We start from the raw sequence: 116,967 nt of genomic DNA, 5'->3' as shown, positions 1-116,967 counted from the left end.
AGTTAATGACCTTAATGCTCCTAAACTAATCGGGAGCATCAAAAACGTGCCTGTGGATCCCTTGATTTTCCCAATTCCAGACCTCTCTGCATGGGAGCACTCACTAACGTGTATTTCCCATTAAAAGAGAATCACGAAACTTTCCTCAAGTCTCATTTTTAAAACAAAACCGGGCTCATTCTTGCCTTCTTATACTTTAAAGGGGTTACTTAGCGCCTCGTGAAACGGGGCTCAGGGAAGAGGCACCTCCAGCCGCTGGCAGCAAGGATTAACACTCGGATCCACGCTGGGATCCGACCATGGGGATTCTCCTTTCCTTCAGCCGCGAGCAGGAGGCTGAAGACCGCAGCACTGCACTGATCTCCGTCTAGTAACGGTCCCCCCCCCCCCCCCAAAAAAAAAAAAAGCGACCTTAGGCGGAAGATCTTTATTTATCTACGAGGCGCTGCAAAACGCCTCGCAAAGCCCCGGCGACGCCATCTTAGAACTGCCCCCCGCCCCGCCCTCGGAGCCATCTAGGGGCCACCGAGACGGAGCCTCCCGGCGGATAGAAAGGCACAAGCACTTCCGGGATAGCCCGGGCCGCTCTGCGCAGGCGGGAGGGCAGAGGAGCGCGCCACGTGACTCGAGGCCCTCCTCCCCATTGGTCGGGGGCGGTGGCGGCTCCTGCGGGCGCGGGGCGCCTGAGGCGGCGGCGGGAGGCCCCGGCCCCGGTGTCGCGGTCCCGGTCCCGGCGGCCATGGCGTCGCTGCTGCGGCCGCGGCTGCAGGTGTCGCGGCTCTTCCAGCCGCTGGCCTGGGCGGAGGGCGGCGAGGCGGCCGCGGCGGGTGGCGAGACGCCGTGCAGGAGCCACCGGCTCATGGTGCAGGGCGGCCTCATCAGCCCCGCCGCGCCGGGCTGCTACCACTACCTGCCCGCGGCCGTGCGCGCCCTCGAGAAGCTCGTGGCGCTCGTGGACGGCGCCATGCGCGCGGTGGGCGGGCAGAAGCTGAGCATGCCCTGCCTGAGCGCCGCCGAGGCGTGGAAGGCCAGCGGGCGCTGGGAGCGCATGGGCGCCGAGCTCTTCCGTCTGGCCGACCGGCACGGCAAGGGCTACTGCCTGGCGCCCACGCACGAGGAGGCCGTCACCGAGCTGCTGGCCGCCCAGAGCAACCTCTCCTACCGGCAGCTGCCGCTCCGCCTCTACCAGGTCACCAGGAAGTTCCGGGACGAGCCCAAGCCGCGCCTGGGCCTGCTGCGCGGGCGCGAGTTCCACATGAAGGACATGTACACGTTCGACGTGTCCGCGGAGGCCGCGCGCCGCTCCTACGAGCTCGTGCGCGACGCCTACGGGCGCCTCTTCCAGGCCCTGGGCCTCCGCGTCGTGCAGGTGCAGGCGGACACGGGCAGCATCGGCGGCACCGTCTCGCACGAGTTCCAGCTGCCGGCCGAGATCGGCGAGGACAGGCTGGCCCTGTGCCCCGCTGGGCACTTTGCGGCCAACGTGGAAACGATAAATGCGGAGCAAGCGGCTTGTCCCACGTGCGGGGAGCCGCTCACCCGCACACGAGGCATCGAAGTGGGGCACACGTTCTACCTGGGCACCAAGTACTCCTCGGTGTTCAACGCTACCTTCCTCACCCCCGAGAACAAGCTGCAGCTGGCAGAGATGGGCTGCTACGGCCTGGGGGTCACTCGCATCCTGGCGGCCGCCGTGGAGGTGCTTTCCACGGAGGACAGCATCCGCTGGCCCAGCCTCATTGCCCCCTACCAGGTGTGCTTCATTCCCCCCAAGAAGGGCAGCAGGGAGGAGGAGGGAGCCGCGCTCCTGGAGCGCCTCTACGACGACGTGGCTGAAGCTGCGCCGCAGCTCGCCGACGACCTGGTGCTGGATGACCGGACTCAGCTGACCATTGGCAAAAGACTAAAAGACGCCAACAGGCTGGGCTACCCGTACGTGGTAGTAGCCGGGAAGAAGGCTTGTGACAATCCTGCTGTGTTTGAGGTTTGGAGTCAAAACGCTGGCGAGGTCACGTTCCTCACCAGGGAGGGTGTCATTGACTTGCTGAGTAAAGTGCGGGTTTCTTAAAGTCCGAATCTGTGGTGCTCTGCGCTGCTCTGCATGTACCTAAATAGCCCCAGGTCTCCTCGGGGACTCACAGGAGCTGTGTGTGCCCTCCAGGCACTTGCGCCCTTGGCTACCACCGCACAGGGTGGGTAGCTGGCGCCTCCCCCACCGAATGCACCGCGCAGCAGAGGCAGCTGCAGCGGAGACGGGAGGGTTTTCCTGCAGGCCGAATGCTGGATTTTAAGAGGGAGGGAAAATGAGCTCTTTTCTGGTGATTGTGAGCGCTGTTTTCACTGTGACGATGCCTTGGCAGATGAATCTGCAGGAAATAAAATGAGGTGTTGGGCACCTCCAGCGCAGTCTGCAGCTGGGGAGACGACAGTAGCTGCTGGGGATGGGTTGATGCTGTGAGGGTGGCAGCTGGAAAGCAGGGGGGTCTCCTTGGGGCTCCCCTGGAGCGGGCAGCTCCCAGCAGCTCCCTGTGCTCCGGGCAGGCTCCAGGGTAACAGAGCGCTTAGCAGGGCTCCCAGGCGTATGGCGGAGTGTGGAGCTGCAGCATGTGGGATATGAGGGTCGGGGTGCGGAGGAGCGATGCATGGGCAGCGGGCTGGCTGTGGCGGGGAGCTGCGGCACACAGCCTCCACAGCGGAACGGCGGCCTTCCAGCAAATAGCTGTGACGTGTGTGATGTCACGCTTGTGCCCAGGGCATGGAACAGGCTCCAGCGGAGCGCGGCGCCCAGCTGGGTGTGCTGCGAGGCCGGGACATGGAGGGGCAGCACCAGCGAGCCCAGCACGTGCAGCTTGGCATGCCCGAGCCACAGCCAGGGCAGAGGAGCGGCCGCTGAGCACCCAGGCGGGCAGATGGAGCCGCAGTGCCCTCCCAGCTGGGGAGCCCCTTCAGCGAGGCACAGCCGGCAGCCGCCCTTCGGATCCCCTTCGGACACCACAGCAGGAGCGCAGGCAGCGGAGCAGGCAGGATCTAGGGAGTGGACGGACGCTAGTGGGGAAGGGGGGGTCCCTTTAACGCCTTGCTCAGGTGGTGCCTGTGGCTCTGCACGGTGTCACAAGGGAAGCTGGGCTCTAGTGGGAGCTATTTCCCCCCTGCATAAGGTGGCTCCGTGGCTGGGGAAGGAAATGGACAGCAGAGCTGGCAGTGCAGCCCAGGACGCTGCCTATCACTGCAGCCAGAAGCTCACGCAGATCCGCCAGGTCCTGGTAAGCTCTGGGGGGGATTCCTTCAGGGGGATGGGGTTTCAAGGACGGACAGAGGGTCACGGAGAGAGCTCGGACACATCTCCAGCTATTGCAAAGCAATTGCTGCTGCTTGCAAGCAGAGGTGGTCACCAAATATTTGGAGGCACTGGGCCTGTGTCAGTGCTCTGAGGAACACAGTTTCATGCCTCACACTGGACACTGAAGGAGAGGGAGCTCCAGTGAGTGTCCGAGTGAGGAGGTGCCATCTCCAATGCCGGTCTGGTCTCTCACGGGCTTGCAGGAGCACCTGAACAGCCTGCCCCCGGGCTCGTGGGATGTCTCCACAAACAGGGCGCGCTGCCGAGGACTCCTGCTCATCGCCAGTCTCAGGTACCCAACGCGCCTGGCAGTGATGCTGTGGCTGTCAGGCCTTTCTCAAAGCGTGGAGGGGGACCCAGCCACGCCACGTGGAAAGGACTGCACACATGGCTGCTTGGGCATGATGGCTCCAGGCCTGCGGCCAAGCTCGTGGTGTTCTGCATGGATCTGATCCTTCCTCATTGCGATGCATCCGAGGGCTCTGCTCTGGGTTTGGCCACTGCGCCATGCAGGACACCATGGGCACCACCGTGACTTGGGCTTGTCCTGAGCCCCTCGGGCATGGGGCTGAGCCCTGTCTGTGTCCCCCGCAAGGCCAAGCACCTTCCACACCTCTTCATCCGAAGGCTGTCCGACGGAGCTCCCTTCCCTCGCAGCCAAACGCAGCCGCTCTTGGAGACGAAGGAGAAGGCGGCAGTGGTCACCACCTGCCTGGCCAGCACCCTCGCCCTCCCCTCAGCCGAGACCCTGGTGGAGGCCGACGTGACTGGTGCCCAGGTGACTGCCTGCCCACATGTGGAGGTCTGGCCCTTCTTCCCCAGCGCAGGAGCAGGGATTTGAGTTAAAGCCCTCCGGAGACCTTCCTCCATCCCGCCTGTGCAGCGAGTGCAGGAGCGCGGCGCTGCGCTGTGTCCGAGCACGCTGCCATCATGGTTGTCAGACACCCCATACCTGCAGCAAACGTACTGGGGAAGCGTCTGGCTGCAGGTGGTCCTTAGGGTCCCCTTCAGCCTTGCTCTGACCTTGCAGAAGTGGTTGCTGGGCCAAGGAGAAACACTCCATGCCCAGCATTGCAGCCCCTTTCTCCCAGGCTTGAGATGAGAACTTCTGCATCTCGTCATCCATGGGAGTAGCGCTGGCTGTGCTCTCCCAAGCCTTCCTTGGCTCTGGAAAACGCCGTTTTCCCTCCTCAGCGTGCACAGACCGAGCTGATGGAGGCGCTGGGGCGGCTGCTGAGCGGCCTGCTGCTGGAGAAGGCCAACCCCGCCGAGCTGCAGGGCCTCCTGGACGTAAGCAGCGCCCACGCGGGGCCTCGCGAGCGGCACGCGAAGGCGTGCGAGGACCTGGGAGGGCTCTGCACCCATAACTGCACTGTGGAGCTTGTGCCCTATTGCCCCTGCTGTAGGTGTGAGTCACGGGCGTTTGCCCCAGCCCTGGAAGGCCTGAGCGCAAGCAGGAAGATGGGCACCTTTCCCAGCGGGGTGGTGGGACCCGGCGCGCAAGGTGTTGCTGGTTGTGTCAGGGCGCTAGCACAGCCTGCCCTGCTCCCCTGGCAGCACGTAGACCCATGGATGGCATCGGAGAAGGTCCACGAGCGCGCAAGAGCCGTGAGCACCACGCTCGGCTTGCTGAAATCCGCAGCCAGCTCCCCCCGGTTCCACGTGAGCGATCCTCGGTGGCGGGAAGGCTCCTCGTGGCTCTGTTAGGAGAGCACTGTCCCCACTGCCGCCCTGCTCTTGGTTTCGCCAGACACGGCCCGAGTTTCCGCGGCCGGGGCTCCTGGTGGGGCGGCTGCTCGCGTGCGTGGGGGCGCCCGGCGCGGCCGTCAGCAGGGAGGCTCTGCAGGGCCTGCAGGTCCTGCGCTGGCTCGTGCAGCGGCAGGCAGGTACGCGGGGCCGCGGGCAGGGTGTGCGCGCGGCCGCCAGCCGCAGCAGAGCGGCAAGCGGAGGCTTCCTCCCCAAAGGAGGAAACATTCGCACTTGTTTTAAGCTTCTGTAAATGGGTTACGGCATTTGAAAGTTCTCTTGGGGAGCTCGTGCAGTTTGCTGTGAGGATGCACTAAGCAAGGCCGGCTGGGGAAGGATGCAGGGATGCTCCCTGTGTTTGCCATGGAAGTGGTGCTACCCACCCGCCATGGCTGTGGGCAAGTGGATCACGAAGCACAGAGTGACTCATCTTTGCTTCCTAGTGCCTGGCACCAAGATTCTCTGGGGAAAAGCAGAGCAAGAGCAGGAGGAGAACCTGGATTTACTGGAGTCCCCTGAGACACACACCAAATTCCTGGAAATAATCAAGGTAAATCCTGCCTCGTGGCTGGGAGGAAGCGGCTTCCTGCAGCCTCACCTGGACCACATCTCCCCTCGGGCACTGCTGCAGATGTGGAGACTTGGCCAAAGCCAGGTGCCCGGGGCACTGTGAGGGAGCAGCACTTTGAGTGCTCCCCCAGCTCCCAGGCACCTGTGGCTCAGGGACTCCCTCAGGTGGCCTGGGTTGCTTTCATCTTTCCCCTTAAACTCTTCCTTGAAGACATCTGTGATCCTACCTGGATCCATGTGAGCTGTGAGCTTCTGCAGCATCCCACAGCAAGGAGATACTTTGAGCATGGCCCAACTGGGGGATGTTCCACAGTTCCTATGCTGGAAACAGAAGCCTGGTAGCTGCCCAGTCGCGCTGTTACAGCTCAGCTGCCTTGGGCTCGGCCAACTGCTTGTTTTGTTTCTTCTCCCGTCAGGACCTGGGGCAGCTTCTCACCCCCAATCAGTTGACAGATCTTATACTGACGGTTACGGGGAGCCTGAAGGAAGCCAGTGAGAGCAGCATTGAGGCATCAAAAGCTGCCCTGACTTTAATCCTGAACAAGTATAAACACGGGCTGCAAGCAAAGGTAACTAATGGATGTGAGGGAAGGTTTAGAAGTACCAGAATTGGGATGCTTTCATTGCATGTTGTGTTGATATTGCCTGCAATGCAGACTGTAAGAAAATGGGTAGGAAGTCTGGAGATAACTGCAGAGCCTCCACAGCGCACAGAGGACGTCACCTCCGTGGTTCCCTCCTAGGTGCCCACGCTTGTGTTTGGTTTCTACCAGCACCTCGGGAGCCTCCAGCGCTCCCGAGCTCGGCACGCTGTCCTGACCTGGCTGTTCCTGCTGGCTCACGCTTTCATGGAGGAGGCCACCACAGCCCTCCTGAGCTTCCAGCTGCCCCTGGACAAGTACGGGGGTCTCTGCTCTTGTGCACCTTGCTGCTTCTGCCCTCTCAGTAGTCTCCTAGCACGGCCATGTAGCAAATGCTTCCCTTACCACAGCGGTTTGCAGGCTCATGGCTAGTCCTTCATGCTCCTTTTCAGCACCTTCTCCACTGCCTTCCCAATATCAAGGATTTCAAGTTTTTGCCAACACCCTGTAGGGCCAGACTGGACTGACCTGTGTGTCTACACCACTTCAGGGGGGTGGCTGGAGCATTTGTCCCCCCACCTCTCCAAGCCCAGATGAGCCAAGGGAGACTATCTACAGATGGAACAGGGTCTGGTGGCACAGGACCCCTATCGTGTGTGTGGGCACCAAGTTTGCTCTAGCCTGGTGCCCGAGCTGGTGTCAGGATCTGCTGTATGGATAGAGCACTCTCCAGTGGTGGTTGTGGGGCTGTTGCAGGGGCACTGTGAGTGCCCGTTTGTGGTGACCTTCCCGATGCTGCAGGGATGCTGCCGCGATGTGGAGGGCTCTCATCAAGGCCAGGGTGGTCCCTGACACCCAGCGCCTCATGAACATCCTGCTGCGGAGGCTGCGGGAGCGGCCCGGCACCGACGGGGAGAAAGCGTCCACAGCGCCCATTGCCGTAAGGAGCCTTCGGAGCTTCCCGCTCCCAGGAGCAGAGCGGGAGGCCTGAGAGCGGAGAATCTGGCCCAGTGATTCCTGCAGGAGGGAGGCAGGACAGCGCTCCTCTGGAACCGCTGCCCCTTTCCATCTGTGCGCCCTGTTCCCATGGAATGCTGTGCCCCACCTGGTGCCTTTTGCTCCCCACGGCTCTACCCACCAGCCAGTCCTTTCCCATCCTTGGAGACCATGCCCTGAGTGTCCAGCCTTCCCTTTTCCACGCGAGGGCTGACGGTGAAGGGATTTCAGGATTGCACACGTGTGCTTCCCCCCCGCAGGCAGCCAGCGCCGTGTGCGAGGTGCTCTCCGTGCACAAGGGCCCGAGCGCCGTCACCGCCCGCCTCTTCCCGCGCCTGCTCGTGGCGCTGCTGGTGCAGGCGCGCTACGGCGCGGGGCTCGCCGTGCCGCGGAGCCGCGCGGGGCTGCCGGCCGCGGGGTGAGCACGGCCCCACGTGAGCTCTGCCCCGCGGGCCCCTCCGCTGGCTTCACACTCTGGGCCCTCTCCTGTCTGTCCTCGGCCAGAGTGACTTTATTGTGACAACCCCAGGAGTTCGTGCTGGCAGCCCCTTGTCACAGCCCCCCTCCCTATGCCCTGCACCCCTACTGCCACCCTGTGTGGGCACAGTGGGTCCCCATCACCTCCAGCAAGCCAAGGCCAAGGTAGAAATCCCAAGGGGCAGACAGAGCGGTTCTCCTCGCCTCGGGATGTGCTAACATCCCTCCCAGCAGCACTGAGAGGTGCCATCTCTGTGAGCCCCGCTCTGATTTTGCCATCCTGCTGTGGGCAGTGAACTCTTTGGGAGAGAGCTGTCCAACCCCCCGGGGACCAGCCCCATCTAGAGGTCACAAGGCACAACTGTGCCACTGTCGCTGAGGGCTTTGTGGCAGACCCGTGTCCCCCCAGAATTTAAGAGGCCACCTAGTCCCTCTGCCCACAGCAGGAGCACCCCGCCGGAGCCGCCCTCCTGCAGGCTCCAAAGCCAGGCACTGCGTGCGCTGAGATGCCCCGTGGCTCTGCCCCATCTGTGTGCTCAACGCTCTCGAGCCCTGCCACACAGTGCGGTGATGCGGAGCCCGAGGAGAGCGGGGCTGGCGCGATCCCTCCCTGATGGTGCTGCTCTCACTCCACAGCTGTGCGGTGGAGGCCGTCAAGACCCTTCTCCTGAAGATGGGCTGCCACCATGAGCTCGCCTTGGTGGAGAGGGAGGGCGGCTGGGACATGCTCATCACTCCCCAAAATCACCACCGAGGGGTGAGCTTGCTTGCAAGGTAAGTTGCTGCTTGCAGCTGTGCTCATTCCCTCCCTCACATGAAAGACTCCAGTGACTTTTCCCTGGAATAAACATATTTTTTATCTGCTGTCTCAGAGCCATGGTCCGCTACAATTTCCGCGAGCTTTGCAGGATCTTGTATCATCTGGTGCCATTCCTTGAGCAAGGGGACAAGCAGCTCAAAATCACAGCGATGGCCTTTTTTGTTGAGGTGAGGTTCATTAGCTCAACATGAGCCGTGGTGGTTCAGAAAGGCACTGGCTTTGGGGCTTCTTTCCTGGCAAATCCCCTGGCATTGAACTCAGCATCTGCTTTCCTGGATGAAATGAGCCGAGGGGAAGCTGGGGAGCGCTCTGTGAAATTGGAGAAATTCCAGGAGACGATGAGTGCAGAGGAAACAGCAGACATGCCTTGCCTTGCTGCAACATTCCAGGGGTCTTGTGCTCTCTGGGACAAGAAACAGGATTGCCAGAGATGAGCACATTGCCCATGTGGACCCTGAGCTCCTCTCTCTTCCCGGGACAGTTTGCAGCCCAGACCGGGATTTGGGAGCTCTTTGCCCGGTTAGTCCTGTTAGTCTCCATGTGCACAGCGGGCGTGCATGGGGAAGCAGATCCGTGCCTGGCCATGTAGGACATGGAACTGGTTGTTATCGCGTGTGTCGGAGCGTTGGCAGCAATTGTTCAGAGCAGTCTGGCGGCACTTTCCCAAGGAATCAAGGCGGACAAGGAATTCGCTGTTTTCCGACTGGGTATCCATGTGCTCATTGGGCTGCATGTGTTTTGTTTTGCTTTTCCCTAAGCTCCTCCACCTGCCCGAGGCGAAGCGGCTCCCGCAGAAGTACTCGGTCACTCGCCTCGCCGAGGGGCTTGCGGACTGCGACCCGGTGATGCGGGTGCTCTGTGTCAGAGGCCTGATAACCATGGAAAAGTGGCGCAGAAAGGTGGGCTCGTGCTCGTTCGGCTACCCGGGAAAGCCGGTGTGTTGCACTAGAGAGCTCAGTAACACTCTGGATTTGTCCGGGCCCATTTCATAGCCCTGCAGCTGCTGATGGTGTTTGTTTCCCCATCCCAGTCCTCCCTGTCGTGCACACGCTTTTGTTTCTACATCTCTTCCTCAGCTGCTTTTGGCTACCTTATTTTCCTGGGAAGAGCGAGGCTGTGTTTCTTTCAGCTGTTGACTTCCACATTTGAGAGGTGTCGCTCCTTGCTGCGGCACGGAAATGAGCACAAGGGAAGCGTTTCCCCAGGCCTGACTGCCCTTCCCTTGCGACATTCCCGCGTGCCTCCTCTCTGTCCCGGGAGCAGCGCACTCCAGGAGGAGACAGGATGGAAAGCCGGTGCTAGGGTTTCCTTCAAATACCTCCTTTAAAGGAAATTGCTATTTTCCTAGGGGATTTTTCAGGGTTTGGAAGTGTTGCTTCCAAAGCTGCCTGGTTTTTGCTGTATTTGGTCCTACAGCCTGCATAGAGGGTGCATCAGGGAGTGTGTGACCTTCCTCCTGCTCAGGACGTCCATGGCCTGGTGCCAGCCATGATGAGCAGCCTTCAGGGACTGGACGGGAAGCTGGTGGTGGAAGCGCTTGCCAATGTCGGGAATATCCTGCGTGGCCTGGACACAGCGGGTTGCGCCAGCTGCATCACCAGGCCCCTCAGGCTCCTCTTCGACGATGTAAGGAAATCGTGTGGTGCTGGGGACAGGGCAATGGGAGCTGCTCCAAAACTGCAGGTGGCCCCAACTGCTCCTTTGAAAGAGCTTGTTTGGGCTGCACCTACGGGATGTTGTGGCTGTAGGCAAAAAGATGACCACTAACCTCGTTGGGGCCACCTGCAGCAGAAAGAGTGGAGATTGAGCATCCTGTGCTGGTGCCTCCAACACAGCGATGCACCAGCTAGGAGCAGCTCACTGTGCAGCTTCTCCTTATCCAAAAGCGAGTAGAAGAGTCTCCAAGGAATAAGGTCTTGTTGCACTCGTATCACTTTTGTACCCACTTTAAAAAATCTGCTTTCCATCCGTGCTGTGACGGAGCTGTTGGGTGGGTTACGGCTTCTCCCAATTTCCCGCACAAAGCAGAGCCGTCTCCCTGAGAGCCCCTGCTCTGGGCTCGTGTCCCTCGCAGGAGAGGCCGAGCGTGCGCCTGGCTGCCGTGTCCCTCTTCGGAGCAACGCTCCGGAGGGTGAAGAGGAGGCAGCAGCTCGTAGAGAGCGAGGAGCTCCTGGACAGCTTCCTGCCGCTGCTGCTGCGCTCGCAGGAGGGCAATCCCGACATTGCCAAGGCAAGTGCCAGCGCTGCCCGCAGCCTCGCGAGCCGGGACCTTGGCACGGGCCTCCCCGCAGGGCGGAGGCCGGAGCCGGGTTTTCCCGGGAGGGCTTGCCGGGATCCGCTGCTCCGCAGCCCCGGCAGCGCTGCCTGTCCCGCAGAAATGCACGAGGGCCGTGCAGGAGTGTGCCCGGCTCCTGCGCTGGAGGCTGCCCAAGGAGGTTGGCTGCGAGCAGGCCTGGCACAGCCACCCGGAGAACGCGAGGAAAATCTGCAAGGATCTGGTGAGCGACACCTGGGCTGAGCCACGTGTGGGGACAACGCACGGTACGGCGCTCGCTGGTGCTCTGGGTGTAGGATTTGGGCACAGGGTCACCAGGGTTTGGCTCGTGCCTGTGGCTTCCCTCTCCTGTGGTTCTTTCCATCTAGATGACGAAACACGGAGAAAACGCACAGAGGTTCTTGTCCCAGAGCCAGCGCTACCTGCAGAGCCCTCAGCCATCTCTGCAGAGGGCTGCAGCCCTGTTCGCAGGTAAATGTGGGAAACCCGGTGTTCCCCAGCCCCACAGAAGCTGCAGCCTTGTGAGGGAAATCCCCAATTTAGCAGTGGGTGCTTAATTCATCATCCCCATGCTCCGGGCTCCTCTCAGGACCCTGCTAGCTGCGTCCCCCCGACTAGTAACGCAGGTCTCCTCCATAGCAGCGCGTCATCCTCTAGGAAGGTGCCGCGTTTGGCTCCGAGCTTCAGTCCAAAGGTCCTGGGAAACCTTCTGAGGTCTTTAGGGGCAGCACCGGGATTTTGAGCCTTTGGGAAAACTAGCGTTTGAGCGTGAGTGTTCCCCGCTCCATAACGGCCCTGTGCCCGGGCTGGTGCAGGGTTCCTGGTCGCGCACATGGACGCTGGCAGCGCCACCGAGCCCCCCGCCCTGGTGAAGCCGTCCGGCCGCAGCGGGCGCGCGGCGCCGTTCGGACGTGTCCGCGGCCGCCCGCCCCCCGCAGGCCCCGCGGCGGCCGCGTGACGCCCGCGCCCCGCGTGACGCTGCGCCCCGGACCGCGCCGGGCCCCGGCTGCGGAACGGGCCCAATAAAGAGACCGGCTGCTGCACCGGCATGGCCGCCTTGGGGGCGGGGCCTCGAGGGGGGCGGGGCCTCGAGGGGGCGGGGCCTCGAGGGGGCGGGGCCTCGAGGGGGCGGGGCCTCGAGGGGGGCGGGGCGGAATCTACAGCAGAAATGAGGCGTGGTCGGATGGAGGGCGGGGTCTAAAGGCGGCGAGGGGCGTGGCCCGGCTGGAGGGGCGGGGTTTATAGGCGGTGCGGAGGGCGATCGGGTTGGAGGGGTGGGGTCTAAAGCCGAAAGGGGGCGTGGTTGGATGGAGGGGCGGGGTCTACAGGCGGCGGGGGCGGTGCCGGAAGCCGCGGCGGCGGCAGCAGCAGCATGGCGGAGGCCGGGGCGGGCGGCGCGGCGCCGCGCTACCCGGGCGGCCTCAACGAGAGCAGCTGGGAGCAGGTGAGGGGGGTCGGGTCGGGTCGGATCGGATCGGATCGGATCGGATCGGGCCGGCCGATCGGTTTCGGGGCGGCCGTTCCGTGACGCGCCATGTGGCGGCGGCAGGAGCTGGAGACCATCCCGATGTTCATGACGCGGTGCCCGGCGGAGGTGGACGCGGCCCGGCAGCCCGAGCTCGCCTGCCTCCAGTCGCTGCTCTTCGACGAGGAGCGCAGCCCCGGAGGTGCCGCCTCGCGGGCCGGGCCGGGCTGGGGGGCTCGGGGGGTGCCCGGGGCTGCTGCGGGGCCCCGGGGTCGGTTCAACGCGGCTGTGGGGCCGGGGCTTGGGGGGCGCTTCAGGGACTGGCGGGGGGTGATACAGGGGTGCCCAGGGTCTCTGGGGCTGGAGGGGCAATTCGGGGGGTGCCCGGAGTCTCTGAGGGCTTTTGGGGGCAGTTGGGGGGTTTCCAGAGCTGCTCAGTCCTGGGGGGTGGCTCCATGTGGGGCTGTGGGGGACGTTTCGGGGGTTGCTGGTGCTGGGGGTACCCCACGATCCCGAGCCCCCCGCTCAGTGCCGCACTCCCCACAGAGCTCGCCAGGCTGTACAAGAACGAGGGCAACGAGTACTTCAGGGAGAAGGACTACGGCAAGGCCGTGCTCTCCTACACGGAAGGGCTGAAGAAGCCGTGCGAGGAGCCCGAGCTGGAGGCTGTGCTGCGCACGAACCGCGCGGCCGCCCATGCCCACCTCGGTAGCCTCTCTGCCTCTTTTCCAGCACTCCGAGAGGAATACCCTGCTCGGGAATGCCCTGCTCACCCCCAAAAGGCACCCTTGGCCCTCCAGGCCTGGTACCACCCGTGGCTACGATGCGGAGCCGGTTTCGGGGAGGCGGCACCTCGGGCGGGCTCTGTGGGGCTCCAGCGTGTGCTGGGGTGAAACACTTTGTCCCTCGCCCCTGCCCCATGGCCTTCAAGTCACTGCTGCTCCTACGAGCCGCATCAACGCAGCGAGGACCCTTCCCCTTGCCGTTGGTGCTGGTCTGCCCACTGCCACGTTATTTCTCTCTCCCCTGTCTCATTGACTCCTATCCTTTATGTTTTTTTGCTGTTAAGGTGTTCCCTCCTCCTTCGCTTGCCTCACAGTGCTTGTAGAAGCGGTGAAGTCCGGCGCCTCTGCGTGCGGTTTTTGCCAAAGCCTGCTTAAGGTTTGAGGCACAAGTGAGTTTTGTGAAACACGAGCAGTTTTGCCTTGCTTGTAGGTAACTACCGTTCTGCTCTCAACGACGCAATCCAAGCAAGAAAGCTGAAGCCCACCCACCTCAAAGCGATCGTGAGAGGTGAGAGTTAAAGCCCGTGTTACTGCATGGAGTGGAAGGCATGTCCTTTCAGAACACCCTTGAATATGTTGTTTTAACTTGTCACCGTTACTACTGCCAGCCCTGGAATAGCCTGTTAGGTCTCGCTTTCTTTCACTGCGTGTTTCTGTGTTTGTAAACCCTGAATTGTTAGGAGCAGGTAACATTGTTTCAAACTGTATTTGTTTCAAAAATGTCAAGCACTAGCTGTAGGTGGTATCTGCTTGTGTTCTTTTTTGTTATTTTGTCAAAAAAATTTAGTAGTTTTCTCAGCCTAATACTGTTACATCCAATCTAAATCTGCCTTCCAAAGCAATAGGATCTGCTGCTGCATTTGCCATTTGAGGCAGTAGGCCTAACGCTGCCTTTATAACTCCTGCTTTGCACAAAGTGCTACACGGATTCTGCTGCAGAAACCTCCCACCTTCATCCTTTCAGGAGCTCTCTGTCACTTGGAGCTAAAGAATTTCTCTGAAGCAATAGCGTGGTGTGAGGAGGGCTTGCAGATAGACCCAAAGGAGAAAAAGCTCCTGGAAGTGAGAGCTAAAGCAGACAAGCTGAAGGTAAATGTTCTGGCACCCTCGAGAGGCTGTTGTGCTGATCTGGATTGCTCTGTTCTGCCCAGTTTGTATCAGGAAGTGCTGCAGGCTCCTTTGGTGGACGCTGCTCCCTTTAAGTTCCTGGGTAGTGTAACTTTCCCGGTGGTAAATGGGGGTTCTGCCTAGAGTGTGTTGTCTAGATGTGTAGTGGAAAGAGCCGAGATCCTCCCGGGGATCTGAAGTGACTTCTCATCTGCAGGCTAGAGCAGTGCTGAGTGTTTACTTGCTGTGTGTAACCATGGTGCAACCTTCTCTTACGTGCAGCGAGTCGAGGAGCGGGATGCAAGGAAGGCAAAGGTGATGGAGAGGAAAGAACAGTGTCGAAAGGAAAGTTTGCTGGCAGCAATAAAGGTGGGCCAATGAGCTTTACCCCCGCTCCCCACAGCAGTGGTTTTCCTGCTTGTTTTGGGTTGTTTTCACGTGCAACCATGATCCTCCCTATCTGCATGGCTTTGCTCCTAGCATTCTGGTGCATCCTTTTCCCTTCCATTCTCTTGGGCTTTTCTCTTAGCATGCTGGTCCTCTGGATTTCCAGCTCTCCTCGTCCATCGTACAAGGAGTCTGGGAATCTGGCTGAGGTTCTGGATTTTACTGGGAGGACCAGTTAGCTACCCCAAACTGCAGGAAGGCTTTCAGTAGGCATGTTTAAGAGCAGGCTCTGCAAGAGTGATGTGATTTGTCCTTCAATTGACTGCTAGTTTCCTTATCATATTCCCTGCCACCACTAAGCCCTCCCTGTTTTTTTTTTTTTCCTTCCCTTGTAGGAAAGAAATATCAAGGTGGTTCTTGAGCCTTCAAACGAGGAAGAGGAGATGTCAGACGGTCTGGCTGAGATGTCCTTGGATGGATTCCACTCTGGCAATGCCATGGATGCCAAGGTGCACTTAGATGCTGACGGCAGCCTCAACTGGCCTGTCCTCTTCCTGTACCCAGAGCACGAGCAAACGGACTTCGTTGCGGCTTTTCATGAGAACACAAGGTGAACGCACTGAAAGTTATGGTGCAAACAGGTTAATAAAGCTGTAGTTCTCTTGAATTAAGTACATATTTTCATGGCTAAAGAAAATAGAAGTGGGTCTTGGAACAGTGTGTGCACTGGCAGTCCTGAAGTAGCAGAGGAATACTGCTCCTGGCAGACAGGCTTGTTCTGGACTCGGATCCAGTGAAACGTGGTGCTGGTAGGACCATGTGGAAAGGAGGGCAGTTTTAGACACAATACACAGTGTTTGACATCCTTTTCAGCGTGAAAGTAAGAAGTTAAACATAACACACTGTTGCATTGCTCAAGTTTGTAACCAATGGCATGAGTTAAAGTGTGGCCTTGGTCTCTTTAGGGAAGCAATGAGTTTGAAGGAAAGCCACTATGACCCCTTATTGATTTAAATTTACTTCTGAGTCTGTTTTCTAATTTGCTAATGTATTTTTTGTCATCATTAAAATGCAACTGTGTAGATTCCTGAAGCTGAATTGCTCACATGCAGCTGAATGGATTCTTGTTTTTCATGATGATTCAGAATACTTAGTCTAAGTTAACATATGTATTTTATATTTTAGATTTATTGATCATTTAATGGTGATGTTTGCTGAGTTACCACCTTGGGATGTAGAAAGGAAGTATCTTCCCGGCAATCTCGAGGTGAGCAGTTTGACTTTCTACTTCAGTTGTGATTTCTGGAGTAAGATTAAGCAGCTGTGGGTATGTGAAAGCAACACCATCATTACCTGTTTATCATAAATGGATGTGAAATAAATTTTTGAAGAGCTGTATTCAGTTATAAACTTGAATGTTTTCCAGATGCACTGACACTTAGACAGAATTCATTGAGAATAATAAGATTTTTTTTTTATTTTCCACTTATGTTTTATTTGTTTTAAGGTATTTAAACATATATTCTAGATGCCCATTTTCATAAAAATAATTAAGATTTAGACAATCTAGAAAGTAAAGGACCCGATGTTTAACTAAACTGTTGTGAAGTTGTTCGATGTAAATGAGAAAATAATTTATTTTTGGAACTAAATACTGTTGTTTAAACACACAATCCTATTAAGCCAGTATGTTTAGTAAGAGTTTAAAAAATGCAGGTTGTGAATTGTTTGTGGCTACAGCAGGTGTGGAGAAGTTTTCAGGAATTGCATGTGGAAGGATTTAATGGTTGCTTCCCATTTTCCACTTCATTGTCATGTGTGTGAGCCCTTAGCACAGTGAGCAGGCAGCTCCAAGGGACAGTGACTGCAGTTTACCAAATCAAAAGCTTTGATTCCAGCTGTGGGTCTGCACATGCACAGTCTAAGGCAGAGCTGTTGGATCTGAGTCTGTGAAAAGTGCTGCATTTTGTTCCAATATATTTAAGCCTAGCCAGTTTAGCTTATACTGTTGCAGCATTTTACCAGGTAAAAAGCAGCGTTTAGATACAGGTTGCTTCTCTGATAAGGTCAGAAATGATATATTTTGCATTCCTGCTGCTGCTGTTGTAAGAAGCTGAGCAGTTACTGATTTTTGCAAGGAGGACTTGGAATTTACACAAAGTTTCTGTATTGCAGAAGTTGCAACTGATACAGACAGTCACTGCGTGATACCAACGTTTGATAAGCACCTGGTGGATATGTGGTGTGCTGTGACTGGGCTCTCTGCAGCTTAGGCATTTGTCTTCATGTATCTGAAGTATTTAATAACTCTCCCATTTTTTTCTTCAGCTCTATTTTGAAGATGAAGAAAGAGCAGAAATGTATGAGGTGAACCCAGAACACACATTGCTGCAAGTGTTGCAGCACCAGAGGTGAGGCTGCTCTGGGCCACTGCTTCCCCAGTGTGATTCCAGTGAGCACAAAGGCTCAGTGAATCAGCTCTGGGCTCTAAGTGCAATTTGTCTCTGCCTTTCCAGGCTTAGCTCTTGGCATCTCTTAGTTGGGAAGGTATAAGGTGGTGGGACCAAGTGCCTGGTTCTCAGCCTTGGGGAGGTCGGTCTTTATTGAAGTGGGGCGAAGTTGCTCACTTTACATGACACTTGGTCAGATACAGGGAAGCCAAATGACTCCTTTCAATCTCTGCAGGTATTTTGTAAAGGCTGGGACTCCAACAGTTTTGGCATTTGTAAAGCGTTCTCCTTTCTCCAAGAAGTATTTCTCCAGCAAGAAGGTGCATCGGCTGTAACGAGCAAGAAGGAAACGAGGAATTGTGTGGCAGAGACTGCTGTTCATGCCCCGCTTGGACTGTGACCTTCCGCTTGTGCGAGAACACCCGGCATGTGTTGGGGAGAGAGCAGGGAGTGCGCAGGGAACTGCCAGCCGAGCGGGATGGCAAGGGGAGTCACAAAATGGGATTATTCACTTAAAAGCAACCCAGTGGCTTACAGAAGAGCATCTCTTGGAGCTGGGAATGTATTTATCAGTGAAAAATCCCCAATTCCCTTGCATGCAAGGTGCGGGTGCAGCAAGCGGGACGTAAGAGCAGTCTGCTCCAAGTGTTACCCAGCACGGCTGCAGCCCCATCCCTGCACGCGCCGGCCTCTGAGGGCTGAGGAGCAGCTCTCTGTTCTGCAGTCACCCCTGCTGTCACCAGAGCGATGCAGGGCGCTCTGCTTAGGGCAGTGTGTTTTACTGACCCTCTGGCTAACTTACTGATTGTCCTGCGTAATTTGGAAATAAGCATGTCTGTTTTAAGTGGGCTGATTTCTGCCTAATGGATGAGGCAATCATTTTTCTCACTGAGTGGAATAGTGTATGGTAGTCAGGAGAATGACATAGACTTACTTGAAACCCAGGCATAAGAGCCTTATCCATCACACTAAATGGTAAAGCCAGCATACAGGGCTCTCTATGCTTCTGTGGTGGCTTTCAGCTTTTAATTAGAAGTAACTCTAAATCACTCATTTCTCTCTCCCTGAGCTGCCCTGATAAAGTAGCTGCAGAAATATGCTGCAGTTTTAGGTGCATCAAGTACTCAAGACATTAAAAAGCTACTTAAACCCTCTTGCTAAGATCACAGAGGCTGCATTCAAACAGCTCTAAGGAAAACAAAAACTTGAAGTTCTGTTTTAGCTATTGCTAAACTACTTCAGTGTGCACGAAAGACTTTTAGAAACTGCAACATGCAGCATGAGCTGCAGCAGCTGCGTGCGATACAGTGTGTGGTGGGGGATGCGTGGCTGGGACACCCTTCTCGAGGCAGGGTCCATCAGGGGCAGTTGAGGAAGGCCTAAGTGGAGCCCATGGGGGTAGTAGAAGAGGATCGCAACAGAGGAGGGAGAGCCACAACTGAATCTATCAGCCATACAGGGGACCCAGCTGCGCATCCCTCGGGCAGGCAGGGGGAAGGGGAGGTGGAGCAGCTTTGCAGGGTGGGCTCCTGTGCTCCCCTGCACCTCCTGAGCCCTAGGGACGCTTAGAAGAAACACAGACACAGGGAACATACATATATATGGATTTTTTTTTTCTTTTAATATACTTTTATTGTCACTCCTGCCTGCTGCCCTAGGCAGCAGCTGGAGTGTGAGATGGAGACTTCAGTCATCCCCTCCCCTGCCCCACAGCTCCATTGACTCCTGATTTGCTGAGAAATGAGGGGGGGGAAAAAAAAAGAACTCAAAGCACCTCTGCAGCAGGAGCCTTAAACAGGAGAAATCCATTTTGCACAGGGCCAGCTTAACCTCACTCTTTGTCATCCTCATCCAGACAAGCCAGTGCTGGTGCTCAGCACGACCAGGGCAAGGGCAGAGAGCAGGTCTCTGCTCCCAAATCACAGCCCTTTTCTCCCTTCACATTAATGAAATAGCATGAAATTGTTTTTTTTTTTAAAAATCTGTTAGAGTTTGATTGTACAAAGATTCAAGTAGCATTAACTAAGCTAGACAACATATTTTACTCGTGTGCCCTTTGGCCACTAACGAGCTGCTAAAGGCAACCACTTATTCCTCCCACTGTGCCAGGGACCGCTAGAGATCCTGGAGCCGCAGGATGAGGTTGTCCTCGTCCTTGTTCTTCAGCAGGAACTTCTCGCAGGCCATGAAGGTGGCGTAGAAGTTGGAGGAGAGGCCCACGATGTTGGTGGTCACATACTTAAGGTAGGCTGGCGTGGCCTGGTTGTAGTAGGCCACCTGCAACCCCGTGGGTACATGCGTTAAGGACGTGTGTGGAGGCTAAAACTCTTCTGCCGAGTGTGGGCATTGGGCTTGGCCTCTTCCTGCTGCCTCCGCTGGGGTGCAGAGGGGCAGCCAGGTGAGGAGAAAGGCCCTGTGCTTAGGGGCCATGAGCTCCTCCATAGCTGGGACCTGCTGAGCTCAGCTCTCACTGTGGTCACTGCTTGGCACCAGAGCTGTGTACCAGCCCAGGAGGACACCTTGGACACAGGGGCCATACCCGTGGCAGGAGAACAGTCTGCCCCACACTCAGCCCCACACACGATCTCACCTTGCTCATCTCCTCCGTCTCCGGCCAAACGCAGAAGCCCGAGCACAGCGTCTCGCTGCGTGTGAAGGCAGGGCTGGGAGGGTGCGTGGGCAGCGTCACTGAGCGGAAGGCCACCACGTAGGGGTCCCTGGAGGCAGCGGGGAGCCCAGTGAGCGGGGCCGAGGGGGGCCCCACGGGGACGCCCCGCGCCCTGGCTTACCCCTTGTCACAGGGCTTGCGCCGGGATGCCAGGATGACCAAGTCTTGCGGCTTGTTCTCCAGGTTGGGCGTGCGGCTCACCACGTGGTAGATGGCATCGTCCTCGTCCACCTGCTGCACCAGCTCGGCGCTCCTGGGGGCGGAGGCGGCGGTGAGGCGAGGCAGAGCGACCCTGACGCGAGCGCAGGACGCCGCTCCTCCGGGCTTGCTCTGCTTGCGGGTTTCGGTGCTTTGCGATCCCTCCTCCCCAAAGGGAGCAGGTTCGGCAGCCCCACAGGTGGCTCAGGAGCAGTTTTCCTCAGAGGAGGCGGCTAATCTTATTTACGGCTTCACTTTGGGCTCATTCTGGGGCAGGAGTTAGCTCCAAGGTGAGCAGGCTCATCCCCCAAAAGGGACAGGCTCCGCTGCAGTGCAGCTGCCCTGGGAGAAGGTGTCTCTCCCTGCGCGGGGTCTTTGGGGGCAATAAGCACCAAGGGCACCAAGTGTGGCAGCACGGCCTGAGGTGTTCCTGGCTGGAAGGTCATGGGCAGAGGGAGCACGGGGGTTCTCAGCGCAATGGGAGGCCCGCGCCACGCGCCATCACTCACACATAGTGGCTGTCCCACTCGTGCCGCCGCCGCAGGTCGGACAGCAGGGAGAAGGCCTGCGCCGCCGAGATGTGGGCCGTGATCTCCATGCGGAAGGAGAGGAACTGGTCCTCCTCCAGCGTGTACATCCTCACCTGCGGAGCGGCGCGGTGAGCGGCGCGGCGGGGGAGCGCCCACGCAGCCCCAGCACCACCAGTACCTTCTCCTTTTCTCTGGCAAGGACCCAGTTTGATTTCGCCACCAGAGTCTTCAGTGCAGAGACGTTGTTGTAGCTCAGATAAACCTGCAGCGGGGGCATGAGGAGCCATCAGCGGCGCAGGCGACCCCTCCATGGGGACCTCCAGTGCCGGACGGGCACCCAGGCAGCCAAAACATCTGCTGTGGGGCCATACCTTGTTGCTTTGGTCCCAGGGCACGGAGAGCGGCACCTCGGACTGCCTGCAGGACACGATGTATTTCCTACAGAAAGGGAACAGCTGTCCATACAGCAGGCACAGATGGAACCTATGGGCCCCCAGCACCACACGGCTCCCGGAGGCACCAGCCTCTGTCCCTGCTGCTCCCTTCACCTGTCCAGCCGAATCTTCTGCCTGGCGCTGGCTTCTCTGTACCTCCTCTCTCCATCCTGGCCAAGGGGAAAAGCACTTTAGGTTAATGGGAAACAAGCAAAGAAGAAAAATCCCATGTTGGTTTTTGGCATGTTTTTGTCCTCGCACTGTGATGGGCTCCGAAACATCAGTCACATCCTCCAGCCCATCCACAACTCCTCTCACGGGGGGAAAATGAAAAATTTCCCCTGAATTAGAGGAAAAGCGAGCTGCAACTTGCAAGCAACGTGCGGCTGAGCCTCGCATGCCTACTTCCCAACGTGGGCAAGTGGTTTACTTTATTAGTAGTCACCCAGAGCACTCAATGCAGTTCTCTCGCTATGGAGTGAGCTGGTCACCATCATAACATCATGGTGTTTGTTTTGCAGCACGTCAAAGAAGATGATAAAATTTGGGCCTTTTGGGGCAAACAAGAACAAGCTGCGCTGGTCATGGGATCCCACAGCGCCGCGACAAGGAAGGGTTCAGCCCTGCGGGCCCAGGGCGGCTCGCGAGCGCCCGCCGCGCTCACCTCGGGCTCGGGCGCGAGCAGCGGCAGCGCGCGGGGCCGGCCCTCGTCATCCAGCACCACGAAGGTCATGAAGGCGCTGTTGATGTGGCGCCGGCTCGTGGCCATCTCCTGCCCGTACGCCTCAGCGCAGACGCCCACCTCCATGCTGGGGGGACACAAGCGGGAGAGGCGGGCACCGCGCTTCCAGCTACCCAGCCACAAAGCTTCCCCAACATCTGTCTTTCCCCGCCACGCGCGCACCTGTTTTTGAAGGCATTGTTGACGATGGCCTTGAGCAGGATGCGGTCGCCGACCTGGGAGGGCCCGCGGAAGTGGAACATCTCGATGGCGCTCAGCGTGGGGTGCGCGTGGCACAGGCGGCTGCCGGGCAGGCGGTGCGTCAGCCGGGGCCGAGCGCCGCGCGGCCGCCCCAGCAGCACCCCGTGGTGCGGAGAAGGGGCCCCGAGGGGCTACCTGGCAGCGATGGTGGCCACGTTCTCCATCCAGGCCATGATCTGCCCCCCGAAGGTGTTGCCCTGGTGGTTGGCGTGCGGCGGCAGCACCAGCTCCACGCTCTCCACGCGCGTCTTGGCCGCTGGCACCACCACGCTGCCGTCCCGCGTCTCCAGCTCTGCAGCGGGAGAAGACCCGTGCTCAGCCCCGCACCGGCCTCTCCCGGAGCCATCCCAGCAAGGAGGCCGCCACGGGACCTGGTGCCCGCGCCGCGGTACCGGTGTCGCGGGGGCAGCGGCTGAGCAGGTCCTTGAGGGTGTCCTTGTGGGCCAGGCGCAGGCGGCGGCGCTCGGCGGCTACGCTGTGCTCGATCTGCTCCTCCTCCGTCTGCGGGATCAGCGGCTTCAGCTTCACCTGAAGGCAGACGGCAGATGGCAAAGCGGGTCCGACGGGCCTCCGGGACCCCGTCACCCCTCTCTTGCTCCTGCTCCTCCACAACCCTTTGGAGCTCTCGTTTTTGGGGTGATTTGGGGGCGCGGGCCGAGCTGCGTCGCCGCCGCGCTCACCTTGCCGCTGGCCGAGCCCTGCGCCACGAAGGTGGCGTACGCCTTGCACATGCTCCACTGCCGCCCGCTGCAGAGGTCCTCGTGGCTCACCTGGATGCCCACCTGGCCGGGGAGACAGCGCTGCAGAGCCGCCAGGAAGAGCGTCCTGCACCGCGGGCCCCTCTGCCACCCCAGGAGCGCCCTGCGCGCCACCCCGGTGCCTTCCCGTGCCAAATACGTGACCGCAGCAAGTTGCGTGTCCCAGGTCAGGGCAAACAGGAGGAGGCCTGGGAGCAATTCAGCTCTACATGGCCGCGGGGAGCAGCAGGGAGCCTAGCTGGGTGCAGAGCTGCAGCGACGCAAACGCAGGGCGGGAAGTGGGGAAGGGGGGACGGGTTGTGGCGTACAAACCTCCATGCTGGAGTTAAAGGCTCGGTTCACCTTGGCTTCGATGTTGACCACTTGCCCAACACTGCAAAAAGCAACAGGAAGGAAGCGTTAGGGGGATCAGTGGGACCGGCCCCTGTTTATAAAGCAGTTCAGCCAGGGAGCATCTTCCTCAGGTTCCTCCTCCAGCCTTGGGCCTGAGCCCACAGGGCGGCAGCACCAGGCAGGGGCCAGAACAGGTTTCCCCGAGGCCGGAGCTGCAGCCCATTCCCTTTGCTGGCGAGAGATACCAGGCACAAACGGCCCAATTGCGGGTAGTAGCACGAGGAGCCTCCTTGGAGCCTCATGCAGCAGCACTGCTCAAGCTGCTCCTCCTCCAAGGCCACGCTTACCCCCCTTCTCACCTTCAGTAGGCTTCAGAGTGAACACACAAGCAACGTTAGCTCTGCGGCCGTTTCTACTCTAATTGACACTGATTAAATGAACAGATGCAACTCATTATTAAGTGAAGGACGCCCCTCATCCTGTAAAGGAGATCCATGCTATGGCATTAAGCAGCAGAGCTAGGCTGGCAGGAGACATTAGCGGGGCTGTGCAGCAGCCCGAGCCCGCGGGGTTAGCGCTGCCCGCGCCGGGTTAGCAGCTCTGCAGCCACACGGGGTCACACGTCCGTACCCGACGCTGCTCGTCCCCTGCGGCCGCCCAGGAGCGCGTTTATACCTAGGGCTGGTGCGGAGAGAAAAGCGAGAGACCGGCAGAGCCGTCAGCAAGGGGCGAGAGGGTCCCCGCGGGGCCGCCGCTGCAGCAGGAGCTGAAACCGGGCAGGAGAGCAGCAGGATTTATCCCCGGGGGTGTAGAGGAAGGTGGGATCCCGGCGCAGCAGCGGCAGCGGCTCCGTCTCGGGGAGGAGCAGGGGCGAGTGTGGAGCGGGTCGGGCTCTGTGGCGTGGGGGCTGCCAGGCACTGCCCGTGTTGGCACCCCAGGGCCAAACCTGGCGGGTTTCACCCCAGAAATCTGCAGGCCTCAGCTGGCATCCTGCCTCCCTCCAAAGCACAAGCCATGCAGGGCAGGAGCGTGGAAAATGAGCCGGCAGCCTCCTCCTGTGCTGCTGAGCCCTCCGGCAAGGATGGGGTCGGGCACTTCCTTAGGGAAATGGGGACACTCTGTCCAAAGGGGGAGCCAGCTGATTCCTGCGCGCAGAGGCCGTGGTAGAGACGGCACCGCGGTCACTGCGCGTCCCTTGGCGTCCCTGTCGGTGCTGCTGTGCCAGGGCTGTCCGCTCTCGCCAGCGCCATGGCTCAAACTGCGCTGACCTGCCTGAGCGGCGCCTCCTCCGGGCGGGCCAAGAAGGCCGGGCCTTCGCCCCGGGGCCGGGTGCATTGCACCAAGCCGGGCACCGGGAGGCCCCATGATCCCCCCGGAGCCCCAGCGAGCTCCCGGAGAGACCAGCAGGAGGGTGCCCATATTCCAGGGAACCCCGAACCCTCGGCAAGAGCCGCTCACCGCCCCACGCGGGCGCCCCTACCTGATGGTGTGCTCGAAGTAGATGTCGTCCATGGAGGCGGTGACGCAGGGGCAGCCCGCGTGCCGCTCGGCTGCAAGGGGAGGGCAGCGGGCAGCGCTGCAGCCGCGGCTGCGCCCCACGCGGCGCCCCGCGCGGCGCCCCGCGCTTACCCGAGAGGCAGGCGGCCGTGTCCATCCACTTGAGCAGCTGGCCGGCGCTGAGCTCGCCGCGGTGGTTCGTGTGGCAGGGCAGCACCAGCTGGCTCATCCGCACCTCGGTGGCGGCGCGGCCCGGCGCCTGGCTCGCCATGATGCCGCCCGCGCGCTCCTCCTGCGGCGCCGAGCTGGAGCCCTGCGGGACACCGCGGGACACCATGGGACACTATGGGACGTGATGGGGCACCATTGGACGTGATGGGACGCCATCGGACATGATGAAACATCATGGGACACAGTGAGACACCATGGGACACGACTGGACACCACTGGACATGATGAGACACCATGGGACATGATGGGACACCATCGGACATGATGAAACATCATGGGACATAGTGGGACACAATGGGACACGATTGGACACTACTGGACATGATGAGACACCATGGGGCAGCAGTGGTGGCGCCAAGCCAGCCCATGGGAACCAGCACCCACTCCTCATTGCCACAGCAGTGCCCTCTCCAGGCCTTTCCCAAGCCTGCAGCATTCCAGGCAGCAGGAGGAGAGCCAGGGTGCCGCTTCCCTCCCCAGGAAGGGCAGGCAGAGGCTCCACGGGCTTTGCGGGCAGCCTAGCCCAGCCTGGGCACTGCGGGAGAACGGAGAACCCCTGCCCACACGATTGCCATCTGCAAGGCGTGGAACCGGGGGGAAGGTGGGAGACTCCCGCCGGGAAGTGTTTTCCTTCTGACTAAACTCCGCGCAGGGAGAAAGCCGAGGAACCTCTCTCGTTTCTAAGCTGTTTGCAGTCGTGCGCGCCCCGCTGTGAGTGCAGCCTCCGGTGCCAAGCGCGGGTTTTATGGGAACCGTGACCCAGGGCCAGGAAAGGCCGCTCGGCCGGTGAACGGGCCCCGCTGCACGAGGGGCGGACGCGGGAGCGGCGCAGGGGACGCGCAGTTGGCGCTGCCACCGGCTTCCTGCCCTGGTGTCACCCCACGATCCTGGGAGACCCCAACGGCGGCAGCGCCTTTTCCCTTCGCTTCGCTCAGCCACTGTTTAGCAGGATTTATCCTCAAAATTAACCCTCCACCAGCACTGGAGCCTCCCACACTGTGTTTCCCAAGCAGAACCACCAGGAACCGTCCTGTTCCACTGCTCCAGCTCGGAGATGTCACCAGAACGGTGCAAACACCAGGTCAGAGGCACCTGCGACGAGCCCGAGGCCCAAAACTCTGCATTTGCCACCCACAAACTCTCCGGAGCAAGCCAAGGAGGCCGAGCGCATGCCAAGCCTCAGCGGAGATAAAATTACCCAGCAATTGTGGCCAGAGTGGCACGTTAGTAGCTGTGGGAGCCGCTGGAGACTAGGGGTTACTCGCGCGGCACGGCGGGTACCTGGAGGCCATTGCACCCGGAGAGCTCCTCAGGGACTGCAACATCCCCCTGGACCATTTCTAGGAGCCACCTAGGAATGAGAAGAGGCGCCGGGATTAAAACGGGAATAGCGGATGCAGAGGGAGGCCGGTCCCTCTCTGCAGCCACCTCTCTGAGAGCAGAAGTGCCGGGAATTTCCCCCCAGCCAAGTCACAAGCTTTTCCAGAGCCACGGGCTTTTCCCCATGGAGAAACAAAGCCCGGACACGGGTGCCAAGCCAGGGTGTCCTTGGAAAGGGATAAAATCAGGAGCGGTGCATGGAGCGTGGCGAGGACAAAGGGCTGCCAGGAGCCAGCCCGGACCCCGCCGGGTTCATCCCGACACGGAGCGTTTTCCGATGGTGCCTCGGGATGCGGCGCACGGACGCGGAGCGCGGGCCTCTCCGCGCTGCCCGGCATGACTCACGTCTTCCGGCACGCCGAGCAGCGCGGCTGCTCTCTGCTCCCGCCCCGCAGGGCGCTGCGGCTCCGCAAAGGCCCTTCCCGGAAAAAAAAAAATGGAAAGAGCTGCTAAAGCTGGGGGGAAAAGGCTGCTAAAAATGTATAAAAGGCCCAGTTAAAATCTGCATTATTAGATGCACTTCTGGGTTCGGGCCCCCTAGGTAGCAGCGCCAGAGGTTGGGGCTATGTAGCTGACACCGGAGCTGCTCGGTGCCGGGAAAACCCACCAGGAAGTGGGAAGGAAGGAGCCCGGCGCCCGAGCCGACCCCGGCGCTGAAGTGTCCCCGGAGCAGCGGCTCCCTTGAGCACGGGGCGGAGGTGGAGCTGAGGCACTGGGGACAGGCGCCGGGCGCGCGGCCGGCATTCCCGGCGGGACACGTCCTCCGCCACGACGGAAAGACTCCCAGCTATGCAGGGAGCTATCCCAGCTCTGGCAAGGCCGGAGCAAACTCCGTTCCTGCTCGGCCCTCGACACCAGGGTGAAGCTTTTCCTGACGGCAGTCATGGGATTCGGGAGCGCGGCCCTGGCTGTGAATGGGAAGCTCCTGTTCCCGAAATTCTTTCCCCTTCATCCCCACACCATGCGCAAGCTGGGACAGTGGCCAGGGCACCACATGCTCCTGCTGTCACCTTGTCCTGGGCACTCTTTTTCCTTGCAAAGAAGGACTGAAATAGCAGCCCGAGGCCCTCGAGAAGGACGAGCACCGCGGGCCGGCCGGAGAAGCGTCTCCGGAGAGCCGGAATGGACGTGGGATTCCGCTATGGAGAACACAACGCGGCCATGCCCCATGGGGGGGTATTTTTAGGCCGTCGGGCTCTGGGAGCGGAGCGGGTGCCCGTCCTCATTAAAACCTTCGGCCGCGCTCGGCTGTCAGATTTTTAAAGCCGGGAACGCTGCCGGCGCGGGTCGCCATGGCGACGGGATGCGTCGCCAAGGTGACGCCACTCTCGCTCCAGCACCCGCCAGTGACCCAGTTCCACCAAAAAACTGAAGTTTGCAGGAGGGAAAATAGAAACCCTGCTCAGGGGACCGAATTCCCGGCCGGCCGCCCCGCGCGCGGCCCACGGCGCAGCGAGACCCAGCGCGGCGCCGCGGCCGTCCCCGCCGCCAGCGCCCGCCGTGGCGGCGGCGACGCTCCCACGGGGATCCACGGGGCCTCCGTGAGCAATATCCATGGAAACGAGTGATTCTGACCTACTTTGGGAGACGCCGCCGGCTTCGCAGGCCCGGCACGGGCTCCGGCAGCGACGCTCGCCGAGCTCAGCGCTGCTGCCCACGGGGTGCAAAGTCCCCGCGGGGCGGCCCCGGGAGCGAAGGTCCTGGCACGGAGGCGGATAGTCCACGCGTTTCCCCCTGGGAGGCCCCAGAGCTCTCCGTTGGGAATTGTGGGATGGGCCGAGCCGCCCATGCCGGGCGAAAAGACACGCGGCTTTGCAGGAAAAGGACGTGCAAGGGGGTTCCTGGCGCCCGTCCCCCCATCCCCGCTCACCTCGGTGCCCTGGCACCTGCGCCCGCCGCGCATCCGCGTCCAGGCCCGGCTCCGGCCTGCGTCCCGGGACGGCCGCCAGCGCACACCCCCTACTTCCTTAAATACAGTCATCCCCAGCCGCTCTTAAGGTAGCCCTCTGCAAACGGTCCGAGCCGGAGAGCAGGGGAAAAAATGCGAGAAAAGTCTCAAGAGATTAAGGAAGAAAGAGCAGATTTTCCCCACGTCACCGCGTTAACTCTGCAGCCTGCTATTTGGGGGAGACGGCGCTGTATTTGGATGTTATTCGCAGGCTTTTCCAAGCGCATCCCGGTTATCAAAGTGAAACACTCGTGATCAAAGCGCTTTGCCCGGAGACGTGGCGCAAGCGGGAAGCCAGCGGCCACCTAACTCAGCGCTCCGGAGGAAATAGGGCCGTGCTTGGGCTATTGCACCAGCTTCCCTGGGGATGGTCCCGAGCACAGGCATCCCATACCCAGCACGATGCAGGAGAGGAGGAGCGAGCACTGGGGCCGTATGATTTATTGGAGCACCGCACGAGCGATTCCCTCCGGAAGAACATCCCTGTCCTGCTTTAATGGAAGGTTTTAGCCTCTCTGAGCATCGGCGCATGGGAGTTTCCTATAAAACTTGCATTTTTTCACCACCTTCCTGAGAGTGCGTTTGGAGGGAGAGTCATTTTTCCTGCTCTCCTCACACAACCCCTTTAACGCATTGCGGTCAGTTTTTCACACCAAGATGTGGCTAAATCATTCTGGTTATTTCCAAGAAGAAAATCCCCGGTGCGAGGGGCTCCGCGCTGTAATTACGGCTCGTGGCCAAGTATTCCCGCGGCTGCGGCGCCAGGGAAGCCCCGTCCCGTGCGTGTCCCCAGTCCCGGGCGGCTCCCCGCTTCCCATCCCGCGCCATATGCCCACCTCCGACGGCTCTTCCGTGCGTGATGCTCATGGAGTGGGTAATTAGCTAAATGAATTAATTGACATTCATACTTGTAATTAGCCAACGGTTACAAGCAGCTATTCTCCTTGGGACAGCTAAAATTTCTCAGGGACTCGTGTTAAAATACTGTGAAATCGTTAGGAGTAAATAAGGCGGGCAGCGCGTCAACGTGCGGCCGCGGCGCTTCCCTCGGTCGTAAACAGGCCGGAATCGCAGATTATCCGGTGCTCTGGAAACGGCAGCGTGGGATGCGGGATGCATCCCGGCCGTGGCGTCCAGCCTCGCACTCCCCGTTTCCTTCCTGGCACCCGGCTCGCTGCTCCGGAGCGCAGGGCGACTAAGGTCGTCCGAGATGCAGGCAGAGGGGAAAGAAATCCATTAGGCGCTAACCTATTTTTCACCACATCCATTGGCATTTGCTTAATTTACTAAATGCGGCTCTTCCGTCCCCCGCGATGGAGGGGAGGAGGGAAGGGGCCAGCTGCGAGGGGGATGTTTGATGGGATGTTTGATGGGATGTTTGATGGGATGGGATGGGATGGGGTGGGATGGGGTGGGATGGGGTGGGATGGGATACAGGGCGCTGTCCCGGGGGGTCCACGCGCGGCCCCGCTCCGCTCCCGCGCGGGCTGCGCCGCCGCGCGCCGCCAGGGGGCGCCCGTGCTCCGAGCGGCCCCGCGCTCCCCCCCCCCGCCCCGCGCCGCCCCCTCCCCGCGCGCGCGGCCCCGGGCGGGGGGCGCGGCCTTCCGGCTCCCCCGCCGCGCCGGGAGGGGGGGGGGGAGAGGGAGAGCGAGACGCGGGCGCCCATTGGCCCGCGCGGCCCGGCCCGGCCCGCCCCGCGCGGCGCTCCGCCAATCAGCGCGCGGCAGGCAGCGGTTTCAAGGGGCCCCTGCCCCGCCCCCCACCGCTGAGGGACGGCGCGGTCCCCCGGCCCCCCCCTCTTTGAGCACCGCTGTATTTAAAAATAAATACCAATAAATACCAATAAATACCGTTTTCTCTTTCTTTTTTCATTTTTTTTCTTTTTTTTCTTTCAGCGGAGGTTTCCCGGCTTGGGGCCTAGGCCCTGGTGTGGTGCGAGGCGAGAGCTGCCAAAATCCCGCGGGGAAATGGCGAGGCGCCGGCCGCCCCGTCGGGCTGCGCCTCGCTCGGCGGAAAGCCCCGTTTCCCCCCCGTTTTTGCTAACGTCAGCGAGCAGCCGCTGTAGTGTAACGCTGTGTTTGCAGCGGGAAGCCCCCCATCCCCTGATAAACAACACAGTTTTATTAATTACGTGATTTAATTAGCACGGGCCGCTCCCCAAAAAGCCTGCAAATGCCTCAGAAAAAGCTCGATGTTTTTCCAGATGGGATGAATGGGCAGTGAGGGGAGCGCGCCGAGGCCGGCCTGGGCATGACCATTCCCATGGCAGGTGCCCCTTTCCCAGCCTGCGGAGCCGCCCGGCTCGGGCTCTCCGGAGGGAGGTATTCCTGGAGCTGGAAAGTGTTCCCGGTTCCGGAGAGTGGGTTTGGGCCCGGAGTCTGGCCGGGATCATTGACGTGCAGCCCATGCGGGGCTGCCACGGAGGGGTGGCAACGGTGCAGGGCGTGCGGCGGCCCTTGCTTCCTGGCGGCTCGTCTTGGGGAAGGAGGAAAGGGAAATAATAGCAATAATAAAAACTCCCGATTAGTTGCTTGATTCCTCCTGCTTGCTCTCCCCACAAAGGGAGAAGCCGGCGGTGAAGCGGGATGGGGCGCCGGAGGGAGCCGTCGGCGTGGAGCGATGCGGGGACGCGGCGGAGCCGAGCTGCCCGTTGGAGAAGCTGCAAAGTGTTGGTGGAAACGGGAAAAGCATGGGGAAAAAGAAGAGGTTTCAGCCAGCCGGGACGCTGTGGGGCTTGGCGAGGTGGTGCAGGAAGGGGATAAGGAGTCGTGAGGATGTAGGGCAGGAATTAAAAAAGATAAGTGTAGCGTGGTCAAAATTAACTAGAACTTGCAGCAAAGCGAGGCCCTCATGTGGGGAAGTTGTAGGTGCTGGGCAGGAGGCAGATCCCGGCAGAGGCGAGGGATCCAGCACGGAATGGCGGCTGCAGCGCCGGCTGCCCATGCCGCCTGGCCGTGCCGCTGAGCAGATAAATAGCCCCAAACGCACCCGGGAAGGCCCCGTGACGCAGGGACCGGCTCCCCGTGGTGCAGGGACCGTCTCCCTGTGGCGCAGGGACCGGCTCCCCATGGCGCAGGGACCGGCTCCCCATGGCACAGGGACCGGCTCCCCGTGGCGCAGGGACCGTCTCCCCGTGGCGCGGGGCCAGCAGGGGTTTACCAGCCCGGGGACACCCCCGGGTGTCACCGCACCTGGGATCCCAAAGGCGCTTCCCGGCGCGCGCTCCAGGCTCGCTGGGGCTGCAGACTCCCACGGGGATGGCAGTTCCTGCTCACAGCCAAACAGGGCAGCCGGGCTCGGGGGTCCGGCCTCGCCAGCGGACACCACTACTCCGAGCTCCGGCAATAAAACGCCGTGAATGATGCAGCAAAAGCGGCTGGAATCGCCCGTCGCAGTAAATCACGCATGGAAGCGGCGCGCGGAGGAGGAGGTTCCCCGCTATCCCTCCTGCCTTGCCGATAAACCCTCGTCCTCCTCGGGCCTCCCTGCAGACCCTCCGACGTCTCGGACGGAGCGGGAGATGGGAGCAGGATGCGGCCTCTCCTGTGGCGCCGGTGCCTCCGAGGACGCCGCGGTGCCGCTGCTCTCCCGGGAGCTCCTTTCCCCGTCTCCTCCCATCTCCCTTGGCTTCACCTTGCAGCGTTTAACGCACAGACCTGCCAGGAGTGATAAAATGGCCTTCCCCCCAAATTTATGGAGTTTATCTGTGAATAACTGCTGGAGGTGAAGTGGCCGTTGAGCCGGGGAGGAGGAGCTGCCTGCTTGGACACAGGCTCTGCGGCGCGGGCGGCTCTGGCGTGGGCATCCTGGCGGGAGCACCGTGTCCACAGGGACTTTATTATCTCCTTTCCCCCAAAAGAGAGTTTTTATTGATTGCCCATCCAGGTGAGTTGGGGATTAAGCGGAGCTCTCCATAAGCCTCCCCCATCCCTCCTTCCACACCCTGCTGCAGGAACATCCGTCAGAAGTTTCTGAGGCTCTTCTAAATTTGGGGGCCTTCGGCAAAGAGCCGGTTTCCCTCGGCAGGGCTCTTCTCCGTGGCTGGTTTTAACAGCAGGTTTAAGGGTGCTCCCCGGAGCTGTTGCCCGGGAGAGCCCTTGTGCCTGCAGGGATTGCGCGGTGCACGGAGGGCGGTGAAGCAGGCGGCTCCGGGTGCAAATCCCGCGGGGAAAGCGGCGGCCCCGCCATCTGCCGCGGCTCCAGCCAGCCCCGGGTCACGCTGCGAGGGGCTGCGACTGGGACGCACACGGGCATGGCACAATTTCCGAGCACCCGCGCGCAGCCGGGCGGCGAATGTGGGACACGGGGCTCTGCTCCGGGGCGGGCGGCGCTGGGGACCGGCCCTGGAAGCAGCCACCGCCGCGGCTCCCCGCGCCCTCCCTTCCCTCTTCCGCAGGCTCCCGGCTATTTCATCTCCATAAATCACGCGCGCCCCGGGGCAGGGCCTGCCTGCAGCGCGGCCCCAGCAGCAGCCGGCACGAGGGGCCCTCGTTGCGGCGGTGCGGAGCCGGCGCCCACACGGGCTGCTTTCACAGCGGCGCAAGGGGGGAAAACGCAGGCAAGTTAATTCGGAAGAGGCTCTCGGCCAGAACAAGGCACAGGGCCGGGTGTTCTAGTGTCTCGCGCAACGCCGGGCGTTTAGCGCCTCGCTGGAGGGCTGCGCTCCCGGCAGCAGAGCGGGACAGGGGCCCAGGCCAAGAGCCCCCTCGCGCAGAGCCTGTCCCTGCACGAGCTCCTCCTGCCCCACATTGTCCCCGTATCCCCCATCCGGGCACCCTGGCCACCCGTGCGTGGGGCCGCCGGGTGGCCGGACAGCGCAGCAGTGCCCTCCGAGGCTGCCGCGCTGGGGGCATCACGCCCCAAGGGCCGGTGATTCCTCCGAGCCCTCCACCGGCTCGACCCCGGCTCCGGGAGGCCCCACATGAGCCCTTGGTGAGACATCCAAGCCTCTTCTCCCAGGCTCTGCTGGCAAGTCCGCACGGCGACCACGACACGTGAGTCAACCCGTTGTCCTTGACGCACAACTCAACGCGTTGCCCTTGGTGCGCAAGTCAACCTGTTGTCCCTAATCCAGGCCAGAAAGGCCCTGTCCGAGGACTAATCTCTGCTTCAGCCCAACACGATTCCCCCTGCTCCCAGCTGAGGCCAGAAGGGCCCTGCAGAGGCAAAGGCAGAGGGGCTCCCACGGCCTCCTCGTTGCACAAGGCTTGGGAGACGCTGCTTGGAGGACACCTTGTCGTAGGAAACGGCGCTGGGACGAGGCCGCAGGGATGCTCAGTGTGACGATAGCACCAGCGCATTCGCCCTGCGTCCCCCATCCGGGCACCAAGGCCGTGCTCGGGGATGGCGCGTGAGCCTGTTCGCTCGGGCATCGCCGCATCCGTCTTTCCCTCCCTTCCCACACCAGCCTCTCCCTTTCTGTTGTCAGGGAATCTTTAATGCAGCAGATCCGGCTGGATTTAGCCTGTAATTGTTATAATAGCTCTTCGGAGAAGAAAAGGACAGACGAGTCTGTGGAAAAACCAGAGCCGCCGAGGTCAGGGTGCTGGTAGGTGTTAGCGCTTTGAAAAAAACCAATTGCTTCTTCATTTAACCAGATTCAGGAAAATGAAGCTGAAGTGTGAAAAATGAAAGTGAAAAGATAGGAACCACCCACGGCTATTTATTCTAAAAATACTGACCTAAATACTTAAGCGCATATATAAAAGTAGTTGTCTTTTCTTATTTCCTTTATGAAAAATCTCTTGTTTTGGCTATTATGTTGCTCAGAAAGCCGAGGACGGGAGCTCCCAAAGCCACCAGGAGCGTCTCCTAGCGTGGCCCCGGTGAGGAGTTCTAAGCCGTCCTTGTGGCCGCCCGCGGACGGCGCGGCGGTCGCGCGGCTTTGCCGGTGCCGCGGCCGCACGGGGCGAGCGCTGCCGCCGTCGCGCCCGGGGCGCAGCCGCTCCACCAGGGATGGTGCCGGGGAGGTCTCGGAGCGGCACAGAGCCCCGAGCCGCCCCGTCCGCCCGCCTCCGGGGTCGGCTCCGCATGCGCGTGCCGGGAGCAGCCGCGCGGGCGTCCGCGGAGGCGCGTCCGTGCCGGGATGCGCGCGGGCCTCGGGCGCAGAGCTGTTGTTCACACCTGGCTGTTGTTTGGGAAGGCGCCAGCCGCGGCGTCGGCCGCGTGCGGGCCGGGATGGGGCAAAGCGGCCGCTGCCGCAGGACGCACCGGCCCCCGGCCTGGGGCCCCCTTTAGCCTCGCTTTGCCCTGGATTTTCCACTTTCTTGGCTGCGAATTTCCCGGCTCGGTTTCCGCCTCAAGGTGACTTCTCTGTCTGCTCTGCCTTCCCCTGCAGCGGGCTGGGGTGGACTGGGTGGCCGAGCCCCGAGCAGGGGAGAGCCGGGCACGGCAGTGCAAACAGCCGGGAGGAAAAAGCAAAGCAAGGGGAGGTGAGAAAGGAACACCCAAACGGAGCTGCCGTCCCGCTTCCCTTTCTCCAGCGGGGGTGACGATGCCGCTGCCCTGCACCGGGAACATCAACGGGCTGCAAGGAGCACGAGCGCCCCGGGGCTGTCCCCGCGTCACTCGTGGGGACGGGGATGCAGCACGCGGGCGGCGCCGGCGCCGCTCTCTCCCGGGCCGTCCTTGCCGCGGGCGCTCCCGGCAGCGCGGAGGGCCGGAGCGCGGCACTGCTGGCTCAGCAGCTCGCGGCGGACCCCGGCGCCGCGGCGCGCACGGCTCCGCTGGGAGCTGCCGCCGTGGGAGCGCGCGGGGAGGAACGCGCGCCCCGCTCTGAAGGTCAGCGGAGGAGTCGCCACGGCCTCCTACGGCGAAGCCGGGCGCTGCACCAAAAAACAGGCGTTTCAGCGGCTCCGAGCGCTTGAGCTTCAGCCCGGGGGTCTTTGGTCCCTACTGGAGCCTCCCCAGGGTGGCCTCGGCACTGGGGACCGTCTGCAGTCACCACTTTGGCCAAGGAAGGGGCCGCTCCTCGCTTAACGCCATCGAAAGCGCCACGGCGCTTTCGATGGCGTTAAGCGAGGAGCGGCCCCTTCCTTGGCCGAAGCAGCTGGGTCGCAGCGGCCCCGCAATGTCCCTCAGCCGGGACCGTCCCCCTCCATCCCGGGAAGTGGTGGTCGCGGCGCTCCCTCGGAGAAGCCCTTCAGGAGCCCCGGGATGGTTTATCAGGCGGCGACACATGGCAGCACCCGGAGATAAGCGGCTGGGCCGCGGCGGCCGGCAGCGATAGGGCCCCGGGGCTCTCCCCAGCGCCCTGTGCACGGCAGCCGGCGCTCGGGGATCAAAGGAGTTTTGGGTTTTTTTCTTTTTTTTTTTTTTTTTCCCCACACACACGCAGGCAGATGGGGCTTTTCCAGCAGGACCTTTCGGGAGGGCAGAGCCCGGCCCGCGTTCTTCCACCCTGATCCCGTGGACACAGCTCTGGACCTCCCCAGCTCCCGCCGCCCGTTTTGGGCTTCCTGCGGGGCGCTCGGCCGCGGCGCGCGGCAGGACGAGGGCCGTGACGGGTGAAGCCAGGACTAAAGCAAACACACCGCTCAAACACTGATTCCTGCCGCTTTTATTCACTGAAGCCCCACGGGAGGGGGGCTCAGCCCGGCAGGCTCCGCCGCGCCGCGCGCCCCCGCGCCTCGCCTCAGCGCCCGGCGCGCGCCCGGCGCCCCCGCGCGCTCCCGCGCCGCACGCAGCCGCCCGGGCGGTTTCAAGGCTCCCCGCTCCCCCCCTCCCTCCCCGCGGGCTGCGCGCGCGGCGGCGGCCAATGGGCGCGCGCCGCCGCGCTCGGCGCCCTTAAAGGGGCCGCGGCGCTGCGCGCGGAGCCCCCCGCTGCCGGCGGCGGCAGCGCCCCCTTAAGGGTGGGCGTGTCGCGGCCGGGCGCCGCCCCCGCGCGGCGGCGGTTGGCCGGGGCGCGCGCCCGTCGCCGCCCGCCGCGCTCGCTGCCCAGCGCAGCCACGTTCGGGTGAGCGCGGAGCGGCGGCGGGAGCCGGAGCGGAGCCGGAGCCGGGGCGGGCGGCAGCAGCGACAGCGGCGGCCATGGGGGCGCGGCGGGCGCCGTCGCTCTGACAGCCCCAGCGCAGCGGGACGCGGCACCGGCGGCGCAGCCTCCTCCTCCTGCGAGCGGCGGCCCCTCGGCGCGGACCATGTTCGCCAAAGGCAAAGGCTCGGCCGTGCCCTCGGACGGGCAGGCGCGCGAGAAGTAAGCGCGGGCGGGCGCGGGGGCGCGGGGACGCGGGGGCGGCGGCGGCGGCGCGGCCCCGCGCGGGGCTCGGGCCGGCCGTGCCCGCGGCGCGGCCCCCACGGCGCCGCTCGCTCTTGCAGGCTGGCGCTCTACGTCTACGAGTACCTGCTGCACGTCGGCGCGCAGAAGTCGGCGCAGACCTTCCTGTCAGAGGTGAGCGCGGCCCCGCGCCCTTTGTGCGCCCGCCCGCGCCCCCCCGCGGCCTCCATCTTGTGCCGTGGCGAGGGGGGGCACGCGTGGGGTCGTCCCCCCCTTCCTCACCCACGCGTGTCTCCCGCAGATCCGGTGGGAGAAGAACATCACGCTGGGCGAGCCCCCCGGCTTCCTGCACTCCTGGTGGTGGTAAGTGCGCCCGGGGGGGTCCCCGCGCCGTCCCCTTGCGCGGGCTCGAGCCCCGCCGCTGAAGTCGGGGTGGGCAGCGCGGGACGCGGGCGCTTGCGGTGGCAGAGCGGCTCCCTGTGCAAAGAGGGGAATAACGGTGGGGAACGGGGGCTCGGAGCGCAGGGAGCGGCGGCAGGCGGCGGGGAGACGGAGCGGAGCGCGGGGCTCCTCGCGGGGAGTTTCCGGGGAGAGGGAAGCGGCGCCGGTGCCCGGGGCTGAGGCGCCCGCCCGGCTGTGCCGGCCGTAGCCGTGTCCGCGCCGCGGGGGCACCGCTGGCCTCGCTCGCGGCACCGCCGCGGGCTGCTGCCGCCGGCGCCTCCGTGCAACTGGTGCCTGTGGAAAAGGAGGAATCCACACAGAAAGGGCAGTGAGTCAGCGCCCGCGGGCGAGGGGTGGGTGCCCCGTGCCGCGGAGCAGCGCGGGCCCCAGGCGAGTGGCCCCGCGGAGCAGCGCGGGCCCCGGGCGAGCGGCCCCGTACGGCTGCTCGCTGCTGGGCTCTGCTGCTCCTGAGGAGCCTCCGGGGGAAACTTCCCCCATGGAGATGCCCCATGGGAATGCTTCAGGAGCGGCAGGGAATCGGCTCTGTGCTGAGAGTCTGAGCCTGCTGCTTTAAGTTCGCAGCGCGATTGGCCTTGCAAGAGGCTTCCAAAACTTAAAGCCTTCAGGGGGGAGTTGGGCTCAGGTCTAGCCCGGCCTTTGCCGGGAAGCTGGAGTAGGGGGCTGAAGAAACCCCCTTTGGGTTGGCTCTTCTGCATGCCCGGGACCCTCAGGGGAAGGCGGCTGGAGATGCCAGCGCTGCCAGTGTTTGCAGTAAGGTTTTAGAAGTTGCTGAATTACTGCTCTCGGGTTCATGTCGCCAGCTCGCTGCAATTGTTACCCGCGTGTTAAATGCTGGATTTAGCTCTTAAAATGCTCGACATCACCTGTCTTCAAATGTCTTTATTGGCGCTGCCGCCAGAAGGTCTGAATGGAAACGAAATTGGACGCACAGTCCTGACAGACTTTTAGATTTCCTCCACAACCACAGGCCAAATGAGGTGGAAAGTTGCTCACCTTTAATGAACCGGTAGCATGGCTTGAACTCGGCTATTGTATGTTGTGCTGTTAAGTATGCAAGTAATAATTAGTAACTGGATCCTGTTTTGCTTTTTCTGCCATGCAGCGTATTTTGGGACCTTTACTGTGCAGCTCCTGAAAGGCGAGATACTTGTGAACATTCAAGTGAAGCAAAAGCCTTTCATGACTATGTGAGTAACAAGTTTTCAATCCTTACGGTAATTACAGAGCTGGGTGGCTCAGACTTCCTCAGTGCACCAAGAGCAAATGTAACCAACTGGCAAAAGCATGTTTCTTTTCTTGCTTTTTGTTTTTAACCAACAATGTTCTGGTTTGGCTGAATGCAATTTCATAATGTTGCAATTATGTAAATTATTTCAGATACTTATCTTAAGTACTTAAAGGCATTCAGACTACTGGTAGAATTGGGCAGTTTTGCATAGCAATGGACAGCAAAGCGTTGGCTATGGCTGCTGTAGAGGATCAATGCTGATATATTTCATGCTGGGGACATCTCGCTGACAAATGCTGTTGTTGTGTGAGCAGGTATGGGATGGCATTGGGAGAGGGGGGAGTTCCCCAAAATGTAATTTCTTTACCCTCTGGAAACCTTGCTGTTCTAAGCGAGGCTTGGGGCTGCTTTGGTTGAATCTTCTCTTAAAAACCCTCCGGGAAGGTGTTAATTAAACAAAGATGGTGGGAGCAGGGGAGCTCTGCGACCCCTCGGTTGATGGCGTGTGTCTTGTCTGTCGGTGTCGCCGGCTTTTCGTCCATGCGCAGAGCGGGGCAAAATGCTTTGAGCCCCCGTGTGATGAGGAGCCCCAGGGATGTCGCCTGTCCTGGGTGTCCGTGGGGACCCTGCCCTCGCATGCGGCCGCTCGCGGGCTACGAGCGGGGGCAAACGTGGGGGTGCTGCAGCCGGGGTGTTTGCTCAGAGCAGGCTGTGGATGTGTTGGGTAGCCCCAAAGATGCTCCCTTGTGGGCAGCACAGTTGAGCCTGCGGGGCCGTGGTGCTCTGGGCTTTCTAGAAGGAGCCTTCTCCAGCGAGTGCTGCTTTTCCTGGTGGGTACCAGGCTTGTTGGTGCCGGAGCCCGTGGGAGAAGGGGTGGCTGCCCGCTCCTGTCCTGCTGAAGTCAGATCTGCAGCGTCGATCTGCATCGAGAGGAATTTGAATCAAAGGATTAGTCACCTGGCTGTGGGCTTGGACTGTAGTCAAGTAAGTTAAACTGTGTAGCAGGAGCTGTTTTTGTCTGTTCCTGGGAGCCTGTGGTGTGGAAACCATTTTTCCTCTCTTCCCAAGTTGCTCGTTGCCTCAACATGCCTGCGTTTAGCTGCTCGGAAGATGTGTGAGGGCTGGTGGGAAAGCAGCGCTGCGTGAGTGTCTCGGAGCCCTCCGAGGTGCTCGAGCTCGCTGCCGGGAGAGCCCAGGGCAGCGTGCCTGGCATGTGGGCAGCACAGAGCTCTGCCAGGCCGCGCTGGGCGCACAAACACGCGCGTCCCCGAGCCACGCTGTGCTTTCTGCGTGCGCGCAAAAGCGGCCTCCGTTTCATAAGGGTGTTTGGGACATCGGGGTGCAACTACCTCGTATCAAGATGCTGCAGTAGAAACTGCCTGGTTGTCCCTGTGACCCCCTGCGGAAGCAGTTTGTTCTGGTTTGTTGGGTCTGCTCCTCTCCCGGTTGGATGTCCCTTCCTCGTGGCTCTGCGTCGTTCGGTTCCCATCCCTGCTCTACATCTTTGCGTAGCGTTTTGGAATATCTCAAGTTAAAATTTTGAACGTCTGAGCTGAGGGTTAGATCCAAATGCGTCGACACCAAGAGGCTGTTTCAGACTGCTGCTCTGTCCTGGTCGCTGCTTGTGCTTTATTGGAGCAACCCTGGCCTTACTGGAGGCTGCTCGGGACAGAAGGTGCAGCAGGAGCAGGGGGAAAGGTAGATCCCGGGGCAGCAAAGCCACAGGTAAAGCTGACATTAGCAACCAAGGCGTAGTGACATGCCACGTTCACAGCAGCCTTCTAATCATGTCTGAGGATTTAGTGTATTTAGAGAAATTAATCTTTTTTAGCTTGGTAATAATTCTAACAATAGGCATGAGTGCATTAGATGATTCACGTAAACTTCTTTAATACACGTTGCTTTAAGCTTACAGTAAATAGACACAATCCTGATTGTTTTTAATTCTCGGTGTAATACAGTTTTGTAACAGCCCTAAGTGCTTTACCTTTTCAGTTTTATTATGCAGACTTGTAAGGAGATTTTCATTCCTCCCCTGCCTCCTCCCTCTGCTTCATTACACTGGTTTTATTTCTATAGTCCTGTTGTTGGCCTTAAAATGGTCGGTTATGCCGCTTCTCCGTGGCGAGGCCCGGCGCGGACGCTTACGGCTCCGTTCCCCTTTGTGGATGAGTGTTTTCCCAGCAAGGCACATGCCGTGTACTTTACAGGGCGAGGGAGCTGCTCGTATAAAACTTAAATATTGACCAAGGACAGGAACCAAATGATAAACTTTTTTGTGTGTGAATGGCGCGTTGTTCCTCGCGCAGGTACGCGGCTCGCGGCGGCCGCGTGCAGAGCGCTCGGCCCCGGGGCCCTCGGGCGCTTCCCGGCTCGCGTGTCTCCGCGCGTGCTCTCCGTTGGCGTCGCGCTCCGGCACGATGGAAGCTCCAGGCTCCGCGGCGGGGAGCGGAGCTGGGAGCTGCTCCGGGCGCACGCAGGGGCGAGCGCGGAGCTCGGCTCCCGGCGTTACCGAAGTCTAAATGCAGTTTTCTTTTTTTTTATCGCTTTTCTCATCTCTTGAATAACGATTCCAAGGCAGAGCGTCTGGCCCCGAAGTGGGAGAGGGAGGTGGAAGTGCAGAGGAGCATCCATAAATCTTGCTGCTCGGTGGCCCGAGGCGGGAGCGCTGTTCTTTGTCTCTGGGGTGGGAAGGGGCCGGGAGGTACCCGCCTGGCACTGCCGGCAGAGCAGCCCTCTTCGGACCTCGAGCGCGCCGTGGGGATTCACTGGAGCGCAGGTTTTCCCAGCGGGAAAGAGGCTCCTTGGGTTACAGTTGGGAATTGCACAGGGTGGGGCTTAAAAGGGGATTTGGGGAAGAATGCACCAGATGGGGGTGGGGGAAGCATATTAACAACTGCTGTTCCTGCGCGGCACAAGCCAAACCCCAAAACACAGCAACACAAACGTGCAACAGCTCAAACTCATGTGAGGCCTCCTGCAAGCCCCGAGCTGGGTGGACCAGTGAGTAATTTCACATGTTGGTTGTGGTTAAAAATATCCCCATATAAGCCTTGCCCCAGATTGCAGAGCATCATATTTAAACTTCAGCAATTACAGAAGAGGCTGCACAGAGGTTGCCCGTGTTTGCCTAAAATACGGTGTTTATTTACCATTAGGCTCCGTATTTACCGTGCCCCTCTGAGCACAAAATAGTGGCGTGCAGCACCGCTCTTAACTGTGTATGAGAGCCCTGCGAAACGGGCAGCACCGGGAGGGCCTGGGCGCTGCCGAGCGCCGCGCCGCGATGATCCGGCGCCGGGTGCGCGCGGTGGGCGCTCCTTGGAGCCGGAGCAGCGCGCTTCATTAGCGGAGTGCTAACTGTGGGGTTTGCATGCTGTGTAATTTCCATTTCATTTCCCAGTATAACTATATGAAAACTATTAGGAGCAGCAGGACAAATTACCAATTTCCCCCTCCAGTTTTTAATTTTTAATTCCGCCAAAAAAAATCGCACTTTTTTTTTGCGTTGGGAGAGGAGAGACTTCCTGAACTGACACAGACCCTTGTTGTGGTGCAGGACCAGAGCTTTTTCGTCTTCCCCTGAGGTTTTTCTCTGGAAGCTGCTGGGATTTTGCACTTCTTGAGGAAAGTCGTAGAGAAAACAGGGACTTTCTTTTGTACAGACTGGAGAAATACTCCACTTGTTTCTGTTCTGTCAGTGCGTGTACAAATCTGGCCCTTGTTGCAGCTTAACAAATCGTGTGTAGTTTCATTCGTCAGCCTTTTCCACCACCTGTACGAGGAGAGTTTATTCAGTAGTTAAAAGCACTATTATATGCATTTAAAGACACACATATTGATCTCCAGCTGCCTTCTCAAACTTGACCCACCTGACAAACTTTGTGCTTGAGCCATAGCAATCGATTGGGATTTTCCTTTCTCTGTTTGGAATCTCATCCAGTCGGACGGGCTTCTGGTTTTGTTCTCCAGCCATTTGAGATGGCGAAAATACCCGGGCTCTTGGGGAGAGGAGAGAGGGAATCCCCCGGGTCTGCCTCTCTGCAGTCGCCCCGCGGTTCCCATTGGAAAACGCTGCCCCTCGGGAGAGCGCCGGCGTTGGCGCGGCGGGCGGAGGCGCGCGGCGAGCGCGCTCCGGTTACGGTGCCGAGCGCCGCCAGACGCTCTCGTCGCGGGTTTCATCATGTCTCCGCTGAGCCCGGTAAGCTACAAAGGGGTTGTACGGCATGACAGGGAATTTCAACCAGCGCGTTATCTCGGAATTGGCCGATTGATGGTTGCAGTTCAGCGTTTCAACATTGTGAAAGCCAATACAATTTGAGTTAGCAGTGATGACTGCCAGTTTAAATACCGCAGTGAATTTCTGTCAAATAGCTAATACACAGAAAGGGGAATTGCAGAAAACTTGATCACTAGAACCACTTCAGTCGATTTTGGCCTCGAGCTACAGAAAATGAACTTAAATCTAGTTGACTCTTGCTACATACTTTTTGTGGTATTATTCTGCCTGCATGGCCAACTTGGAGCATAACTTCAAGGAGAGAAAAATCCGAATAGTGTTTGGCTGCCTGAGACTTGTACTTCCTCCTTTCCCTCTTCTGCTCCACCCAACCCCCAAAGAAAAACCCAGGCTTCTGGGCACTGGAATTGGTGTTTTCCTTGCAGTGGAAGATTTGCAGAGTAGCAGCTTAACTCACTGCTAAGCGTACTACGTGCTTGTTAGTGATGCATTGATCTTCGTTCCAACTGCAGAAAAGTGATCTAGTTCAGCCTAGTCCACCTGGAAGGATGCTCAGCTGAAACGGGGGGATTGATCCTAGGAAGACTGTGATTAGTCACAGGAAAGGTGATGCTGTGGCTGTTTGTGCCTCTTACCTGTGCCTGGTTGGAGGAGAACCAGGGTTCCTTCTTTTTCCACCAACACCTAAAACTTTTTCTTGGATTCAGCTCCGAACAAGTGGATTTCTGAAGTCGCTGAAGCTAGATGAAAATAGCAGCTGTGGTCTGGTTTCTCTGAAACACTGGGTTTGCTGGCATTAATGCTCATGACTTTGCTCCGTGGGGAACGAGGTGTAAGCCACAGTGGGAAGACGACCAGCAGAGCTGGAAGGATTTTGCATTGTTGGTTGTGTAGACTGGAGATACCATCCAGACTGCATTATGAACCCTAAAGCCCGCCGTTTCCTTAGTTGTACGCACTCTGCTGTGTCAGATCTTGCTTTTCAAGGCAGACAGGGGAGGCAGTAGGTAGGAAACAGTCTTTTTCTCACAAGAAAGCAGTTGCTGACAATCCTGCCTCTATTCCTTTGGCACCCTTGGGTCCTCGGCTTGCACCAAGGCGCAGAGCGCAGCCAGCCGAGGAACAGGCGCGTGTCACTGCCGTGCCTGTGCGTTGGCATCCCTCGTCTATAGGAAAAACCTCTGGCTGTTGGGAAAGGCTCTTGTGTTTCACGTGCTGGTCGATTTGATTACCATAGCTGTGAGCTCGTGGTGGTGAACAGCGCTGCTGAGATCCGTGCAGCTCCGGTGCGACGTGGCACAGCTTTGGGGGTGACACAGCCCCGTGTGGGTCTGCGCAGGGCTCCTCATGGTGTGATACAGGGTTTTATTATAAATGGGACGATGCTTCCCCCGTGTCCTTGTGGCCTGGCTGATGCTCCTGTGCCTGCTGTTTGCTGCTTGCAGATTCGGGTCTTGTCTGGGCCGTGTCCAGATCCAGTCTGTGGGGAAGGAGTTCCCCCATAGGTACCCAGAGAGAGGAACTGCCTTCAGCAGTGGCAGACAGCCAGGAAAAAACTCCAAATTATTTTAAAAGGGAAAAATAATTAAAAAAAATAAAGGCAAAATGAAACACTCCCACTGAAAGGCCATCGCCTGGCTGCACGCCGGCTTCAGCCTTCCCTCCTTGCTTAGGGTCATTACGCAGCGGATGAAAGAAGGGGGTCTCCTCGCCCGGGGTGGCTCCGTGTGCCACTGAGGTCACCAGTGTCCCCTGCCCTTCATAGACCTCCTTGGCTTTCCTGCCAACCCCGAGGTCCATGTCCTTTTAGTAAGCTCAAATTGGTAAGTGACCAATGTCAGGGCTGGTTTGCCCACGATGAGGAAAAAAACCCCAAAACATCCCTTTAAAACACTTTTTTAACTCCATCTCTGTGCCCTGTTGGCTTTTTTAGTAGTGGCTGCTGTTGCAAAGAAACCTGCACTTGTGCAGTTTCACCGAGCGCTAATGTGCTCAGATGGAGGGCGGCGAAGGAGCCGCAGGAGCCCGCGGATTTGGAGCGCTACCTTTCCGGAGTTGATATTGATGGAAAAGCCAACTGCGCTAAACCTGAGGTCAGAGCACGGAGCTTATGTCTTAGTCTTTGACTGGGGAGCCTAAATATTTATCCTGTTCTGTCCCTAATGAAAACAAATTGTCAACAGTTGTTCAGTAACTGACTAAATTAAAATCTGTAATTAGTCAATTAGATTAAAGAGTTGGCACAACCTGATTGTATCATGCTGGTTAGGTTATTAAGAGAAAGGGTGTGATTTTTAATTACTGAATGCTAATTTTGACAGTTTCAAATGGAAACAGACGTTTCCCCCCCTCTATTCTGAGTGCCTCTGTAAAAAGTAAGGCACTGGAATGTATTTTATGTCAACAAATGGTGTGAAGATGCAAAGTTTCTCTGGTTTAAATCCACAAGGGATTCCTACTGAAAAGTGGGGGTGGAATGGGAGGAGAGGAAGTTGCCTTGAACAGCGTATTTTTTTTTAATTCTGCCTGACAATGGGAGGATAAATGGATTTTGTGCTGCAACTGGCAGACGAGGGAGGCCCTGGAAGCGGCCCTTGCGAGCGAGCAGGGGATCCTGCCGCGCTCGGGAGCCAGCAGCTCCGCGGCAGGGCCTCGCAGCGAGCGCGTTCCCGGCGGAGCGGGACGGACCCATCCCGGCGGGATGCTCCAGAGGGGCAGAAAGCGGCAGGGCTCGTTGTGCCGGAGGGGGTGCTTCGGAGGTGCCGGTCTGGCAGCGGTGCTCAGCCGGCTCCGGCTCTCCCGTGCTGCTGCTTGCCAAGATCGCGGATAATCCGTGTGGGCTTCGCGCGGGGGGGGCGGTTGCGCCGCTCTTTATCTCCGTCTCTGCTTAGCGGCCGCCGGAGCTGGCTCCGGAACGGCGACGCCGGAGAGCTGAGCTGCTTCCCGCCGTGCCGTAGAGGGGCCGGCTCGCGGCTGGAGGGCTTCGCCTCGGGGAGGAGGAGGAGGAGGCAGGCCCGAGCGCTCGCTCCATTGTTTGCCCCCGAGACGCGCGGCCACGTGCGGCCGCAGGGGAGGCCGGCGCGGGGAGCCTCCTCTCGCCGCCTGCCCCCGGCGTCGTGGAGCCCTCCCCGCCAGAGGGGGCGAGGAGAAGCCGGGCACCCTGACAGATTTGTAGCCCTGGGTAAACACAAAGCTTGTAAACCTTCATTCATTTCCTTTCTGGGGTCCTTTCAGAGGAACAAAGAAAACGCGGGCGAGGGTGCGTGTGCGATTCATACACGAAGCCAAGGGATCTCGCCGGTGCCGAGGCGCTTGGACGGCCCTTCAAAGCGCGCCGGGGGCCAGCGGGCACGGGGAGGGGGCCCTGGTGTCCCGGGGCCGGGCTGGGAGCAGCCTCTCCATCCCCGTGCCGCTTGGCAATTGGAAGATTTGTTAGGTCAGTACAACATGTATTGGGTATGAGTGAGGCTTTCCTGTTCTCCTGATCATTTCCTTCCTTACCTTGGAAACTTGGATTTTCTCCTACCTTTTGTTCCATATTTTCTCTTTTAAAACAGTCTCTGCATCTATTGAAAACAGCTGCACAAGCCAATCCTCGGAAGCTAAAGGAATACACTGTTTTTTCTTTCTTTCTTTTTAATACTGCACACGCATGTGTTCACTGACTCTAGAAATGGCCCGTAAGGCAGAATCAAAAGTAACCTTGCAAAAGAGGCTGAATTAAATGGCAACTGACTGCATGAAATTCTTGCTCGTGGCGGGGGATGGTTTGGAAGGGAACTGGCAGAGTTTCTGTAGCTGGGTCTTGTAATTTTTATTATCGTTACTTTTAAGACCATTATAAATAGAGGAGATGGGAGAAGAGGAATGTCCAAACTAGCTCCCCTCACCCAGCTTTTTGGGGACATTCAGACTTTGTGTGTGTCTTGTCCAAGTGGCCATGGCTGCCGGAGTGCTGGGTGATAAATGGGGACGGTCACACCGTGCCCTGTCCACCCCGCTGGGGCTGCGTCTCTGGAGAGCGTCCCGGCGCTCGTTCCACTCTAGCGTTTCCCGCTGCTTGTGGGAATGTTGTTGGAGCAGCTCATGGGGTTTTCGCTGTTCCCCCCACTTCGAGCATCAGCTTCGGGCACCTCTACCCCCACGCGCGTTATTTTACTGCCCAGTTACGGCAGGGCCGAGGGTGACTCAGAAGCGGAGCGGAGGGAGGGTAGTCAGTTTGTTAGCGGTTTGTCAGGAAAGCGCGTTGCCGCCTCTCTTCCTCTTCGGCGCTCCCAACTGCCGCTGTGAGAGCGCAGGAAGGCGAACGCCGCCCCGGCCGCCCGCGCTCCCCGCGGCGCCCACGCTCTCGCTATGAGTGTCTGAAACTCCGGCTGGAGGCCGAGCCCCGCTCGCGCCCCTGACCTTGAGCAAGGCCTTCTCCTCCCCAGCCCCTTCGGCTGCCGCCGCCTCCTCGCGTGTTCCCGTGCCCGGGCTGCAAACCTTTAGCTGGAGCTGCCTGTCCAGCTGGAGGGCCACCGGGTGCCACCAGCACAATAAATAAGGGAGAGACCCGTCGCTAACAAAGGAGGGAGGGAGGGAAGGGGTTGTCTGGGCGCTCACGTCTGCGCCATCCACATGGCGCGCGGTCTCCTCGGAACAAAACCGCGCGGCGGGGAGAAGAGGCCGCGCCGGCGGTGGGAGACGCGGGGCCCTCGGAGAGTCTGGCTGCTAAAAAAAGCCCAATCTGCAGCCCCTGAAGAGACGGAGCTAATTGGATTTCGTGTTTCCAGGACAGGCTGGAGGCAGCGTCTGCTCCAGCGCCCGAGCCGGGCCACGTGCCCCAGCGCCCAGCTTGTCCCCAGCCGGGCTGCTGCCATCCTGCGCGCGCCCACGGCGCCGCCTTCACCTCAGCACTGCCGCCCTCGCCTCAGCGCTGCTGCCCTCGGCAGAGCCGGCGCGGAAACCTGCTAGCCGGGCTCTGCACCGACAGGCACGGCCCGGCCCAGCGCGGGGCGGCCGCCTTGCCCGCAGCAGGAGCAGCCCCCGTCCCGGAGCGCTGTGCCCGAGGCGGCGAGCAGGCGCTCGTCTGAGTCTCTCTTGAAACCGCCTCAGCTGGCGGCGGTGGGGGAAGGGAGCCGCGCGCCCGCCCTGGCGGCTCCATGCGAGCGAGGTTAGCGGCGGTGCCGCCGCGAGCCCCGGCGCGGCGGCAGGGGAGGAGCGAGGAGTCGCCGCGGATCCGGCGCGCTCGGCGCGGCGCTTCCTGCGCTTTGTTACGCGCCTGCCCGCGGCTCGCCCCCCGCTCCTGGCGCAGCCGTGGGGAGGAGGCCAGGGCTGGGGCTCCCGGGAGCTGGAAGCGGCTCTTTGCTCTTGCTCCCCTCTGTAGAGAGCGGCCTCTTCTCTCCCTGCCTGGCTCGGAGAGAAAATGCTGCTTCTGCCAGTAAACAAATGCCCTGTGTGTGCTGGGGGGGCTCTTTCCTTCTTTTTTCCCCCTCTTTAAACACCTGCTGGTAGCCAAGCGTGTTGGTAATGGGTCTGTCTGCTGAAAAAACAGTGCCAGGAGCTGGGTTTGCGGTGTGGGGTCCAAAGCACAAAGTGAGTTTGAAGCCGATGCCCTGTTGCAGGGATTCTTGGAGGCATCCAGCAGCGGGACCCGGGCTGAGCGGGATACGCAGCCGTATGCACTGGCCTTGGGAACCAAGGATGCGCCTGTTTCTGCCACCCCATTGCCGGGACAGGTTGTGGGGCAGCCCGCTTTGGGGCACAGTGGTGACTAGGGCAGTACCAACTAGAGCAGCTCCTGCCCTCCTCAGCCTGCGGCAGCGAGCAGGGGCACGTGCAGGGTGTTTATGCCATGATTTGGGCATAAACATGCCTGACTCCCTCATGGAAAGGCCAGGCTTTCTCCAGGTCTCTTTTGTCTCTTGGTCCGTGCCACAACGAAGGCTTTTCAGAGCTGAGGATACCTACACGGTGTGCACGGAGGCTGCCGGCGCCGAGCAGCGTTCCCCATTCCGTGGGCTCCCTGCGTGGGGGCGGCGGGCACGGAGCGAGGTGGGCGGCGTGACGGAGCAGCGCGTCGCACCAAGACATCAAACGCTCTCCCGACCCGCAGCACTGCCTGCCTGCGCTCCTCTTCCTAATTCATGGAAATTGCCATGAAAAGACAGATGGTTTTTAAAAGTTGATTTCTGTCTCCACTTTTATCTGCCTGGGATTCGTTTCTCTTTCCAGAGCGGAGACTGCCTTGGCTGGGAGAGGCAGGGCTGGGAGCTGTAGTACAAATTGAGGTTATTGACACTATAAGTCTTTGGTTTTTATATCTGTAGATTTCTCTTTGGCATATTGATGATTCGGGCTGCACACGGGTTAAGGCATCTCCATCTGTATACTGTTTGCTTAAGGAGAAATACTCAGGCGAGCGATGGTCTGTCATGGGCTCCTCGGCTCTCGCCTGGTGGGTCTGAGCCTTTGTATTTGCATGTCAGTTTGTGAGCAGGACTCTGTGGTTTTAAAAGCACATCTCCTCTCCTGGGAGGATGAATCTTAAGTGGCCAACATAGGGTTTTTCTCCACCACCCCCCTTCCCCATACGTTTCTGTGTGTTAAATTTCTGACAAGCTCCATCACAACAGCAATCTGGATGTTTTGACTTAATTTTTTGAAATCGGAACACTAAAAATGACAACACTCCGTACACCCTGGGAAAATGCAAAAGTTGGGAGGTGAGCGGCTGGGTTTCAACCATGTTTATTTAAAGATCCCTTTGCCCAGGATCCTCAATTGTCCCAGCCTCCTCTGAGCCTGAAGGCTACAATTAAAAAGAGCTGGTTTAGCAACCTTTTTACAACTGCTGTCCTCCCGCGTGCCAAGCGCCGTAAACAAGGGGCTGCAGTGGCTAGTGCTGCTCATCCCTGGGAGTCGCTTGGCCCCAGGCTGTAGCCCAGCCGCTCTGGCTTTGGAAAGCAGATGAGTTTATAAAAGTGGGAGTGTTTTTCCTGCAATCTTACTCGCCATCTGCAAATTTCCTTGTAGGCAATCTACAGTGCTGGGTGCTCTACTCAAGCCAAGGATCCCGTCTTCCTTAGGCTTCCCTCTTGGCTTCCTCGCCCGTGTGCTTTATGGTTGCATTTGCATCCACATTCACCACCTCTGTTTTGTCAGAACCCTCCCTTCAGTTATTTCATGCTTTTTTATTATTTTTAACGTATTCCTTTATTTCTCTTCGTTGCAAATCGCATCCCGATAGGTCTGCTCAGGTGGTGCTCCTGCTGGAAGGCTCCGGCAGGAGCGCGCGGAGCCTGTGGGCAGGAGTGCATGGAGTCGAGAGCAGGAGAGCGCGGAGCCTGTGGGCAGGAGCACATGGAGCCAGGAGCAGGAGCACACGGAGCCCGTGGACAGGAGCTGGCGCCGGGCACGGGAGCCAGGCACAGGAGCGCGGGCCGAACAATGGGCAGGCTGCGGCGCGGGGCTCCGCGCGGCCCCGGACCCCGGCAGATGCGGAGCAGCCAGCCGCCGCCGTGGGGGAGGGCTGCGGATTTGCATAACTGATTGTTGCCCTAGGGATTAAGGGGGAGGAAGGGAAGGGAGGCCTTGGGAGTACAAAGGCGACCACAGAAGATGCACATTTGTCCAGCTCTGCCCTCGTCCCTGCTGGCCCTGGCGGGCCGGCCAGCCCGTCCTGCGGGCACGTGTCGTGCCCGGTGCCGCTGCCGTGGCTGGGTTGGTGTCATGGAGCGGGCCGGAGAGGGCTGCCAGCGGCCCCCCTGGCTGCCAGGGCACTGGGGGTTTAGCAGCCCTGATGTCTCATGCAGAAGGCAGTGACTCTGCAGCCTGTAGTGTCAAGATAAAGTCCAAAGGAAGACCTCTGGCTGTGTCTTAAGCTAACGTTTAAATTTTTTTTTTTAATGTTTCTGTGTAAACCCTTAAATATTTGATCTTGATGTCTCTCCTCCCAGGGTGCAGCAGCTTTCTGTAGTGAAAATGAGCTTTTGCTGCCCATCCTGGCTGCCTGTAACAGGTTCTGGGTTTTTTTTTCCTACCTTTTTCCCCGAGTCAGAGTTGACTTCATACAACTTCACAGGGCTGAGCTCGCACCCCTGCTTATTATTTTTTTTTTTTAAGATACAAACAAGTTTTCAAAGCAGAGGATGTATTGCAGCCCCAGCTCTGTCTCACTGGAGAGCTCGTAAGTGAAATGTGCCTCGTGGGCACGCAGCACCATCCTGCCCCTGTGCAGAGCCGCGCGGAGGCAACGTCCTGCCCGTGCATCGTGGGCTGCCGGCCAAATGTGGCCCCTACGGACGTGCCCGCGCGTGCCCTGCAGCCGCCGAGCCCCTCTCCTGCCCCGGAGCAAGGGCCATCCCTCGTCCCCGGCACCGGCCTCGGCGCAGCTGCTCCGCGCCCTTGGGACACCGCGGCCGGCAGTGACAGCCCGTTGCCAAGCGAGGTGGCCATTTGGCCACGCGGATGCCTTTCTCTCCAAGCTGCTCGCTCTGAGGGCGTCTGGAGAGCTTAGCTTTATTTATTTATTCTTTTCCATGAAGCGGAAGGTGAAAGAGCCTCTGCGAGCTGAGCGTGGGGAGGGACGGTCATGAGAGACGGAGCGGCCGCGGCGTCGCGGGCTGGTGCTGCTTGGCTGGGCTGTGGCCACACTGGGTTTTGCAAAGCCAAACCAAAGACCCTTTGGCTTTAGCAGGCAGAGGAGTTGGCCAGGAACGCAGAGGCAGTTGGTTATCGCAGCCCAGCGTGCAAGAAATGACCAAGAAATGATGGAGTTGTCTGTGTCGCCTCTACAGTCGGCTCTTGGGTAGCAAAGCTCTGGGCTCCCTAGCCCTACAGGAGAGTTGCTGTTTAGTTCCTACCATTAGCTTTACTTTGCGCTTGCTTCCTGGGCAGTCCCTCAGCCTGAAGAGGAGTTGGGAGGGCGTTTTGGTGACAAAAACAAGTCAGCGTGCGCAGGGGAAGGGGGGAGGGCGCTTCCTTGCCGAGGCTCCGCAGCCCGGCGCGGCGGCGGCGGAGCAGATAAGCCTGCGGCTTTGTGCCTCCGCTCCCTGGTGAGACAGGGCGCATCGCGCGCGTGGGCGGCTGCAGAGCCTCCCTCCATGCCGAGGCAAAGCCGCCGGCGCTCCCGGAGGCCGGGAGGGCCTGGTTATCAGCGTTTGTCACCGATGGGAGCCGTCGGGGCCGCGCCACGAGTCTCGCTGGCCCGCGAGGAGCGTCGCGCGGATGGCGCCCGCAGCAGCCGACGGCTGCTGCGGGCGCCATCCGCGCGACGCTCCTCGCGGGCCGGCGCCGTCACCGGTGCGAGTGATTCATGCGTTCCCGGTGCCGTCTCCATGCCTGAAAGTAAAACTCGTCACCGTGGCTCCTCGCTCCCTCCCCCAGGCTCCTTTCTCTGGAGCGGCCGCGCAGCTGCTCCCCGGGTGTAAATCACGCCCTGCCTCCCTCTCCTGGAATTGCTGCCCATCTGGCTGCGGGATCAGGAGGTGAGGCCGGGTTTTTATTTTTTTCTCTTTCGCCCGGTGATGTTCTGGGGTGTTTCAGGGTGGCCGGAGTTTTGCCAGCTCTGCCTGGGCCGCAGCTGCACCCCTCTGGCACCAGCAGGCCTTCCTGTACCGACTCGTGGCATCTGCCATCCCCTCCGCTCCCACCTGCCCGGGGGGAGCTCGCCAATGTCCAGGGGTCTCTCTGTCAGGTGCAGGACCCATGTCCCTCCCATCCACGTGGGCATCTTCACCCGGATTCAAGGGCAGATTTCCATGAAGAAACAAGTGCTCTTCTGGTCTATCCCAGACATTACCTTCCTGATAACATCCAGGTGCTTCAAGCCATCTCTGGTCTTTGAGAGGAGATTCAGGCTGGAGCTTCCAGGGCTCTTTTCATTATTAGGAACGTGCTTGGTTGTCTGGAAGCCCTTCTGGGTGTCATGGCATGTCCTGACAACTTGTCTGTCCTTACCTGCAGTCATCAAGGAGTTTTCAACATGACTTATATAAAGCCTTTGTACTTGGATTGCTCCACCGTGCTGCACAATGGATTCTTTGTCATCATGCCAGCTAATTAATTTTAACTTTCACTGTTGCTTCAGTTTGGTGCACTGTCCGCCTGGTCCATCCGAAGCTTTTCCCTGCTCCTTGAGTGTTTTCTAGCTCTCGTAGCGGTTTGACTTGTTGCTGAAGATGAACCAAACGAGCTGGGACCACTCTTGCTCGTCTCCTGGAGAAGGAGTTTCCTTTGCCTGCTGCTGTTGTCGAGTTACAAATGCACTGATTGGAGGTCGGAGGGCTGGGGGGCGAGGAGGGTGCTTAGGAGGCTGTGCTGGAAGTAACGCTTCTCCAGGGGCTGATTTCTCCTGGCTGGCAGCTGAAGGTCCCCGTGCATAACATCCACTGATGAAAATCATAGGCTTCGGTAGCTTGGCCAGTGATTGGCATTGTGTGCGTCTTGCAGCAATGGCCTGGAGAGGTGAAAATGTTGGTTGGATCTTGAGGACGAAAGCCCTTGTTCATCGCTCCCTCAAGGATCTGAACTCCTGCTTGGGAATGTAAATGCAATTGTATTTAACATCGATTATTTCTTGAGGGCTGGGATCTGTTTGTTTGCACTCCGAAAAACAGGTGTTTTCCTTTGCCTCTTGCATCCTGCGAGCAAACATCTGCTCCCCCTTCGCCGACACGGAGCAGGCGCTGGGAAGGCTCCATGTGCACCGGTGGGGAGGCTTCTTCCTCCCATGGCCCTTGTCCATGGCACTCTGGCAGGCCCCGGGGCACCTCCCGAGTCACAGGCAGCAGGGCCAGTCAAACCAGTGCCTGGTGCCAGTTTGGCCGTGAGCGGGACGGGTCTCTCGGGGAGGAAGCCCATGGGCTCTGGCAGTGGATCCGGCGGGATCGCCTCTTGCTGCAGCTGCGAGCGCAGTGTGCCAAGAGCAGCCCCGGGAGGATGAGGGTGCTCTTGCGTCTGGGTGCATGGAGCAACCTGAGAGGGGCGAGGGGCACAGAGAGGCTCGTGAGGAGGTGGTAACACAGGGAGGAGGAAGGCGCGATGGCTGCAGTGATCCGAGCGGTGCACTGGTGGCACTGGCACCACGGGCTGCCAGGCTCGTGGGACCTCTAGAAAGAGGCGAGCAGGCAACCGGCCTGCTTGTCGTGCAGGAATCACTGCAGCCTCGGGTCCCCGTGCTGAGCTTTGCCTCGCTACCACGCGAGGTTGGCAGGCCGGGCTCACAGGGGGGCTCACAGGGCCGGGTAGCACAGCCTTGCAGGACAGTGTCCGTAGCCGCGGACGCGCCGGGGGCACCCGCACCCTCACACACTCTCCGGGGTGCAGAGGACCGAAGCACCGGCGGCTGCCTGATCCGTAAGTGCTGCTCCTCCCCTCCCTTTGCACCTGGTGTCTTTCCCGTGCATGAAGGAGGATCAGGAGTGAGGAGCCGCGGTCCCTGGCCTCATCCAGCCACACGAGGAGAGGTGGGTGCGGAGCCGGCGCGGGCCCCTCGGGAGCTCCACCGCTCCGAGTGGCCCCGGCCAGAGCCGGGTATTGTCTTGGCTCCTGTGCGGCCTGGGAGGGGAGGAGGGGTCTGAGTCTCCGCATGCATAAACATGAACTTAATTTGAACTGATGGGTTTTGTGCAAGTGTCGCCCGGCTTGCCGGGAGGAAAGGCTGTGACAGAAGGGAGCTCCCCACCAGTTCAGGAGGGAAATGGTAGCAGGTCAAGGAATATGAAATTGATGCCTTTGTGTTTAATCTGGTTATAAGGACAGCTATTAGAGATAATGAATTTTGCCTGTCCCCATCGTTGTAATACAAGAACCTAAATGTCTTTCAACATAGAGAAGGTCACTCCTCTTTATTTCTGGTTGTAAATTTTGCTGGTTACAGATGTTTAGTGTTGATATACATAGCTAATTAAGTTCTTCCTTAAGCCAGTTGGCAAGGTGCAGGGGTGCTATGGGCAAGGGGGAAGTTGGAAGGAAGGACACAAAACTAACCCTGGCAGCACACGGCCTCGCGGGCTGGCAGCAAGGAGACCTTTGCAAGCGTTGCGGGGCCATCAAGCCCTCTCGGCACAGCACCAAACTGCTCTGTTCTCACCTGGGTCCTTGCAGCTCTTCCTTCTGTTGAGCAGGTTGGTAGGAGGAAGGTGGCTTTGGAAGCAAGTTCTCGTCGTGTTGTCGCAGCGTCGAGATCACGGGGGCTGCTGTGAGCGAAGCAGGTGCCTCCAGGCGGGAGCTGGAGGAGGGTGCGCGGGAGCCGGCGTGTGAGGGAGGAGGCGCCGGCTCGGGGCGTAAAGCGCCGAACCGGCTGCTCTTCCAGTGATCCCATGTGGAAGAAGCGACTTGGCAGCTGCTGCCAAGGTCCCCGCGCTTCGGATTTGCGAGTTAAGCTGTGCCACAAAAACTTCCTTTGCTACCGGGCGGTTGCAAAACTCCCTCCCGCCCGCTCCCGGGGGGCTCCCGGCTGGAGAGAGCAGCCCCTGCAGCAGCAGCAGGACGTGGCTCCGCACGGTCACGCTCCCAAACCTCCCCGTGCTCCTTGGCTTCCATCCGACTGGGGACAGTGGGAGTGCAGCCAGCTTCGTGCTGGTGTTTGGCCGTCTGCTTCTTGCCCCGAAACCAGGGCTTCCTCTCCCAGCTAAACCGCCAGGGAGGTTTATCCAGAAGCTTGGCGGGTGGTTTTCCGACGTACTCGTGTGCTCCGAGCCCGGGCAGCCCTGCTCCTTCAAGCTGTAATTTGAAGGGAATTTAGCAGGAATTGTAGCATTCGATTTGTCCCTGTGTTGACCTGAGGGCGGTGAAGGGTGATGAAGAAGGGAGGCTGCTGTAATGCTATACGGCCTTGCTGCTCTGGTCAGTGTAAAGAGTTAGTTACCGGCTCATGTTCCTTCTTTATGCCGGGCACCCTCCGGAGAGCCAGGAAAACGCGCGGCCTCGGCCGCGACGCAGCCCTCCCATTGCCCGCTGCGGGGGCTGGCTCCGCGGCTCGGCAATTACACGGTTAATCCTCCCGTTGACCATCTTTCTGTACCGCTGCCAGTTGAGGCTTTTTCCTTTCTAAAGAGATTTTGACTCTGGGAATGACAGAGTATTAAATTGCTTTGACTGCAGACCAAATAGCCCACAACACCAGCGTCGAGTTAGCGCCCGGAGCCGGTGGGGAGCTGCCTTGCAGCCGGGGCGTCACGTGAAGCTCTTGTGTTTCATTCGTGCGCGCCCGCAGCCCTTCGACGCGTGCGGAGCCCAGCGCCGCGGCTGCGCCGGGATGAGGCCGGGCTGTCACCGGAGCCGCCGTGCCGGGAGCCGGTCCCTTTTAGAGTCCGTTGGGCACCGTCTCAAGCGCTCCGTATCTGTATCCCTTACATAATACGCGCTGGCAGATGCCCAGATTCAGGTTAAGTGTGCAGCCTGGCGATAAACTCTCCACACAGTGGCTGCAATGGCGAGCCCGAGCCCTCCTGCCATTATATCTTTATCCCAACATCTCCCGCCACCCCACACGGACTGCGCTTCTGTTTCGCTCCGTACAAACACCCAACAATGTCGCTCTCCCTTGGCAATGCTTAAACGCTGGTAATTGCTGACCAAAGGCAATCCCTGACATTTCCCTCAGACATTTTGTTCCAGCCGGCTCCAAGGGACTGAGCCGGGAGGTGTGGAGCAGGGAGGGCTCCATCCTCGGGCCCGGCAAGGCAGGGACACAGAGCAGGGAGGGACAGGGAGAGGGAGCCGAGCTGTGTTCAACTGCCCTTGTCTTATATTTAAAAATCGGCACGTGCTTTTTCTTTTTTTTTGCTTTCTGTCTGGCCCTGCTTTCTTCCCTCTCTGGATTCCAGGCACTTCTCTCCCCCCTTCCCTCCTGATTTACGCCACTCTACATTTTTTCCTCGTTTCCATGCATTTTTCTCCCCTCCCTTCTTTTTTTTTTTCTTCTTCTTCTTTTTTTTTTTTTTTTGTGCTGCTCGTGCATCGCCTTGCTCCTTTTTTGTTTACCGGCTTCCCTGCTTTCCCAGCAAGGTGCAAATGCTTCCTGTTTTTGTGCGGTTTCAACGGGTTTTTATTGCTCCCCTTCTCTTCCGCTCCTCCCCGCAGAGCAGAGCAGAGATCGTCACCCCTTGCTCAGACCCAAGTGGCCGTCACCCATCGCGTTGACGGCTCGGGGTGCTCTCCCCCACCTCCCTGCTTGTTTGGTGGCTCCCGAGGGCTCCCTGGAGGCTGAGGGGGCCCCTTGGGGACGCTTGGCTGGCTCCTTGCTGGGTGAGCGCGTCCTGCTGCCATCGCGGGACACGGGCAGCGCCTTCCCGCACAGCTCTCGATGTCGTGCATGTTGTTGTGTCCTGCAGCGCTTTCCCCTGGGCTCTTGTCCCGCTTCTCTCCCTGGTCACATTCCCTGGGGACAGTGGCTGCTCCTCATCCGCAGAGATGGGACACGGAGCCGTGTGGATGAGGCGGCAGTGCCATCACCCTGTTGGGGTGGATGAGGGGGCCACGCGGAGGCCGCTTGAGCCCGAGGCATCCACGTCGGTTACTCATTCCTGCTGCTCCCTCGGAAATGCGAAATATGCCGGGACGTCTGCGCTTGGTCCCTCCCGTACAGCAAGGAAATGCCTTGAGACCCCCCTCCCCGGCCCGCCGCGGCTCTCGGTGCCACCGCAGAGCCCCCGCGAGCGCGTGGCCGCCCGGCCCTCGCGCTGGCGCCTCACGAGCGGCAGGGCCGGCGCTCGGCCCGCGCGGGGCCCTTGTTGTTTGGCAGCACGAGCGCGCGGCGCCGGCCATCTGTCCCCGCTCGCGCGGCGCCCGCCACCGTCTGCTTGCGGCAGAAGGACTCGCCCGCGTCCCGCCGCACGAGCCCGCCGCGTCCCACCACGAGGGGTAGTAAAAGTTCCGTCTCGTCTTTGTCTGCTCCCGCTTTGTGCGCGCGGCCTGGCTTTTTTTTCCCCTGGCCTCACCAGGCGCGTGGAAAGTTTGCTGTTTTTTTCCGCGCGCGCACGCGTGCGTGTGTGCATATACTGAATAATTTTATTAGCTGCCAGGAGGAGGAGAAAAATGAACAAAATAAAAAAGCCAAAGCAACGGGCATCGGGTGGGGAGGATTCTTGGGTGCGTTTCATTATTTTTTGTCCAAGTGACCCCCCCACGCCGTCCCCATCGAGCCTCGTGCGGCTTATGCAGCCGGCATTACCCTCCCGCGCTGCTTTAAAGGGTTAAAAATTATGGGGAAGTTCAGCTAGCACTTGCAAGATATGGTTGCCTTAGCAACAGGCCTTCTAATCTGGTAGGTGACCTGAGAGACTGTGGAAGATGCAGGGCTCGGTTTGGCATTTCATTATTTCATGAGGCTGCGGCTCTCTCCAGCTGGTTCGCCTCTGCGCGCCGAGCCGCCGCGGCCGCCGGCATTCCCAAACAAAGCCCCGCCGGGAAGGCCGGGCGCCGCGCCGGGGGCCACGGGAGGCACGACCCCAGCGCCCGGCCTCGCCGCGGAGCGGGATGCGCTTCCCTCGGCACCGTAACGGTGCGGGAAGCCGCTGGGTGAGCCCTGCCGCCCTAATATGGTTTCCAGGCTTCCTCCCTTCCTCCTGCCGAAGGATTCACCTTAGCTTAGCAAAATCGGGACCCTTCCCCCCGGCCTCATGGAGCTAAACGGGTTTCCGGAGTGCTTTGGAAACTACGGAAAACCAAAGTCCTTTTTTTAATGGGATGGTCTATAAGGGCGCCATATCCCAGAAAGAGAGCTTCTCTGTAAGAGCCTGGGGCTTGAGCCAAAGAAAAACCCCAACCCGGGAGGATACCGAGAGGTTAATGCAAGTGCGCGGCGGGTGAGGACATGCAGAGGAAAGACGATATAAAAGGTTATGGAGATAAGATGTACCAGTCCAGCGATGACTTGCAAATGTTTTTGTGAAGAACGTGGGTTTTGGAGGAGACAAGCGGGGCAGCCCTATTGCAGCTGCTTTTGGCAACCTGCAGCAAGGCGGTTGTTGTCGTCATCCCGCTCGAGGCCATTGCAGGAGGCTTGAGGCCTGTGCAGGGCTTTGGGGTGGCTGCTTGGGTGTAAGAAGCCGAGGGAAGCTGGGCTTCCCACGCTGGTGTTGGTGCGTGTTGGCAGGAGATACAGCCGCTTGGGAGCGTGCTGGAAGCCGGCTTTGCTCAGCGCCCTCCGCTTCCCAATTTTTCTTGCCAAATATATGACCTCACCAAGTGTTTGGGGTTGGGAAGTGGTGGAGTGGGACGTGCAGTCCAACTTTCCCACACGTGCAGTAGTCAATGTTTCAAGGGGATTGCATGGGCCTCTCTATGACACCTGCAGCGCCCTGGCAAAACTTCTCGCCCATTTGCTAGAGCTTAGTCAAAACCAGCTCCTACTCTTCACTTGCTCTTTTCTGGGCTGGCCACGGAGCTCGCTGGGTCTGAATCTCACAGACCTGGAGGATGATTGATGTTGGAAAGGACCTCTAGAGATCATCTAGTCCAACCCCCTGCTCCAGCAGGGACACCCAGGGCACAGGGCGGCATCCAGGCGCGTTCCGAAGATCTCCAGAGAAGGAGACTCCACAGCCTCTCTGGGCAGCCTGTGCCAGGGCTGTGTCACCCTCACAGGAAAGAAGTTCTTCCCCGCGTGGAGGTGGAACTGCCTGGGTTGCAATGTGTGCCCATTACCCCTTGTTCTGTCTGATGTGTTTGCATGCTGGCCGAGCAGTGCAGGGTGGGCACCTCATCAGCTGATGCCACGAGGGCCTCCTTGCGTGCCACAAAAGCCAGCGGTGGGTACGCTGGGCGCCCCCGAGGGTGGCCACAGAAAGTACTGGGAGAAGGAGCCCTCGCCAGCTTTCTGTACGGCTCTGGGGGAGAGTGGCGGGGAAGTGTGAAAGGAAACGGCCTTCTAACAGGGCAGATTTTGCTCCCTCTGTCCCGCATGCACGTGTCACACACTTGTATACCCATGCACACACACAACCTTCAGGCGTGCATTAAAGTGCTCCTGTCCCCGGCTCTTGGTCTTGACAGAACATGGCTTTGGGCTTTCTTACTGTTCAGTACAGGCGATTTCGCTGCCTATCCCGCTGGTTTCTCTGGCCTCTGAGGCATCACTTGCCGAAGCTTTCGGTCTGAACAGCATTAACTGATGTTTGAGCTTTCTCAAGGGCTCAGGAGCCAATGCTGCTTCTGCAGTAGGGCTCTTCTCATCGATGCCCATGGATACCTTGGGCAGGAGCTTGGCGCGGGGAGCTTCTGATTCCTGTGGATGCTGATGACTGAGGCAGTGCAGATCGCTCTTGTTTTTCATGTCCCACTATTGCACAGTTGCTCTGGCAGCTGCTTGCGGACACCGGCAGAGAGCTGCCTGCTTATCCATGTCTTGAGCGCGGAGAGTACGGGCCTGGTCTTAGATCGTGGTGTTGATCTGTCATCTTGCAGGCTTTATTCGTCCCCAGACAAGAAGCCAGCAGCACAAAGCACATACTTCTGTTACTTAAAACTGAGCCCTGTGCAGAATGCAACTGCTGAAAGCAATCTGCTGTCTGAGATGCCCAGATTTATGGTTCCCGAGCGCAACTCTAGGTGTTGGCTTCCACCGGAAAGTAAAAGCCCGGGCTGAGCGACGCTCGCAGGGAGCCGGCGCTGCGCGAGCAGGCGCTGTGCTCGGAAGGGCCGTGCTGCGAGCAGCGGGCTCGGGGCCCTCCGCGGTGAAACCTGCCTCCCGCTCCTGCCGTTCCTGTTTCCTGGAGCCTGCACTTGGTGGTGTGGGAGTGCCCTGCTTCGGGCTCCGCTGCGTGCGCGCGGGCGGCGTGGGGAGGGAGGCAGCAGGGGCTGAGGGGATTCTGGCATCGCCGAGACGGTCGGGGTGGTGTTACTGATGGTTTACTAGCAAGGGATGCGGGTGATAGCAGTGTTAATGTGCTGTTTTCTGGAGGCAGAGACAGTTAGCTCACCTGGATACATAAACACAGGATTTAGAGGACAGGTGTAGAAGGGGCTGGGCTTCTCCTTGTTCCTTGGATGCCACCTTTTCTGGAGGTGCCAGGAAGTGGATGAGCTGTGAATTTGCTCGTAAGGGAGGGCAGTTGGGGACAAAAACTGGAGATGAGACTCCTTTGCTGCAGAGCTGCGGAGACCTCCAGCAACCGGGATCCTGGATGAGCCCCATGTCCTCTGGAAGGCTTCCAGTTTCCATGAGGGCTACCTGGAGAGCAGCAAGACTGCGGGACCGTGCCCTGTTACAGAGAGGTGCCCTGGTGGGTTGGGGCTGGTCGTTGTTACGCAGCCACGTCAGTACCTGAGGTGCCGGAGGACGCTCCGTCTGCAGCGGGGTGGCTCTATCCTGCTGGGGGAGAGGGCAGGACGTCGTCCTTGAGACCGCATGTCATGGGGAATTGCCACCTCCAGGGCTTCGCCGGCAAGCGGAGCTGGGCAGCCGGCGATCCGCGTGAAGAGCTCCCGTAGTTCCACCCCGAGATAAGAACGCGAATCGTTGAGCAGCGACCCCAGAGCGAGCGCTGCCCGTGAGCCTCACCGCCCGCGTCCACGGAGGCCCACGGCTGCCGCGGCGCCGGCTCCGGGCGCACCGCGCGCTGCCCGCCCGCGCGGGCTCGGCCACGGGCAGGGCTTGTCCCCTGCCGTCCCCCTGGGTGCTGGCTGACTCCAGCGCTGATGAATCAATTAGAAAAATGACTCGCGTCGGGGACCCCTCGCCAGAATGCTGGGAAAAGTCTCCCTGGAGAACGCGCGGGAGCCTGTGTGCTCCATAAATCTCCCGCGCCTTGGCTCTCCCTCTCCTGTAAATCTTGCTGCTGGATGGAGATCTCGTTACATTCGTGCTAGGAGGGGTGGGGAGGAGAAAAGCCACCCTGTCTCCAGGCAAAGCGCTGCCCATGGGACAGGGAAAGAGTGGGTTTCTGCAGGGGACAGAGGCCGTGGTGTGTGGGGACTGCACCGAGCTCCTGGCATGCAGCCGCTCACGGAGCTGCCCCTCTGAAGGACCCCAGGGCTTGAGGGGCTGGAGGTGCCGCGCGCTGGCGCTCTGCTCCATCCCACATTAAAATGCAGCGAGCGAAACCTCGGTGTGACAAGGCTGCCCGCAAGGCCCGTCCTCCCCAGCACCGGCCTCGGGACAGGTCCCCGCATCTGCTGCCCAGGCCACCCCCTCGTCCCCGCTCCCGGGGCTTTGTTTCCTCGCCGCCTTGTACGCGCCGGATTCCTTCTGCGCGTAAGAAATTGCTCTAACATGTTGGAGGCCGAACTCGCAACACCCCTCACATCTGCCAGCCACCTGAGCGGCCTCGTGGCCGGGTTTGCCACTTAAGGTAGCCTCGAGTGGATTAACTCTCGCTGGTTAAGACAACATCTGACTTGGTGCTTTTATCTTTCCTGGCAAGGATGTCCTGGCCCGTTGCAGAAAGGAGGGCTCGTGGCGCTGGCAGGAGCGAGGCGGCCGCGCAGCTCCCAACGGGAATGCCGCTGCTCTGGCACGGAAAGCGGCCGTCGGCATCCCGTGCTAGGCACTGAGCGCCCCGAGGGCTGCCGGGCTCCAGCTCAGCAGGTCCATGTGGAGCTCGGGAAGGGGATACCCCAGGGACGAGGGCAGGGCTTGCTGGACCAGCAGGCCCCCTTTTCCTCCCCACTTTTGGGGGTTTGTCCCTCCTGATGGGGACTGTGCGGAGGTCACTGGGTTCTCTGGGCACTTGCTTCATTGCAGGCCCTGAGTGTGAAGGAACAGACCGTGGATCTGTTGGCAAAACACGCTTTGTTTGCAGAGCAGTTGCGTTCTTCCTCCTAGGGACTCTCAAGTTTTAAAAACAGAATAATATGTTTTTTAAATTAAAATTAAAATTCTCAGGGAAAAAAAAAATGTTGGTTCCCCTTTTCAGAAATTGCTCTGTGATGGCAGCTGGAAAGTGATATTATAAGTGTTGTGCATGCCATCTGCTTTGCTTGGATCTAGGAAATGGCTGGAGTCTGTACAGCCTCGCAAGTGTTTTCAGCAGTTGCTGGGGTAAAAATTATGCCCTTTTCTTGCCTTCCCCCGTAAGACCCGCAGAGGCCTGGCTGAAGTGAGGCCAGGACGCTGGTACGGTGATCGCAGCCTCGTGCTGTGGGAGGGGACACACAGGCTTTAGATGCTCCAAAGCTGTTTCCTTTAAGTGTTTCCAGCTTCACTGACCACCTAGCTGGGAGCCGCGAGGAAGCGCCGGGGCAGCCCTGCGGTGCGGGGAGCTCCGCGCAGGCAGCCCCGTCCTGCCGCTCTGCAGCGAAAGCAGCAACAGCTGAGCGTGACGTCCCTGGCCTTCCCAAGGTAAATAAGGAAGGAAAACTTCAGGCTGTCTCTAAAACAAACAAACACATCTCTCTGTGCGTTTGCTAGGGGGTTGTCTCTCAGGTCTTTACTAGCTGAGCTCCTGGTGGCTCTTTGGTTAGGCTTCACTTTGGTTTGCCCAATTTTTACAAAACTGTGCAAAGACTTGATGCCTTGGAGAGCTCGGGAGAGCTCGGAGAGGGTTTCGGTGACTTCCCTGGGGAGGCTGTATGTGGTGGAACATGATCTGCTGACAGGGTTGTCACGAGGGGAGCATCCAAGATGTGTTTGGGGATGGGGAGGGAGACTCCAAAACAGGAGGGCAGTTCTGACACTAAATGTGATCATTTCATAGCGTGCAGCCCTACACAGGCGCTTGGCTGGGCTCCATGGAGAAGGGCATATATGTGGATGTAATCTGTTTTTCTAAGTTGTGAAGGATGTTCAAAGTTAGGGGATTCAGAATGTGTCCTTGGAGTGTTTTCTCTCCTCTTCAGCTTGTACTTGCTGCCCATTTTAGAAACTCCCAGCTTTTGGGAGCTGTGTCTTTACTCAGGATGTGCTTAACTTTTAAATTGGTTACTTGAGATTCCTAATGCAAAACAGAGTTACCTTTCTTTGCTTGGCATCATTAGTGATATAAAAGGCAGCAGAGATGTAGCTGGATTGTGCAGAGGGAAAAGGAAGCAATTTCCAAACAAATCCAGGGGGCTCTTAAGGAGAAATGGAAAGCTGAAGGATGACTTAATCCACTCAAGAACCTTTGCCAGCCAAAGACCAACTTTCTCATGTTCTCCTTCAAAATATCTGTTTCTACATTGGGCTGAAGAAGGCTGTTTATATGGCTTGCCCTGCTTCAGGACTGGACTGAAGGAACCCAAGTCAGCATTTCCTCCTATATTCCAGCCTGAAAGATGTTTTATATTTTGAAGAAGTGCGTAATATGAAGTTTCTGAAATTTCTGGGGTGCTTCGCAAGCTCCAGCAAAACCTGGTTGACCAAGTATTTTATTTGGAAATAAGTTTGTGGGAACCTCTTCAAAGTACCAGCTTAACCCCACGGATCCGTCTTAAGGTTCGCTTTGTAAGACCAGTCCACTGCATTTAAAGGCTTGGCAGCCTTCCCTGCGCGGAGCCGGCTCTCCGGCGATGCCATCCCCAAGGACAACCCACCACCCGCAGACATCCAGAGTCCCGTGGTGGGGTCGTCCTGCCGCAGGGTGCCGACCGGGTGCAGCTTGAGGTGCAGAGCTCTGCTGGGTGCTCCTGAGCAGAGAGTCCAGAAATTCAGTAATTGGGCTGGAACAATTATTTTTGGCTTTTGCTGAGGGAAACGCTATAAATACCAGCCTGCAAGCTTGTGCAGTGACTTTGCAGTGTGCGTCGGGTTTTTTTGCTCTTGTCCAGCTTGCTTTTTATTGGCAACTCCGAGGGTGACACTTATCTCCAGAAAACGCAATTTGAATTGATTAAAGAAGCTCTTGCCATTGGCCAGGGTAAGCAAAGCCAAACTTTCTGCAGAACTGATTACGTTTTCTCAGAAACTGCCAGGACAGGGAGGATCTGCGGCGCTGGAGTCGGTGTCTGGGGGAGGTGAGGAGCAGGAGGCTCCAAACGCTGCTTGTCCCTTGCAGCACTGGTTTCTTGCAAGATACTTGGGTGCTCCAAGAAGCCAGGGTAGAACCTGGAGGTCCCTAGGGGAGCTGCCCCTACCAGATACTTTGATTTTGACCTGCCAGACTGTCTTGGCACCCTCGGGGCACCTCCAACTGGTGCTGTTGTGGGTGGGCTCCATAGCCCCAGTGCAGGTTTCCTGTGGGGACGTTTGGGCACAGGCTTTGCTGTTGCAGATACCTGACCCGTGACACTTTGGGCTGTCCCACAAGTGCCTGTGTCTCGCACAGGCTGTGCCTGAAGGCGAGCAGAAATTGCAAGTGCCGGGAGTGTTTTGGTGAGATTAATAAGATCTAAATAAAACTCTTGTCAGGCAATTTCTGCGATATACTTCATACCTCCTTGTAATCAAAGCCATTGCAAATGAAAGGTTTTATGCTCATTACCAGCACCACTTGTTTGTGAAATACTTGCAAGTGTGGAGGGTTTTCAGCTGAGTCCTGTAGTAAAACGTGGCTCCTCTTTAAGTAGCACCTTTCGCTGAGAGCGATTTCGGGGCACTTCGCCTCGCAGGAAGCCCACCCCAGGCTGGAAGGGGAGGTGATCTGAGGGATCCGGGAGAAGGGCTAAGATTTGCAAAGCCCAATGAAGGCAACTGAGGGAAAACAGAGCAGAATGACGAAGGATGCTGATCTAAGCAGCGCTGAGGAGGACTTCCCGTGCCAGAGAAGTGCCAGCGCATGAAAAGTGCTGCTCTAGCCGTGTGCTTTTAGGTTTTACTCATCTGATGATCCCCTTCCTCCGATAGACGCTGGTGCTTCCTTGGACAAGGAAGGCAGCTATAAATAACCTTGGTGCAGCAGCACCAGGAAAGCAGGGATTTTTTGATTACCCTTGGAACTGTGGAATCACCGTTTCCTGCCGTGTCTTGTTCTGAGCCTCACCAGCAGCAGAGCGAGGAGCTCCCTTCCAGGGCATGAGGTGGGCACAGCCGGGCGCACGCAGCGGGAGGTCACAGTGGGGAGGTGGAGCGCACAGAGCGGGGCTTCGAGCAAGAAAAGCAGTGGGTTTTGTTGTTTTCCATGCAAACCTCAATGAAGGAGGAACCTGTTACACCGGGGAAGGATGCAAATGCTGCAGAACTAGATGAGACTCGTCCGTCTGTCCTCTGCAGCCTCAGTTACGTGGCATGTGTTTCCGTAAATAAGCTGCCCCTCTGTCTCTGCATTTGGTAAACACTGCAGTTTAAATTCCCAGCTCTGGAGAAAGTCTGTGGATGACGTTTTAAGTGTCTCTTACAAAACAGTGTCTCTGCAAGCCTCGCTGGCGGTTCTCCAGGTGCTCAGTAGGTGCAGGGTTCGGCAAAGCAGGATCAGCCCTTCGCCTTCCCGCAACCCGGAGCCTGGGGAACTGTTTCCCCATGGCCATCCGGGTGACATGGAGGTGGCCGTCCCCACGTGCTCCCCGTGAAGGCCGGGCACAGAGCGAGGCGAGGGCCGGTGCCGCGGCGGGCACCGTCCGGATGCCCTTTGGTGCTCGCCCTCCCGCGAGACGCCTGACAACTTGAACAGCCTTCAGCCTGTAAAGACTTTCAGTCATTATTGAGCCGGGCTGGATTTCCACCAGCGGCTGACCCAGAGGTGAAAGTCTCTGTATCCCATTACCAATCCCATGAGCTACCCAGTCACCCATCCTAATACGGTCTAATACACTTGGGAGCCAAATCACAATAGTGTTAGCAGGAAAAAAACAGCATATAGTGCACCTTCTTTTGTAAGCCCTCTGTCGCATCTAAAATAAATTTGCATCTAAATTGACAGGCTGTTTTTAATGTCTTCTGGCTATATAATGCTTAAAGGCCCAGGCCGCCTTTGTAGGTGTGCGTGGAGCGTAATCCCTGTTTATATGAAGGGAGTGAAAGTTGCCCGGCGCTCCATTGTAACCTGCTGTTTTCAGATCATGGCTTCGTGCAAGGTGAGGATGAGAGAGGGAGGTGAAACAGCATAGTCCAACTACTGAGGCCATATTAAAACTTACTTTTCCATCGTTTTTAAAAAGTACACATTTTCTAAACTGATTGGCGCTTCCTGACGTGAATTGCCCTGCTCCAGGGCTGCGGTGTTCGTCCCACTGCGGCTGTACTGCGGAGCTGCTCTCCTTGCCACGTGTTGGGATTGCTCCATCCAGGGTCACCCCAGCACCCTTGCAGCGCTCTGCTTTTGTTTTGACCTGTCTCAGATCTCTCTCCTCACCCACTAGCAATGAGAACAAGCTCCCACCATACATAAGTGATGCTAAAGACAGCAAAACACACTGGGCGAGCCGGCTCCAGATATGGAGGCAGTATTTAAGGTGAGCTTCGTTTCCTTCAGTACCTTCTCCTGGAAAACCGTTTCTAGATGCTTTCCAGAGATCTAATCAAACCCGGAGATCTTTAATTGACCAGTGGTTTATCTGCTGGTGCCCAAATGCTTTTGGCCAGAGCCTTGCTCCATGAGCGAGCTCGCGATTCCGTGTTGGCTTTGTTTTAAAGGCGTCTCGAGTCGTGGGAGCCGGGTGTGAACGCGTGTCTGCAGCGTTGTCTCCGCGGTGGCGGTCTGCTTGTCTGCCTTAATCTCGCACTTGAAAAATGCTTCACCAGAAAAAACTTCCCTTTAAATTGAATTAATCCTTCAAGTGCTCTAGGATATTCAACATCGCTCCTGTTAAAAGGCACTTGCGCAGCCCTCAGGACACTCTGTATTTTCCCTCTTTCCAGCTGAAGAAGTAGGAATTAAGACGTCTTTAAGAGGTGTGGCGCGCAGGCTTCGCCCGAGGTTGCAGGGAGCAACATGGGAGGAGCGCGGAGCTGGGCCTGTCAGAGCAATTACCCTGTGCGAGTAACGGGGACGCTGCGGGGAAGATGCTGCTGGATGCGGTGGAGATGGGAAATCTCGTGCTGCAAAGACGCTGCTTTGCGTGGTCCTGCCTGCAAAGGAGACTGCTGGGGAGGAACGCCACAGGAGGGATAGGAAACACTGCTGTGTGTACCTAGTCATCCAAGTTGAATATTAGCAAACTTCCCCTGCCTAATGAAGGGAATTTAATTTTTGCTGCCCTTTAATAAATGCTGGTTATGAACTTAGGGCAGCGCTGAAGCTCCTGCAGGTTCCCACTTCCTGAAGTCCTAATCATGGCAGCCCACCCCTCTCCCAAGCCCTCAATATCCAACCTTCCCGTTTACACTGAACCATATAGGTAAGCACAGAGAGGGTGGGCTGGGAGAGGTGCTGATGCCACCAAAGTGTGCGGGGGAGCTGTGTACTTGCGTCCCTAAGCAGACCCCGTTCTGCAATGCTTGTAGGCTGTCAGCACCAAAAAGCAGTACAGGCCAGAGCTGGGGAAGAAGGGCAATGGGTTGAAAAATATTTCCATGGGATTTATTGAGGTCAGCAGGTTCTGCACGGATTGCTCCAGCGGCCGCTGCCGCCAGCCCAAGCGATCTCCGAGCCATTAGAGAGCCTCTTTAAGACCCTTTGGAGAACAGGGAATGTCCCAGGGGACCAGGCACAGGCAGCAGGCTATATTTAAAAAGGGAGGATCCGGGGAGCTGTAGAGCTGCCAGCTTCCTTCGGATACCAGTAAAGAAGAAATCTGCAGTCATTTTGTTCCCATCAGTTTGTGAGCACCTCCAGGAGAACAGAAAATAAGAATAAATGATAGCCAGGAAATGCAGATTTGCCAGGAAACCGTCGGCTGGAATGAGTCTGTCTGCCCGGGGACAGGGGGAGCCCTGGGTGGGGGAGATCTCAGCATGATTCCGGGCTCAGTGGCATTTCTCCCAATTGCTCGGGCGCTGGGAGCGCGCGCTCGTGAGGCGGGCGACGCCGGGCGCGGGAGGCGACCCTCGCCGCTGCGGCCTGCTCGCCGGGCAGCGCGCACCGAGCTCCCCGGGGAGGCAGAAACCGGGTGCGCGAACCAAAAACAAGGTTCGGGCCGGCTGCCAGCGCCGGGTTACTACAGGCTCGCTGGGTTAGAGCAGGCCACGAAACGAGTGAGTCAGCAGCGCGTCGGCGGCGGGAGCGAGCGTCAACCCGTGATGTATTAACGGGGGCGCTGGCTGCGGCGTGTGGGAGGCAGGGCTATTTTTGCTGGAGCTGGGTGAGGCCGTGGCTGGAATATCGTGTCCAACGCGCAGAGCTGAGCTGCCCGGGCGCTGCGGCGAGTCCTGCAGCGGGTTTCCTCATGGCTTCCCTGGGTGTTTGGAACAGGGGCACCTGGAGGAGGGCAGGGAGGTGTCCCGGGGCCGGTGCCGTGTCCCAGCCCGGGGCCTGGCTGCCGTGTGGGAGCGAGGGGCTCTCGCAGGAGGGAGGGAGCGCCACAGCTTGGCCCCGATCTCTCCGAGGCGACAGGGAGAGGCAGGGTTGGCCAGAAGACAGTGGTTTTCTTTGGATAGAGATTTGAGAGTTCAGGCAGCTGATCTCTCTCCAGCTACTGCCTCATTTCTCCTTCTCCAAAGTCAGAACGAGCTCAAGGCGTCCAGAGATGGAGCATGAACCAAGGAGAGTAAAGGGAACGCGAGGACAAAGTCCGGAGGAAAACTCCCGCGGGGCCAGGAGTGAAAAGAGGACAGGGAGCCGGCGGCGTGCCGGTGCCTGCGGCAGGAGGGAGCCGGTGCCATGGGCACAGTGCAGCTTGGGAGCTGCCCAGATGAACGGGATGTGTGGCCAGGGAGAGCTTGCCGAGATCTTCCTCATGCGGCCAAAGTCAAACAAGAGATACCACAAATAGGGGCGCTGGTCCTGAGTTGAGTGTCTGGTCTGCTAGATGGGCTCAAGGACTTGAGGGAATTAGGGTGAGGGAGAGGAAAACACGCAAGTAAGACATCATGAGGAGGAGGGACGCTGGAGCGAGTTGAATACGGAGGTATGAAGAAGTCATTAGTGGGTGGGGTGTGAGAATGGCAGAGATAGCGAGGAGGCGTTCAGGAAGAAGGGCGACGTGGGGAGCAGCAAGCAGGCCCAGGAGGAGCCTGGAGAGCCGCTCGCTGTCTCCCTCTGGGAGCACGGGAGAAGGCCGCGCCTGGCGGAGCGAAGGGGCCGCGCGCTCCACCAGACGCTGCGCAGACGCGAGCAGCGAGGCGCCCGCCGCGCCAGCCCGCCGCGACGCGTCGGACGGGGCCCGCCACGCACTCTGCCTGGAACGAGTGGGCGGGGGAGCTCGCTAAGACTTCCCTGATAGACACTTCACGTCTTATTTTCTTGGCAGCCAGAGTGTGGCAGAGCTTGCTGAGCAGATAGGGCTATCTCTGATCCCCGATGATGGAGCCCTTTGTATGTGTTGGAGGGTTGCGAGGCTTGCAAAAGAGCCGGTGTTTGCTCCCATCTCAAACGCGCTACGATTTAAAAGAGGTGCTACTGGAGGTTCTGCCTCGAGCTGCCGGGCAGCCGGTGGGAATCCCTCGGGCACGTTGGGTCCCTGCCTCCTGGTTGGCAGGAGTAGTTACTGCCTGTGGGATGCGCTGCTGAGGGCAGGCAGTACCTTACCTTGCCATGCAGTTAACACGTCGTGGTCAGGTGAAGTGCTGGGGACAGTGACATGCAGGGCTGCAGACCAGTAAGTCACTTTCCAGATGTCCTCAAATGTGTCATTTTGGCTGATGCACTTCTTGAAGTGTAGGGAATGTCTTTAGGACTGGAGTCGGGCCCCTTTGGACCATAAAAATGAACATATTGGGAAAGGCTGCACAGAGCAGAGCATCTCCTGAGGACCGAGTAGTCTCACCGTGGCAGCTTCCTTCATCATCCATTATTTATTTGTTTCTCTACAAACCAAATTCATTCGTGTGCGATAATTCTAGTGGCGACGCTCATTTTACCAAAGAGGTAAAACAAACTGTATTTGTTCCTGATCTAAGATACTTTAAAGAAAAGGAGCGTTTCTCATGTTCCTCTTTTGCAACCTGTTTCCGTGTCAGTGAGATAAGTCTGCAGGTTGTTAAGGTGCCTGACTGAGTATTTTTAAACAGCTTCAGCTCCTATAAAATGTTGAACACTGCTCTTCCCTAGATTTTGATGCCATGGATGCCAGTCTTCCTGGAAGTACATGAGAACTGTTGCTGTGTAATACAATATATTCCACAGTATATTATATAATTATATAATATTTATAATATATAATTATATATATATAGTAAGAGTGACCAAAATGTTTGACTTGACTCATAATTCAGACCTGAGCTTTTTCAAGGGAGTAGTTGCATGCATTAGTGCAAATAAAAAGTCTTGCGTCTAATGCATTTTTCTCCTAGTGGCTGTGGTTGATTTGGGAAGGCAACTCCACTTTACAGGTATACAAATAAGTGCATATTTTGGCTTTGAGTTCACGTGGGTGGACAGCTCTGCTTTCGCTGGGTTACCAGAGCTCTGCTCATTGCAGTGAGTGGTCGTGGCCTGTTCAACTTCATTCCAAAGGTGTTTGTGTGCCTTAAAACTTCTCATCTGCCAGACCAGGGGGAGAAGAGGACAGTCCAAAAGCTTGGTTTTGGTGACAGAAACGCTAGAACCAGATGGCCAGAGCACCAGGTCCGCAGTGGTGGAATGGACCTGGATGTAGGGTTGGATCATGCTCCCAGCACCGCACAGGGAACTGAGGACACCCGCGATCACTGACCCGGAGAGCCAGCGGCGCCGAGGCCGGGCCTGGATGGGCACGAAGACCGAAGCGTAGGGAACGCTGGATTCGCCAAGGCGGCTGCTCCGTGGAGAGCCGTGTGCTCGATGCACGCTGCGTTTTGTTAGCACCAGTGAATGAAGAGCGAGGAAGCTGCAAGGGGCTGCCCGGGGCTGCCTTCCCACAACACAGCGGTGCCGCAGAGGGGCTCTTCTTTTGCCCACACACTTGGGGTTTGGCGTCTTGCTTTTCTGCAGAGGATTTCGGCAGACGACAGCAAGCACTCACTGGGAGCAAACTTACGCAGGCCCTTACCCCGTGTGTTTAAAAATAAAGAGGAGCCGGAGCGGTGCGAGGCGCGCTCACCTTGGCACGCGGCACGGTGTCGCGCCAGCAAGTTGGGAAGCCGAGGCGCGTGCCGGGAGCGGGGTGGGCGAGGAAGGAGACGGGCGAGTCGGAGCTGCGTTTCTCAGAATGGAAATAACTGTCAATCCCATTCAATCTGTCGCCTTGTTCCCGGGGGACAATTGCAAAACAGGCTTACTGGTACTTAAAAATTCATAGAAAACGTTTCTTATCACAACGTCATAATTGTTATGACTCAGAAGAGTAGAATTGCCATTTTCCTGTGCCTTTTTTCCCCCTCACTTTTGTTGCGTACAGAGTCCCTAGCTGCAGCTGCAGAATCATAAAAACAGGGCAATGCTTTATTTTATGCTAACTGCTGCATTTGACTTGAAAATTATGTCCCAGTGGGTCTTGTGGTCAGCATATTATTGCTTGATTGATGGCTGTCAGAATGGCAGTCTCTGGCAGATTGCGATGGGTGGAGGAGAACAGATGCCCGTTGACTTTAGGGGCTTAGCAGAGCCCAGGATTGAAGAACACATTTGAAAACAAAAGCAGATGGGAGGGCTCTGGTTAAGCTAACTATTCTTCTCTGACCGGGTGTCACAGAGGAAGGCTCGTGAGGTGGCCGTGTCGCTTCTGTGCCCTCCTTGCACAGTGAACTGCCCTGCCTGAAGGAAAAAAAGGGTGAGCCGTGCTTGTGCGTCGGAGTGCTCAGCCATCCAGAAGGCAGGCAGTTCATGAAAACCATTAATGCAGAGGGCTAAAGACAACCTTTTTCCCTGCCTCCCCAAAAGAACAGCTTGCCTTGACTGAGTTCACGCTCCATTCCATGATTCCCGTTAACCCTTAGCCCTAGTGATGCACCCAAGATGAGATCTCAGCAGGCTCCTGTGGTCAGCTCCTTGGTGGGCAGCCTCTGTGTTTCACAGCAAACACCACGCGGCTGCTGCAAGGACGAGAGGGCTGCAGGCCAGGGGACGCTCCACATCTGAAGGCAACTTGGTCCCATTGGTCATGGTTTTCTTCTTGTCCCTGTCTCCAGGGCTTGGACTGCAGGTGGAGGGACCCGGTTGCATTGCTGAGCCGCTGTGGAGCGGCGCAGGGAGGGAGGCAGGAGCAGGGCAGGGTGCACATGGGCGGAATTCACAAAAAATATTTGTGAATATTTTGCTCTCACAATATCGTATTTTATTTCGAGTTGTGCAGGGTCAGAGTCTGAGCTGTGTCAGTGCAAAGGAGGCAGAACGAGGAGTCTGGGTTCAGGCTGCTCCACAAAAGTGTTCTGAGTAATTGTAGGTACTGCTCTGTGATGCCTAGTCTGATGTCTATCATATCTTTCCCTCTGACCTTCCTACACTTTCCTACACCGGCAAAGGGTTAGAAAAGACCTGTTCTGTGTTTCCCTTTCTTCCCTGTCTTTCCATCCTTTGCTGTTTCTTCTTCCCATCCTTCAAGTCCATCCAAACTTCTGCAGGTTACTGCTGCCTCCCCAGCTCCTCGTTGTTGTTGGGGATTGCAGGGTTAATGAAGAAATTAAATTTCACTGCTGTTTTTAAATTAATTGAATCATCAGCGTGGGTAACGGGAAACAGTGGTATCATAATGTATTTGATATGGGTCTTTAAGTCAGCATTTGCTACAAAATCTAGAGTGCTAGATCTTGGTGTAAGTGATCGCTAACTGATATATTGCAGTTATGTCCACAATACAAAGGCTTCTGCTGCGTCTTAAAATGATCAGGTCATAAGGTTGAGCTGTTTTATGGTACGGTCATTTTCCATGTGTACTTCCCACCGTGCTCCTAGATCATACGCTGAAAAACAGCGCAGAGGGAGCTGGCAGGAGCCCACGAGCCTCCCAGCCCACGTCTCTGAAGCCGTGCACGGCACGTGGAGAGGGGCTGCTGGAGGGGAACGCTCTTTCTGGGAGCAGCACTGAAGGTTTCACACTCACAAGCTCCAGAGCTTTTCCTTAAATGCTGCTTTAATCACTGCGGCTCCGATAATGCAAAGTTGTCTTTCTTTTTTCCATCTTTTTTTAAACTACTTTCCCAAGACTGTTGGGCTGCTGAGGGGCTTATCCCTTGGTTTCTTTAAGCAGCCCCTGGTTTGGTGTCCCGAGCTGCGCTGTGGACATGAGCATTCCCTGCTCTTGCTCTGGCCTTGCTGGAGCAGAGCGCTTTGCCGGGCAGCTCCTCGGGACATCCCTGCGCTCCTGCCCGCGCATCCTTGTCCTCCCTGTGCTTGCAGAGTGGCGTTTGGGACCTCTCTTTCTGCTTGTTGCAGATGGCCAAAGCCAGCGAGCTGCTCTGCTGGGGAGGTCCTGGTGGTGCCTGAGCACCAGGGCGCTTGCTGATCAGCCTGAGCATCGGCAAACTTTCCCCGTGCCAGGCTCTTCTGCATTGGACTAAACTGGTGATAAAATTTGGCATGGTTTCAGACAATCCATCTTAAAAATAGCCCTCAAGAAACCGCCTTGTTTAGCAGATTTACTGACATATTGAAGACATTAGTTCTGAGGTGCTGAAGGTGCTAAATCACTGCAAATCCACTGGACTTCATCCGCTCTGCGCAGAACTTTTCAAACTATGAAGCAGGATATATGGCTACTATGTTAATTTCTTATCATTAATCTGTCCCTAAAACTGGAGTTTTCCCAAAGGAGTGGAGACAACTAGAGCCATCTCAGTGCATAAATCCTGCGTGACCAACAGCTGTGGTCTCCGCCTGTCCTCCTTACTGCATGTGTGTTGTGAAACACGGAGTTTGCCATCGGATCCCCGTGCGCCGATGGTACAGTTCGTCTGAGCATGATGGATGATTGGGTTTGAAGCTGCTGCTACTGTTCCTGGCGAGTTCTTAGACCAAGTGCTGCTGGGTTTTGATCTGAAGAGTTAGCGGGCAAAATTTTCCCTTCCCTCAAAAGGAAAATTGCAGCAAGACTTTTATTGATTTGTAGCAACATCTGGGCTTTTCATACTTGGTAGCTCTGAAATGGCTTCGGGATCTGCCTTAGAGAGAACAAACTATTCAAAATGAGCCTGAACATCTTTGCACAATGTTCCAGCCGTATGGGAGAACAGAGCTGCCTTGTCGGAGCTCGGCGGCGCTGCGGACGCGGGAAGGGGCTCTCCTCGGAGGACAGGCTGGGCTGCGATGCTCTGTGCGCCGCGTTCTTGCAGACAGCTGCTTCTCCTGTGCTTTAGAAATGCCTTTAACTGGTTCCCTGCTGCAGGACTGGTCCTTGCTGTATTCCCATTCGATTTGCAGGCGATTCTTGTCCCCCCTTTTCTGTGTAGCTTCATGGGCAAATGCTGTTCCCCGGTGCTGGGTGCTTCATGGGATTAGTTCAGTGCTTGCGGAGTGGCCTCCGTGGCCAAAGAGGCTGGGCAATCTGATTTGTACAATCTGGTAAAATTAAGGCACATCTTTTTGCATCCAGGGCGCATCAGAGCTGTAGGTTTCTTAGGATACAAGATAGGTATTGGAATTGCCTCGTTTTTGCTGAGAAGCAGCAAAACAAGTTTTGCACCCCAGCTGTAAAACTGCTTCTCCCTTCTTGCGGACAGTCACACACCTGTGAATCCGCTCCTCTACAGAGCTCTGGCCTTAAGTGACAGAGAAAAAAATAAACTTCTAGTTTTATTCTGTGCAGAACTGCTTCCAGGTTTTTACCCAAGCCCAGTTTCTTTATGCTACCCTACTAACCTGATATTCTCTCTCAATGGCTCTTTACTCCAGAGAGCCCCGTTCTATAAATTACCTTTAGAGTGCATCTGGACAGTGTACTACCATATCTGCATTACTGCATTTCAAGGCAAAAAAATCTCAAGGCTACTTAACCAACTAAAACCTATTAGAAGCCGTCTCAATATGAATATTGATCTTAGCATTTAACTCTGTTCTGCCCAGTTTTCCTAAGATGCAAAAGTCATGAGCTAGAAAGGCTTTTTAGAAGTTGGGTTTCGCTTCCATGCCCTGAGACGAGCTCCTTTCAGGACCAGTGCCAGTTGCTTCCCAGTTGGGCGTGGTATTTTTGGGGGAGAGGAGGTGGAAAAAGCTGAGTACTTGCAGCGGCTCTTACAGATCAGTGCTGAAGAGCTTGTTTCTAGTGCACGATTTCAGATTTTCTATAGCATGTGGTAGAAGAGGAACCAAACTTGCTTATTATTTCTGCTAGTTATCGCTCTAATTGCATGAGATTTGCCATATGTTCTCCATAGGGAGAGGGTGCTGTGGATGGGAAGAGGGTTCTTGCTATATGGAAGAGGATGATAATCCTTAGGCAATTTGAGCCAGGGTGCCAGTTCTCTGAGAACCTTCTTGGTTTTGCTTCAACCTGGCTGCTTTACCACTCCGCTCCCTGTCCCCCAGCACCGTTTCCATCTTCAGCGTATTAAGCAACACGGCGTCCCCCGCTGCCTTCGCGCGCGTGTTCGCCAGCAGCGCCGAGGCCACGTGCCAAAGGAGCGTCTCCTTTCCCACGGCGCGGCTCAGGAGCGCCGGCAGGCGCCGTTGGAGCGCGCCGGGGCGCCGGCGCCTCCCCGGCGTGACGCGCGGTGCCGCCTGCCTCGCCGCCCCGGCAGCCGGAGCCGCGGCGGCCGCGAAACGCGCTCAGATGGCGCGAGCGCCGCCCGCCCCGGCGCGCTGGGCGCTTTGGGGCGCGCTTGGCGCTTTGGGGCGCACGTGCTCGCGCCCTGGGCTGGTTTCCATCGCCGAGGCCGGCCGGAGCGGGAAACCCTCCGCTCCGCAGCTCTGCTCTTCCACTGCCTGCTCCATCATGGTCACTGTGTCACTGCACGCTCCGGCTCCTGGCAGTGTTTCCTCCCACTTTCTTGCTTGTCTTCTCCTGCCCCCAGTAAGCTTTTGCTGCAAAACTGTGTTGTTTTGGCTTGGTCCAGCCTCGCAGCTCGTGTTTGTGGTGGCTCTGCACTTCCCAGCAGGAAAAACAGCTTTGGTCGCTTGCTGGCTGCCTGGCTGCTTGGAGCAGAAGTTTGAAACCAAACTCTATCCCAGTAAAGAAATACTTACTGGCAAGTCCTGAACTTAATTTGAACGGGGCTCTGCTGTTTAAACAATTGCTTGTGCCATAAACCAGAAGCCCTTAATTACGGCTAATTATTTTCTGTGGTGAATCCATAGACAAGCTCGTCAGCATGAGGTCTCCTCTCAAATGCGCTAGTTGCGTGTCCGGGCCTCATCCAGACCAAATGTCCCCAATAAAATCAAAGGCAGACGCGTTCCCGGCCGCCTGGCCAGGCGGGAGCCGGCTTGCCCAGGCCGGCGACGTCTCCGCTCTCCCCGCGCGCGTCGCGCCGGGCCCCGGCCACGCGGCTCCTCCGGCTGCTGCAAACTCTGCTCTCAGCAGCGCCTGCAAAAAGGAAGCGTCGCATGCGCCCAGGCTGGGCCGTGGGGAGGCCCCTGCAGAACCCAAGGGCGCGGGGCTGCAGGCGCCTGCAAGATTTAAATGTCTAATTGCTCGGCTTGTTGCTTTTGAGCCTACAAGTGCAGGTTTAGGCATTGCCAGGAATCTCCTTCCAGCCAGGTTGGTTTTGTGGGGGGACCTGGGGATTTGAAGCGAATGGGAGCTGAAGAAACAGCAGAGCTGTGTGGGACACAAACTCTAAACAGCCTGGCGCTTCAGTTTAGTTTAAAAATAAATGGGTAAATATTTGTGCAGGAGCTGTAAGCAAAGTGGATCCTGCAGGACGTAGTGGGATGCGAGCGGCCCAACGGGGCTGGTTCTCCGCTGCTCTCTGCGCTCGCTGCCTGCATCTCCTCTGCTCACCCCAGCCTCCCCAAAACCTCCCTCTGCAAAACACGACACTGGCGCGAGCGGCCAAGCGCCCGGGATAAAACCACCAAAGACAAATCTGCCTCGTGGACTTAACTCCAGGCATCTGCTGCAGAACTGGCCCCGTGGTGCCTTCGCGACCGCGTGTCCCCGCGCCGAGGGCCACGCGCTCCGGCGGCGATCCCGGCGCACACCCGCCTCGCGAGGACCTGTTGGATGGTGCTGGGGCCCGATACTTGAGCCGGCCCAGGCGAGAGCGGCGTTGAAAAGCTGCTGCAGATAAAAGGCTCCGTGGAGCTCTCGCAATTCCCAGCGGCACCCACGCCTACCGCCGCCTGGATTATTGCACCTTGCTTGGGAGGAGCAGCCCGAGCTAGAGCCCTGGCTGGTATATAACAGCTGTCATCGCTGCTGCCTGCAACCAGGCGGCCGTATCATTTTCCTTGTGGCACAGATGGTTTTAACACTTTCCTGTTCCTTTTTTCTATAATTAACTTGTGTTTGCAAGTGGGAAGACACTTTTTTTTTCTTTTTTTTTTTTCCGCCTTTTGGCAGAGCCATCAAAATCTCCTCGACTATATACTTTTTTAAAACCATCATGTGTCTATCCCCGACCACGTTCTGTTGTTTTTACCCGTCTCTTTTATGGCCCCAGAGAAGCGGCGTGGGCCTTCCCCCCGCCCCAGCCTCCCTTTTTTTGCTGTTGCCTCGAGGTGAAATCTGCAGTAATTCCATGCGAAGGAGGCCCAGCTTAAAGACGAGAGTTAACGAATCCGGTCGGGGCCGCGGCGGTGAAGGCGATACAAAAGCCGAAGCCTGGGGGAAGATGGAAGAGGCCCTTCCCTGCAATAAGAGCCTTTCGAATCCACCTCCTGCTTTGTGCGGCTTAGCGGGGTGCTGCGCTCATAAAAGCGCCTGGCCTCTGATGTCACTTCCTCGCAGGATCTGGAAAAAGTTTTCCCAGGGTGGGAATTGCCTGGCTCCTAGCTCGGCTAATGGCGCAGGTTGCGTGCCGAAACGCCGCCGTGGCTCCGGGGCTGCTGCGGTTATTCCCCAAGCCCCGCCGTGGCCGTGGCTTTGGGTCGCTGAAAGGGGCCTCGGTGCCAGCGGTTTGCTGGGCTGGGAATTACGGACTGGTTCTGGGCACCCGCAGGAAAACGCAGGAGAGCTGAGATTCACCGTTGCAGAAGCTAAAAGCTGGTGGAGCCAAGCGTTACACAGGCCTCTGGATGTGGCCTCTCCTGTGAGCGGGCTGCCAGCTTTGCTCGCTGGCCACGGCCTGTGCGCCCGTCCCCAGGCTGCAGACCTGCACACTCCAAAGCCTTGGGCCGCTCCAGGTGGGACCCGGCGTGAGCGGCTCCCGGATGCGGCGCTGGCGGCCGGACGCTCCGGAGGCACCGCGCAGCCCGGGACACCGGAGAGACCTGTCCATGCAGCCGCAGGAGCCCTCTCGGCCAGGCCCCGGCTCCAGATGCGGGGAGCCGAGTAGCAGCTCCTGTTTATGGATATTTGAACAGCAACAGAAAAAAAATGCAAAACAGAAAAGCATTCCCCCAGCAGGAAGTTTCCATGCACAGCTCACGGCCATGAGAACTCCCTTGCTTATCACAGTGCCGCTCACTCATGTTGTAGCTGGGACTGCGTCCAGCACGACCGGGGCATCCTTGCTGCCCGGTGCGGAGCCGTTCGGATGGCTCGGATAGTCGTGCTTATCCCCTCCCTCGCCTAATCATTTTCTATTAATCTGTTGGACTCTGCCCACCCGCCCTGTAATCAGGTTTTCTTTAATGCTGTCAGTCTAAACAAGACCTTGCAGTGATACTTAATGCTTTCCAATTGCTCCCCGCCTTCCCTTCTCCTGCTGTCTGAGAGCCTTGAGCTAATTTTTTCCCCCCTCTCCAGACTAGTTTTCCTGCCTCACGTAATAGTTTATCGTCAGGTCAAGGGGCAGGGGTTTGCGTGCTGGTTTTATAGGGTACCTCGAGAGCCTGATTCCAAAAGCTGCCAGTTCATAAACATGGAGTTTGTATTAACATTCTTCTGCTGCTGGGGCGAATTCCTCTTTGAGCACAATAATTACATTTCATAGACCTTAAGGAAAACATAGCCTGAACTTTACTCTAACCAGACTCGCCGTGCTGTGAGCAGCAGGCAAAAAAAGTGATTAATAAAAATGACACCAAGCCACTCGTATCTGAAGTCTTCCCGTAGCTCTGCAGAGCCGCGAGGCCTTTCGCAGCCCGGCTCGAGCTCCCGAACGCGCCGGGGATTTTAGCCAGGAGAGCCCCACAGCCTGGGGCTGCGGAAACCGCGTCCCGGCGGGGCCGCAGTGGCTTCGAAAACACGCGTTAACGTAAATAAAACTTTGGGCCTCCCTCTCTCTCTCTCTCAAGCAGAGTTTCCTATTTCATGGAGAGATTGGGCACAAAAAAAAAGGCAAAAAGAAGGAAAGCGTTGCCGTCAACCTTTTTTTTAAGCTGCCTCTTGGCTGCTGCGTGCTCGGAGCGCGAAGGGCACCCCGGCCGAAAAGCCGCGTGTCGAGTTAGCGCCACGTCTAGTGCTGCAGATGGCTCGCTGGCGTGGGAGCTTGGCTGGTGCTGGCAAAGTCTTGAAGACTGCAAGATCTTTTTCTTTTTTTCTTTTCCTTCTGAAAAGAAAACAAGACGTCCTTGGCTAACAGTAGCTAGGAAAAATATGTAATTGTTTGTCCTCAGTATCCTTGCGATGTGCTTCTTGGGTACATAGCTGGGGTTGTGCCGACTCCTTGGAGTTGTGCGATGAGCTCCCCTCCACTCTGCAGATACACACCTTTTAGTGTCCCTTGGAACATATCCTAATAGCAAAAATGCTCTGGAAATTAAACTGTTTTGTTCCACCCTCCTCCTCCTGAAAAATCCCGTCCTTCCAGTAGCTGAAAAACGGAGCAGCCTCCAAGCTAGATTAGCCCCTGGCTTTTCCCAGCTGCAAAGAAAACCACCAGCTATTGCAAATAGTGCTGAATTACATGGTAGCTTACGTCAGATTTACTCCTCCTGTCCTTCGCTCTAGCTGCTCTATTAATTTTCCAATGCCTCGAGCAATTATTGGACCTGGTAAACAGTATTTTCGGGGCAGCACCCACAAATAACTGTGATAAACAAAATGGTCTATTTAAAAAAAAAAAAAAAAAAAGAAAACAGGGAATGGGCAGCTACACTTGCCTTGGTTTAAGGAGTGCTTTTAGTCCCGACTTTCAGCAGGTTGGCGACTGAAGCTGGGGCAGGGTGCCAGGCAGGACGAGCATTTCGGCATTCCCCAGCATGGGAGCTGTTTTCGGGAGGCCGGTTTGGGATGCACGCGGTTCGAGCTCCATATGGCCCCGAGGGATTTAGCCGGTGCTGCTCCGGCGGATTAGGCGCAAGCGGGGAGGGGAGAGGAGGGGAAAGTTGCTGAGCGGCTGGGGCGGGCGAGGAGCAGGGTGCAGGGCAGGATTAAGGCGCTCGCGGAGGCGTGTGGCGGAGCCTCTCCCGGCGGGATTTGCCGGCCGGAGCAGCTCGTCGTCTCACCCTCGGTTTTGACGCCTTCACTCTTCTCCGCTCTCAGAGGCAGCCACGAGTGGGGCACAAAATCTGTTTTTTGCTCTCCCATGGGTGGCAGCTGCATCTGTCTTTAGCTGCAGAGAGATCAGACTGATTTAAACTGCCCACGAGCTTCCTGTAAAACCAAGGAGCTGGACTCAAGTCCTGTCCCATGGGAGCCAGCTTGCCTGGCCTTCCTGCAGGAAAGCTGTAGAGCTCCTGCAGACCGGTAGAGCCCCATTTCTTTTCTCTTTCTTTATTTTTTTTTCACCCTATGCGAAGCCTTTGCAGCGGGGCAGACGCACACGAATGATTTATAGGCACCATCAACACCGGGCAGCCGCCGCGGAGCTGCCGCCCAACGCGCCACAGAGGGGAGCGCCGTGGGCTCAGGTAGCCCGTGAGCCTCCCGCGCTCACCGCGGGCGCTGAGGGACTTGGCACCGCATCTCCGCGGCCTTGTCCGCGTCGCTCAGGGGTGGCGTCTTTGCACGAGTTTGGCACCTTTCAGAACTGATCTGTTTGCTTAAGGTTTAAGCCACGTCGGCACGGAGAGAGCTTTGCTAGCAAAGAAACGCTGTTTTGCTGTCCCGGTAAACTCTGCCGCGTGTTATTCAAATAAAACCCTTCTTCCCAGGGGACGGGACAAGCTACAGCCTTGTAAGTGTGAGATGCAGCGCTTAGGAGGTCACACGTCTTGCACGAGGGCGTCACTGGAGCGACGTGCCCATCCTCCTACCGCTGGCGGGCCTGGGAGTGCAGAGCTGGATTAAAACACCCCAAATTCAGCGAGTTCTTCACCGGGACACACATTTCTAATTGTCCTGTCTGAGGCTGCTCTCAAGCAGTCACTGAGCGGCTGCAGCCAAGACATGGAGAGAGGTCCCCTACGAGGCTGGGGATGGGAGAAACCTCAGGGCGCTGTGTGGAGATTGTGGAGATCGCTTGGGTTCCTGTAGTGCTCAGCGTGCCCAGCAATTCACAGCTGGCTAAGGAAATGAGATTCCCTGCCTGGAAGTGCTGGTCTCACCTGGACCTCGTACGCAATGTTAGACGTTTGCTGTATGGATTGGCCCCTGCACAGAAGAGGGACCCAACTTCCCTCTCTGCCTCCATCTCATGTGCTACAAGGCTCCCTGCTCCCTGTCTTGTAGCAATAAAAAGTATTTTTATTTCCTGCTTGGCAGTACTGAGAGCCTCCTAAGAGGATATTGAGGCACTTGTGTCATGTTTGATCTCACCCGATGTCTAAGCAGGTATGACTGAACCCTTTTGTCCAATGGCTTCAAAATCAGGAAAGGAGGTTTCAGGAATCCTCTAAGCTCTCATTCTCCAGAAAGCTCAGGGCTTCTTGGGCCTTCCCAGCCTCCTCCAGCAAAGGCTTTCCTCCGGCTGCCTGGTGTCACCTTCCTGTCCGGCCAGCTCTTGGGCCACGACCACGGGCTTGCAAAGGATTTTCCAAGCCAACCTTTGAGACGCCAAGGACTCGGCACAGGCGCATTCACAGAAGCCTTCGGCGCATTGCGTTTATAACACAGGAGGCCTCCAACAGAAAACCTCACCCAAAGCCACGGGGAACCCAACCCCTGTCCTGCTTGCGCCCCATTTTGTGACTCCCCTTTGCCGTCTCTCATCCCAGAGCCTGTGAGCACCGCGCATCCCTTCCTCCCTGCCCCGTGACCTGCGTTTTGGGGGCAGACACCAGGTTAACTCAGGGTGGCGGCTGACACGCTGGCGCACAGCGCCACTGCGCTCTGAGGCGCCACTGCGCTCTGAGGCACGGGCGGCCGCCCCGCTCCCGTGCCTCCCATCCCCACGCACCCGCGGCTCCTGGGCAAAGTCCAGCGGCTCCGTTCCCCTCCGGCCTTGCCAGCGGCTTGCGCAAGGCGCTGGACTTTGCACGGGCGCAGCCCAGGCCAAGGGCAAAGCGTTTCCTTGGGCCAACTCGGCCACGGGAGCCCCGGGTCGCGAGGCAGTGCCAAGCCCCGCCGGGCGACAGCAGGGAACGTGTTGAATGGCCACCGCGTTGTTTCTTTTTTCCCTCTAGACAAGTCAAAACCTGTTTTGTTTTGTTTTGTTTTAGGTCAGCTGCCCTCTCTGCCTCAATTTGAGGCATTTCTTTCCCTCCATGGGCATATTTAATACTTATCAGTAACATTGCATAGAGCGCGCTACAAAGCCGCGTGCTGGAAATGGTAATTTTTTGTTAACCTGCCGCTTTGTTGGAAGAGGGGAGGGATTGGATTTTTTTCTTTCCCTCTTTTTCTTTTCTTTTTTTTTTTTTAAGGGCCCTTTTGTGAAAAATTTGCTCTTCACAGATCAGTAGGCAAGTCAATTATGGCCCTTTCGGAGCGGCCGCTCTCCAGCCCGGCGCGCGAGAGGTTGCGGCGGCGGCGCGGGAGGAGAAGTGCCGCCGCGTCTGTAGGTACACAAAGGCCATTTGAATATCCCAGCGAGGTTACAGAGCCCTTGAAAAGGGTCGCGCATTGTTGCCCAAAGATGGTGGCCGCAGAGCCGTCAGCCTTTTTGTCTAAAGCGAAACGGGCATCTCATCGGGGCCGGGCAGATGGCGTTCACCTGCTCAGGCCGAGCTCGCTCGCTGTCGCCTTTGGTGCGGCGGGATAATAACAGGCAGCTGCCAGCAGGAAAATAGGCTTAAGCAAATGTGATATTTTGGCATTCAAATGCTTGGGAGCGTGCGGCGAGAGCAGGGGGATGGCCGCCGTCTTTACATTAATTTCCCCGTGCTGCCCGTGGCGGGAGATAACACCAGCACGGGGATGCTGTGCGCGTGGAGCTGCTCACGGAGCGCGGCCCTGTGCTGCTGTTTTCCTCCCAGTCCCAATCCTGAGCCCTCGGTGCCCCACGTGGGCATGCTGGAGAGGGAGGAAGCACGTGCTGGCGTAGGGGTTGCGAGCATCGCTCCTGCCTCTCTGGTGCAGAGTCCCACTACTGCAGAGCAGTGAGTGTGGCCGCTTTCCAAGGAGGTTGTATTGCTTCCCGCGAAGCCACCAAGCCGGACTCCTGGGCCAAAGGGCTCCTTGAAATTCCACCAAGGCTCCGGCACCTGGCGCCTCCGGCTCGCAGCTCCCAGCACGAAGCCATGGCGTGTTTTATCCCATCGCTCAACGTTTGCTTAAGGTATCGCTGCAAACGGCGACGGTAGCTTTGTTGATAAGGGCAGCTGGTTGAAATGGGAAATTGCAAACAAAAAAATAAATAAATGAAAAGAGCTTCTTGTGCACGCCCGTTGCTAACGTGAAATCGCGCCTGTGTTTCGGGTGCCTTCGAGGCGCTGCGGGGTGTGCTGTCTAGCCTGTATGACTGGCAATGTCCTCATGAGTTGTTTGCAAATCCTCTGAACAAGGGAAAACCATGTTTCTTAAATGCGGGGAGTGCAATGGCGTGGTGTTTTTAGAAAGCCATGGAATTTTTTTCCCCCTCTTTTAAATTAGATTACCAATTTAAATCTAGCTTTTCTTATAACCTCGTCCAAAATTTACTTGGCAATTTCAAACTATAACAAGGCAGAAAAAACAGAAGCAGTGATTTGTAGAGGCACCGCAAAACAGAAGTCTATCTGCCAAAGCCAACAGCTTCCTGAGTTAAAAAAAAAAGGAAAAAATCTAGAATTAAAGCTGTATTGCATGCTCGCAGTGTATTAATGTTTACATTGCATCTGAGCTCCATGGCACTTAACTAACAAGATATGGTCCCTGTCTTGAAGGGTTTACAGTCCAAAAACGTGTCTTTGAAGTAACCTGCCCCAAATCTTATTCTTTTCCCCAAAACGATTTTGAAAATCGTGTGTTTGGAGAGGGAGGCATTTGCCTGCTTTCACGTCCCTGACCACAGGGCTGTTTTAAAGGAGGCTCTCTGCAGAGGAGCCACTGGGCGACGGGCAGGATTTGGCGAGGGGCTGGTGGCACGTGCTCGTGGCTGTCACTTAAGGTGTCTTTGGGCTCCCTGCAGCATCTTCCCCTTACTGCCTTGGTCCATGTTTCCCGGGCGGCTCCATCACCCCCTCCAGGGCCAGTAGCATCTCCTGGTCACCTGCACAGCCCTGCGGCAGCAGCAGAGCCTGGGGATGGCAGGAAGGTGAAGAAGGGACCGGGGACCAGAGCGTGGAGCTTGAGCATCGCCCGGGAGGCGCAGGCTTCCCCGCAGCGCCGCAGCTCATCAGCGAATATCCCTTTTGGTTTTGGTTCGTTTTGTTTTTGGAGAGATGGTGTTTTTCCTTAATTTGGGCTTTTCAAAGGTAGGTAAATAAGAGGACTTGATTTGGAGAGCTCCTCGCTCAACTGCGCCTTTCAAGGCGAACGTGGAAGCAGATGAAATGCAAGTACATGTGTGTGTCCAGAAGGGAAGCGCGCCGGCGAGCATGTGGCTGAGTGACCCCTCGTAATTATAACATGACGGTAGCGGCACATGAAGTGAGAAGCATTGCAGGGAGTAAACACCCATCTGCTTTAACTCCCGCAACTTTGCAGAAAACTCTGGCAAATTACCTCTCCCGGCGGCTTTGTTCTGTGGATTTCCTTTTTCTCCTTTTGTTTTAAGACGAAAAAATCTGAAGCGGCTCTGTGAGCTTTCTCTGCAGCTCTTGTAGGTACACGAGGAACAAATCCAGAAGTGACCACTAATATCTGGTTATAAGGAAAGGAAAAACAAATTGTTTCCTCTTTTGAGGAGCGCAGAAAGTACCTGCGTTCACCCGGACAGGGAGCAAAGGGAGAAGTGGGGCTGCCCCAATGCGACAGCGAGGTCGATAGAGCCGAATGTCACGTGGTGATGAATGAAAGGTAGATTAATAGTTCTAAGCAATTGCATTATCTAATGAAAATTTTATATAATTATTTTATATAACTTTTTTGGCAGGTGGGCCCTTAAATGGATAGTATTGATTGCTGGAAAAGAGCCTGACATGTCTGCTGCTGGGATTATTAGAGGAGAATTTATAGTAATTAATACCTGTGTATTTACATCATTTTCCAGGCTGCTAATTGCGTGAAATCTGTTTGAGCTGTTTTGGCAGTGTTGGAGACTTCATAAACTTTTCTCAGTGTTTAGATTGGAAGCTGATTTTGGGCTGAGGTGTCAGGATTTTGCAAAGACGCCCATGACTCCGGAGCCACTGGTCCAGCCGCGTTTCCGCGGGTGTCCGTCTGGCCTGGGTCAGGAGCCGTGTGCCACCTCCCGCCCTTGACGAGTGACTTTGGAAGGAGATTGCCAAGACGCGGAGGATTTTTAGGAGAAGGGCTCTCCCTCCGGATGCACCTTGGTCAGCCAGGAGCGCTTCGGGACCACCCGGATGCTCCCACCATCTCCTGGGCTCCGTAGTAGCTTCCCCCATGCACCACAGGACGAGAGGCCTGGAGGGTGAGCAGGTTTTGGGGGTCTGTAAGACGGGGCTGCTTCAAGTTGCAGGCCTGTTTGTACGTGGGATTTGTGCCCACTTTCTGCCCTAGCCCCCGGCTGCCGCGTGGAACACAAATGTTTATTCCCGGAGTTTCGGAGGAAAAGCCTGCAAGCAGGGATTCAAACAAGGAGGTGCTGTGAAGCTTGTCAATAAGGACGTGGAAAATACCTTCTTTCACCACCTTTCTGGCATGTACCAAACCCGGAATCGCAGCAGACCAAAGCAGCTTAACCCTTGCGCCGAATTTTCGGGACGGGGCATGCATGTGCCTTCGTGAACGCACCGTTTCTCCAGCCGACAGCGCTCAGCTTAAACAGCTCACGGAGCTGGAGGAAGTGCAAGTTTTTCCAGCACTTAGTAGTCAGCAATTACCACTAAGCCTTGCTTAACTTCCACAAAGTTTTCCTGCGTAACCCGTCTGTATACACACTTGCATGCAAAAACAAGCTTATTCTTGTTTAGTCTGTCTTACACCTTTCGTTATTTTCCTGTCCCCCACCACACACACTTTTTTTTTTCCCCCCCCTTTAATTTGGTTGCTGTGAAATTTTGCAGCACTGCCAAGTTATTTCCTTGGGATATATTTAGATAAAGCAAGATCAGCAGAGAGCGATGTGTGTTTGCGTAAGGATGTTTGTAAATGTTAGCAGTAACACTGTCGGGATTGCGGAGCAGATGTCCAGGAGATGCTACCGAGATCCTTATTTACAAACTTGTAAATGACTGAAGGGGTTTCCTTCCCGGGGATAAGGGGGCCGCCTACTTAAGAGATTAAAACCCTATTGTTTTGAGACTGGAGCTGCTCTGGTGGAGCTGCTGTCTCAAATTATCCTTTACAAGGGGAAAAAAAGCTCTGTATTGGCTTGAAACACCATTGAACTGTTTTGCCTTTAAAAGAAAAACAAAAAAGTCAGGCTTCAAATGTGGCAATAATGGCTGGGGGTTGTACCCCCCCCCCTTTTTTTCCCTTTTTTTTTTTTTTTTTTAAGGAGGGGGGGTGTCGTCCCATGTGTTGGTTCTTGGCTGAGCCATAAACTGCTGCTTTTGTTCCCCAAACTGTGGGTTTCCTTGTCATGTGGCTGTCAGTTTGTGCATTTCAAGCAATCACAAAAGTCTTGTGTATATTACAAGTATGATTAAGTTAAACTTGTATTCACCAAAAAGCATCCCTTGCAGCAAAATGTACTAATGGCATTTAGGTACAGTGTATGATTATACTGCAACACTCTCAGTCTGTTTTTCCTTCTTCTACCCATGCACAAAGCTTTATCCCAGGCTATTCTTCTTCACCTTCTGTCATGCTAAAATAAAGGAAAACCAGTTTGTTTCCTGCAACCTCCAGCCTGGTGGCTTGCAGCGGAGAGACCCTCAGCCTCCAGTTCTGGACTGAGGTTGCTCTGCAGAGCATCCCAGCTCCCGCTTCTTCCCATTCTTGGAAGAAGTTCTTCCACCATTTCTTCTTGCTTTGTAGAGCTGAAGCCTTGCTCTTGAACCCGTGCGAATCCATGCAATGCCAAGGAGAAGGGGAGGTTGAATCTTGGTCTGTCACGGGTTAGCTGGAGCTGCTAGGACAGGCAGTTGTGACTTGCTGAGCTCTTGTGCGTTCTCTTCATTCGAGAGCTGCAGTCTGCACAGAGCCAGGGCTCGAGTCAGACTACACGTAAGTAAAACCTGAGTGTAAATAAGATGCAGTTCAGTGTCACCAGCATGTGCTGGTGCACACACGAAACAACCCCTGGGTCGGAAGATCCCTTCGTAACTGAGTTTTCTTCTGCAGGCAAAGCTGGCCTCCGCTTGGAGGCTGCTTGATGTGGAGATGGAAATCTGTGAGCCAGTTGTGTAGCTGTTGGTTTTACTGTCATTTGCAGCTTATTTTTTAAGTGCTCTTCCAAGGAGGCAGCAACCTGTTACAATTCTTTGTGCTTACAAGGTATTAGTGCTAGATGGGAAGCAGTAAAACAGCATCACTGTCTCCTACGGAGACTCTTTGCAGGGAGCTGATGCTCCACTCGCCAGGGGCTCTTCCTTCTTTCCCCTGTTGCTTCTCACACCTCCTCCCTGCAGGGACTTGTGAAGGTGTCGGCACGACGTGGATATGAAAAACAGCCGAGAAAGCTTTCAAATAACGTGGTTTCCAGACATAGGACAGGCGGCGAGTGCTGGTAGGAGCGACGCTCGTGCCCCATGTGTGGGGACGTGGGGCAGAGCTGCTGCCACGCACTGCGGCGCTGAGCAGAAAAACTCCTTGCAGCTCCGGGCTGGTGTGCATGGTGGGCTTATGTCTTTTTTCTTTTCCCCTTTTTTTTTTTTTTTTTTTTTTTGCATTGATGCAACACAGATGCTACCACCAACCCAAAGACGAGACTAATGCAGAAAATCATCTCGTGTTTAGATCTCTATGAAATGGTCAACATACTGTCAGCCCCTGGCATTAATCAGATTACTGTGAGGTGTGGGAGTGTTCTATTATTAAATTTAAAACCTCGCTGTATAAGATGAAGGCAGCTTTAATGAGATGAAAAGGCTTAACTGGAGTCCAATTAAATTCAGTATTACCTGTTTATGCAGGCTGCCTAAGTCCTGACCCGGGCGCTCGTTTCTTTCTCGTGCTTCAAAGCCCGTGCTGTAGGCAGAGAAAAGAGAAGGAAGCAGAAAGATGTTCTGAGCATCCCCAACCCCACGTGCCGGAGATGCCAACTTGCCCCGGGTGGCCCAGGTTTTAAAAAGGTTTTAAAAAGGCCCATGAAGACTCAGGGGGAGCCAGGAGAGGGGCCCGGCAGCCTCCCCCTGCTAGCCGGGCTGCTGTCCGTGAGGAAACGCGTCAGCCGCGTCGCGCTCCCGGCACGGTCCGTGGGACACGGGGACACCGTGGGAAGGGGAAGGGATGCGCCGCGGAGTGGGAGCGTTTTTCCCATTGCAAGAAGAGGAGAGGGAATCGGATGGTGAGGAGGGGAGTCTGGGCCTTTCAGCGTGCCAGCTTGCACTGCTGTGTTTGTGATATGAGAGGCAGCCGGAGAGGAAGAGGGAAAGAAACATCCTGAGCCAAAGAGCCAGTGTTCAGCCATCCTCTTCCTTTTTTTCCTTCGTATTTTTCCTGTCTCCTCTCCGTGTTGCTGAGATCCTTGCTCGTCCCTGTCCCATTCCCCCAGTCCATCTGCCCAGTTGTGCAGCGAGGCCGGAGCCGCCTGCTCCTGAGATGCTTCCCGCCACGGGGACGTCCTTTGGCAAGGGATAAGGAGCAGTCAGCTGGTGGGCCTCGTATCCCATGGCTGGCATTCGCTGTCCCAAGGGAGGTTCCCATGGGACCCACTTCCCATGGTGGTGGTGGCCACCCATGGCGGGATACCCACAGCTCAGGGGTTTGTGCTCCTCTACTGGCTGTCAGCATCTTGGCACCAGTGTTTTGAGGTGTTAAAAATATACGTATACGTGTGTTTTCCATGAAAAACAGCCCCTGGCTGTCGGGTTAAGCTCTGCACTCAACAAAAAGTCAGTTGGCTACGTGCACAACCCAAAACTGCAGCACCCTGAACATGTAGGGGAGGAATCAGCTCAATTTTAATGTAGAATTAATATTACTGATAGGACCTGGGACTTGTTGGACTCATAGGCTGCGTGGAGTGCTTGGGATCTCAGCCTGTCCCAACGGGAGCCTTGCGGATCTGTGCAGGGATCGGGAGCAGACGCTGAGGAGCTCGAAGGAGACGTGTCCTCCCGGCAGCGCGGGAGCTGCTGGGTCTGCGTGGCTCTCCGTGCTGCTCGCGGGTGAGCTGGCTCTGCAGGACGGCCCTGAATTCGTGCAGGCGAGAGCTGAAGGTGACGAAAACGCAGGATCAGCGCGTTATCCAGCGCGCGGGCGCTGAAACGGCCCTTCGGCGCCGGCGCAGCTCGCCTTCCCGCCATGCGGGCTGTTGAGTGCCTGCCCGGGGACGGCTCCTTCCTGGCAGGTGTCTATTTTCTCTATCAAATACCCAATTACCCCAGCGACGTGACACTGCCGTGAGCTGGACCGCCACGGCAGGGGCTATCTCAGCCACCTCGGCGCGGGGGGCCTTATCTCCGGGCCTGTCAGGAGCCAAGATAGACCCTTGAGCAGCTCCGAGCCGCGGTGCCCGCACATCACAAGGCGAGGGGTGACGGGGAGCTACGTCGACTGCCTCCGGGCGCCCTCCTCCTCGGGAGCGCGTGGGCCAAGGGCGGGATTCAGCCCGCTGGGGCTCCCAGGAAGGCAGCGAGGGCTCCCGGGAAGGCAGCGAGGGCTCCGGGTCGCACGGGCCGGTACTTAGGAGGGGCCGGGAGGAGGCGGCAGGAAGTCGCTGTGGTCCTGCGGCAGGGAGGGAGCCACCAGAGCCACCTCTTTCCTTCTTTCCTTATCGTGTGTTCACATCTAGGCGAGATTTCGACTCTACCTGTGGTTAAAAAGAGAAAAAATAAAAGCAAAAGGCTGACGCACGGAGCTGAAGCCGAGCCTGCCCCGGGACATGATGTGTTACCTGCTGTCCCGGGAAGGCTCCGTGGCCTTCGGAGCACTGCGATGAGTTTCTGTTTGGTGTGCAACAGGCAGAGGAGGCCCAGCACGGCCTCCATCCTCATCAGGAACCGCATCAAAAGTTAAAAAGGAAAAGAGAAAAGAGAAAGGAAAGCAAAACACTAAATGGCATATGTTCTTCTGAAGGGTTAGGCTAGGAAAATTTTGGCATGCTTTGGTTGGAAAAGCAGTATCAGAAGCCACTTGCCCTGTGGGTTCATGGCCAGCCTCATCCCACGTGGGTTCCGTAGGGTGCGTTCAGGAGCTGCCGCTGCCGGCGCCGCTTCCCGCGCTGCCGGGGCCACTTCCCGCGCTGCCGGGGCCGCTTCCCGCGCTGCCGGCGCCGCTTCCCGCGCTGCCGGGGCTGCTTCCCGCGCTGCCGGCCGCGGGCGCTGGCTGCAATAGCAGCAGCCGGGCTCAGCCGGGGCGTCCTCCTGTGCCATCCCCACCAGCTCCCTCCTGTGCCGTCCCCACCATCTCCCTCCCGGCGGGTCCAGCCCCCGGCGCTGCCTCCTCACGGACATCGGCTCTCGGCAGCGGTGACGGCCTGACCGGGGATTTGGCGTTCCCGGCTCATGTGCTGTTCCACCTCGCAGGGTTCTGGCACCGCAGCCAAACAGCACATCCTTCCTCGTGCCCTTTTTTTTCCTCTCCTTAACCCAATGTCAGTGGGCCGGCATGAGTGGACTCCTACAGATAATTTAAGTATCCGGCTCCTAGCTGTGTTGTTTTGTCCAATTTCTATTGCGTTCTGACCTACATCATTCTTTATTTGCAAAGCTATACTTGCAGGCAGCAGTAATAAATCAATTAATGACTCTGATGAATCGTTTAATGGCTGACAAAATAACACTACAGTCAACAGCTTGGATCTCTACAGCAGTACCAGAAGACGCTGGTTGACTCAGGGTAGGGAGACGAAACAGAGACTGTTAGCTCAATTAGTGCAATTAGTGTGCGATTTAAAGGCTTAGACGGCATCTGCTGGCATACCAAGTTGGTGTGTTAACTGAGTGTCTAGGTTTGGAAGCGAAATGCAGTGATCCAGATTGTCATAATGCTACTTGCTTCCACTAAAAAAAGGCAAAAAAAAAAATCCAACGTATGTGGCAAAGCTATATATATTTCCCACACATACACATATGTATATATATGTATATGCCCCAAGAATTGTGTTTTGTTTCCAGCACAGAACGAATTTACCATCTAATAAAATGCAAATGCGCATGCATGCTGGCTGTGCAATAGCTGTCACGAAACTAGCCCCCTATAAGGAGGAGAATTATCTAATTCCCACTCAAGTTGAATGCCGCTAATAAACCCAGCACCGGAGCGCGGGGTGATTTGAACAATCCCAGGAATCGTGGAATGATTTTAGGATCTGGATCTATGACCTTTTCTCTTATTCATCAAGGTAACGTTTCTGGGAATGGCTCGATGTGCTGTCAGCTGGCATGGGCTCTGTTGCCGCTGGAGCAGGGATGAATTTTGCATGGCCGGGGCCTTATTTAGCTAAATAAGCAGATGACATCCCCTTCCCGCCCCGTTCCCGTCCCACTCCCGTGGCAGGCACTGGGTACCTGGGCGCTGGAGCCTTCCCAGCCTCGGGATGTCCCAGCTCTGCTCTCACGTTCCCCAGGTTTCGGCTCCACCAATGGGTACAAATAAGTTACCATGGCCAGCGAGGTCTTACCACCCAGAAGGGACCGCCAGCGTACGCGTAGCAAGATGAGATCTGCCGAATGCTGCATTTTTATGGGGCTGGCGAAGCGCGTTTCACACAACCGGGCAAATAAACCCAGCGGGCGGTTATAGAGCGATAACGGAGCAGGGGCGCTGAAGGCTCCTGGTCGTGCGCTGGGCAAACACCGCCGGGTTCCCCGCTGTGCCTGGCGCCACCTCTGCCCCGCGAGTCCGTCCCGCGGCCCATGGGAGCAGCAGGGAGAAGGGAAGGAGGCGCCTTCCCAGAGCTGCTTTCATATCCCGAAACACCGCCGAGCCATCGGAGCCGGGCTTGACAAATCACGTCTGGTGGCAGAATCTATCCCTGCATCCTGAGACCCCCTTTTTGGGGGGTTTCTGCACCAGGAGCCCGGCCCATTCCTTGCTACCGCATGTGCCCGCATTTCGCCTGCTCTCCATGGGAGCCTTCCCTGGAGCGCTCGGCACCAGCAGCTCTCCTGGCACGTCCTTGTCCTCCAAGTGGAAGCCTCTCTGCTCAGGTGCTCTCCGCTTTCCCCACAACGCCTGCAAGCCACCGGCGAGCTCGGAAAAGTTCATGGCAACGTCGGTGTCAAGCCGGCGGGTGCAGCCGGCAGAGGGAGGGAGCCCTGTTTTTCTGGGAACTCAGTGCTGGAAAGGCCACTGGTTTGGGGCAAAGGCCTGAACTGCGGCGAAGGCTCCTTGTGTTGGGAACCGTCCTCTTCCTCGTACACCTTGATAGAAGACAGTGCCACAATGGAGGAGCCTGAGCCTGGCCGAGCGGCTCCCGGCCCTCGCGCAGGGCTCGGTGCGTTCGCCTTAGCGGTGGCGATGGGGAGGGGAACGAAACGAAATATAAAATGGCATTTTGCAGCCTCGTAAATCATTCATCGAGGACTGACCAGTTTGGCTCCCATCCTGCTGTACGCTGAGGGCACTCACGGGTTTTTAATTATTGAATTCTGCCAAGCGCCACATGTGCAAGGAGCTGGAGCTCTGCGTTTGCGCTGCACGCGCGTAGGTGAAGCCAGGGGTGTTTATCGTGGAAAAATATTCTGTGGTTTTGTGGAAAAATGTGCATTTGCTTAAAGATTTTCTTTGGCTGCCTTGCTCTCTCCTTCCTCCGCTTCCTATTGCCGAGGGAAGGTGGTGTGCAGCGTGCTCTGGTTCAATGCGAGGGCTTAAAAGCTGTATCCGTTTACCAGACCAAGTCTTTTTGCACCCAAAGTGGAGTGAGGTGGCTCATTTACCTTTTGGCTGCAGCACGGGGGAGTTTTGCTGCTGTGAGTGCTGAACTCATCGTGCCAGTGTTGGTCTAAAATCTGTGTTACCTTCCTTGCAGAGGGTCAAATCCTCATTTCCATCACCTTCACTAACCATGGAGCAGCTCTCCTGCGTTGTATTCGGGCCCTGGAATACCCAGATATGCGAGTGGCTTCATTCCAAGCTGGTTTGGGATCTGTTTCGCTTTGGGAGATTCCCCAGCAAGGGATTATGGTGTGCTGGAAATCTCTTGAAACCATAAAATATCACCTTGGCAGCTTTATTGCAGCGCTTGCCTTCTTTGGAGGGAAGCATTTTGCGTGATAGAGGGTTTAATAAAGGAAATTCTAAATGGACTTGCTGCAGTTTGGGGCTTGGTCTTATATATTTTTGCATTAAGAACATTCATCTGCTTTGCAGAGAAGCTGCAATATGTTCATGGCCTTGGATTAAGATTTGGTTTTACTTTTATAGCTGACCCACTTGGGGGGATGGAGGGAGGGGGAGAACTAGGTTCACTCCCTCTTCTTTCTATTTTTGCTGCTGTCTGATAAAAAGAGCCTGGAATGGGTAGGCTTTTTTTTTTTTTTTTGCTGCCAGGACTTTTTTTTTTTAATTGTTATTAGTATTAACTGTAGAAACTCTCAGATCTGGTCCTTGCTGTTTATCTGGAGGACTCTGCTTCTGGTGCCTCCTCCTCGCAGCAGGTCGGGAAAGCCGCAGCAAGCCGAGCTCGTCCCCGAGGAGCGGGGAGCTTAGGGACACGCTGACTGACACGGGAGCCCTTGGCACCCCGTTTGCACCCAGCCGGAGCTCAGGCTGCCCCGCATGAGAAACACCCTCCGTTGAGCTTCTTGCATTAAGGGTTTGTCCTCCAGCCCTTTCGGGAGGACTCGCCTGGGCCGGGGCCTCTGTCACTCGCAGGTCAGAGATGACAGGGGGCAATTCCCATGGTCCCATTGCTCTGTCCTGGATGTCCCACACGGCTACTCTCCCTGCCAAACAGCCTAGCGGGGATGATGCCCCGTGTCACCACATGACAGCAGGTAGCGTGACGGAGACCTCAGCTTGTCACGCTTTTGGGGCCAGAAGAGCAGGATTCCCCACCAGGTTTGGGGATCCCTCTCCGGAGCCGCTTTTGCACCGGCAGGATCACTGTTGTGCCCCGGCGCGGGTTGCAGAGAGCAGGTAAATATTAACACAGTTGCTAGGTAGGCGCCCGCGCCAGGTCCCGGCAATCTGCATCCGCCGCCTTCCCGGCTCCCGGGGCACGGAGCGATGCGGCCAGCGCCCGCCCGCCCCAGGGGAGGCTTTCGGCAGGCAGGTGGGAACGAGGAGAAGCCTTTGGAGCAGCTTGTGCCAGAACCTGTGTGTCCGATGGGAGGCTGGGGTGCCTCAGCAGCGCTGAATGTTGAAATAAATAAATGAGCCTGGAGCGATCCCCGGGTTTTGCCATCTTCTCCGCAGGCGAGTCGCGTGTGAGTTCATCCCCCTGTGCTAATGGCTACCATTAACCGCGGGCACTCGGAAACCCGGGAGCGAGCGTCCAAGAGCGCCGGCGAGCAGGGAAGGAAGAGGCACCGGGTGGGAGAGCTTCAGCTCCGGCCGGGCCTGGAAAACGAGGGCAGCGGGGGCCGGGCCCGGCAGCTCCAAGCATCCCCGGCTGGCCTGGGCGCTCAGGCAGGATGGCGGCGGGAAGGGGCTAATTGAGTCCGCGTGGTGCAGCGAGGAGACGGCGTTTTCCCTTCACTCCGCCTCAAAACCAACATGTTTGTCCTGGTTTTGTTCCCCGCAGAGCGCAGCTGCCGCCCCGAGTCCCGTGCTTGGAAACATTCCCCCGAACGACGGGATGCCCGGGGGCCCCATCCCGCCAGGTTTCTTCCAGGTAGGATGCCGCTTTTCCCCGGGCCGCCGGCGCTAGCAGGGGCACACGTGTCTGCTTACGCTCCCCGCATCGGCACATGGTTCTCCGAGGGGATCCTAGGGTAGCACTGTGCCAACAGAGATGACCTGTGTATAAATAACCAATGCTCTGCTCTTCTTCCACGTTTACTTTCTGCTTTTTTTTTTTTTTTGTGGCCTTAAAGCAAATTCATTTGTTGCTCGAAGAGGTTATTTTGTGTTTACAATTGGTATTTTTCCAGAGCTGCCTGTTTCGTGTTTGGGTTGAGATTGTATTTGCTCTTTGGTCATAACAGACATGCATAATTGAAAACATTCTGGATTTTGATTCCTGAAACTTTTTCCCCCGCTGGTTAACCACTCGATTTTTTCCAAATGCGATCACTGAAAGCACTAGCAAACGCTGGCTCAAGCTGCCGCTGCAGTCAGAAGCGGATTCAATGCAAGCCCAAACCACTGAACACCATCGAGGCACCTTGTAAGCAAATACCTAGCAAAAGCCCTAAAGTTGCCTTATTCGCTCATTCTCCCACATTAAGCACTGATTCAAGATGAGGTAAAGTATGTTTTGAGTGATAATCATGAAGAAGATTTTGGAAAGCACTTGGAAAAAAAGTTTTTGAAACTTTTAATATGCTTTTTTTCTTTATTTCTGCATGTCACAGTGTGCACTGGTTTGTAGCAACATGAACTGCTGGTGCATTAAAATCTTATTTCGTGGGAAATAGGGACTTGTTCATGTAATAGTTGAAAGAAACATTTGCTCTGGCAAGCTGGTGTTTTATCAGGGCTTGTGATTTGTATATGGGAGAAATTCTTGGGCAGTAGACAGGCGAACTTGATAAACTGCTTGTGATTTATTAGGGCGATATCTCAGTGCGGTATCGCACTTTGTGTGTGCATGGGAGTTAGGGACGAGGGAAGGAGAGCTTTCTTCTTTTTTCCAGAGAGATCCCATTTCCTGAACATGCTTATGACAAAACGAGAGTATCCAATATTGATTGGTAACCCTAAAACAGGCTAATCTTGTAGCAGTGCTCTGCGACAGGGGATGAAGCGAGCAGAAGAGATGCTATCTCGCAGGTCATAGCTGCTGCCAGCAATTCTAGTGCCAAGTTGCTACTTCCAACAAGCGTGTTCCAAAGTCCTCATCTCATCCTGGTGCAGGGGTACTGTCCTTTCGGCATCCCTGCAAGTCCCAAGAGAGTCAAGGAATTATCTATAAGTTAGGTAAAAATTACTAGTCGAATGGATTTAACGGCAAGGGGAAGATGAGGGGGAGGAAAGGTGTTTGTGAGCGCTGCCAGCTGTGCCCCACACACGCTGTGGATGCAGGATGCTTCCCATGGGCAGGCTCCAGGGCTGCCCTCTTCTCCTTTTGGCTTTCCTTAGCCTTTTTTTTTGTGCTGGGGCTGTGTTTCGGGAGCAGAGAGCCCACTCCAGCTCCCCAGCTCCTGTGGAGCCGGGCTGCAAGCTGGGTTCGCTCCCCTGCCATGACTTGGGTTGCAGGAAGGTGGGCTCGAAAGCAGCCCCCCTTTCACATGAGCTTTGGCGTGGGCTGCCTGAAGCCTCCTCAGAAGCACATTCCCACATTGAGCACCCATCCCAGTGGCACTGCTGGGCCGCGGGGAGGTGCTGCCCCTTTGGAGCCGGGTGCCTGCCCGGCCGGGGCCTGGGTGCGGAGCAGGGAAGGGTGCCCATGCGCATGGGGAAGGGGCATGTGGCTTGCACGTGGCCTCTCAAGGGATTCCTTTCCTGAAAACCCTCCAACATCTGGTTTTCCCTTCCCTGCTCGGCGGAGGGGAGGAGGGGAGAAGCCAAGTCCCACCTTTCATCACCCCCAGCCTCGGGGCAGACGTGCAGCTCGTGGCAGCCTCGGGAGGCGGCGCTGGCTGAGGTGCCGGGGAGCTCTGCGCTGAGCCGTTTGCAGCTCGGGGTTAATTTCTTGTCTCTGTAGGAAATTAAAGCACTGAACTTAAGAGGGCAAAACCCAAAAGGTCACAGGAAACGCAGAGGGTTGAAGGGGAGCATCGAATCGGGAGATGTGGAGGGAGTAGCCCAACACAGCTCCGGTTGCTCCGGTGCCTGCTGCCAAAATCCTGGATTGCCACACTGGGAGGTGCAAGCTCTGCAGGTTCAGATGTACAGCCTTGTTTGGTAAAGGGGAAAAAAAAAACAACACGGGCCATTCTTGGGAGTCGGTGGCCCTAAAAAAGCGAGAAATTGCTTGGAGGTGGCTTGCTAGAAAGAGGAGAGGAGCCTGCAGTGCCCTGTCTGCAGCCTGCCGGGCTGCCTGGAGCCTGCTCCTTCTCTCAGCGCTCAGCAGCAACCCTTAGGCTCGGGGCCAGAGGGAAATGCAGCCTGCAGAGTGTCCCCAAACCTTGTGCTGATAGGAAAGGACAGGCCCTGGGCACCCTTCCCTCCCCGAGCCCCGCGCGGTGCCAGCCGAGCGCAGCGCCTGGCATGGGGCTGTGCTCCGGACAAAAGGTTGTCCTGCTCACGGCCAGCGGGAGGAGATGCTTTTATTTAAACCTCCTTCTTTGTTCCTTTAAAATGAGCAAACAAACCCACAGCTCGTCCTCCTAAAGGTCATCAAAGTCGTGTCTGCTTTGGTTTTGAAAGCCAAATTGATGCCTGCTTGCAGATCCCTCCGAGGGGTCTCTCCTGCTCCAGCAAAGGAGAAGGGGCTCTAGCAGGGTAGGGTGGATTATTTTACAGAAGGTAAAACAAAAACTATTAATAGAAGTGTAAGACCTTCCTAATGCCAAACAAATGGGGCACAGAGGGTGGAGGAGCGCGCGCGCCCGGTGAGCAGCCCCCTCCGCGGCTGTGCCTGTCCTCCCAAACGCGCTCGCTGCCGCGCTCGGTAACACTCGCTCTGATGAAATGGAAAGTTGAACATAAATCAATGTCTGGGGCTGTGTTAGCTATGCATCAGCAGTTAGTGCGAGATGCACCAAAACAAAGCGCCGGCTGCTCCGCGTTCCTACACTGCCCCCTAATGCAGAGCGGCCTCGGGAGCGGGGCCGGCGGTGGCAGCTCCGCGGCCGGGGGTTCCCTTTGCCCACCCGTTTACTGGGTCACGGTTCCCCTTGGGTCAGAGGGGATGGAGGCGCAGAGCTGCTCTGCCCTCCCTGCGTGGCCATCAGCCTCCCATTTTAGCGTCTGTTCCTGGTGTCCTGGATCATTCCGAGTGCTTCTCGAGCCAGCCAGTCCTCCCCACTGGCGTGACTTCTGTCTGGGTTGTGCAGTGTTTTCCTGCAAGGAATGTAAGAAGTCAGAGCCAGTGCAGGTGTTTTGCCATTAGCTTTATTTCATGTGAGGCTTAGGGATACATATCTGTAATAAGCTGAGGGCAGCCCTCGCTCTTGGAACAGACCGGTATGGATGTCCACACATAAAGGCAAATGGCAAAGTCAGGGAGATGGGAATTTCTTTCTGCCCCCGCTAAGGAGCTACCGGTTTCCCCCTTTAGCCTTGCTGTGCTTGTTTCTTCCCGTCGGAATTGCAGCTTCAGGTGAGGCAGAAATCTTTGCAGTCTAATGTTATTCGCATGAGATCTCTTGCTGCTCTGTAGACTCCTAATTTTAGCAGAAGCTCTATGGCCGCCGCTAGCCTCGTCTGGTCCCTTCTGCTGCTTCTGTGAAGCAGTTTCTGGGAGACAGCACAAGAGCAGCACGGCAAAGCTCCCCACCTCTGCGCCAGAGGGAACTTCACACAAATCCCAGTAAGCAAAATACAAATGCCAACATGTATCCGATTTGCTGCCTGTGTCGCAAATACAATAGATGCCTTCCCAAAGCCCGCTGGAACAGGCGGGATGTGTTTGAGCGCTGGAGATTGCCGGAGCAGGGCACACGGTTCACATCTCTAATGGTTCCTCTTGGGGATATCTCGATTTGAAATTCTCTCAAGTAATCTCTTTAGCCGTCGTTCAGGCAGCTTCCTGAGGAGGGTCCCCCATCGTGAGATGTGCTCTTTCCTCCAGCCGTTTGCACGTTTCCCCTCCCCGGGAAGGGTAATGTAACTCTTCTCCAGGGAGCACTGGACTAAAAGATCAGAGTCTGCATTACTTCCCAGCTGCTCGCAACGAAAGCTGGCTTTGCGAGGAGAGGAGCGTGTTGTCCATCTCCGTTTCATTTGGGAATAGTGCTCTCAACACCGCTTCCAGGGAAGGGATTTGCTACTAGAGAAAAGATTTACGGAACAGAAAGGTACGATTTAGAGCTTTTCGTAGCTGCTTCTCTCCCTCTGGAGACTGACATCCGGGGTTTAGAGGGTTCTCTCCTGCCTGTGGGTAGTCCCATTTTCAAAGTTGGACCCTACAGCTCCTCAAGACGAGCCACCTTCCCTGGCCACGAAGGCGCTCAAACAACATCACTGTTGACAGCTCTTTGTCTGTTCTGGGAAGTGAAAAGCAACAGAAGGGCACACAGGGCTTGGTACTGGGGGCCACGACAGTTTTCCTTCTCCTGTGACACCTGGAGCCGTTTTTTTCCAGCCGTGCACAGGAGCATTGCCAAGGGCGAGCACGCTCCCCACGTCAGCGCGTCAGCGAGGAGAGCAGAGCTGCAAAGCACTGCGTGCGCGGCGCCACTGGATCCAGCAGCTCTTCAATATTTACACCAACCCAGCCAACCCTGGGGAGCGGCAGCCTCGTTGCTTTGGAGAGAGATGAGTCACCTTCTACCGAACTGGGCAGAAAATCATTACTTTGACCCAAGCGAGTGACGTAGCGGAGGAGCGTGATCTGCTCTAGGACGGGCTGCCGAGGGCACGCTTGGGGATGGACTGTGGGTTCATGGTGTGACTCAGCCTGCAGGGCCTGTTTGCAGGGCTCAGGCAGGAGCAACCAGCCTCGGCTCCTGGTGGGCTCATGCCAGAGCTGGTTCCCGAGCTCCGGATTTCCCCTGCAGCACAAACACTGTAAGAGTGGGTGGGAATTAGAGCCAGGCTGATCCCAAAGGGCTGGTTGTACCACTCTGAGCTCTCTGAGCTTTCCTAGCCCTTCTGGGGTTTCTCTTAGAGTGCAAGGCAAGTGCTCTACGAGTTTGGAAGGAACGTGGCTTCTGAGAGAGGCGAAGGCTGAAGGAAAGAAAAAGCAAGTGTCAGAGAAAGTTTCTCTGGAAGTTTAGTAGGATGCCCAAAGCTTCGATAACGAATGTCTGGAGCATATGGTGGGATTTGCAGTCAACTTTCTCTCGGGCGCTCCATCCAGATGGAGGTGACTGTTCTTGGCTCCAGCTCACATGGGTTTGTTTCCTGAAGAACTGTGTTTAACATATTCCTTAAAATCAGAATTCTGCACTTGGAAGGCCCAGATGCAAGAGAGGCAGCTCTCCTGCCCACGTCTGCCTTAGTAGGTCTTGTGGGGGATTTGGCCAGCGCTAACGTTTCAATGCTCTCTCGGAGAAAGATGCAAGTGGGTCTTCACCCAGCACCTTCTGCCTCCCTGGCGCCATCGGCCTCCCTCGCATTCAGCGCGCTCGGTTTGCTGCTCCGGAGAGCCCCATCACATGGCAACGTCCATTACATGCAGAAGACAACCCTTCCTCCCTGCTCTTCAGCCCTGTCCTGGTGAAGTCCTCGGCACTGCCTGTTGCAAAATGAAACTGCAGCTCTATTGGTGTAGGAACAGGTTTGGGCTTTGGTGGTAGGCTTGGTGCCTTGCAGCATCTCAGGTTGTTTTTGAGAGGTGGACGTTGGGATGGCTGCTCTGTGGGACAGGGAACTCCTGGGAGCATGAAGCTTGTAGTCTGTGGAGCCGAGCCTGTGAGCTCCGTGCTGTGTGGATTTAGGTTATTGGCCTGGACACGCAGCAGCTGGTTGCAGAGCTCTCCAAGCACTAAGTTCCCAGCAAGTTTCCTACTGGATCCTTGAATTATTGTGGGCTGGTGGTTTTCAGCAGGCACTGCCGGCAAGCAGGAACATGGGCTGGTGGGTACCCCTCGCTCGTGCCCTGCGAGGGGCGAGCAGCCCTGTGAGGATCCCCCACGCGCCCCTGGTTCGAGCAGCCGTGACGGGCAGGGCGAGAGCGGGGCCATTTTTACACTGTTTTTTCCCTTTAAACTCGAGGAGCATCCGAGTTACAGCTCCCAAAGCCGTGGTGAGGGCTGGAACGGCGCTTTGGTGAGCGAGGCTGCCGCGGGCCGCGGCGGAGCCAGGCAGGCGCCCAGGTGACAGGGGATGGCAGTGGCGACGCGGGCGGCCCCCGGGGTGTTGCAAACCTCCCCTGCCTTTCCAAAGCCTCTTTTAAAAGACCTTAATGGAGCCCTGTTGAGGAGAGTTTTGTCACGGGGATGCTGTGAAGGGTTCTGTAAAACGGATTTCCTCGTGTCCCTCAGTGGACACGGTAATGTTTTCTACCGAGATGTTAAGGACCCAAGTCACACTTTCAGGAGTGACTTAGAGGATGATTTAGCGGTAGGTGAGGCGCATGCTAAACGCACCAGCCCTGCCGCCCTTCCTGAGGATTCATGCCTCGCTTTTGCTCTTAAATCAGCCGAGGTGCCCCAGCCAGGCACCCTGCAGCGGACACCCCTTTTACTCTCTGAGGGCAATTAAATTAAAAAGCTAAAAATTAATTAATCCTTAATTAACGTTCATTTAATTCATCTTGGTATGTTCTAGCGTTGAAACTGGTAGGCAGAGAGAGAGACAGATTTTAAAATGCAAGACACCTTCCTATTGCAAACTCTGAGTTGTTGGTGTCTTGTTGCATCGATACTCTGCCTCCTTCTACCATTCTTCATTGTTCTGCCACCCCCAGAGGTACTTGAAAATGTTTTTAAATATCAAAACTCCACCATTAGCTGAAAGTATGTAGCCCATAAAACATGATCCATTTGTGGTGAATTACTCTTGAAACATAAATTGACACATGCAGAACTATGATCGCTAGTGCAATTTTCCATGTTTAATATTTTACAAGAACTTTGAGAAGTTGAGCTCATGAAAGACGGAGTGGAAATAATCTGATCACATGGAAACTCCGAGTATAAAGCAGCAGCAGTAGCAAACCTCCGTCATCTAATAGTCCAGATTTGTCTTTTAAAGTCCCTGTAGTAAAGAGGGAAAAAATAAATGGAGATGAGGCTGAGATGAGCCTGACAGGTGGGCTGGAAAACCTAGAGCTATCATCTGAAATGATTTCTGATAACACTGTTTTGGATGTTTTGGTTTGGATCGGTGGTTTTTGTTTTTTTTTTTTTTTGAGGTAGCTAGAAGAAGGCAAAGAATAACCTTCCATGTAATGCATTAAATGAAAGCTTGCCAAGGCAAGGGGAAAGCTGATGTGAACAGACTTCTCCAGCATTTCCAAGCCCTGCGTCTCCACTGAAGGTGCTGCTAGTTACTGTGGTCTGAGGTAACGGGGAGTCAGCCCTCTGCTTGAGTCTGCAGAGAGCCTGAAACCGCAGCTCCCCGCTCCAGCCTGGGAATTTGCTTCCAAAGGTGAACGCTGAAGCAGCCACGTGGGCAGGCGTCCTCAGCCGAAGGGCAGCGCCGGGTCAGTAACATCTGCAAATGCTGATCTGCAGCCGCAGGTTCTGCAGGGCTGACCCAGGAGCGCGTCACGTATCTGCAGCAGGACCGTGGCAGTGGATTTCCGCCCCACACCTCGACTTTAGCAGCCCCTGAGTGGCATCTCTGATGCTTCTCGTTGTTGCTGTTTTGAAAAACGAAAAAACAAAAAAGTAGAGCATCACTCCAGCCCCTTCCCCGCTGCATTGCAAGCCGCGGGAGCGCGCGGCGCTCGCAGAGATGTTTGCACAAGCTGCACATCTGCAGCTACATTAGCCAGGAGGAGCTGTCAGGAACATCCCTGCGGCGGGTAGTGCGGCCACAAGGAGCCTGGTTCCTGCCCTGTGCCATTTGCCAACAAAATGCTCCAGAAAGCCCCGAGCTTCCCGGGAGCGCGTTGCCGTCGCTCGCGTGCTCGCAGCTTGCACAAGGCCGTCAGTGTCTGCGCTGGCGGGCAAGTCGAGAGGACGGGGGCGGCCCGGCGCGTCTTGGCCAGGAACCAATTAACCACTGCTGCTCTTTGCACCCTGCTGCGTCTTGGCACGCCGTGAGCAGTCGGGGCACGAAGCGCCTGGTGCGAGGGGAGCGGGCGAGGCTGTGCTGGGAAGCGTGCGGGAAGGATGCGATCCAAGACTGCTTTCCCTCCTCCGCTCCCCTGCCCGGGAAGGAGGCGGGAGACGCGAAGTGCCACGAACCGCTTGCTGATCAGTCTTAAATGCTCAAATTGATCTCCTCTTGCCTTTAATTAATGCTGGCGGCACGGAGCAGTGTTTGTGCCCAGGCATGGGGAAAAACGACCCCGGGCGGAGGAGGAAGTCGGGAGACTCCAAGCACATGTTTTGCAGGAACTTTCGCCAGGGGGTTGGTGGCACAGGGCAACACTTGGAGAATCCGTGCTTGTCCTTCCCACCTCGCCGTGCTGCCCGTTCATCCCAGCCCTTCTTCCCTACACAAATCCCATAGCTGTGGCATGCAGAAAGGACCTTGCTCATTGCCAGAGCCTTGTTCTCCCTTCTGGGCTCAGCGCCCTGCTAAAGGCAGGGAGAGGACGCTTGGATCAGCAAAGACACCAGCAGGAGAGCTGCCCCGAGGCTTAAAAAGAGGCATTTTCGCCTCTTTGGGATGTGGCAGCATCGCGGCCCCGTGGGTGGCGTGTCCGGAGGGGCAGGGGCTGCTCCCGGCCGCCCCTCGGGAAAGCAGGCGGCAGCGCAGGTTGTGCCCGCGGCACCTCTTCATTTCCAGGGCGCTCCAGCTCTTCCTGCAAGACTGGCAGGAGGCTGCTGGTTTAAATGTGTTTGGCTACATCACTTTGCGTAACAGTTCAGGGGGAAAAAAAAAAAAAACTCTTACTTTATTTACATTGCACTCAAGTTTCCGTAGTACAAAAGATTTGCAGGTGCAAATATGTCCTGCCTTCATTAACTTCCCCTCCCTTTTTAATTTATGTGATTTCAATTTTCCTTCCCTGTACTGTTAATTAGGGGACCCTCTAATCAGTACCATTATCACAGTGGTATTCATGTTTAGGAAAGCTGCTAAACAAATGCTTGCAAAATTGCTAAATGGCTAATTAATGTCTGTTAATTAAGAAAATTGCTCATGGTAACAAACCATGCCATTGCTGGCAGCAGCTAGAAGGCGAACACTTGTTGAAATTAGTAACGAGGCAGGTATAGAACATCTGCTCCCGAGCCTTTTCCTGCAGCGTGCCATCGCTTCGCATAACGCACTCGCAAAGCTTGTTTTCTTTCCGTACAAATTACACATTCTTCAGCTTGAAACTGCTTTTATTTTTTCTTTCCTTATGTTAACATGCACCAGTGTATGCTTGCACCAAGCTCGCAGTATTTTTTTTTTCCAAGCAAACTTTTATTTTGTGCTGTAAAGGGGGGAGGAAAAAAAAATCAAAAAAAAAAATCAAAAAAAGAATGGGTGTTCAACCCCAAAATGTCAGGAACTACTGCATTGCAGTGCTCAAAACCTACATGAACTAATCTTTCTTTTTTTCCCCCAGACATCTTTAGTATCGCTTTACTCTAAAAGAAATTTTACTTGCATCATTAGGTAATTCATCTTGAGGAAGGCTATTGCAGCCTGAAAGGGTAACTGTGCAGCCCTGCATGTACAAGCGCTTGGGTTGGGTTGTGCCATCCGTGTCCCGGAGCCAACCTGGGCTGCAGGTTCAAAACACCAGCACAACGCAGGACCGGCCTCCAATTCCCAGCCTCTGCCCTAGATCTCCACTACACATGGACCTCGGGCAAAAAAAAAAGGAAGCCCTGGGAGGTGTTTCCTACCTTCGGGATAACGTGGGTGGAGAGAGGAGAAGACCTGGTTTTGGTCCGGGGTTTTCCTGCTTTCCCCGCGCTCTCTGCTCCTGCGCCGCGCGCTTTGCTGCGGCGCTGCAGCCCAGCGAGGCGCAGCCTGCGCTCAGCACCGAGTGCTGAGCCCTTCACTGCCGGGAGGCTGCTCTGCCTTGACAGATGCTCTGATCCCTTTTTTCTATTTTTTTTTTTTTTTGCATCTATCATTATTCACCGTTCAGTTACAAAACGAACAGAAACTCCTCGAACAGGAGAAGCCTTGAGAACCGGCTTCTCGACCAAGCAGGTCCACTGGCGAATCCTTTTTTTTTTTGTATTTTTTTTTTAAAGCTCTTTCTGCGCTTTCATGTGCTAATCTATAACCTCCTTCTGCTGTCTGACCTCACAGGGACCGCCTGGTTCACAGCCCTCGCCACACGCACAGCCTCCACCTCACAACCCTAACAGCATGATGGGACCCCACAGTCAGGTAACGACCCGGGCGACGTGCAGCCTCTGCGCTCGCTTTTCCTCTCTAAGCGTGTTGGGATGCCGCATCCGGGCACCCCCATCCCCTCCACATCTATCTCTCTCTATATATATATATATTCTTTTTTTTTTCTCCCTCGTTGTCACCCCAGCTCCCATATGAAATGTTGGTTTTTTTCCCCGGTTTTTATATGTGTAGTTGACAAGGGACTGCAGACAAGTTTCCCTTCCTGGCGTAGCCTGCAAAGTTGAACTGTATTTGGGATTTTTAAACTTCTGTTAGCAGCAGCAATTATAAAAAATAACCTAAGTCTTCCTTCTTTTTTTGGTGTTAACACTGAGGATTTTTTTTTCTTTTTGTGTGTGTCTGTATGTGCTTATTTGCCACTTTTTTTTATTATTATTCATTTAAACATGGACGGTACCTAATGTTCAGGGTTTCCTGTACGCTAATTTAACAGCTTTACACAGCATTGCCGAAGCATGTCAGATGATCTCTCAAACACTAATAAATCAACAGAAAAACATTTAAAAAATACGGACTCCGAACACCTTTTTCTTTTTTTTTTCTTTTTTTTCCTTTTTTTTTTTTCCTTCAACCGTATGTTTTCTAAAAAGCGATTTCTGCAGGTAAATGTGTAAAGCCTGGCTGGCCCGCGCGTGGGTCGCGCTGTCTCCTCGCAGCCTGTCGCTGACCTTGACTTTGTGTCATTGCAGCCTTTCATGTCGCCGCGCTACGCAGGAGGTCCCCGGCCCCCCATCAGAATGGGAAACCAGGTATCGCTGCCCTTCCCCTCTCCCCGGCGGCGGGTGGATGTGGGATCCATTGGCGTTTCTCCTTTATTCCGAGTGGGAAGCGCGCTGGAGCGTGCGGGAAGCGCTCGCTTCCCCGCGCCGCCCTCCTTGGCGCTGGAGCATTAAGTGTCCAGTTTTCCTGGGAATCCAGGATAGAGACTATCATGTTCAGTCACTTACCAGGTCTAACACCCCGCTGTGCAGACCGGGGCGGCAATGCCCTAATCAGAGATTTCCTCTAGTTTCCTCATAAGGAAAAGCAACAGGTAATTCAGTTTAGAAACTAAGTACTTCGGGAGGATTAGCTCGGGAGCTGGTTTACTGCTAATACTTCTTGCACGTAAAGCTATTACGCTTATATAACTCTTATTAGTAGAAACAGCACTGGAAAGGCAGCAAACCGGGCGCGGAGCAGCTCTCCCTGTGCTACCCAGGGCTGGGCATGGAGAGGAGGCGAAGGGCAGCGCTGAGCGAGGGCCGCTCCGAGCAGCCGCGGGCGACGTCCCGGCCCCGCGGGCGCTCTGGGGACATGGGCAGAACCCCCTCACGCTTTGCCTTGGGGAGCTGCCTTAGGTGCAAGCTGCTTTAAGCAGACTGAGCAGATTAAGGGAGTGGGCACCGAACACGGTATGAAAAGCCAGTGGCTTTTAGTCCCTGCTTGTCCCACTCTGTTTGGGTTCCCTTTTTCATTAATGTGGCTCTTTATAGCTTCAGAGAGACACTGAGTCATGCTCAGGCCAGGAAAGTTATTTAAAATAGGGGGTTTTCCAAATCACCTGGTCCAGCAACACTTAAAAGCAAGCCGGGTGTGTGTGTGTTTTGCCTAGGTCCTACGTAAAGTTTTGCCTGATGGGGTTGAGATGCAGCCAGGGGGTTCAGCACAGCAAAGACGCCTGCAGCCTCCTCCTGGGATTTCAGTCTCTTCTTCAGTCTCTCCATTAGCAGATTGGGAAAATTTGGGCTTGGGCTGTCCGTGTGCACCTTGTCCGAAGCCCTTCTGTGTTCTGGCCGTGGGAGATGTTACATGCCTGTATCCAAATAAAAGGCAGCGCTGTTCCAAGCTCTTTACAGCTTGCTTCCCCTGGGCAGATGGTATCTGGGCTTCTCCCCCCCTTATCTGCTCAGAGCAGCACAGGGAAGGCAGCCTTTGAACTTCCCGCAGCCATGTGGCCGAGCAGAGCACGGATTTGGGGAGAGTGGAGCAGCTGGAGCTAAAAATGCAGGGAGAGACGACCGCTCCTGAGCGCCTCAGGAAGATGTGGAGAGCTGCTCTCCTGCAAATGAAGCGTCTCCCCTTCATTAGCAAATAAATCACTTTAAAACATATGATTTGGCCCTGGTGCTATGTAAATGCCTCGAAATGACGCTACGCGGCTCCTTTCGTTCCCAGCTTTGACGTTTCTGCCCTGCTCAGCCTGGGGTTTCCCCCCATGCTCCAAAAATACGGAGGAGCTTGGATGCTGAAGGGGAAGGAGGAAACGGAGGGATCTTGTCTGGGCTTTTTCTCGAGGGCGTTTGCGAAGGAAAGCAGGAGGGCTGGCAAAGCAAAAGCTAGGCAAATTCCAGGAGTCTGCAGCAACACGTCCGGGGCGGCAGCGGTCCCGAGGGAGGCAGGCAGGCCACGAGTCGTGTTGTGGCACGAAGGGTGCCGCGGCGCGGTGAGCACGTCGGGTAGCCGGGCACCCCCGGAGCGCGCGGAGCCTCCAGCGGGACCTGCAGGCGGGGATTGCATATTGGCCAGGATACACCAGGGCTGGGGGGTCTTGTTTTTCTTTTGTTTTGCTCTGCTTATTCGTTTGTTTTTATCCTCCTCCCCTTGTTTTGATGTGCAGCCTCCGGGGGCGGTTCCTGGTACACAGCCATTGCTGCCCAATTCCATGGATCCCACGCGACAGCAAGGTAACTCCGGCGGAGGAGCTCCGCGTGTCCCCCCCTTTCCTGCTGGCTGTTGCCTGGGGGTCTATAGGCTCTTCTCCCATATAACCTACGTGCTTTCCTCCCAACAGGGCACCCCAACATGGGCGGCCCCATGCAACGGATGAATCCTCCACGAGGGATGGGCCCCATGGGTCCCGGTCCACAGGTAAACTTCCGCGGAGCAGTTCTTCTCCCGTCCAGAGCCAAATAGCATCTTAGGACTCTGAAAACGCCAAACACCATCTGAACAACCTCTGGGGGCTGAAAGGGCTGGGAGTTTTCCCCCCTGTCCCCCATTAGTGTTAATGCATTTTACATTAGTCTTGCATCTGGAAATCCCTCCTTTTAACATTAGCGAGGTCTTCAAAGCTGCACGTCCTCATTAAGGGTATTGCAGCCGCCTCGTGCTCTTCAGTCAAAGGGGATGCCACTTAGCACCAAGCCTGCAGTAGCATTTGAGTGCATTATGCAATGTGCCTGGGAAATACTTACGACCCTAACAGCAGGAAAGGGAAAGGATGCTTACATTAAAAATAAATAAATAAATAAAAATGGAAAGATACCTTTAGCAGGGGAATAATTCATTCCTCTGCTCATTTCTCCTCCTGCTGCCTGGTTCTGCAGGCTTCTGGAGCTCTCATCTATTTAAATCATTTCACGATCGGATTTTTTTGGAGGGGTAGGAGGAGAGGAGAGAGGTTGGTGTAATAGAACCGCTCAGTTTAGGAGGAAAGGTGGTTTATGCAGGGAAAATTTTGCTTACGTGTTCCTTGCTCCTTGCTTGCTGCGCTTTGTGGTTCAGTTCTTGCCCTTTCCAGCCTTTCAGCACACTTTAGCGCTCATTTGCTCCAGTATTTAGGGCATCTACACTGTTTTGGGTTGTGTGAGTGTTTTTTTTCTTACATGTGTGCTCTTGACTTTGGAAAAACAGCATAGCTCCCTCCATTTAATTTCACAGATCTGTAGCCCAAACTAAAACAAAGTTGTCTCTTATGCTGCAGTAATATCAAATCCTGCCTGAGTTACTTGAGGAAGGAAAGGTAGGGAGGGCAGAGGCAAGGAGGAGTAAACTCTAAATTAAGCAGATCTAGGTTAATATATTCTGACTTTCTGTTGATTCATTTTAAGAAGCGAATTTGCATGCTACTCTGTTGACTCACTTGTGTTTGTTACTTCTAAGAGACTTGGAAAACAGATTACCATATTTTGGTAGTAGGTTTATCCTCTCTGCATTGTCGCCTACGTCGCGTTTGCAGTGCTAGGATCAGAGTCTGCCGGAGCCGAGTGCGCGCGCTTGGGGTTTGTTTTGTTTTTCCCCTTGAGACTGTTGAGCTAAAAACGAGAGTTGCGTAAAAAAGAGTCACGTCATTTCACCGTGAGCCCGAGAAGGGGGGAGAACCCAGAATATAGATGCACGTCCGTCGCCGCGGGCCGGGCATCGGGCAGATCCCTCATAGGGGGAAAATCGCCACAGGCGGCGACGGGTGGACGATGCCCCCGTCCCATTCCACCGCGCTGGGACACGCGACCTGGCACTGCGGTTGCAGCGCTCCCTCGAGCCGGATTAAGGGGGAAAAAAACGCATTTGTTGCAGTGGCCCCAGCCAAGAAAAGCGTGCCGGGAAGGTTCTGGATGCTCTCTGCGGCTTGGCTGGAAGCGGCTGCTCGCTTCCAACTTGAAAAGATTGCCACGAAACTTGGAAGCGGCAGCGCTGCGCCGAGTGCTGTGTGGGATGATGGCAGGTCTGGGAGACGAGAAGAGTTGTGAAATTTTCAGGGCTTTATTTTTTACTCTGCTCTTCCCTGTGTACGTACATTAGAGAGAGCTTTTTTTAAAATGTAGTCTTCCCTCGGAGAAGCGCAACTGCGTAAACGGATGTATTGGCTTCCCAATCTGGTGCTGCCTTGCCAAAGCGCTCCAGAAACGAGTGCGCAGTGCGTTAGAGTGTGCAAGAAATTATCAAAAATATTGAACCAAAATCATCAGCCTCTAGCACCCTGCCCAGGGCCTCCCAGCCACCTTGAAACCAAAACCAGCTTTGCACCAGGACCTTCCCAAATATTACCTAAAAATTATTCCAAATGACAGCGAAGTGCCCAGCCAGGACATCCTGGTATCCTGGTGGCAGCCGTCACGTATCCACTGACTATTCCTCATCTCTTACAACCTCACACTGCTGCTTTCCCCCTTTAGGAGCTGTAGTTTTAGCTCTGTGTGCAGAGGTCTCGGTTAGCAGTGCCAGGATTAGATTCACCAGTGCCTCTATTAAAAGGTTTTATAGCTTTCTGGGTTGTTCTTTTTCTAACATTGTTGCTGCTATTCAGCGTAAGTGGCTGGGATCTTGATCAATTAAGGACATCCTAGTAATTTATTTGGGTGAGGCCTTTTCTGCCTAGAGGTGCCCACAACAGAGCAGCAGCGTTCAAGGACGTGCTTAAAGTTCAGGTTTGAGCCCATGGGGAGCTGGCAGCTGTGACATGCCCAGTGATCCCCCTCTCCCATCCCAGCCGTTTTTCCCCAAATGCCTGAAATCCTGCCCCACGGCTGCAGCGCGGGGGCTGGCTTACCCCGGCAGTGGGGCCGTGGCATGAGGTGTTGGTGCAGGAGCCATCGCACTGGGCGCTGTGTGAGTCCTGTGCCTTCTTCCCAGCCCAACATCCTCCTCTTCCTCACGCATTTCCAGAGCCAGAGGAGGAGCAGCCTGTGCAGCTCCAGGGCCGCACGCTGCTGCGGGGAGGATTCGAGCAGAGAACCCTGCAGCAACATGAAAAAAGACCTTGCGTTTTCCTATCACTGCTCCAGACAAAATCCTGGGAGAAGAGGATGCTCTTCTGACCCAGGGAAGCCCCTAATGAGCGCTGGTGCACTTGGCATCCTCCCTCCTTTTGCAGCTTCAGCAATCGGCCAAGTGGCAGCTTCTTCTCTCTTCCCATCCCGGTTTTCTCCTGAACAAACCACAAGCGCATCCCCCTGGTGCCGTGGGCCGTGAGCAGGTTTGTGCTCCGGAGCGGAGGCAGGGGGACACCGTGGGGCTGCTGGCAGCTGTGTCTCGCAGTCAGACATGGGGAAGATGCCACTGCCCTGGCAGGTTTCTTTTTTTCAGTTGCCGACTGCTCGTATGTTCATCATCACCTGATTCTTCTTTCTTTTTTCTTTTGTAATTCAAGTTCATTTTTGCAAACTAACCCTCTTGTTTTTGTTTGTTTGTTTTTTCCCTTCTCTCTTCTTCTCCGGTTTCCCTTCTCGTTATGGTAGACTGATCCTTGGTTATCATTGCAGAACTATGGCAGCGGGATGAGACCTCCACCCAACTCTTTAGGCCCCGGCATGCCTGGAATTAACATGTAAGGCCAATCCGTGACGCTATTCCCTGCAAACACTTGCCCGTGGCCTCTTGCTCGACGCGATGCCGGGCGCTGCGCGTGCCAGAGAGGGGGGAACGGATGTGAGAGCTGGTGCAGAGCTTTTTTTCTGTTCCATTTTACCCGCAGGGGCCCAGGAGCTGGCAGACCATGGCCTAACCCCAGCAGTGCTAACTCAGTGAGTATCCTGCTCCTTAGGCACAAGCAGAGGCCGTGCCACCACACAGGGCAACCAGTGTAACAGGGCGCGGGGTGGCCGGGTACTGAAGGAAACGTTGCATTCACATAGCTCCCTCCCTGGGGCGCCTCGTTTAACGAGTCCCTCTAACGAGGGTTTTCTCCTTTCCCTTTTCATATAGTCCCTGTCTCTGTAACAAGGCGGCCTCCACCGGCCATGCTGGCGGTTCGGCCTCCTTTGAGCCCCAGGTGGGCACACGGGCCGGGCGCTCGCTGCGGAGCCGCTCTTGCTTTTTGTCTAAACCCTCTTGTCTCTCCTCTGTGCCTAGATCCCATACTCTTCTTCATCGCCTGGTACATATGTGGTGAGTCCCTCGGCGCGTTCACCGCTCTGGCAGGCGGGTTACGGAGAGGCTGCCGCTCGGTGCCTCCCGCCTGGCTCACATGGGCGCAGGGATGCGGCGCCGCTGTCCTGCGGCCGGGACGGCCTCGGGTCTGGCCTTGGTCAGGGGGTTGGAAAACATAAGGGAAGCAAAAATCCTCCCAAATGCCACGTGTTTCCTCGGCGCCCTCCCGTGCTGATGTGGCAGCAAACAGCTTTGCAGAAGCGCTCGCTGCGGGCGCTTTCCCCTCCCCGCGCTCGCGCCCCTGCTAACACCTCCTGGGTCAAAGCGAGGTGGGGAGGGGGATCCCAGCTTGTCCCCAGGCTTGGACAACGCGTCGCGCGTGGCGAGGGCGCGCGGGGCCGCAGCGGAGGTCGCTGCCCGGCCGGCTCCCAGGCTGCTGAAGGCAGCGGGACGGCGCGGCCCCGCGGCGCTGCCACAGCGTGAGGGGCTGACGGGCGTCTCGTCTCTCCACAGGGTCCCCCTGGCGGCGGCGGCCCCCCGGGAACACCCATCATGCCCAGTCCCGCAGGTAGGAACGGGAGACCCCCGCGCCGCCCCCGCTCCCTATTGTTCATCCCAGCCTTTCTCCGGAGCCGGCCGCTGCTCCCTATTGTTCATGCCGGCCTTTGTGCTCCGCGGAGGGTGCGCAGGGCGTGCGGGAAGCGCCGACACGCCGGCCCCGGGAGCTCTGACCGTGGCGCTCCACAGAGCTCGTGCGTGCAGCAACAAAACAGAGAAACCACCCCCTGCCCAGAAAAACGCCCTTTGGCAAGAACATATATATGCAGAGCGCTTGCCTTGGTGCCGGGGAGCGCCGGGGAGCGCGAGGGCGGCGCTGGGGCTGGGGGGAAGCCGAATCTCTGTGCCCTGGGGAAGGAACGGATTCAAGCAGGGCCAGGCAGCAGGAATGCGGCGCTGGCCGCGAGCAGCCGCCTTCCCCCAACCCTCAGCAGCCACCATTACACTTGAAAACAGAAAACCCCGCGGGGCCGCGGCAGTGCCGGGAGGCTGCCGCGCTCGGGGGGCCGCAGGGGCCGGCGGCCCCAGCTGCAGGGGTGGAGCCGCGCGGCGAGCGCTCCTGCGGCTCCTGCATTTTCATGAGAGCCCTGACCTACATTTCATGCCAGGTCCTTGTGAAACAACCCGGCCCTTGCTGCCCCTCCGCTGCCACGGGGCGCCCGTCCCCGCGCTCGCCCCGGCGCTCCCGCCATGACATTCCCCGTCCGTGCTCCACAGCGGGAACGTCGCGCGGGGAGGTTCGAGGTGCTAAACGAATTATCTCCCCTGACAAGGCGGCCCCGCAGTCGCCCGTTAGAAGTTGAATTATTTTTCACAGTTGAATTTCGGTGATTAAAAACTTTGTGAATCTTCATTAAATACAAATTAGCCAGAAAATGGTGGTACTTAAAGGGAATTTTAGGTGATAAAATACAAAAGAATGAGTTCAAGTGGCATGAGTTTGTTTTAATTAAGAAATGAATTAATCACCCGACTTACTGGGCTTCACTGTTCCACAGATTCAACAAATTCAAGTGACAACATCTACACAATGATTAATCCAGTACCGCCTGCAGGCAGTCGATCGAATGTAAGTCTGCTTTCTAATAATTTACATATCAGATACCATAACAAATCATAATTAACTTCATCAGTTGAGAGTAAAGCAGTTTAATTGATTTCAGCCATTTGTTACAAAACAGAAATAAAACAAACCATCAAAAAGTGATTAACTCTTCAGCGACTTTGTTAATTTTTTATGCTTATTAAGAGAGCAGCGTTCCTGCTGCTCTGGTCAAGATCATGTCAGCGAGTGGCGGCGGCTTCAGGGAGACGGGCAGCTTCATTCCCGTAGATGCCTGGCCCGGAGAGCCCGTTCCGCTGCCGCAGCATCCATGTTTCCCTGCACCAGAACGGCCACATTCCCTCACTGTAGGTTTAGGGCTGAATTGTGGCTTGGGCTAAAAAACAGCAAAAAATGAAAGTCTTCCCCAAAAAGTCCTATGGGAACCAGACTTTCCAGAGGAAGATGAAAGCGAGGAGCAAAGAGCAGGCACTGAGGGCTCTGGGATTGGGAAGCGGAGCTCCCCTAAGCTGTATCGCTGGTGGGAGAGACTGCCACCAACCCCCTCCCCACGCTGGGCTCCGTTAAAACTTCCTGGCTGGATTTTAAAACCCATTCTGAAATCTGTTTTGAGTTTTCCATCCCCATGAAAACACCCGTACTCCCAGCTGCAGGCTGTGCGGCTGCAGCCCAGCAGCACTTGCCCTGCGCGCGCTGGGAAAGCTGCTCGGAGAGCGGGGCCGCGCGCGCCGCTGCCCAGCGAGGAGGCCTTGGGTCACCTCGCGCCGGTGTCTTTCCCTCCCGCAGTTCCCGATGGGACCCGGCTCGGACGGCCCCATGGGCGGCATGGGTGGAATGGAGCCCCACCACATGAACGGATCGTTAGGTGAGCGGCGGCACCGCGGCCCGGGCAGCCCAGCCGTGGGGCAGCTTGTGGTGACACTCGGACCTGCCCGGGACCCCCAGCCGGCGTCTCTGTCACCCACACAGACCTGCTGGAGCAGGGACTGGCATCCCGGCATGGGGCCGGGACTCTGGCTCCTTCGCCTGCTCTGATGGCAGCCCCCAGTTTGGGTCTGTGTCCAGAAGAGCGGATTGAAAACTTGGCTGAAAACTAAGGAGGGAGGACGGAGCGGGGGGATCAAGGGCCGTTGCTGACTGCTCACTGGGGCTTTTCCCTTTTCTTCCCGTCTCACAGGGTCAGGAGACATAGATGGACTTCCAAAAGTAAGTGTGCTCGGGGCTGCTGGGGACCGTGTGCCTAATTCCCTCTTTCTCAAAGTGGGATCGCCGCGTGCCGGATGCGGAGCGGATCCGGGAGCGCGGCTGGCGGGCTCGCGGCGGCAGCAGCAACATTCTCACGCTTCCCTCTGCTCTCTGCAGAATTCTCCAAACAACATAAGTGGCATTAGCAATCCCCCGGGCACTCCAAGAGACGACGGGGAGCTGGGAGGCAACTTTCTCCATTCCTTCCAAAACGACAATGTGAGTGTCCATGATGGGTGGCGGGGCTGCGAGCTGGGAATCCCAGGCCCTTAAGCCTCGGGGGGTTGACCTGGCCCAGGCTGTTCATAAGCTGCTCCAGGACAGAAAGTGGGAGAGGAAGGACGAGGCCGGGCGCCTCGAGATGCGCGTGCAGGTGGGCGCACGGTTACGCGCTCGCTTGGACGCGGCTGTGATGAAGGAGCGGAGAGAAGGAAGCAGGAGGCGATCCCACGGGATAGAGACTAGCTGGGACACGTGACCCGCATCTCCTGCACGCTCTCCCTGCTCGGGAGCTGCTTCAGTTCCTCCGGGATAATCTGACTGGCTTTGCAGTGGCCAGTGCAGCTGTAGCCAGCTGTGCTCGACCCCGGTGTGGACTCGGCGCCTGAGATCACAGTCTGGTAGTCACCCTGGCTTAAGGCACTGTGTATGGATGGAGGAGGCTCTCCTGTTTTTCTATATTAGCATTATATACATATACATACATGCATTTTAATTATTTTTTTTAAATTGCTTCTTACCCCATACTGTTTTGGTTATTTTCTCCCTGGAAAGGCAAGTTACAGAGCAGATTATGTTCTGATAAATTAGAGTCTCGAGCATATTCTCTCCTTCTGATTTATGAGATCCAATTATGTTGCTTTATAGTTTTCATAAGCCCAAGCCTTACTTTTATATCCCCCTTTTCCCTAGCCAGAGTAGCGCTTAGTATTTCGGTGTGCTCGGCCTGATTTCTCACCGTGGCTTTGTCTCTCTTGCAGTATTCCCCCAGCATGACGATGAGTGTGTGATTTCCCTCCCCCTCCTCCTCTCCAGGATAAAGAGAGTCAGCTGCCGTTTGGAGGATCTCAAGAATTATGCAAGAAGCTAGGTGTATTGGCAGGGAGACGTGTGGCGGGGGCCAAAACCCCAGGTTTAGTTTCATGCAATAAAAAGGCTGAACTTTTTATTCCATAAAACATGAAGGACAAAACTTAAAATATTTCAAGACATGACAAGATCCTTCTTTGTGCAGAAGGGTTTATATATGTACATGACACTTCTTTTTGGAAACAAATGGAAGCCTCTAGCACCCAACTCCAATCTCTTTGCTTTGTTCTTTTAAATAAAAACAAAAACGGAACCCTGTTGTATGTTTGTGCCGTGCGACACCAGGAAGCTAGTCTAGATATGAAATCTCATGTTGTCTCTGTTGTAGTCATTTTTTAAATAAACTGGACAGTTTACAATGGTGGTTTTTGTTCAGAAGGCCTGTTTGTTTTTTTAGTTTTTTGGGTTTTTTGGTTTTGTTTTTTCTTCCTTTTTTTTTCCTTCTTTTTTTGTTCGTTTGCAGCACAACGCTTCCTCCTCCAGTAACAAGATCTGCTTGTGGAAGAGACTCCACCACCTCGTTACAAACTGGTTAATGCAGGTGACCCCTGCTAGGATCACAGCCTCCAGTTAATCGTGATCTTACCCTCTGTGACTGTGGCATGCACTGTGTTAGTCTTTCCCCCCCCTCTCAGAATACAAGATTTCTCTGTCCCTCCCTTCCTGAGAGTCCTTGAGCTGGTTCACTACAAAAAATAATAATAATAAAATTTAAACCCAACAAAAGAAAGGAGAAACAAAGGGTTAATGTGACCTGGGACTTTGAACCGTGATCTCCAGCTAACTTTGGTTTGTTTGGTTTTCTTTTTTACTTTGGTCTTGTTTTATGTTTTTTTTTTTTTTAAGATGTGCTCTCATCAGGGTTTCACATATATGATTTGGAACTGGATGGAGACGTTTTTTAAAGTAATTATTGTTGTTAAAGAAAAAAAAAATGTATCCTTGCTATACTATAGGC

The 116,967-nt window shown here is 56.6% G+C and overlaps 5 protein-coding genes across 8 annotated transcripts; 4 read left to right on the top strand and 1 right to left on the bottom strand.

Moving 5' to 3' along the window:
• The first annotated feature begins 738 nt into the window (after window positions 1-738).
• On the top strand, window positions 739-2,076 carry LOC148595961 (putative proline--tRNA ligase, mitochondrial). Its single transcript, XM_088537180.1, has one exon. It carries the CDS (start codon window positions 740-742, stop codon window positions 2,066-2,068), a length of 1,329 nt encoding a protein of 442 aa, XP_088393306.1. The 5' UTR covers window position 739; the 3' UTR covers window positions 2,069-2,076.
• Window positions 2,077-4,537: 2,461 nt separating this feature from the next.
• Window positions 4,538-9,522, top strand: MROH7 (maestro heat like repeat family member 7). The gene is made up of 10 exons (XM_088536470.1): window positions 4,538-4,630; window positions 4,898-5,002; window positions 5,530-5,636; window positions 6,073-6,225; window positions 6,400-6,554; window positions 7,039-7,177; window positions 7,494-7,651; window positions 8,347-8,484; window positions 8,583-8,697; window positions 9,289-9,522. Exons 2-10 carry the CDS (start codon window positions 4,909-4,911, stop codon window positions 9,520-9,522), a joined length of 1,293 nt encoding a protein of 430 aa, XP_088392596.1. The 5' UTR covers window positions 4,538-4,630; window positions 4,898-4,908.
• Window positions 9,523-12,144: 2,622 nt separating this feature from the next.
• TTC4 (tetratricopeptide repeat domain 4) lies at window positions 12,145-17,352 on the top strand. The gene is made up of 10 exons (XM_088537170.1): window positions 12,145-12,249; window positions 12,355-12,472; window positions 12,817-12,978; window positions 13,486-13,563; window positions 14,020-14,144; window positions 14,445-14,531; window positions 14,945-15,159; window positions 15,735-15,816; window positions 16,878-16,960; window positions 17,235-17,352. Exons 1-10 carry the CDS (start codon window positions 12,178-12,180, stop codon window positions 17,332-17,334), a joined length of 1,122 nt encoding a protein of 373 aa, XP_088393296.1. The 5' UTR covers window positions 12,145-12,177; the 3' UTR covers window positions 17,335-17,352.
• Window positions 17,353-19,098: 1,746 nt separating this feature from the next.
• On the bottom strand, window positions 19,099-24,670 carry ACOT11 (acyl-CoA thioesterase 11). The gene is made up of 15 exons (XM_088536410.1): window positions 24,532-24,670; window positions 24,383-24,452; window positions 22,882-22,942; window positions 22,492-22,593; window positions 22,204-22,339; window positions 21,947-22,103; window positions 21,734-21,853; window positions 21,494-21,638; window positions 20,944-20,999; window positions 20,767-20,833; window positions 20,574-20,657; window positions 20,375-20,508; window positions 19,789-19,920; window positions 19,590-19,716; window positions 19,099-19,276 (listed from the first exon to the last, which is right to left on the bottom strand). Exons 1-15 carry the CDS (start codon window positions 24,668-24,670, stop codon window positions 19,115-19,117), a joined length of 1,692 nt encoding a protein of 563 aa, XP_088392536.1. The 3' UTR covers window positions 19,099-19,114.
• An 11,297-nt stretch (window positions 24,671-35,967) lies between these two features.
• SSBP3 (single stranded DNA binding protein 3) lies at window positions 35,968-116,387 on the top strand. 4 transcript variants are annotated; one of them, XM_088537144.1, is made up of 18 exons: window positions 35,968-36,149; window positions 36,272-36,344; window positions 36,472-36,533; window positions 37,735-37,819; window positions 95,037-95,126; window positions 105,377-105,457; window positions 106,174-106,233; window positions 108,084-108,150; window positions 108,258-108,334; window positions 111,448-111,512; window positions 111,660-111,708; window positions 112,037-112,072; window positions 112,568-112,622; window positions 113,611-113,681; window positions 114,462-114,540; window positions 114,853-114,881; window positions 115,038-115,139; window positions 115,901-116,387. In XM_088537144.1, exons 1-18 carry the CDS (start codon window positions 36,094-36,096, stop codon window positions 115,928-115,930), a joined length of 1,167 nt encoding a protein of 388 aa, XP_088393270.1. In that variant the 5' UTR covers window positions 35,968-36,093; the 3' UTR covers window positions 115,931-116,387. The 4 variants fall into 4 exon arrangements, with proteins under 4 accessions (XP_088393270.1, XP_088393275.1, XP_088393280.1 ...); XM_088537149.1 differs by lacking the exon at window positions 105,377-105,457; XM_088537154.1 differs by lacking the exons at window positions 105,377-105,457; window positions 106,174-106,233.
• Window positions 116,388-116,967: the final 580 nt, after the last annotated feature.

Source organism: Tinamus guttatus, unplaced genomic scaffold, assembly GCF_059628265.1.
Source record: "Tinamus guttatus ecotype Peru unplaced genomic scaffold, ASM5962826v1 Tinamus_guttatus_pri_ptg000044l, whole genome shotgun sequence".
Taxonomy (NCBI): domain Eukaryota; kingdom Metazoa; phylum Chordata; class Aves; order Tinamiformes; family Tinamidae; genus Tinamus; species Tinamus guttatus.
The sequence above is the reverse complement of the archived record's forward strand: the minus strand, read 5'-3'. Positions and strand labels throughout refer to the sequence as shown.

Excerpts from the sequence above, each read along its gene's own strand:
- ACOT11 (XM_088536410.1), bottom strand. The coding sequence starts at position 24,670 with ATGGCGAGCCAGGCGCCGGGCCGCGCCGCCACCGAGGTGCGGATGAGC. Across the intron at positions 22,104-22,203 it reads CCGCTGCCCCCGCGACACCG|AGCTGGAGACGCGGGACGGC; the intron begins GTACCGCGGCGC and ends CTCCCGCTGCAG. Across the intron at positions 20,834-20,943 it reads CAGAAGATTCGGCTGGACAG|GAAATACATCGTGTCCTGCA; the intron begins GTGAAGGGAGCA and ends CCCTTTCTGTAG.
- TTC4 (XM_088537170.1), top strand. The coding sequence starts at position 12,178 with ATGGCGGAGGCCGGGGCGGGCGGCGCGGCGCCGCGCTACCCGGGCGGC. Across the intron at positions 12,473-12,816 it reads CGAGGAGCGCAGCCCCGGAG|AGCTCGCCAGGCTGTACAAG; the intron begins GTGCCGCCTCGC and ends CACTCCCCACAG. Across the intron at positions 16,961-17,234 it reads CAAGTGTTGCAGCACCAGAG|GTATTTTGTAAAGGCTGGGA; the intron begins GTGAGGCTGCTC and ends CAATCTCTGCAG.
- LOC148595961 (XM_088537180.1), top strand. The coding sequence starts at position 740 with ATGGCGTCGCTGCTGCGGCCGCGGCTGCAGGTGTCGCGGCTCTTCCAG.
- SSBP3 (XM_088537144.1), top strand. The coding sequence starts at position 36,094 with ATGTTCGCCAAAGGCAAAGGCTCGGCCGTGCCCTCGGACGGGCAGGCG. Across the intron at positions 36,345-36,471 it reads CGCAGACCTTCCTGTCAGAG|ATCCGGTGGGAGAAGAACAT; the intron begins GTGAGCGCGGCC and ends TGTCTCCCGCAG. Across the intron at positions 111,513-111,659 it reads GGCATGCCTGGAATTAACAT|GGGCCCAGGAGCTGGCAGAC; the intron begins GTAAGGCCAATC and ends TTTTACCCGCAG.
- MROH7 (XM_088536470.1), top strand. The coding sequence starts at position 4,909 with ATGGATGGCATCGGAGAAGGTCCACGAGCGCGCAAGAGCCGTGAGCAC. Across the intron at positions 7,652-8,346 it reads GCGGGGCTGCCGGCCGCGGG|CTGTGCGGTGGAGGCCGTCA; the intron begins GTGAGCACGGCC and ends CTCACTCCACAG. Across the intron at positions 8,485-8,582 it reads GGGGTGAGCTTGCTTGCAAG|AGCCATGGTCCGCTACAATT; the intron begins GTAAGTTGCTGC and ends CTGCTGTCTCAG.